Source organism: Sylvia atricapilla, chromosome 9 (assembly GCF_009819655.1).
Source record: "Sylvia atricapilla isolate bSylAtr1 chromosome 9, bSylAtr1.pri, whole genome shotgun sequence".
Taxonomy (NCBI): domain Eukaryota; kingdom Metazoa; phylum Chordata; class Aves; order Passeriformes; family Sylviidae; genus Sylvia; species Sylvia atricapilla.
In genome coordinates, this window is record NC_089148.1 from 10,394,329 (window position 1) to 10,537,419 (window position 143,091).

A 143,091-nucleotide genomic window follows, 5' to 3' on the forward strand; every position below is an offset into this window, starting at 1 on the left:
CAGGTGTGATTCAGAGCACTGAAATGGGAAACAGAGCCAAGGAGCAGAGGAGACAACAGCTCACACCTCAAGTTAAGATAAAAACAGGACTGGCCTTAACATCACATGCTGGCTGCCTGCAGTTGCAGATGGAACTGATCCCATGCAGATCTTGAGTATTTCTAATTCCACTGTTGGAAATCGTGGCAGGGGAGCTCTTGGAGCCTTGTCACCCTTCATGCACACATAGAAAGAATAAGTATATAATGCATGCATTGACTGCTCATTTACTGTCCAGCCCTGTTCCACAGCCCCATGGTCTCAGCAGGGGAGATTCCCCAAAAGTGACACTGACAGGGGACGCTGGCTCTGAGGAACAGTTTTGGCTTTTGGCAAGTGAGAGGAGTGAGAGGAAGTTTTGGGATTAGGAGATTAAATAGGTAGTTGAGATTGTAAAAGTGGTCATCATGAGATATGGTTATGGTTTTACAGATTCTTTGCATAGCTTCTGCCTAGCCCTGTTCCAGTAAAATATTGTTTTGACTTATCAGAGAGCATGTGACATTATCAGCAGCACTGGAGTGCTGGCATGACCCACCATTCTTCATTTGCTGTATCAGGAGGAAGAGGCTACGAAAAGGAAGAAGATGCTGCAGCTTCACTTCCTTACTAATGCATTTCACCATGAGTTTATGAATTCCAAACTTCAGGTCTGTTCTCTTCAGTGCTCAAGTTCAGCTTCAGGAACATCATTTTTATACATCAATGGACGCAGTATTTAACATGTTTGAGTCCTTAACTACAGCAGTATTCAAGAGCAATCATTAAGTCATTAAACACAGCATTCATTATAACAAATATAATGATCATGAAAGGTCCATCACCAAAACTATTGGAATTCTGTGGAATGAAAACATACCACTGGGTGTCTGAAAACTTCAAGGCAGAAGACCAAAGCACAAGGAACAACTGCACAACACTGAGAAGTAAAACCTGACCCAAGAACAGCCATCAAAGTGTATTATTCATACCACTCACGACTTTTCTCAGTGAATAGACCACGAAAAAACAGAAGTTCTAGAATTAAGGACTCTTTCAGGAGCTTTTTTTGCCACTATATATATGAATTTACCATATATTAATTATTCAGAGAAAGAAATTTATTTACGTCAGCTGGATAAGTAATCACTCTTTAGGACAGGCATTTTTAACATAAGATCATTAGTGAAGTGTACTTTAGTTGCTGCATATAATTGTTGTTTCAAGAACAAAGAACTCATCACTAACGTTGAAAGCAATGGTGTTAAATTACTTAATTTTATCGCTTCCCAGACAAGAAAACCCCAACAAACTGGCGCCACAAGGCCTTTTAAAGTTCCAGTTAACTAAGACCAAGAAAATTTGGACTTCCCTTATTTCCAGGGCTTGAAAACAATACTTTAAGTTTTGCAGCAAAGATTTTACACCTCCAACACTTTCAGATTTCTTGACTCACCAGGAAGGATGATCTGTCACCCATCCTGAAATTGTTGTATGTTTATGGTTGAGCCTTAAAAGCAATCCACAAAGTCAGTTTTCTCAAGTGCTGAGCATGTACCCACCCCACAGACCCTGTTAGTAACCATTCACAGGTAAAAGGTTGTCAGGTACTGGAACAGCCTGCCCAGGGAACTGATGGACATTCTTGGATGCTTAGGGATATGGTTTAGGGGTGAATGTGGCAGTGTTAGGTTTCTATTTGGATTCTGACCTTACAAGGCTTTTCCAAACAAATGATTGATTCTGTATTTATCCTTCCTGGTACATACTAGTAGTGGTTTTTTTCCTCTCATTTATCAGTAGGCATTTACCCATCATTTGTAGTCACATGGTTGCAATCAGTAGCAGAGTCTGGTTATTTGTTATTACAGAAGTAATATTACCTTCATAAGGGGTATTGTATCAGCAGGAAGAGAAGGAATTGCCATTTACTACCTATAAAATAATACTGGGCCTGCACACAACATTCTTACTTCAGGTAGTTAAGAGTTCAGTTAATCTAAATCCCCACAGTGAGGGGTACATAATTACAGTGGGGTAGCTACCCTACTCTCAAAATAAAATGAAGGATCCAGATTTATGCCCTGAAGATAGATAAATTAGGAGTGCAGCTGCTCTATACCCTCTAGAGTCAAATACAGACAAAGGTTTATCTAAAGGTTAAGTCAAAGGACATAACTCCAATTTATATCCAAAATTATACTAGTAAGACTTCATACCATTACACTCCCCATCCATCATCTTCATTCTGATTTTTTCTTAGGAGCTGCAACCCCAACACCATGACAAAGGAAGGGCATGGTGTCCCTGCTGGGTGCCTCCAGCCCTAAATCTACCCATCAAAACCCCCTCAGATCTCTACTCCATGAATGCAAATGTGTGAACTTATGTTGAAGAAAAGCAGCTGAAAGGCTCATCCTGATATTCAGGATGTCACATATCCCACACAAATGAACTCTGATCAATTAAACAGCTCATTCACACTGTTTGTCTCTGCAGACCACAAAGGAACAGCTGGGCCTCGGGAATCATCACCTGCACACTGCTTCCATCATGCCCCCAACATATGGTGCAAGGCATGGACACCAGGAGCAGGGAAGGACAACCAAAGGACAGCAAAGCTCTGGAAACAAACCTAGAGAGCTGTTTCATTGAACAAGGGCATTCTGGGCATGTCCCATGTTCTCTCACTTCAAACACTAACGATCCTGTGGCAAGCAGGTGATATTTATGGTCATTCAGAAGGAGAGTCAGAAGAACGACACCTCCTGGTAGGAAAGTCGAGGCTTTTCAAGGAATAGATACATGCCATGAGGTCCCTTCCAAAGAAAAGCCTCTCCAGAACGTATTAGAAATTTATGTTTAAGCCTGGGGAAGAGGAAGCAGCTCAGAAGGCTCAGAAAAGTAAAGAAGGTGCTCAGAAGTTTTCTGTGCATAAAAAAAGATACAGCTGGTACAAAACACTCAAATGGATAAAAAAAAAAATTTGTGAGTAAATGTAGACCAGAAATTAGAGGAGGTTTTTTTAGCCAGAAAAGAAATGGGGTTATAAAACTGTCCTCTATGAGGAGCAGAACAAAACTTGGTTTTGCCCAGATCTTGTTCAGTTCCTGAAATGGATCATTACTTATGAAAGCAAGATATGAGGGGTCCAGAAGAGGCCCTTCATACTCCAGCACGCTGGATGTGGGCCTGGATTCCTAAACTTCAGCACACGAACCAAGCCTCTGGCTCCTGAAACATAAAATAAACACACAGATGCCAAAGATGTTAATCCTGAGAGAGATAATGTTATTACCCTGCATTTGTTCTGGCCTCTTTGCTAATCTGAGGAGCTGCTAATCAACAGCTGTAGAAGAAGAATCTTTATTAAATCCTATTAAATTGAATGGGCCAAGCAGCAAAGAAGACCTGTGATCTTTGATGTCCATGGCAGAATTTACAACAATGCATTTCCTTTCCACAAGTGTACTATGTATTCTTCTGATCAATCTCAGGGTTACTCCTGCTCTGGAATAACAAACAAATTTGCAAGTACAGTTAACATTAGCCTTCATTTTACTTTCTCTGTTGTGTGAGGGTTACATGCGATGGAAAGCACCTACTTCAAAAGCCTTTCCTTAATATTTTCCTGTAATACAAGAATGGGCTAAATGTATCCTTACACCTTGTGCTCTCTGTCAGAGAGCTCAATAAAAAGAGAAATTTATACACCTGGAGTTCAAAGTGATTGCTTCCCTTTTCCTGACTCCAGTAGCCTGGATTGATCCAATGGCTTGAGAAAAATCTCGTTTTGAGTTTCACTGCAGCACAGTGCATAGTTAACAGCTTTGCAAAATAATAATATCACTTTCCTAGTCATTTGCCATTTAGAGTTTAAATGGCTAAACAAATGAAGATGTTTTGGCATTAGGGTACTATTAGGATACTCCTGGCTTACAGGATCTGATGATAGGAAGGACATAAACACAGCAATTTTAGTCACTTGGGTGCAGTCCAAATCCTGCAAACTGCAATGCAAAACAAGACCCAAACTATGTTTTTTAGGGCTCTGCTGCAAAGAGACAAGATGTCACTTGACCAAATAAACAAAAAAACCTTATTTTTTTTCAGAAAATAGTGCCAAGCTCCCTGTCTCTGTTAGCCATGAGGAAGCCCATGACAAAAGGAAAGTCCCTCAGTGCAGTTCTGTTGGAGACAGGCTGTGTCTGGTTGAAGACCCCTGTCACCCCATGCCATCCTCTCTGTACCCCTGAGGCCCACAGAGTGACGCACCAACAATTCCCACCAGCAGTGGGGAATTTTTGTCTGCAGCCTGAAAGCCAACAGGAAGCTCCTATACCTGGGCACAGCATAGGAAACAACTCTTTGATGAGATGGGTGCTTGGGAAGGGAAAAGCTTTAAAGAAAACGGGACAAAGCTCTGCTGGGACTATTACTAAGTCACAAATTTATCTGCTCAAACTCATGTTGGGTGAAGCGTGATGCCTGTCCTCCTTGTTGCGAGCAAATTTCTTCAAGCTTAGCTTCTAACATATGCCACAAGTATTTCCTTTGCCATCCTTACCACTATTGTTTGCTGCAGGTTCCTTCCGTGCATCATAACTGACATGGGGCAATAAAGGTTTTCACAGCCATGCAACAGACTTCAGTGCTTGAGGAAGTGAAGGAAGCCATTCCAGCAAAAAAGAAAAAATGGAGCTCACGCAAACAAACAGCTTCCACAAAGCTTTGTAAGTGCAAAGGATAAATCAAAACGTGATATAATAAAGTAAGCTGGTAAACAAAGTAACCAAGGCGTAAGCCAAAGGCACAAAACCAGCCACAACAAAACCAGACCTTCCTAGATTAGCAGAAACAAATGTAAAACAATAATCCTACAGGCCTTCACTGCTAGACAAAGCAAGCTTAAGCAACCACCTCAACTCCACAAGACTTTCTAAGCCTCCTTATCCTAACTAGGCACAGATTTTATCACTTTCTCTGCCTCCCTTGAAAATCCCGAACAGCTGAGACAGGAGGCTTGGTTTCTACTTAAAGCCCTTCACACCTCTTCCCTTCTTAAAATTTAGTTAGTGAGGATTTAGCTTCTCTGAGCTCTGGTCTTTTTTTCTTTCTAGGTTTGCTGTTGCTCTGTCCACAGACAAGGTAACTAACAATAGTCTCTGAAATGACAAAATGCTTGAAATTTTTTTAATTAGCATTTGTTCCAATTAGTAAAGTAGCTCAGGAAGCAACTTTAGTCATGAAGTAACAAAGCTCAAAGCAGTTTAACTAACCATCAATGTGCAATTACCTTTGTTGTATCTCTAGATGCTAAATTTAGATAATATATATACTCTTCCTCTGTTTTACTGATGTTTTTCGTTATATCTTCATTTATATAGCATTTTGTTTATTCAGAGGAAGTATTCAAGTGCTAGTTTTAGATTTTACAACTATTGTTGATGAAAAAATTAATTTCAACGTTAACTTGGTATTTGCATGTATGAAAAGAATAAAACAGTTCAGTTAGAAGTGATCCGCAATGTAACTTAAAAATGTAATTATGTTGAAGTGCTAAATGTTTTGAAGTTTTAAAAAAATTCTTATCTTAAAACATGAAGTTTCCATGATTTTGGAGCAAACACTTGGTACAATACTATGCTCTTACTTCGACACTGCATGAAAACAACCATTTCTCCTTTGGTAAATATTACGGATTTAGTATTCAGTGAAGCGATAACAAGAGGAGGATGACTTTAAACTGAAAGAAAATAGGTTTGGCTTGGCTATGGGGAAGAAGTTCTTTGCTGTGATGGTGGTGAGACTGTGGCACAGGTTGCCTAGAGGAGCTGTGGATTCCCCATCCCTGGAAGTGTTTGAGGCCAGGTTGGATGAGGTTGGAGCAACCTGGGATGGTGGGAGGTGTCCCTGCCCATAGCAGGGATTAGGAATAAATGATCTTTAAAGCTTCTTTCAACCTAAACCATTCAGTGATTCTACAAAATTATTCATTCTAAACATCTGTGACTGTGGGATCAATTTGTGTGAGGCTTGCCTAAATCATCAGGTGCACCTATAAAGTAAGACAACCACGAGTTAGATTTGTATTTCTTATTCCGCTTCAGTAAAATATAATCTGTGAAATATTGGCTACTCGAGCTACCAGCCTCCCTGTGACCCTCTTCTGTGGCATTAAACACCTTTGCTTTGCCTTGGCCTCAGTTGCAAAGGGAGGGATACAGGACAAGAGCTCTCTGAAGGGCACTTTAGTGTTAGAGGCAGTAGTCTATGTAAAATACTTTATTCTCTGCCTTTGGTGCCTTGATGCTCACAGAGGAGCATCGGGTAAAAGCAGAGTTTTGTTGCCATGAGGCAGAGACCCCGAGACTCAAATGACCTCCGTCCCAGGTGAGAAGTTAAAATATTTATTATATTGCTTTAATGCTTTCCTTGACTTGGAGTTTTGTTGCCGGACTGTAACACGACCACCTTGGTGTTTTATTGAAACCAGAGAAATTTGCTGCTCGTTAAGCAGATGCAATGCTGCTATTTTTAAGGCAGTATGTGGTTACAAAGGCAAGAGCAATCTGTAGAAGGGTCGCTTCTCCGCTTCACCTAAGGCTGTAACTCGGCAGGTTTTTATCGGCGGGCGCCTTGAAGGAGCCGCTCCCGCCCGCCGCTCAGGGCCCGCCCCGCCTCACGGCCCCGCCGCCCGGCCCGCAGCGCCATGGCGGCCGTCAGGGACGTGGACATCGACCCTGAGGGCACCTTCAAGTACATCCTGCTGCGCCTGCAGCGCCCGGGCGGCGGCGAGCAGCGGGACATCGTCCGCGGCACCAAGGCGGCCGAGTTCCACAGTGCGTGACAGCCCGCGGGGCGCTGGGGCGAGCGGGCGGAGCGGGAGCCCCGGGCGGAGCGGCGCCAAAGGCCCTTCTCCCACTGTCTGCGGCCCCCGCGGGGTACGAAAACCGGGCAGTAACCGGGCAGTATATCTGTCGGGTGCCGTTTCCGAGCCCAGGTGAAAGGAATGAGGAGGTGTCTTTACGAACAAACTGGGGGGCTGATGGTAGATAAGGCCGGATACTGAGAGGTGAGAGAAGCAGTGGAGGGGAAGCCGTAAGTTCCGTAGGAATTCCGCTAATTGACTCAGACTGTTACTCGCTCAAGACTGTGCTAAACCCTTGGATTTACAAAAACCCAGAGACCTATGGAAAAATAAAAAAGGGCAGGGGAGTACACATTAGAAAGGGGGTCTGTTAGGCGATTGGGTAAGTCTGTACCTCTCAAGTACCACAGCCAGTGGGGAAAGATGGGAATACGGCCGGGAAATGAGGATAAAATGTGTCCTCTAACAATTTGAGAGACCCCACGGGAAATGGCCCATGACTTCTCCCTTCGTTCGAATAAAGTTACCAGACTCCTTTCTCTCCTTTTTGGACCTAAACCTCTGGTGTTTGTGGATTAATTTTCCTGACAGCCTCATTTTGGAGAATGATATATGCTAAGTAAGTAAAAAAACTAAAGGGCTTTAACTGCAACTTTTCTGTGCCTCTAAAGAGAAACCTCCCTCTCTTGTAGGTAAAATGAGTTCTAGAGTGTGCAGTGCCTAGTGCCTGTTCTAATGGCTCTCACCATTCTTCTCGTGCAGATCATATATTTGAAAAAGTAAATCCTGAGATGGAAAAGATGGGATATGAGTGCAAGTGCCTTGGAGGAGGAAAAATTGAACATAATAGCAAAGACAAGAAAATCAGGGTATTTGGGCTCTCAACAGTAAGTGCATGTCTCCTTTCTCTTCAAATGCTTCTGTCTCTGATGCTCTGGGTTTTCTGGTATATGGCATGGTGGCGTTTGGCAATTTACATCACATTTTAAACATTAACTGGAAGACTTGCCTAGCTCAGTTTTGAGATAGATTAGAAAAACAGTAGTTTTAGGGCAGGAAATAAAGTTGGTATTACTCAGCATTAGGTTAAGTTAGAATTAAGACTAAAAATGGAAGTTGGCATCTCTTGACTCAGAATCTTTTAGTCCTACTGCTGGAGCAGGAATAGCCCATTTGTAGCCACAGGGGCTGGATACAGCTATTGTATGCCCTTCATCTGCCAGTAAAAATATTGGTTGGTGGTCAGGTAAATTGTGAATGTTCTGTGTATGTGTTGGGTGAGAAGAGTAGATATAGTTTGGGTGTGGTAAATTTTTAGCAGGTGAAAATGTAGTAATGCATTTCGTGGGAATAAAAGTAGCATTTTAGTTGCCTCTTACTGTTCTGTTTAACTTAGTTTTCTTTGGGAAACACTCAGTAAATGGTCAGAATTTCTCTACTTTAGGGAACATGTTATAGTCTTTTTCTGGTATTGCTCACTGATGAAGTCAATACTGCTTCTGTAGTAATAACTGAGTAAAGCTTTTACATTTCTAAAGGGGGCACCTGGAAAATAGTTCTATTAAGTTAATTTTCTATAGAAAGTGAGGGTTATTTTAAATCAGCGTACCTTTGGTGAGCAGTGAGGGTTGGGCCTTGAATGTGTTAAATGTTTTAAAACAAAACTATCAATTCTGTTAGTGCTGCTTTTGTTCCAAGATGATTCTGGAGTCATAAGAAAGAAAAAACTCGTTAGGATTTGCGTGAAGTGAGAAGGCAGTGTATAATGCTTATCACACCAAATTCTTATGATGGTTGGTGTTCATCATGACTGCATTTTTTTGGTGAGATTTGACACCTAAATTAACCTGTATTATTGATCGAGCTGCCAAATTAAGTGTTAGAGGCATGGTAGCCTCTTGCAGTCTGAGAAATATACTTTATTCTCTGCTTTTGGTGCCTTGATGCTCACAGAGGAGCATCAGGTAAAAGCAGAGTTTTATTGTCGTGAGGGCTTCTGTCAGGCAGAGACCCTGAGGTTCAGATGACCTCAGTCCCAGGTCAGAAGTTAAAATATTAATTATGTACATTTAATGCTTCTCTTGGCTTGAAGGTTTTTTGTCAGACTCTAAAACAGCACTACCTTGGTGTTTTATGGCAACCACAGAAGTAGTCATTAATGTCTTTTGAAGCTGTGGTGCTGTTTTTAAGGCTGGATGGGGTCTTCAAAATGGTTGCCAAGGCAAGAGTGAGCTGTGGATCTGTTGCTTTCCAACTGACATAACTAGATTATCTGTTATTTTTGAAAACCTTGCATTTTGTAATGTATCAACTTTAACCTTTTCAGTTTAAATGCTTGTTTATTTAAGCTGTTCCTCTTGGGGCTGTCACTGATGAGTAAGAGTATGTTTTGTTTGATAATAAAACCTTGGGGCTTTTTTTCAGTCTTCTAAGTAAACTTTCATGTGAAATTATGGGAAAAAATAACCTGTAAATAACAGATTTCTATCAGTATACAGCACTGTTACGTGTTCTGAAATAAGAAATCAAGATAACTCTGGTCATGTAAGGTAATAGTGGAACTTTGACCACAACTGCCTAAAATTTCAGTGAAAGACTAACACTGTGACCAGTGATTTTTAAATGAGGGTTAAAAATCACATGGGTCATCTGACCTTGGAGTTGGAATGGCTGAAGAGCACAGATACCTAAAATTGTGCTATTATCAGCTTAGGCAAGATGGGAAATAAATAAAACATGAAGACTGTGATTTCTTTAGTGGCCAGAACAGTGCTCAAATGCTCACACTTGTTTGCTTATTCCCTTTCCCTTCAGCTGAGCCAAATCAGCTGTTTGTATGCTCATACTTGAAAGTGGGTCAATGCAATTTCTGTGGTTTAAAGGAACATTCCATAAATACAATGGCTGATTGGTTTGGAACGTTTTAAAACAAGCTTTCTGCTGGAGAAATTGTGTGGAAAATGCATTCTCTAACTGACCCCATCTCATTTATTTTCTAGAACTTGAATTTGGGGAGGGGGGGAATTGGAGAGGATAATTGAAAAATAAAACATGATACTGCAAGAATAACTTTTTTAGAACTTGTATTTGATTTGCATGTGAACAACTGAATGGTTCTGAAGACTTAATGTCTGTGTCCAATTTGTTCTGTCTTGCAGGGCTATGGAAAAGCAGATCACTCAGTGACTGTAGAGATTCTGAAGAAAGAGTATACAGATTATGAAATCACATGGTCAGATGACAAGAAATAAACTTGTGAACACAACAAGCAGTTCCAACCTGGTAACTGTGAGCTGTACTTTGATAAATAAAATTGAATGTGTGTTCTATGTATGTAATCATAAATCTGCAGTACCTGGACTCTGCTGTAGTTTATAATATGGTTGATAATCCTCAGAATCTGAAGTTCTAACCTTTTTTCCTTTCCTTTTGATTAAACACTCCCACACCATCTTACTTGTAATTTGTTTTCATCCAGTCCCGTTTCACTGATCTATTGTAGGATACCTAAGGATTTGTCATCAACTTCAGACACCCCTGGACCAAACCTGTTCCTGGTCTTTTGACCACAGTGTTCTCGCTTTATTTTTCTGTTACTTTTTAGGCTTTTCATGTTTCTTACCCACTTAAAAAGATTTGGTGTGGAGGGTAAGGTTCACTGTTACAGTTCTTCACCAATGATCCAAATCTTTGATTTACTCAATGAGTTTAAAATCTAGTATTCTGCAGAAGTAATGATCAAAATATTTGTTTGTCCTGTAAGAACCTTCTCTGTAGCAGACTGATGGCAATGTAAAATTCTGCCAATGCTTCTTTCATTCTGATTCCCCTGAACTGCTTTTATTTGTGTGAATTTAATAATCCTTTTCTTCTTTTTTTTCCTAGCAATAATGATGTTAAAGTACCTCCTCAGTACACCTGGACATTGTCTGAATTAGCCAACATCACTCTCCTGTTGTGGCAGGATGTTGCCTTTTATTTGCTGTGAAATTACTTGCTAAAAAAAATTTCACTTTTTTTTTTGTTTGTTTCATAGTTAGTTTTCATTTAATTCATTTGTGGATTCATTGACTTGCTGTCTTGAAGGCTTGCTGACTTCCAGAGGTATTTGTTTATAAATTCTAATGCTGTGGTTCCTACTGCACTTATCCAGCAGTATCTGGCAGTATAGGGAAGCTTTTCTTTTTTAGCATGCAAATGACTCTTACAGTACAAACCAGGAAATTGGAGAGACCTTAGGCCAGTTTCTATCACCAAAATCCTGCTGTTATTCTCTGCTTACAATTGTGATCCATCTTAAGTCACCTTTCTGTGGCTTTGTTTTGGTTGGGTGAAGAGGAATTTTCTCATCATCAAACCTTTCAGTCCAGTCCTCATCAGAAGAGTTCCAGGGGTCTCCATCCCAATAATCTCCTCAGAGCAGAATCTCCTGAACCTGGTGCTAGAGGTTTCTTGGTTGGCACCAGATTCCCCCCACTTGCAGCCTGGATTTTCTCCTCCAGCACCTTTGCCTGCTTTTGCATCTGCTCTTTGTATTTCTCTTTAAGTTCTTGTGCAATGGTTGTCTGTCTGTTCAAACACTGTGGTAATGATTGCAGGATGGATTTTACTTAACAAGATTTTGATTTCAGAGCATGATATAATGCCTGTGTGCCTAAAAACCAAGAATAGCACACAAGTCAATAACTTGCAAATCAGGCACTTCCCAGTTCCATTACCATGGACTTTTTCCCCCCTAAGCTTTAGTAAAATAACTGTAGTTGCCAGTATACAAACCTGGGCTTTAAATAGCCTCATTTCCCAAAACTGGCAAATAGTCTTCAAAGGGAAGTCATCAGTTAGGGATATCTGTGTTAAAACAAACAAGCCTTTCAATTTAGTTTCCTGAGGTATTTAATGAGTGATTTTAATCTTTGTCTCCACAATGCTTACAGGAAAGACATAATTGAGACTGGACTTACTATTGCAATGACGTGTTAAAAATGTGAGGGGAGGAAATGGTGATGATTTGGAGTGAGCTGATCAAAATGGAGTTATTAGCTGATCTCTACCTTTTATTTCTTCATAGAAGAAAGATTTTAATGTGTCATAAAAAAGCCCAAAACTTTGAGACCTCCCAATTCAGTTATTTTTTCAGTACAGTGTCATTTGGGGCAATTCAATTTCCATGGTCATTAAGTAATACAAGTGTTACACAAGAGTGAAAAGGTAATTTTCTTCTATTCCAGTTAGTGAAGAGGAGCAGGACACAGGTCAGCGGGGTGGTGAGGATTTCTCAGGTAGAGCAAGCCTTAAGGTAGATGAGGAAAATTAGTATTATTTGAAGTTGAAACATCAACAACCTGCAAAACTAAGTGTTGAATTCTGTTTCCTCTCAATATGTACCTGCTGAATTCTAAGAACAGAACTCATCTAGAATATGGAAATCCCAATGCTAATTGTGCTGTTTCACCTGAGGAAAAGCATCCTTCCTTTTCTAATCAGATTCTGAAATGGGAAGCTAATTATACTGTGTGGGGTTACAGGTGTGCAGTCACTGTAAGACTGTGTTTCTGCCATTATTCCCTCAAAGCCCTAAACATTCTGATTCTGTATTTGCATAAAACCAGCCATGTTTGAGCCAAATACTGAGTGAAGGCACAGTAATTAAACCAAGGATGGTGAGTTTGATAGTGGAATATTATAAAGAGGAAATATTATAGCAGAAGATTTTAAGTACCTTCATTTATTCATCCAAAATGACATGAGATTCTTGTTCCTAACCATATCCTTTGTCATACTGGTCAGCATTTCTTATTACTTCAGGTATGGTTCTCTGGAACTGCACTGAACTAGCAGGTATAGAACAATCTATTCAGTGCAAGCCATGATTTATCTTGGGATTGAGTTTGAAAAATGACAAACAGAAATCCATTTGTTTCCAGCTTCTTTGACAGAAAAAAAAAAATAAAAGGAGCTGCTAACAGTACCTTCTTGATTTGCCACAGCTAAAACTATTTTTGTTCCTCAGCCTGTAGGCAGCAGTTACCATCAGTAAGTTTCAGAGTCGGTGCAGAAAAATTCCAAAGCACCGTGGCCAGTCATGGCAAAACTGACTTTTTTCCTCCCTCTGCTATCTTGTGAGGCTAAATTCAGTAGTTTCCAAAGCATCCCTTTAAAATAGTCTGAAACAGTAGTGAAGGCTCTTCTGTAAAGTGCAGGAAATCCTTTACAACTCTCCCTTAATAACAGCAAGTTCAAAACAGGAACCTTGGGATTGATTTTCAGCATCTTCAATGATGGAAACTTGATGGCGTAATTAAAGTCACTTAGATCACTGCTGTACTAAATTTCTTTCCATCCCCTCAGACCATTGTTCCTTCTGCTCTACACTCAATATCCTTGCATCCATTTTACCGCAGTGGTCACTGTCTCCAAGTTTATATTTCTACAAGGGTACCTGATAAAGCAGAGCATGATGACAACAGCTGCCTTAATAGCTCTCTGCCTGGTTTTGCCTTGGCCAAATTTCCTTTTTTTTGTTTGAATTGCTGGTGAGAGTGAGTGCTCAAGACCAGGTTTTGTAGTTCTTTGGGGGTCTGCATTTTTGGTATGGCAGTTCCTTCAGCAACACCACTATCTTCAGCCTAGGAAAGTGCCTTGTATTGCAGGCTTTTCTGAGTGCTTTCTGTCCTGCCAAACTGCTGTGAAAAGATTGAAGGTGTGGATGTTCACAGTAGTATCTCCAGCAAGTTTTGAAAATGGGGTAATTAATTTCTAGAAAAATATTGTTAAAACAGTACAGGAATCTATTATAATAGCACAGCTTATCTCATTTTCCAGCTGTCTCCTAAAGCTCAGTTCTGTCATCCTCCAATATTTCATTTGTAGGCTTATTGGTTGGTAGAAGGAGCTTATCTTGTGGAGAATATTCTTTCAAGTCAGCTTCTAAACCAGCATGGCCTTTTGTAATTCCTTGCTGAATTTTTCTTAGCCTGTGACAGAATCGGAATGTGAAAATTTGCAGGCCACCAGCAATAGTTAATATTGCTACATTCTTTTAAAGGCTCGAGTAAGTCGTGTGCACTACACATGGAAATGTTACGGGTTTCTGAGATCCCCAGCAGGGTAGAACACGAGTGATAAATACAATCACATCCCCCTCTGCTGGCAAAGCAGCAGAGCTCAGGGCTGTGTGATCCCTGCCAGAATCTGGCTGCAGTCAGGCTGCCCAAGCCCTGAGAAGAGCCTCCTGCAGTAGCTTTGCATGCTGAATTCATCTTCTTCAACCACCATATATCATGTATGTCATTCCTGTGACATGCAGTTCTGGTGCTGAGAGAGAATGTGAAAGCCTGGCTGGAGACAATGACTTGCTTGATCTTTATATATAAATTAATCATCATAAACAGATGCTGCTTTAAGCAGAACTCTATGCAAAGTCAACATCAGAAGAGTCTCTCACTTCCAGTCAGACACCAGAATTTGTCAAACATTTCAACAACCACCATCCTTAATTTGTTAAACCAGAATAACAGGAACAGGCAAAGAGACATGAGGATTAAAACACTTGAGTTATTTTTGGAAGATTAGTAGTTTAATTTTAACAGGAATTTTTAAAGGTAATTTCCATAATGCATCGCTGCAGACCCTGATCAATTGTTTTAACCACACTGGTTCTAAACACGTTTTTCTCCTCAATGAATTTCTCAAAGAGATAGATACCACCACCAACTCCAAAATAATGCACTTTGCTTGCCAAATACACACGGCCATTTCTATCCAAGAGCTGAGCCAGTGTATCATGCAGGGCATTGTAGTAGTCAGGATTATAGATGGTCTCAGATGTGAGAATTATATCGTACTTTGTACAGGGCTTGTTGCTGTTTAACAGGAGCTGGCTGACTTGAGACCACTCTCCAGAAAAAAATCTGCACCTGTTGAGCACATCAGGTGAGCCCTCTGCTTTCCTGAGCCTCTTTGAAGGAGGCTTGCTGGCTTTTCTGTCCTTCCCACTGCCCATTCTCCTGCCTTCACTGGTGCAGTTGGCCACCACATTAGGCAAGGTTATTTCATCAATCACTGTGCTGTTGTAGTCCTGAAAATGGACTCTGGCAGCTCCACCCTGTAAAGCAACAATTCCCAGCAATCCAGCCCCGCAGCCAAGATCCAGCACGGTCTTGTTGGTAAATTCTATTTCAGCCTTGGAAAAGTAGTCCATGAGATCAAATGTGCATTCCCAGATTTTCAGCCCTCCTTCGTAGACTCCTGGGATGAGATCAGAGTGAGAAGAAACGCTTTTGGACACGATGCCTTCGCTGTCAGCATCACCCAAACATGTCATTTCCACTACTGACAGCTTTACATAAGACAGGTCCAATACTGTTTCCATGACTTTATTTTCCAGTACTTTGTTGAGCTCTTCGGGAATGTTGTGCTCCTTGGCAGCTTTCACGCAGAGGTTTTTCTTCGAAGCTGCCTCATCCCGGTGCTCAGCAGGAGCCAGCTTCGGGCTGGAGTCTGCTGCAGGATCGGCAGGTTCCCTGCTCTTCTCTCTGGATTCCTGCTTGTCTTTTGGAGTTGGAGAGCACAGCAGTAAGAAGTCAGTATCTGCCTCACTGTTCTCATTTTCATCAACAGCAAAATTAAATCGAAAATCCATTTTCAGAAATAACAGTTTTTAAAAAGCTTAATTTATTACAGCCAGCTTTTATGTAGGTATTGTTGCAGGACAGAGTATTTCGCTGGTGCAATATCAGATGTCTTTCCAAGATCCAGATGCATTGCTGCTGGAAATAAGAGTAAATAGTTTTATGTACCATTAATATCAGCACAAACCATCTAATTGTAGCATCCTGATTTTCATTACCAGGCTCCCTCGGGAAGTCGTGGAGTCTCCCTCTCTGGAAACAATCCAAATCCACCTGGACGCGTCGCTGTGTCACCAGCTCTGGGTGACGCTGCCTTGGCAGGGGCGTTGGACGCGATGATCTCCCTTCCACTCCTAACTGTTCTGTAATTAAAAAAAAAAACGATCTCTAATCGCTTAAGTTTATTAAAACACCGCGTCACCGGTGACCCCGTCCCACATACCATTAAGGGAGTTAGAACAGCTGCCACCTCCGCTAAAGCTCGCGTTTCAGACTCAGCGTTTCAAGGGGCGCAAACGCAGCCCGCAGGCCGGGTGAGGGGCTCCGTTTCCCATCCCGTTTTCCCGGCGCCGCGGCCGCCGGCCCGCGCCTTTCCCGCTTCTCCCACGTGGAGCCGCTTCCGCTTCCTCGCGCGCGGGGCCTTGTGGGAGCGCGCGCCGCCTTTCCCGCCGCTGCGCGCGCGCCGCCATGTCCCAGGCGGACCCTGAGCTGCTCCTGCGGGAGCTGGGCGGCTGGGACGGGGAGCTGTGCCGCCGGGAGCTGCCCGCCGTGCTGCCCCGGCTCCTGATATCCTTCCCAGCGGGGCTCCGGGGTGGCTGCGGGAGAGGCACGGGACTGGAGTTATGTGTGTGTGTATGTGCATCCTTCAGAGTTCCGCGGTTCAGCCGCGTCTGTGTGAGGGAGAGCGGTGAGACCTTTGTGAGGGGCCGGGGTTCGGGAATTTCGCTGGAGGCTGGTACAGCCTTTCCCTGGAATAAAAGATTCATAGAATCTACAAAACGCATGTGGTTCACTTAGCACTGTAGATAACTCCCCGACACAGCTCTCACCTCCCCCCCACATCCCAAACAAAAGAAACCCACCCTCTCAAAAACCACAAACCACACACCACCAAAAGAGAGAAAGAAAAAGAAAAAAACCCTTAAGACTTACTCTCTAATGCATTTTGGAAATACTTTGCTGATCCTGTGGGTACTCCGGGCTGTCAGCCTGCGTTGGTTATGGAGCATCCCCACCAATTTCATACGTACATGGGACAGTGATAGAAGTCGCTGTGGCTTCTGCGGGTGCTTTAAAGATATTCTTTGTAGCAGAACAAGTTTGATTTTCTTTAACGTTTTTACTCAATGTATCAAAAGTCTGAAGACTGGACCGAGCATATTCGTAAGTAATGGCTAAGAAGTGCCTCTTCCTGTGGAGCCTTGTATTGCAATTGCAATAAAATCACTGCCGTGCTTAAAATACTTCGGCTGCAACTTTTCAGAGTCTTCAGCAATCCTGCTGGACCTTGCACATTCCACTAACTGCATGTTGAATAAGCTTTATAAATGCCCCTATAGAAGCTCCCCTGCTTTTTCTTTTCTGCTACTCTACTGATCTTTATAGTGAAAGAAGGATGGTTTTTTATCTAGAGATTTATTGTCTTTTGGGCTGTTATCTTCCAGGTGACAAAGCTGATAGCTAAAAGAAAATGAGGCTCACATGTAACTGCACGAGTGTTGCTAAAACTCACTGTTACAATGCATATTGTGTTGCATTATAAAATGTGCAAGTGTTTGCAGTTTGGAATGTGGCAGATGATCTGTAGACTGGCAGTTGTGCTCAGCTGAGTTTAAACTAGGTTTAGTCAGGTGTTCTGTTATTTTTGATGGGTTTGTGCATTTTGGAGCTGTTACAGGTATTCGATTTTTCAGATAACATATGTGTGTTTTCATGCATTTCAGATAAGGCAAATGCTCCGTTGCCTCTCTCAAAAATCAAGTACCTGACCTGTTTTTGCTTTCTGCAGTTCTTTATTTCCTCTGGTAGGTTGCTGCACATTTCTGAGAATTACCCATTGTAAATGTTTTTTCTTTGCAGGTGTTTTGAGGATCCTGATTGAAATGTTTTTGCCACATATCAGCCTTGAAGATGTGGAACAAATTTTTTTCTCAAAAGTATTACCTAAGGTAGGACAACTTCAGTTAAGTGTCGAATTGTCAGTCAGTCCAGTGTTAGAACCTGCTTGGATGGCAGTGATTCTTCTTTGGGGTTTCACAGTAACTATGGGATATAGAAATTGAAATGGAAATTTTACCCTTTAAGAGTGCTCACAGTGTTGTGTTGCATTGTTTCTGTGATTGTTCTCATTCTTTACCATAGGGAGAGAATCAAATATACAATGTTGTACTTTCTATATTCAGCAATGGACTTGGGTTTTATTTCTTTCTGAGAAGACTGGGCTTTTTATAAAGTGGCCAAGGTGGAGAATTTTTAAGTGAGGGAGCTTCTCAGGACAAGTGAACTAAAGAGCTCAGCAGTCTCATATCATGAATAAATGTGAAATCTGTGAATTAATACAGTGAATGAACTTTTAGACCACACTGACCTCACAGATGGGTTTTTTATTTTAACAGTGGAGAATTTTGTGCCATAGTTGTATTAAAATCAATGCTTGTGTTTTAAGTGAAGTAAAGCAGTGCCAAATTACTGATTTAAATTTCAAGCCTCAGCTTGTCCATTTTAAGAAGCCAGTAAAAATGGCCACTTGATTTCCCTTTCTCTCATTTTATCTCAAGTAACAAATTCTTGGAGATTACAAGAAAATTGTCTCATAATAGGCATATCCTGGAAAAGGATCACTGTTCCACTTTATCCTGCATGTGCCCAGAAGCAGCTTACCGTCTTTGCAGTCTCAACAGCAACACTCATCACATATCCAAAAACCTCAACTAAAGTAGAAATAGATGCTGTTTGTACATCACAGACATATTTTTTAATGTGTTCAAAATGTTAAAAATCATTCTCAACGAACAAATATTTTTTCTGAGACAAAATGAAAATCCTTTTAAAATTATGTGGTTTTACTAAGTAAAAAAATCTGTGGTAGAATGAGGTGCATATATTTCAAGCAAATTAGCTGTGAAGCTTGTTTTAGCAACAGATCAAAGAAAAAATAATAGCTACAATATCTTCTGTCTATTTTATATATATATATGGGTTTTGCTTCTTGTTATATCATGCTTTATGACTGAAATGCTGGAAAGTGTTTTCTCTGTGCCTCCTTGCCAAGGAAACAAGCAGGTATAGAATGGTGTTATTATTTGCATGTGTACCTTTGTAAGTAAAATGTTTCATCTTTGTTGTGTTCTGCCAGACTCTGCAGTTCTTTGATAACTTGATGTGTGAATTATCCAGCAAGGCCAAAGGACTGACCAGCCAGAGTACAGAGCTTTGCAGTACTGTAAGGAACCTCCTACAGGCAAGTCCCGTCACATAAAGCTGTCAAAATAATGTTTACATCACTCTTTGCTCTTGCCTAAACTACTAAAAGGTTTTTAGAGTGTTTTTGCCAGCTACTGATGGTTAAAATGTAATTTAATCTTTCTTCGTAGTCAGTTAACATTTTATGAATGATTTGATGACATCTAGCATGTGATGCTAATACTGATTTAAAAAATCATCTCAAATTCTGCCTAAGTCCCTCCTGCAGATAGAATGTGACTCCCCATATTTAAAGAGTGAACCTGGCACCTGTTTATACAGTCACTTCATTCTGTTTTAACATTTTTGTAAATTGAGAACAATAGTGAAAGAAATAAGGAGCTTTCACAGAGGGTGTGGTATCGGAGAAGAGCTCTGGAGCTTCATTCATCTTTAACAAACTACTTAGTTGTGCAAATAGCAGTGAACTTTAAATGCCATAAAAGTCCAGGTGTATTTCAGCTAAGAGAAGATGCTTTTGGAGGTGTTGCAGGAGTGACTGATGTGTTCCCTCTTGCCGTCAGACCGTGGTGCAGCTGCTGGAGACGCTGACGGGCTGTGTGCGCTACCTGTGCTCGGTGCAGGAGCTGTCCCTGCAGAGCATCCACTCCCTCCCTTCCTCCGTCCTCTGGGTGGTGAAGAGCACCTTCACACACTGCAAGGTAGGGCTCTGCTGGGAGCACAAACATCCCTGTGCTCCTTGGCTTTTAGCAAACACTCTAGGAGATCTTGTTTTGAAGTGATACTGTTGTCAAAGTATTATTCTTTTAATCTTAGTTAAATTTATTTAAAACGTTTTCAGAATGCACTCAGTGCACAAGTACAGAGATGATTTTTCAGCTGTCTGCCCAGCAAATCTCACCTGCTGGTGAGAGGCTCAGACTGGGCTATTTCCGTCCTTTGCATCAGTGTTAACTGAACATTCTGCTCAGGAGCAGAGTGACATGAGGGATCTGTGCAGTCCCGATGGCTACAGTATTTACAGAGTTACAAATGGCAAGTTCCAGAGTGGATTGAAAGTTGAGATTAGCTGGTTTATGTTGGTTACAGTGAGCAGTGTGTATCAGTTTCAGATATAAACTGATCTGGATTTTCAGGTGCAACAGTAATTCCCTCTGAGATCAAGATTGTCCTATGGACACACTGCCTATTGGTTGCCTTTAATTTTCATGTTTGATACTTCTTTCTTATGGGAATATTTACATAAGTTTTTCATGTCAGAACTCAGGTGCCATATCTTTAGTAATTCTAATTTGAAAGTCTTGGGAAGTCTTTGTAGTGCTGCTTCCTTTGTTGTCCTGTTTGGTTCAGAAACAGGATTTTAGGTTCTTACATGGAGGCCCCATCCAGAGCCCCCTAAACTCATAAGAGGCAGCCAGCCTTAGTTTCCCATGAGCTGCAGGTGAACATATTTTATATTGAGTGCTCAGGGACTGTTTATTGAGTTAAAGTAGGTACATCTGTGCCTTGTTCTTTTTTTCCAGAGAAATGTATGGCAAAGCTCTTGGTGTTTTCTGCATGTGAAAAATCAGACTGTGAGTCCTGAGCTCTTTTACAAACCTCTTCCTCTCTATTTCAGGACAGTGAATCAGTGTACTATGGGCACCTGCACTTAATTTCTGACCTCCTACAATCCATGTTCAAGGAAACTTACTCCCTTCAGAAACAGCTGATGGAACTGGTTGATTTGATTTCCATAGACTCTGCTTCCTCTGAAGATGACATCACATATATGGTGTCAGGTATACATGAATTTGATACTTTTTTAGTCTTGCTCAGTCTTTTTTTCTATGGAGAGTATGTTTGAAATTTTAAAACAGGTTTCTGAGTATGCTCAGTTCCTGCTGTCCTGACCAGCTTTTCAGAAAGCAGCATTTTGAACTCAAAATATTTCCATTTTTCTCCTGAAGCTTCCTCTATGGGCATGTTGTGTAGGTTTGTAGGAAAGGGGCAGCACATAAATGCTGAGCCATTTTCCCAATTCATGTCTATGTGCTGGTATTCTCTTGGGATTGCTGTGAACTCATAAGTGTGATTTAACTTTGTTGCTGCTGCTGTTATTCCCTTAGTAATCCACACTGTGCTGGAGATCTGCTCTGTCATTTCCAATATGGACCACGCTCTTCATGCCAACACATGGAAGTTCATAATCAAGTATGTAGCTAAACTCTTGGGGTTTTATTGTGTAATTTTAAATAGTGAGTGTCTCAATTGCTTTGTGCTCAGGGTTTTTAATAAAATTAAAATGAGAGAATTCAATGTAGATATTTAGTAAGGAAATTTAGAAATTTAGCTAGGAGGTAATATTAAAGCACTGCTAGTGAAAGTAGGTAGGAATTGGTATGAAAAGTACTAGAAACTTGACTTTCTGTATTGCAGTGCAGAACAAAATTTGCATCACAGTTGTCTGAATGATGAACACGAAGAGGTCTGACCTGCAGTTCTGTAGCTGTTTTTGGCTTGAGTTAGCTGTTTTATACTTCCATCCTGCCTCTCTAGGTTTCAGTCATGGCCAAGGAGAGGGTTGTTCTCTCTGAGTTTCTGCTTTCAGTGTTCACAGATGTTGCACCAATCACTGCTGTATAAAAGGCTAAATGGAAGAATTAGTTGTTTGGATTTGTAAGAACTCATTGCACAACCACTTCTAACAATTAAATACTTGATTATCTTCCTGTCTTTCAGGCAAAGCCTGAAGCATCACTCCCTGCTGCAGTGCCACCTGAGGCACAGTGACATCCTCGGTGGCCTGTGCAAGGACACTCTTCTGTCTTTTGACTCCTGTTTGCAGCTGGCTGAGCAAATGAAGGTGTCAGAGATACAGGTGGGTTAAAAAGCTCCCAAAGCTGCCTTGAACTTGAAGAGGAGAAATTCTTTGTGCTGGATCATTGCTTGGAGTAATTTGGTTTTGGGGGTTTTCTTTATTTTTTTTTGTGGTAGACAGAATACCTTTGAAGCTACATGAAAAGGAGGCTCACAGCTTTGTATGCATTGAGGATGTTTTAGTGAGTTTTCATGAAGTTTTCACCATACTATGTGAGAGGGTTTTTTTTATTTCCTAAACTGACAATATCCCATAGTCAATCTAATCCATAATATTGCTCTGAAAATGTTGAAACGTACATATTGAATATTCTTAACTTTACCCCCCGCTTAGCTTCAGAGTCTGTAGAGAATCAAATGTGAAAGAGGTTTTGAACACTGTTAGCAATCTAACTTCCTATTTTACTGTATTACTGTATTAACTTTTAGAACTGCTTCTTTTGGACAGGAGGGCACTGACTTCAGGCTGTTCCAGAAGACAGTGAAACTGTGCAGGTTCTTTGCCAACTCCCTTGTACACTACACCAAGGTAGGTTTTAATACTTCAATTCTATGTTAGTATTAAATTTAAACCTCTGGTCTGTAAATGGAATCATTTTGTACTGTGTAATATCTTAGCAATTTACAGCTATCCCATATGGGCAGTATAATTAACATCCATACATAACCTGCCTTAGTTCTTCCACCAGTAAATGCTCACAAGCCTGTGCAGGGTTACTGCTGGGATTTCCCAGAATAATAAACTATAACAGGTTGTTTCATGCAGTGGCACTGAGTAGTTGGTAGGAGATGTCCAGTAATTCATATAATTTATCATGGATTTTATTTTAAAAGTATCTCTCAAAATTTACGGCTTTTGCAGGAATTTCTTGCCTGCTTCTCTGATTCCTGTTCTCAGTTACATCAGCTCTTTCTTCAGATATACAGGTATGTGAAGTACAAATAATTATTGATCATGTCTTAATAACATTTCCATATGGCATTCCTAAATTACCAATATTTTGATATGCAGAAATGCAGTTCTCATTCCAGAGTTGTTGCCATCATTTTTCATGTACAGACAACCAAAATGTTTTTAAATAAATCAAGTGGTTTAGTGTCTTATAGTTACCTTAACCCCATTCTTGGTCAATACTGTGCATGTCCCATAATGACAAACTATTAACTTCAGTTCAACTATTCGTGGCAAGATTTATTAACAAATTATGTGTAGGATAGGCTGAAAAAAAATCTACAACTAATTGCAGGTGTCAGCAGTGCCTTTTGACAGATTGTTTCTACTTTAAGACCAAGTTTGGAAAAATTTGTCTTGGAGAAAGAGGAGATTAGAAACAGAATGTCCTGAAATTTTTCATAACTTTACTGTTGTGTTAATAAGCTTGTGGAATCTCACAGAAGGACTCTGGTTCTCCTGGAAGCAGATGTTCTTTTAATGCTACACTTAGAAACGTGTGCAAATGGTTTATCACTTCCCTCTTAAAAAGTTTTGTTGCTGCAGTGGTGAGGAAGCATAAGAGAACCCAGATTTTATACTAATAACTCTTTATACCATGAAATCACAGGGCTGATTTCAGCCCTTTGTTGGAATTCAAATCAGGTTCTGTGGTGAGATGTGCATCTGAGTTCACTGCATGTTCCACTGCAAGATTGGGTGGATATATTTTTTTGAGTTTCTTCCTCTAAGTTTACTCACCTTGTAGTTTTTTTCTCAAGTGGAAGGTTGTTAACTTTTATTCACTCAGGGAAACAGAGGAGGATTTTTGAGTAGGAAGGTAGTGTTTTTACAGTTCACTTGATAAGCTGCAAGAGTGGAAGGTTTTTATTTCATGATCTCTTGCTTTATTCTCTTACTGGTTCTTTTTTTCTTTTATTGCCCAAGGTTTTTTTTTGTATTTTTTTTTCCTCTTCAGAGTAACTGTGATACCCTTTTAGGGTCATGTGTTAAGTTAGTGCTGTGATGTTTATGGCTGTCAAATTGTGTATAAAGGTGTTTTCTTGGCTTTTCCCTTTTCCCTTGACACTTTGTGATTTGATATGTTTCTTCTGAGAGATGCTACAAAATTTACACACATTTTCTGTAAGCTTGTAAGGTTTTCTTTAAATGTTTAGTAAAATATTGGGTTGTGATGCTTATTTTAAAGGCTGAATGCAGAGTAAGTCTTGGGCTATACAACTGTTCTGTAATGGAGGCCTTTTCTGTCTTTTATTTCACAGGAACAAGGAAATAATTATTTTGTCTTTGGAGAATATTTAACAACTTTTTTTTTTTTTTTTTCCCTCAGCAAATTTCCTCCCAGTATTTATGCTCCAGAGATCCTGGAAGTTCATCAAGATGAAATATCCCGGGTTTTTCTTGTGGCTCTGGACCCTCTCATCACCCAGCTCCTTCCCTTTAGTCCTTTCATGGAACAAGTGTTAAGTGAAAATTTAGGTGGGTTGAAAGTACAAGTTTACAACCAGTGCTGTCTGAGGGATCAGCATTGACATTTTGACTTTCTGGGCCATGATATTCTGTACTCATTTGCTTGTCTCTAGTTCTTTTGTAAGTCCTGACTAATTTGGATGGATTTTATAACAGACAGATTATGTTGTTGCTGAATTCATCTTTTCCAAATTATTCATAGCAAATGCACTATTAATCTGGTTAACAGAAATCCTGTCAATTCTGCTCTTTTGCATAATTTCAGTCCACATTTGCTACAGACTTTCAAATTAAGATGGATTTTTTTTTTTTTTTCTGTTTTGTTGGTAGGGGGAGAGAGCTTTTTTTTTTTTTTTGGTAAAGTAAATATTTTCTGTGAAAAGTAGCATGCCTTTAAACATGGGAAAATGTCAGCTTTTTGTTTTAACAAGCTTTTCTCCTTGATTTCTGCCCTGACCAACATCTCACAGTTCTGAGATAGCTCTTCAATTTGCCTGTACACTTGCTTAAAAGCCAGTTTACACATACAGTAAATATATCCAGGCAACTTGCTCCACATTTGAAACCCAAACTTCTACAGGTCTCCCTCCTGAGCAGCAGTTGCCCCAATGTCTCCTCCTGCTTACCATAATGGACAAGCTCTCCTCTCAGCCTGAAGAAGTGCAGACTCTCTGGAACACAGGAAAAAGGTACTAAAAAGGTTTTTGTTGTAGTTTTTCACCACAGCAGTTGTTCCAACCAGGCGAACAAAGGGGCTCAGCTGCTGGAGTTGCCTTTGCAACTGAACTTGTAAAATTGTCACTATGGATTTCCATCCTTTTGCCAAGACAAACAGGATCTGATGTTCATTGCCTCAGGAGTGAAGGATATAGAGACAGAGATGCCTTTGTTTTTTTCAGGGAAGGGGTGGTATTTAGAGTACTTGTAGGGTAGGAAGGCTATGGATGTAATTTGTTGATCATGGATGTAATTTGTTGATATTTCACTAAGTTAAAATCTCACACTTTTAAGCCTGAACCTTCTAATAAAACACCTGAGTTGATAAAAGACGAAGGCAGTCAGGAACATAAATCTGGTGTAAAAGCACTGAAGTTATTGCCATCTTTTCTGGCTGAAGACAAAGGTTTTGTAATACCAGTGTTGCTTGCAGGAATTGGGACTTACATGTCTGTAACCAAACTGTTCTCTTTTTTCTCTTTTTCCTTTTTTTTTGTTTTGTTTTCTTTTTTTTGTTTGTTTGGTTTTTGTTTGTTTGTTTTGTTTGTTTGTTTTTTGTTTTGCTTTGTTTTGTTTTCCCTTGCAGCCTGTCTTTGTTTTCAGCTCTCTTCTTCAGTTTCCAGCAGTGCTGTGCGGAGCTTTCTCTCCCTGTCTGTTTGCCACAGGTGGTCAGTACTGGACAGCCAGCAGTTCCCATCACCCTCTATCACTATGTCTGTGTCCACCTGTGCTCCTTCATTGCTTCCACACTCCCATCACACTTCCCTCAGCTGGTAAGAATAGGTTTTACTTAACAGTTCTTCAGCTGTCATGATGCTTAGTGCATCTTAAAAGGTGCTACTTTAAAAGAATGGGTTCTTTCTAATGATTTGGCTCTGAAAAGATGCTCAGAGAGAACCATCTCAGAGATGGTTTTGTAGAAATCAGCTGTGACATAGTTGTGTGGCTGGAGTTCAGTTACACAGCAAATATCACTTGTGGGAAAGGGGAAAATAAACTTCTTGAGGACTTCTGTGATCTTGGCAATTTTTATTCTCTTTCAGAGGAGGGAAGGTCAAGTTGTTCTAAAAGTTGAGAGCTTTCTTTCCTGCACTCTTCAGATTGGGGTAATTTTCTCCTCAGGAGCGTGCCCTGCTGGATGCTGTGCTGAGTTCCAGTATGATCACATCTCTGCTAGCAATGGACTCGTGGTGCTTCCTTGCCCGGTAGGATGCTCACAGTACAAGTCAAGCAGGTTTTCCACAGACCCAGCTCATTCTGTTGTTGTACATAATTTGCAATGTGCTTGAGAGAGATCTTTGTAAAACAGAATTGCCCCAGAATTGGATTATTTTCAGATACAGAACATATTTTGAAAATTAGGAGTAGAAATGGCTTAGCCATTTTTACATTCTTGCAAGCAAGAGGAAAGTAGCTTCTCTATTTAATAATTGATTTTTGAAGTGGTTGTCTCAAGTAAATTGTGTCTCTGCAAATTGAGTTTAAATATATTAGAGGACATGGCAATTTCTCAGGCCAGATTTATATTTAGTCTGTAGAAGAATAGGAAGTACAGATTCACAAGATGTTGTCTCTCATGTTTCAGGTATGGAACAGCTGAGCTGTGTGCTCACCACGTTGATGTGATTGCCCACTTGGTAAGAACCACAATGATATTTGAAGTTTGGCACCAGTTTTAATCTGAGTGCTACCAGTAAAAATTCAAATGGAGATTGTTCCAGTTCTTCGAATTGGCATAGTAACTAGCAAAAGCAGTACAGTGAAAATATAAACCAATATGCCCTGTTTATTTTATTTACAGTGTTACTGCTGTGATCCCACATAGCAACTCTCAGAAGACCCTGTATAGAATTTGTTTGCTCAGTGATGATTTTTCACTCAGTGTAATGAGGTGCATTACTTTTTTATTCTAATGCAGGTAAAGGCTTGGCCCAGTGACTGCTGCCAGGTCTCTGCCCTGGGTGTGCTGCTGAGGCGAATGCTGTTCCTGATGGCTCCAGAGCATCAGGCAAGTACAGCACCAGCATCTGCTGTTGTCACTAGAAGAGATTTGAATCAATGGCCTGTGTTCAAGTACTCCCTTTCAGTTCTGGAGAACTGATAAGATGCTGAGTGCTCACTTGCTGCACTTGTTGCTATACTTGTTATTAATTAGTCTAAGTCATTCAGTCAGTCAGTTATTACTTAATGTGGATCCTACTTTGTGCAGATGTGTTCTTTAAAACAAGAAAAGCATACTGACCTTTCTAAGTCTCACTGGGTAGCAATGAAGTCTTTTTTTTTTTTGACAAACTATGAAAGCAGCACATCTCCCCAGATTTGCTGGAACTGTGTTGTGTCATTGCGTCTGTGACTGATGTGAGTGTTCTGGTGATATCAGGTGTCAAGAGGAGTGTCCTGTCCTGTCTGCCTCTCTTGTGTACCCTAGAGGGGCTGAAGCCCTCTCTTCTACTCACTAGGGCCATTGCTTCAAGCAGCTGAAAGAATCAGTTCTGTCTGTGACAAGGGAGGTGGCAGTTTCTAAGCCTTTTTCATATAAAAAGATGGATTTTATTGAAATGCTTTGCACAATTTTTTTTTTTCACGTAATAAATCTGAAGCAAACCTGCAGCGCGTTTTGGGTTCTCATCTCTTAGGCTATCAAATTGTTTTCTGGTCTGTTTTGTTTCTGTTGCCTTTTGTTTCCAGGTAGAATTTGCTCATAAGTTTCCTCCTGAAGAGGTGGAGAGCTTGGCTGTGTGGCAGCACTTGTCCCTCAGAGCCCTGAATCCTGACCTTAGGGCACAAGTGGCATCTCAGCTGTGCTCAGCAGGGCTCGTGCAGTGCCAGCAGTGGCTGAACAGCAGCCGTGCCTTGGGAGGGCTCCCACCCGTGGTAAGGAGACCTGCTTCTCTTTGGAAAAGTGAATGAACTCTAGTTTTTCAAACTACAAGGATTCTTTTGCTGTCACCTCAATTCTGTTATTCAGTCTGTTGCACAGCTTTTTTCCCATGCCTAGCTGGCATATGCATAAGCAAGAACTCTCATTTTTGTGTTTTCTTGTAGTACGCAGCACCTTAGGACCTCTACTGTGACTAGTGGAGGTTTTGTGATTCACTAGTTATTCTAGGTGTTGTTTGCTCTCTGGCTGAGCAGATTAATTTTTCTTCAGAATTTCTGATTTATGGTTTACCTTAGCATACAATTCCTCTTCAAATTTAAAGTACTGGCTGGTTTTATGCAGCATCAAATCTGAAAGATGCTCACTGGTCTCCTTGATGAGGGAATGTGAGGAACCAGAGGCTTCCACATGAAGTGTCTGCTGCCAGACTTCTCCTGCCAGTGCAGAAAATGATCTGCAGTGTGTGTGAAACTCACAGGAGTAAAGGATGATTTCCCTCCTCTGGAATCCTTGTTGGCTGCTCTCCTGCTGGATTAGCTGTTCTGTACAGCTGACACCGCACAGTGGGCTTCTTGCCACCTTGTATCATTTTAGATGTTTCATTTGAGCCTGGGGGTTTGGGGTGGTTTATATGTGGTGTGTTTTGGTTGTTCTTACACATTTTTTCCTCCTAGAACACCGCCCTTTCTGCCCTGCTGGTTGCCTGCAGTTCTGCTGATGCCACTCTGGAGGCAGAGCTTAAGACATCTGTCTTGGGAGTGCTCAGTCAGTTCTGGTCCTTTCTCCAGGCTAAGCAGGTAAGAAAGAGAATGTGCTACTCCAGGAGTGAAAGCACATCTTGGAGATGCTGGTGCTGTTTCCTCAGGTTGTTGTTACTCATTTGTTTTACTTGGACTGGGCTGTTTCAGTAAAGCACAGTGTACCAGTGCTGCCCATCTGCTCTCAGCTGATTTATCTGTAGGGCAGGCATGAGCTCTGGGATGCTTGAGTTTGAATTTCCTGAATGCTACATATATGATTCCTTGTTACTCCATTTGTTACTCAGTGTCACATTCAGACTTGCTCAAGGAGAAGCTTGAAATACCTGATTTTGCTTCATACCAGTTTCGAATTTGATGTATTTAAAATATTCATTAGAATGTGAAAAAAACTCCTGGTGAATTGATTAGAGCACAGCCCAGCACATGTAGACGCACAGGGGGTCAGGCAGTGACCATGTACCTGTTCATGTCAGTCCTTGTGATCATGTACCTGTTCATGGCTGCAGTTTCGTAAAGGAAAGGAAAAAAGGATTGTCAGGGTTTCCATGCTCCAGATTAAAAAAGGAAGTTTGAGAATGGGAGTGAAGAGCCAATAATGTGCCCCCTCAGAGATCTTTTCCAACCTCAGCCATTCTTTGAGGACGTTTGGTGACTGAAAGTAAAAAGAAATAGTTCAGATAACCTTTGGGTGCTCATTTTAGTGAGTGATGGAAGGAGAGGAGGGTCAAGAAGTGTTCCTCAAAAAAATCAAAGAAAATGGTCTCATAAAATGTGACTGTCTAGAAATACTTATATGATTATTTTAATATTTTCTTTGCTGCTTACAATGCAGTGTTTTACATGTGTGAAGTCAGGCTAACAATTTTGGAATGCTGCTGTAACTTTACATTCTCTCCTAAGCAGTTATTCCATGAGCTAAAATGCAATGTTACTGATATCTTGTGTTCTCTTCGAGGTCTCAGATGAGCCATGTCTCCAGAAGACACTGTGTTTACTGCTTCAGCTTTTGGAATTTTTTATCCAAGCATTAGATGCTCAACTGCTGACCCAGGTAAAAAAAAAACAAAACAAAACAAAAAAAAACCAACCAAGATGACCTTATGAATAATTCACTGCATGAAAACCACTTCCTTTGTGATTTGTTGAAATGTCAAATGAGTTATTTCATGGTTGGGCCTTCTCTTAGTAAGGAAATAATCCTCCTTGATTACTTTCCTGGCCTTTAAACCAAGCACAGGGCATTTTGGTTAACACTGCTTTTGAGGATCCCTTTCGTCTGTAAGATAATTGAGATATACGGAAGTGCTATAGAGAGCATGCTCATTTCATTCTAAAATGCACCCTGCAGCTTTATCCTGGCCAGTTTTATTGGAGGTGCAGCATACTCCTTCAGGTTTCTAAACCCCACGTGTTTGGATTTAAAGATGAGCCTGCACAGTTTTCACCTGCAGTCTGTCTGTTTGGGCTTGTCTCCTGCAGGTGTTTGCACTGCAGTCATCCCTGCTCCAGCTGCATCCCCCGGATCATGTCCGTCTAGCAATGGTGGATTTTCTGTCTTCCATGGGAAAGGTGTTTATTCCACAAGAAGCACAGGTAAATGGAATTGTGGCTTTAGTGAAACTGCCTTGGTTTTTGATAAAAAATATTTTTATTTAAATATATAATTAAAAGATCGAGTTCATTAAATACATACAGGAATGCCAGGACAATTGTCTTGGATTAACAGTCTGCAGCAGGTTTATTTTTCATCAAGACATGCTGAGTTGCATGCAGGATGATTGGAGGTTCAAATGCCAGTCCTTTCTCACTGGTGAGAAGCAACAAGAAGTGAGAATAGAATGTCACCTCCTTCACAGTGGTTCTTCAGCCAAGACAGGGCAGTAGCACTTTCACATTTCCCAAAACTGTCCCACAGTCTTAGAGCAATTCTTTAATAAGAAATCACAGTGGTGAGATATGCACAGCTAACTCTTGGGAACTGATGGCTGTTTGTTGCTGTTGCAGAGGCAGGTTGTGCCCCAGCTGTCCTGTCTGTTTGCCTCTCTGCTGGCTGACCAGACCTGGCTGATTCACCAGCACGCACTGGAGGCATTCACACATTTTGCGGAGGTGAGCAGAGCACAACTCTGGGTACAGGCTTTTGGTTCTGTTAACTTTTGTTGTACACAAATTCTCCTGTCTCAAATATTTGATGCTCCTCACTGCACAGTCTGAATCTGACATACAGATGCTATTGCAGATTAAGAATATTGAGGGCTAGTGCAGTTGGGAGAGATTTCAGGAGCTGGAAATGAAGAAAGATTACACAACAGTTGCTTAGATTGATTGCAAGAGAGCAGGGAATGTCACAGAATCATCTATTTTGTTCCCTTGTTAGCCTGAATGTACTGAACGACCAGTAACATTTTTGACAGGAAACAAGACATGAAGATATTGTTCCTTGGTGCCTTAATTCTGAAGAAGCTAAGAACAAAGTTGTTAATTTTCTGGCTAAGGTATGTATATTGTTTAACCATTTAACTGCTGTCTTAGTTGATGCTGTACAGCTGCTATCAGCAATATATAGTATGGGACTACACTTGCATTATCTGCATGACCATTAAATAACTTTAAAATAAACTGTCTGGTTGAACTTTTCTGCTTGCTTTAATCAGCAGAATTAGCATCTGCCATTTCCATGCACACTGCTCCTCCAGTACTTTCAACTTAAAGCATTTATCCTCCTTAAACAAAAAGTACCTATTAAATTGCACTGTTACTTTTACAAGAAGTTACCTATTAAAAACAGAATTTGGTAATTTGGTTTGACTTCCCCATTTCTCTTGGATCAGTTTCTGTTATGGAAATGAACATGTATAAAACATCTCAGTGCCTTTTGCATATTAGGAGAAATCCTCTGAGGAACATTTGGCTGTTGCTGCAGAATGGTGACACTGGGGAAGAGAGGGCAGCTGTAACCTGAGGCAGGGCTCTCTGGTTGAACAGCTTTTGGCAGGTGGATAATTTACAAAAGAACTGATAGCTGCCAGTGATGCTAACCCAAAACTACAGATAACCTCAGTCATTGATCAGAAGAGTGTGTGAGGAATAATAATCTTTGAACAGCACATTAAAATCCCTCCATCTCTCCCTTTTGTTCTGGGTTAGTAATTGAGTCTGTGAAGGTTGGTGATGCTGCCTGAGTTTAGTTACCTCTCCTGGGGCTTTCTCCCTAGACAAGGCAGGTGGAAGAGACAAGAGAAGCACGAACAGAACGCCTGAAGCAAGAAAGGATTACCTGGAGTGCACAGGTTTTCACAGTCAATGGAGAATTGGAGTCAACAGGAGAGGTATGTGTGCTTCTTTAAACTTAATATCTTAATTTTTCTCAGTTCTGAGGAATCTGAAAAGGTTGAGATGGTCTTGCTGCCCTCCATGTTCTAAGAAAAAAGGTCACTTGCACTGCTGGCCCTTAGTCTGATATCCTAATGGTCTGTATTGCCTGCCAGGCAGCAAGAACCCTCACAGGACAAGGGACTCTGGCAGCTCTGGTCCATCTAAGGGGTTTCTTGCATTTAAATGAAGACTGATCACTTAAGTACAACATTAAATTGATGTTTCATGTTTCACTTAAATCTGCAGCCTGTGGCCAAAAGAGCCTGTCACCCCCCCTCTGAGGAGCAGTACAAGGCAGCAGTAGGCTCGATGGAGGGGGCAGTGGAGGCTGTGAAGCTGCTGCTGCAGAAAGGGTCCCCTCCAGGCTGGCTTGCAGTGAAGCTGGAGGCTCTGCACGCAGCCATGGCCGCCCTCAGAGACAGCTTGCGGTAGGTGCTCCACAGGGCTTGGGGACAATGACCCAGCTCAGCTCCCTGGCGGGAGGGAAGAGGTGCCTTTGTGCCAGCAGGGCTGCAGAAGAGGAAGCTGACACGGGGCAGTGCTCTGCAGTACTGCTGGGTCTTGGTTTGTGTGCCACAATGGACTGAGGGGTGCAGTGCCAGCCTCAACTGCAGAGCCTGATGGATGGGAGTGGACATTACTGGACAGCGGAGCTGTGGGTTTGTATATTGCTTGTTCTTCTGCTGTGTGGAGATGAACATTTAATGACTTTGTATTTTGGAGAGAGAGGTTTGAATCTGTTGTAGCAGTAGCAGTGATCTTGTTCCTGTCACATGCAGCGGCCCAGGTAGTAGGTGTTTTTATCTTTATTTTAGAATATACTCAGGAATAACAAGTAAAGGCTCTCTACTGTTCTCTGGACATACCTCTGCTGCTGGTTGCATTCCACACTAGGATGATCCTTTAAAAATAATCTTTATTGGTCACAGTTAAGAGCAGAAAGAACATGGTGCTTAAGCAGTTTGTGGTTATTCACTGTATGGTTCCTAGCACCTCTTGTGCCATCCATTGACAGAACTATACAAACAGAAATAAATAATTTGAATAAACTGTACATTTATCTTAAAATCATCTCAGCTGAAAAGTTATAAGGAGCCATTTCTAAGGGCTTTATGTTTCTGGGATAGGGAAAAAAACCAACAAGAAAACCAAGGGAAAAAGGCACATTAACCAAGAAACTCAGTGTGACTTTCATTTATTGTCAGCAGTTTTTCAGGGCAGGGGTGAGTTTGGGATCAATCTCCTACACCACTCTTGGCCTCCAGTAGCACATCAGCACCATCACGCTGTCCTCTCCGGGAGCAGTGGCAGCACCACAGCTGGGCATATTGCTGGAGTGCAGGCTCACCCCTGTGGCTTTTGGCACAGACTGGGAAGGAGCAGCCCTGGCAAGAGCTCAGGCCCAATGGGATCTCGTGGCTGTGCAGCAAGTGCAGCACTGAGGTACTTTATCCATTGTACTGGGGAAGCAGCAACTCCTGTCACAGGATCCAGCACACCATAAATCGCCTTGGTCTGGTTCAGAACTGTTACCAGTTTGTATCATCTTCCCAGTTCAACTCCTCTTCTTCACCCCAGCCTGTAGCTTCAGCCTAGAATCACATAAAATCATCAAGATTAAGGTATGTGGAATGTACTTGGGTGCTCCAGCACAACCTCAGGAGCCTGTGTGGTTTGGGAGGGCACAGCATTCATCAACAAGGCCAAAAGCCCAAAAATGAAGTGTCAGTATTTGCAGCTTATGGTTTTAAAGAACTTTGAACTGCAAGAGGAATCACCTTAAAGACAAAAGCAGGCTTAACAAGGACTCTCTTTTTTACTGTTTGTATCAGACCCACTTTCCATTAAAAAGGATGCCATACATCAGAAGATTTATTTCCCTCTAGGAAAGAGCTGTTTTCTTGTTGTATTCTAACACTGAATTTGATCTCCCACTGACACAGCACTGGCTGCCTTCCCCCCAAAATGGGGTTGGGGTCATGACAGTCACAGTACACTGTGCCACTGTCAAACATCATAAACAACTTCAGTTTACAGCTCAGGCTCCTCTCCCCATGCTCCCTGCTGTTCCTGGGGTAGCTCTCTTGAGGCTGAATGAGCAAAACAGCTTGAAGTCAACACCTTTTCCCTAAGGCAGTTACATGTTCAATTGGGAATGCTGCTTCCCCTCCTAGGAAACAGCAGTGGTGTTTGGAGTCTCCCTGATTGGTCTACAGGGATTTATCTGCCTAAAGAAACCCCAGTTTTGTGACCCACCCCTGTGTCTCTGAAATAGAGAAATGTTTCAGTTATTCTTTCATGAAAACAACACACCCAGAAAGCTTTACTCTGTAATCCAGAGGTTCAGGCTTTCTGGACATTAGTGTACAATGCTATTGTGCTTTGCTAGAAGACTCAGGAAAAACACCTCAGTCCTGAGCATTCTCTGTGCCTGGAAGCCCCTTCTGTTTGAACATGTCTGTTCAGCAGCTGGGATCCAGCCCTGTTTTACCTGTCTGACAAACCAAAACTCTCTTTAACAAATCACATGATTCCTGCATCCATGATACAGCAGCACAGAGTAAAAGCTGGAGGTAAAACTCCTTAGTACTTCTAGTAGTGTACAAATGGAGCCCGTTCCCTGTTTCCTGACAGAACTCTTTGCTGTACCAAGTGCCCACTGCAGTACCTGGTGCCTGCTAAGATGCTGTGTGCTGGGGAGCCTCTCAGGGCTGCAGTCACCTAAACCTCCAGCCTCTTACCTCAGTCACATCAGCTGCTGCAAATTTGGATGAAAACAGCACAGTCTGGGGGGCACCTTCTCTGCTGGACACCCCACCCGAGTGAGGAGCTTCTGTCCTTGCCTCAGGTAAAATCAAGAGGGCGGAAGAAGGTTTAATGTCTGGGATCATGTCAGCAAACCAGTCCAGCTCAGGGTCTTGCACAGGTTTCCTCTTCACTTTGATTGTGAATTCTTCTCCCAGGCCAGACTCTGATGAAGACTTCAACCTCTCCTGAAAGGTTTTTGGCAACACAGTTTCTCCCAGTTGTTCCTCAGAGTCCCATTTGTCATTGCTCCAGCTGTTCCCATGGCAAGACTTTGTGGGGGGACTCAGTCTGAGGCTTTTGAATTCTTTGCTCAGTTGATGGGTACCTGGCAGAGGCCTCGGCCTTTCAGCTGCAGCAGCCTGTGTCACAGTGGGGCAGTTTCCTGAGGACAGTTTAGGACTGGGGCTCCTGGGTTCAAAGTCATCCCAAGGCTTCTCGTCTACATCATGATCAGCAAAATAAGGTCCCATGCTGCCCTGCAGCTCCCGGGGCTGAATTTGAATGTTCACAGTTTTCTCAGTGTCCATCTCCTCTGGCTCACTCCAGTCTGGCCACTCCTCTGCTGGCTTTTCCGAGGTAGTCAAAGAGCTCCTGCTGTTCCCCAGTGTATTCATGCTTCCAGGAATTCCATTCAGGGGGGGTTGAGTGCCTTGCTCACCTGTGGAAGACAAAGGAGTTATATACCCATTTAGAGAGAGCAAGTGCAGGCAGAAATGGAGTTGTCAAGAAGTTTTAGACACATTACAGGCACCACCTGGCATTGGAAGAAGCCAGTAATTGATTGGAAAGCAAGCTCCTCTTGGATTAGAAAGCAGGGACACCTTCCTGCTTGCAAAGGAAGGAATTCACCTCAGAGCCAGGGGCAGTACAAGCTGATTGCTGATAAGGAACAGGTGACTGAGAAAAGGCCATGTAAGGAAAGAAAATCAGCTTTGAGTGTCAGAATGAGCTGACTTGTAAATCCAGAGTATCTGCTGAGCTGTGGGAGGGGTGAAAGCACGGCACAGAATCTGCTGTGAGAAAACAAACTCAAGTCCAGGGACGCAATCTGTGTATGTCAGCTTCCCAAAGAGCTATTCCCTAGGATGTTAAGGATCACAGTCCCCTTCCTTCACTGTTGCCTTCCATGGTTCACTGAATCTTTCAGATCAGCACATGGGGGAAATGCACATCTTTTCAAGCAACACTTCCTTGGTGAACGTTTGATTTTGAAAGGAAGCACATTTTACCTGGGTATGGTACATTTTACCTGTCTTTGAAGCCAAGGCATTGTCTTGTCGCACAGGAGGCTTTTTGCCAGGTGCCTTCGCAGAGTTGGGGAACGAGCTGGGACTGCTCTTCAGGGGCCGAGAGGTTTGGTTTCTCTGATTGCTCATGCCATGACTGGGGGAACCTGCCAGAATAAAGAAAAAAAAAAAAAAAAGGACACAAGCTGAACTGCCTGCAGCACTGGAATGTTCTTTTTGAACAACACTGGGGCCTGGCACAGCAATCCAACAGCTGCACCTTCTGATCCATATAGAACAATATTCCTCTGTTCCCGCTGCCTGCAGCTCTTGCCAGTACAAAGTTATGGCAACTGTACATGGTCAGCTTTTGCTGAAATGTTCTTTCAAGAAATACACAATGAATAAACTCATTAGGATCGGAGCAGATGCTTTAAAAATGCTGTTTTCTACCTGGCTGGATCCAAAAATCCCACCTGGTACCTGCCTTACACAAAAGCACTGCACTCACTCACAGCAATTCCAAGCATAAGCAAACTCATGGCACTAAACAACCCCCTTTCCATGGCTGGGCATGGGCACAGCAGCTTCCTGGACTGAAAGTCTCTACTCTGAAGGCTGACTGCCCTCATATCCCAGCCTGAGGTGAGGTGAGGTGGGTGGTGGGCAGTCAAGGCCATGCTTTGGAGCTGCCCAAGGCAGGTGTATTTCCCTGGCCCAGTGCTGACAGCTCAGCAAGCATCTCCTTGCAGTTCATTTTTGGGAGCTGCAGGGTATGATCAGTACTGGTGATGGTTTGCCAACACCAGCCTCAGCTGTGTGGGACCCTGTTGCCACCACTTCAAAATGGCAGAGTTTGGGCCAGTGCTGCACTTCCGTGGGATTCATCTGAGTTCCCAGCCAGCTGTGCCTGCCTAGGTTAGGGATCACCAGTGCCACCAGAGACAGGTGGCCCAGGGGAAAGGACTGCTGGGAACACACACAACCCAGCCCCTTCCCAGAGCCCTTCATAAAGGGCACATCCTTTGAGGAGCTTGAGCCAACAGCTTGTTAAACCTCATGTGCTCAGCCTCTTGTGTTGCTTTTTGCAGATTGTCACTCACTGTTGAGGACAAAGGTGGGGTTTTTATTGTTTATCAATAGTTAAATCAGACCTAATTTTAAGTAAGTTTTGAAAAATAAACCTGGTTTCAGCCTGCAATCCAAAGTGGTTTATTTACTACAGTCTACTAAAATAAATAATGTAAAGAAACTAATGCAGTGAGCCATCCACAGATTTTAATGAAGGGTGGTAGCTGCCAGTACACACATAAACAGGAAGCAAACACTTAAACTGATCTCTGTCATGTATTTCATTTGGTATCTCCTATGTCTAAAGTTGCACACATGATAACTTTTCCCTCATTATAAACATTTTAGTTTCAATACCCAGAGAAGCTTTCTCTTAGCACACTTGGTTCCAAGTTATCTAGCAGGTGCACGGGCTACTGTCTTCACTTGCATTAGCTGAAAAGCCTCCAGAAAGCTGATAAAATAGGGAAGTTTGTATTCCTTTTCCAATCTATGAATAGAAATTGGGGGAAAAACATAAGATTTACTGGTTTTAAGGAAAGAGAGAGGGAATATTAAATAACTGCCTATGTAAGTTCTTTAGCAAGGCAATATAGTTTTTTCACAAAAGACACACACACACACACTCTTATCTCCTTTACCTACAAGGCTGCTTAAATGAAGAAGAGGTTTCATTTTTTCCCAATATATTTGGTATATTTAAAATACTTTTAAATAACTCTTCATCTGATATCAATTCTGGATCTGCAAATAGCACCTAACTAAAAATCCAAGTTTGGCTGCAAATTAACTTTTTTTTAAATTAACCTGTCACCAGGAACAGATTAATGATCCAAGAAACTCTGCCTACACTGCTTGGACAGAACAGGCAAGCATCCCAAGAACACTCTGACTGTATCTTTTACCTTCTGGGGAGAGATCAGCAGTTTTCATGAAACTTGGTGCAGAGCTTTTGAAAATCTTGGTTCTTTCTCCACCTACAACCACTTCAGGGCCAAGCAGGGAGACGAGGACGGCGAGGCTGTGCAGGGTTATGGCCACGATGGAGTCACTGGTGTCCCGCAGGCCCAGCAACACCTGCACCAACCACACACTGATGTCAGCACAGCAGGGAACTCTGCTTCAGCACTGCTTTCCTCTTCAAGTGCTACTCTGGCAGCACCTCTCATTTCTAATCCCCTACAGCTCTCAGTAAAGACTGCATGTTGTTTCACAGCATAAAATCAGCCTTCCACTTTGTGCTACCAATTAAACAGGCTGGCTGATCCTAGTTGGTGAACGGGGCTCTCGGCAACCTGGTCTAGTAGAAGGTGACCCTGCTCCTGGCACGGGGTTAGGTAAGATTAGATGGTCCTTAAAGTCCCTTCCAACCCAAACCATTCAGTGATTCTGGGAAATCCCATATTCCAGGATATACCACCCATTGGTCTGAGTCCTTAACCTGTGGCAAGATGATGTTCTTCAGCTCCTCCTGAGAGAACAGCTCAGCGTAGGCGTGGATGTGAGACAGCAGCACCATCCGCACGTGCTCCTCGTGCACCTCAAACAGCTTCAGCAGCACAGGGATCACGTGGGCCTGGAACAGGGCTGGTGACAGCAGGCAGCTGGTCTGGCTCTCCCCACTTTGCTCTAGGGAACAGAGGTGAGGATGGGAAAAGGATGCTTCACCCACCAGAGACAGCTCACCCAGAAGCTACCGAGTGCTGACACCAGGATCATTCCTAATTCTCCTCCCAGCATCAGCAGAGCAGTGCAAAGGAGCAAGCACAGATAACTGTCCTTTCCAGTTCTGTCTGTTACAGTCTTTGTTCTGCTTAGGGAAAACAACACTATTCCCTTGATTCAATGAAACAACTGCTCTGAATTAATTCCAAACTTGTCAGGAATAATTGTGATGAGGAAGTATTTAAAGGTCACCTTTCTTTGGGCCCAGCAGATGAGGAAGAAAACTCTTGACAGCTACAGGTTCTGCAAACACGAGCTGATTGAGTAGGAGAGGCACCAGCCGTGATGCTATCAGCTCCTCTGACAAGCCAGCCACCCTATCCAGCAGGAATCTGCATTCCAGGAGACAGCAATTAGTATCAAGGCAGCCTTCCATGCATTTATGCCTGTTTCCCTTAACATCATTTTCCCCTCCTTGTGTCTGACTTATCCAGAGTCAGTGTCCCACTCTAGCCCCTCATTCTGTCTGCACTCTGACCTCCAGAGAGAAGCCTCTGCTCCTGCCTGAGGCAAAGATAGCACAGACCAGGAGCCAGAACCACATCCTGTAAAACTCCACACCCAGATCATGGACTGGCGCAAGCCCATCCAGCTGGAACAGGAAGCTGCTGGGGCACCAAACTGCCTCAGAGCTGGCATCTCCCGTGAAGAGCTACAGACAAAACTGCAGCAGAGAGTTTTCCTCTCACTCCACACCCTGGTCCATCGCAAGGATTTTCCTGCTGCTTTGGAAAAGACTCTTCTACCTACCACACAAGGGAAGTTTCTCTACCACAAAGGGAATCCTGTTTTGAAACCACTTCGATCTAATGAGGCCAAAAGAGTACTGATTGAGTTTATCAGAGTTTAATTTTGTGCAACTGCTCTTGTCTGTCAGATTTTGATTTTTAAAGTATTAATTGTCAGTTACTGCTTTTTATCTACACTTGGAGACCAAGAGAAGGGTGCACATGCTGTGAAGGCCCCTCTGTCTGATAAAAAGGGCAACACTCCCCTATCTTTAAGCAAATGTTCAACCCCTCCAGCAGTAAACACTGCTGACACAGAGATAGTGAGAACCACTCTGAATGTTCCTGCTAAGGATCTCCATTCTCCTCTTACTTCATCCACTTAAGCCTGTAATGAAAAATAACTGATGTATAAAATAGGCAGGAAAACAGCTCTGTGAGAACACGAAGGCTTTTTTATATGGAAAAAAGAAAAATTCAGCTTCTCCCCTTTTCAGGCCCAGATAATGCCATCCTGACAGAAAAATTCTTGGGGACCACAACAGTAGGATCTACTGCAAGATGTTCCACTACTGCAGCCAAGACATCCATTACAGGCAACAGCTTTACTCTTGGCACCACAGGATTAATCACCCAACAAGTCATATTGCAAACTCTCTCATTGGCAGCTGCACCACTCTGGAGGCTGGGGAGCATCAGGATGATGCAGACCCCAGCAGAGACTGCTCCTCCTAAACAGCAAACCAGCCACAAGGAATTGGAAAACAAGAGGTGAAGTTTCCTCTTTAACAGGACTCTTGCTTTGGCTGGAGTACCCAAAGTGTTACAGAGTGAACAGTATTCTGCCAAAGCCACCAAATCTGCCACCTGAGGAAGTACCTGTGGCCAGGAGCCTTCCCTGGTCCCCCCACAATCCATTTGCAGAATTGTGCTTTATCATTCTGAAATAAGAAGCTTCCACATTATAGTTCCCTCACTTACTTGAAAAATTCAGTTTTCTCCTCCTCAGACTTTAGTGTTAAGGTCTTCAGAAAATTCACAACTTCCAGAAAATCATTCCTAAGCACAAAACCAAAAGCTGTCAAGTGTAATCCTTATTGATGACTAAACCACCCACAGTGAAGAGACTGCAACCCCCACCACTCCTTTTGCAGAGAGAACGAGATAGAGGGACCCCAGTCAAATGCTGCTGCATCAAGAGTGCCAGCAAGGAGGGTACACCTGAAGGCTGCTGCTCAGCACCTCTTTGGGAGGGCTGGTAACACCTTCTTAATTTAAGGAACCTCTTTGTCAAAGATCCCTGCGAAAGGCAGGGATTAAGTCTGCACTCCCATCTACCTTCACAAAACTGGTGCTTTGCAAGACAGAAAAAAGCAGGATTAAGACCAAGAGAGGCCTGATATTCCTGTCCTTACCTGAAGAACTCATGAGACAATAAGCTGGACAGTGGTGGGCGACACTTTGGGTCTGGATTCAGCAGTGTACAGTGCAAGGTTTGCTGAAAGCTGGAGAGAATATCTGCTGAAACTGAAATCCAGAGCACCTACAGTTAGATTTCTCTCTCCACACTGAACAACAGGAGGGGGTTCAGGAGTCCTCCACCCTCCCCCAAAACTTATTCTTAGCTCTAATTGATAACAAAAGTGCAAAAGGAAGGGGAAAATAGCATTTCCATTTCTCTTCCTAACCTGCCTGGCTACTAAGCCTCCAAGGAGTGCTGCTGTTCTCCCAAGAACCTCCTGCTGTCTCTCTGCTGGGAAGTGACAACCCCTGCTCAGCTGTGGCACTCAAGATCCACGTGCCACCTCCATAACCCTTGGCAGGACCAGAGCAGGTTTGGGAGTGGTCGTGTCACACGGGCTGGTGACCTCCAGCTACATCTGACCACATCCCCACAGGAAAAGGGGAACACAGGAGAAGCCAAGGTCTGCAAACAAGGAACAACACTGGCCACTGTGCCCACAGCACTCCTGCCAGCTGCACAGTGAAAGGGGAAATGTTCAGCCACACAGGGAATGAACCACAGGGCCTGTCACCAGCAAAATAAACCCGTGTCATTCTCACCCTGATCATTGAGAGCTGTCAAGAGATTCTCCACCGTTGTCCCAAATGCGAAGGCGTCCCTCGCGTGCCCGTAGCTGCTGGGCAGGATTTTGAAGTCTGCAGACTGAAACCAAAACAAAACAAAGAAACCAGCAAAGCAGGAGCTTATGAGATATGTGGTGTTTTCCATAAATCTTTATTCTCACCCCCCACCATATACACTCTCCAGTTCTTTTTATAGCACCAAAGCTTCACTGTGTACCCTACAAGTAGAATATTGTGCTAAAAATTCCTCCACTGGGGAATTTATAACCCAAAGGAGCAACTCCATCACGATGGAACAACCCCCCAATGAATGCAGGCAGTCAACAGCTTTGAGCATTTCTATGGAAACAGGCAGTAATTAGAGAGCAGAAGCGTGCTCCTTCAGCATAAGCAGCTCCAAGGATTCTCAACAGCTAGGAAGTGACTTAAAAGGTAGGGAAAAGGCTGTGGTGAGAGTTACACAACCATGGGACCACAGTGATCTGGGCAATCTCAGCAACTACTCTGACTTTTGCAAAACTCTGGTGATTTGGAAGCAACACAAAGTGTTTGAAAAGCAGTACTATCTGTGCCCAACACCATTCCCAAATCAGGGGTGGGACAGAGGAGGGACAAAAGGAACAGAGGAAACCTCAGATATAATCCAAGAGCCACTTCCATGCCATTTAGGCACAAGGAAATATAACATGAATGTAAGAACATTTCTGGCCCATCACTGTTTTTCTCTGCTGCCAGCAGGAAGCTCCTCGAGCTGTCACTCACCATCTCCTCGCAGGGGATGCACGACTGGTCCCGCACAGACTTCACGTGACAGAGGAACTGCAAGGACAAGAGGGGCCCTGAGCTGCCTCCGTGTCCCCTCAGTGCCCAGCAGCAAGAGCAGGCTGTGCCCAAGGGACAGGGCTGGGGGTGGCAGCAGCTGTGCCCCTGCCCCTTCTGCTGGCACCCAGGGCAGGCTGTGCCTGCTGCTGCAATGACTCTGCACAGCAGGCACCAGAAATCAAAATAGGAATTGTTCTTTCTTCTACCAAGCAGTGAGAATGCCACCAGCACAAACTAAGGAGGCATTTAAATTATTTTCCTTAATGACTCATTTCAACCTGAATCTTCCTGCTCTTTTGTCATTTTTCTATCAGTCCAGAAGAGCAAAGATTTCTTGCTCTCCAGCCAGCAGTGTCCCTTAGAAAAGTAGCTGCATTTTGGCTAATGGAGAATTAATTTGTGTGGACATTTTAGTTTATAGTTATGGTGTCCTTAGAGCAAAGATTCAGGACAGAGCTGGAAGTGAGCCAAAACATTTAATAGCAAATCCAGCTAAATGGAAGGACTTGGGCCTTCAGATCCATAGATGGCCAGATTCCATGGGCCAGGAATCCTCCCCTGGGCATCCAAGGTGCACTTGGCTTGGCTCTTACCTCTGGGGTGGCTTCACTGAAGTTACAGACTGTTTCCATTCCTCCCAGCTTCCAGTGCCCATCCTCACTCACAAACACTGACGATAAACAGACGTTGTTATGCGTTAGGTTTCCCTAGAACATAAAAACCAAAAAAAGGGTAACTGACTTGGGGGACAGATGAAGATGTAAAATCTTAATCAGCACTGATTAGGTGCTGCAGGGGACTGAGGAAAAGCTGCCAAAAAAGCACACAGTTCCTGTGGCATTTTGTAGGTGACCAGCAGGTGCTAGTCAGGAGAGCTGTGGTTTTAGAGCAGACAAAGCCCTAATTGTCACAGCCCCTGCAATGCAACTGTAAATCCAGGGAAGTTTTCCAACTGTGAACACAAAACCCCAGAGCTACAGTCTGAGCTGGGATTTACCTGCAGCCCTGGGCAAACACACAGTGCCCAGACAGGGCAGCAGTGACGCCCATCTCTGGCACGGGCCAACAGCTGTGAACGAACACCAAGGCCAAGCAATCCCAATTCCCTAAAGCAAGGATACTACACGCAGATCCATGAACTGAGAACTGCCTGTTCCCTCATTTCCACAACATTTTCAATTACCCTTCCTCCTCCAAAGCAGCCAAGTTTAGCAGTTTCAGCCTACGAGAACTGTGGGACACGTGTCTGTCTGCTTGGGAGGAATCAGCAAGGAGTCGCCCAGACAAGCCCAGGTACAACGCTCTCCTGTCACATTTCCTGCATCTCCCACCAGAGCCTGACTATGCTGCCAGGGGTACCTACCCTGTCATGGAGGAAGATGAGTGCCAGCAACACATCATAGATCCCTGCACAGATTTCTGCCGCAGAGAGAGTCTCCAGGACCGTCTCCAAGGGCTTCACCCTCTCTGTAACCAGGTGGATCCCATTTGCTTCCACAGTGCAGGACAGGAAGCGCAGAAGGCAAGGATGGCGCAAGGTTTTCAGGTGCTTCCAGAAACAAAGATCTCTGTTAGACCTCCTCTGAGGCATCTCCACATGCAGAGCTTAGTCCTGCCCCCTCAGCCATGCTTCCTCATGGAATTCACACAGCCCATCCCTGCTCCTCGCCAAGCACCCAGCAAACATCCTCACTCAGACTGCAGAAATTTTTATAATATACTGAAACAGAATCACAGAATGATCTGGGCTGAAAGGACCTTAAAAATCATCTTGTCCCATCCCCCCTCTCATGGGCAGGGATACTTTCGACTATATCCCAGGTTGCTCTAAGCTTTGCCCAGCCTGGCCTCAACACTTCTAGGGATCCAGGGCAAAGCCACAACTTCTCTGGGCACCCTGTGCCAGGGCCTCACCAACCCTCACAGAGAAGAATTTCTTCCCAATATCCAAACCAAACCTACTCTCTCTCAGTTTGAAGCCATTTCCCCTTGTCCTGTCACTACATGTTCTTGTCTCTCCATCTGTCTTGTAAGCTCCCTGCTGGCACTGGATGGAGAAAATCTTACACAGAATAAAAGTCTTACTTTTATTATTTATAAATATAATTTAATTAAATATAATTTATTATTATATAATAAATATGGTCTTTTGGGTGGGATTCATCCAAGAAAGACCCTGACTTGCAGGAGGAGGCAGCACCCTCAAAGACAGGCAGGCACTGCTGTCCTCATCATGCAGCACGCAATGAACTCCGCAGCTGCCAACCCCCTTCTGCCCCATGGCCAGGCTGGCTTCCACCTCTTCTCCTGCCCTCACTCCCAAGGGTTTGACCCCTGCTAAGTGATTCCCACCCTGCCAATAAAAGGAGAGAGGCTGTGCAGCGTGTCCCAGGCACAGTGCAGTACCTTGGCAGCTTTGTTGACCTTCTCCTCGTTCTCGCGCTTGTACACGAAGACGGAGGCGCGTTTCCCATCCTGGAGCACGGCCGGGTGGATGGTGTGGCCACTGGGCAGCGTCAAGGGCGGCTCCTCCAGGGTATAGCTCTTCAAAGCACTGTTCTCCGAGCCCATCCCTGGCAGAGGTGCCCTCCTCACCACAAACAGCCTCTGAGCGAGGAAGGATTTTCTTTGGACAGATTTTGTTCCAGCAGGCGCCGTCCAGTTCACCTTCAGAGCATTTTCTGCAAAGCACAGAACAGCCATGATGAACCTCCTCCTGTCCGTGTCCTCACCTTGAGTTTAAGGACAAGAATAAAATCCCCAAAGTTCACTTTGTAAAGGAAACCCAGCGTCCACAAGAGGGTTTGGATCAACAGGTGAGCAGCTCTCAGCAGTGGGGCTTGGACTGCACTGGCACCCACCTGTGAGCATCACCAGCAGCTGTGACACAGTGCAGCACCCACAGCCCATCCCTGACCCAGATGCCAAGCTGAGATCCACCAAAAGCTGGATTCACCAACACCCCCAGCAACACAGACACCAACTCCAAGGGTTTAACTGGCATTAAGTACAGTCAGCAGTTAGGAAGTGTGACTGCCACTCCACAAGGAGCATCTGGCTTTCTTAAAAACACCATTCCTCAATTCTCCAAGCCAGAGAAGAATTCAGCGAAGGAGGAAGGATTACAAGCTGGATTTCAGGAGGTTACCTATATCCAGGTACCTTCCTCCAGCAGCATGTTTCCCCCCTAGATTACCTTCTCTCCATGTGACAAATATTCCTTCTGCCTGCCAACCCTTCCTTCCTCCCACAGCCTGTCAGGAAGAGGCTGACACAGATTTCTGTGCTGTTTCCTCACACACAGAACCAGTAAAACAAACACACTGATTGCAGAGGCTCTTTTGGAAAACACTGACCCAGCACATGCTCTGTCATCAGGCTTGTGCTCACAGGCCACAGGCGAGACCTGAACCTGCTGGCACACAGAAGTCAGTCACCAGGAATCAGAAGGAAAGAGCAAGCCCTCAGTTTTCAGAAAAAGTTGGGGAAAATTGCCCACCTCCAAGCTTTTTTTTTTTTTTTTTTTTTTTTTTTTGCAGCTGACTTTTTTGTAGTTGTTTCCAGCCATGACCTGAGGATTCAGGAAGGCAGTAACACAGGATTCTCCAAGCTTCCCAACAGAGCTGTTCCACCAAAATTGCCGCTCTGGCCCCTCACCTGTGTCTCCAGTTAGGTCTCCCATGAACCTGGAGGTGAGAACTGCTCAGGGCCTTTGGAAAAAGAGCTAGTTACAGTTTCCTGGCTCCTTTAACCCTCCAGAGTGTACCAAGTGAGGGTACAATAACCCCTGCAGCCTGAAATGCGGGGGGAAGAGGGGCTTTTAATTGAGTTTCTGTGTCCTGATCCACCTAAAATCTAAACTGAATTAGCTACAGAACTCATAGCTTCCTCATTCTCTCCCCTCTGGTGTCAGACATGGATCTGCACCTTTTCAGCACTGATTCCTTAAACCTTTAAGACATAAAGGGAAAGTTATGGAAGTCTAAACTGCAGCTTCCCAGCACTACACAGAGGGGCTGACAGGTGAAGAGGAAACACAGTGCAGCAATAGCACACGTCTCTAAACTGGATTTTTTTTCTTTGTGAACTCCCTGGCACATAAGCATTCATGCTGCCCCCAGACAGAATCTTCTCCTCTCCAGCCAGAACCTGGGAGCTGTGCCCTGGCTGCCTCAGGTTATGCCTCACCTGTGTGCAAGGCACCAGCTGCTGCTCCTGGGCACAGCCAATGCGTTTCTCTGCATTCTGCTCATCCCAGCTGGGCCTCATTGAGTTGTGCTACCTCAGTGATTTCTCACTCAGGACACCTGACCGTACCTGGGCTGACCTGATGCCTCAGGTTCCTCCAAATGCACGCGGACATATTTGGCTTCAGAGACATACCCAGCTCAGAACGGAGTCATTGAATGGTCTAGGTTGGAAGGGACTTGAAAAACTCATCTCATTCCACTCCCCTGCCATGGGCAGGGACACCTTCCACTGTCCCAGGCTGCTCCAAGTCCCATCCAGCCTGGCCTGGGACACTTCCAGCCACAGCTCCTCTGGGCACCCTGTGCCAGGGCCTTCCAACCCTGACAGGGAAGAGTTTCTTCCACATGCCTCACCTAATTTTCCCCAGGTATAATTTGCAGCCATTCCCCCCTTGTCCTGTCACATTTCCTGATGAAGAGGCCCTCTCCAGCTTCCCTGTAGTCCCTGCAGATCCTGGGAGGTTGCTGTGAGGTCTCCATGCAACCTTCTCCAGGCAGAACAGCCCCAACCCTACCAGCCACAGGGGAGGTGCCCCAGTCCCCTTATCAACTTCATGGCCTCCTCTGGGCTTGCTCCAACAGTTCCACGTCCTCCCCAGGCTGAATATTGTAACACCAGAGTCATCCTCATGTGATGTACAACAGCCAGCTGCAAACACACCTCCCCTCCTTTCCAGGGAGCCTCCTCTCGGGAGGCGCACAGCAACTCTCAGTGTCAAACACGGAGCAGCCTTTGGCACCCCGAGCTTCGCAGCCTTTTTATGGCTACTGAAAGGCGAGCTGGCAAAAGCGTCTGCAAAGGTCTGTGCCCAGGTATGGCTCTGCAGAGCCAAAACAAACCATTACGCAACTATGAGTTAAGAGCATTAACCCTTCTGCATCTCATTTTCAACGAACTGTAAACATGACCGTCAGATGTAACACACAGAAGCCCTCGGACAGAGAGGAGACCGGCAGGGAAAGCCAGAGGGACTGGCAGTTAAGGACAATGTGGATTTGCTACCAGAAAGGGGTGGAATTTCCATTTAGCTTCCTCGTGGAGTGAACGACAGCCGCATACAGGATATTCACCTGACACACACGCCGCTCCACAGCTCAGAGGCAATTCCTGGCTTTCCAGCCCTGCCCGCCACCTCCCCGCCAGCAGCGCCTCTTGGAAGCGCTCTCGGCGGTGCCAGGGGCTTTGCTGCCAAAGGCAGAGGTCTCCCAAAGTGACACCTTCAAATGCCCACCCGGCACCCTGCACAAGCGGACCCTCGCAGGCAGCCGGGCGATCAGCCGCCAACGTGGGAAGGAAGCCCGGTTCTACCGCGCTCCCCCAAGGCCGGTCCGACCGGGGACAGGCAGGAGCCGGCCCTGCGGGGGCAGTGCCCGGGAGCTGCAGCCCGCGGGGCACACCCCGGCCCGCCCGTCAGACCCCACGGCGGCCCCCGACAACAATCCTCGGCCCGCGGCCCGCCTGCCCCCGCCCCCGTGTCACCTGTCCCCGCCGGGCCGGGGGTGCCGGTGCCGCTGGGCCCCGCCGGCCGCTCCGTCTGTCCGTCCGTCTGTCCGTCCTTCCGCCCGCCTGGCCGGCAGCGCCGCTCGCCTCGCGCGCCCCCTGCCGGCCGGCGGCCGCAGCGCACTCACCGCTCGGGGCGCGGCCCGCGAAGCGCCGGCCGCCATTTCGGGTGAGGGCGAGTGTCCCTCCAGGCACCCTTGGGATCAGGGACTCGAGCAGTCGGCAGGGTTGGAAGAAACCTTTAAGATCATCCAGTCCACTCCTGTATCCAGCAGTGCCGCTGGAACCGCGAAACCGCCGAGTCCGGGCGCCTCCGAAGCACGGCCGGGGATGGTGACTGCAGCACCTCCCTGGCAGCTGTCCCAATGCCTGACCACCCTGACAGTGATTTTTTTATTTGTTTTTCTCTAATATCTAATCTGAATCTGCCCGGTCTCAGCTGGGCCATTTCCTCTTGTCCTCCCCGCAGAAGAGTCCGAGCGCCCCTGGCTGCGCCTCCTGTCCGGCTGCGGATTGCGATGAGCTCCCTGAGCCTCCTCCGGGCTCAGCGCCCCCGCCTCCCGCAGCCGCTCCTCACGGCGTTTCTGCAGACCCTTCACTGGACACGCTGCTGCCCCACTGTGTCCTTTTAAAAGACATTTTTTAATATCCTTGCCCTTCCCGTGCCCGCTCAGTTCCGCCTGCAGCCCAGTGCTGCCGGAGCGGGGCCGGAGGGTGCGAGCGAGGCCGGTGGTCTGACACTCCAGCGAGAGGGGATCCATTTAATGCCATTAAAACTAATTGCTGCCCGCGCCGCGGCGTAAAGTGACTCCGGGGAGAGATTTCACGGGAGTGTTTTGGACGGCGGAACGAAGGTTGAAAGGAACGGCTCCAGAGCGGTGGGAGGTCTGGGCTTTTCACACGCTATTTTCATATCGCCGGTGTTATTCCAGTTTCCTGCAGCGCCAGGACCCGAGGATGTGGTTTGCTCAGTCACTGCGAACAGCAGCACAGCCCAGCCTCGTGGCCTCGTCTAGACGCAGGTTTAATGGCCAGGGCAGGGCGTTTAACACAGGTGGTCTGAGCTCTGCAAGTGCCTTGGCTTTCTTTAGTAACTCAACTCCACGAATTTAACCTGCACTGAGTTTTGTGCTGCCAAATCCAGCACGAGCTGTGTAGAGTGTGTTCTTTAGCAATATGTTTTGCCCCTTCCATATCTAGGGAAGCCTTCCAGGGCTTGGGCAAGCAGGGATGACACACAGGTCAGCTGGACAGCGGCTCATCAATGCCTGAGTCCCTCCAGCACAGCTAAAGCTCTGCTCCCTGGATAGCAAGGGGGATTCCCTCAGACCCACAGCCAAACTCCGCTCACTTCAGCCTCACCAACCGTTCAGGGGAGTGAGGAGAGGATTTCTCCTGTGAGTGTGCATGGGGAGGGCTGTAAGGTGGCACGTCAGGGTTAATGTGGGGACACAGTGCTAGGAGACTGCTCCTCTGGCAGGATATGCTGGCAGATGGATGATCTGAGGCTTTTTTAAAAAGAAGAAATATGATGGGAGGAACAGGGTGCAGGAAAATAAAGTGGGTCATAGATAGCATGACATATGTAGTACATCACACATTAAAGGGTAATATAATGCAGACAGGAACAGAAACTAAATAAAGTTCGGGTACACCACCTCTTTCTGTCAAAGGCAGGAAAGATCCAGAATCTTTGGCCCAAATGGGACAGACACACAAAAAGATCCTGGCCCCGAAGTGCAAACTAAGGGGAACCGTGAACATTAGTCACCAGTTTATTCAAGGGGCTAAGCGTGGGTTTGTATGTCCTGTGTGTGTTTGTGGCAGGGCAAAGGCAGAAGGTCAGAATAACTGGAGGTAAAGATAAAAACTTCTTAATAAGCAACAAGTGATTTCTACTCACAGCCCTTGGCTCCAGCTTTGGGCTGTGTTGTGATTCATGTGGCTGTCAGGAAGAAAAAGCAAACTTTGGCTGTTGTGCTTCATTTCTGTGTGTTTCCTTTGCTGGGCTGTCTCTGTGAGCAGCATTCCTTGCCTTCACCTGCTTTTCCCGAGCGATTCCATTGTTTCACACAGGCTGAAGTGGCACTGAGGGGTGTGCCCTGCTCAGAGCCCTGTCACCACGTGCTGCACAAAAACCCCAGCTGGGCCTCTGCCCCAAACTTCACCCTCTGTCTTTCCTGAGCGCAGCCAACGGAGGCTCCTCCAGAGAACAACGCAGGACCTGATCAGGGAGGTGTGAACCCCCCTCCTTGTCTTTCAAGGGCAGAGGGAAGAGCTGGAACCAGCAGGATAACAGAGCCCCTAGGAAATGCCTCATTAGGATTGGAACTCGTTCTTTTAAGTCAGTTGGGCAAGAAAAGATTGGCATAGTGGAGAGAAAGAAAGCTGGTGACTATAGAGGGGGACAGAGCAAAAATCACTTCAGTGGAGTAGAGCATGTAAAGTCTAAAGGGAGAGCTGGGGAGCACTGCCTTAGAATCCCAAAATGGTTTCGGTTGGAAGGGACCTTAAAGCCCATGTCATTTCCACCCAGGGCAGGGTCACCTTCCTCTATTCCAGGCTGCTCCAAGCCCCGTCCAGCCTGGCCTTGAACACCGCCAGGGATGGGGCAGCCACAGCTCCAGCCTTTCCAGTACTGTGCAGGCTCTCAGTAGTGCAGAGATGCTCCCCAGCTCAGCCTCCTCCAGGCCAGAGCCCTTTGGGAAAGGCACAGGGAACAAAGGCTGCAGGGCTGCTCCTTCTCCAGCGAATTACAATTACAGCACAGCAGCTTCTTGCTTCCAATGATGTTTTGCCACTTCTTAAAATCTGGTGGGGTTTTTTTTTGGGTTTTTTTGGTTTTTTTGGTTTTTTCCAGCATATTTTCTCCAGGTCTGGAAAAGTCCATGTTTTTATTGAAGTGGGTGTCCAGATGAACTGGCTGGAAATACCACCTTGTGACTGAAACACCTGCAGGGGAGTGCAGTCGTCCTCTGCCTGTGCAGCTCCAACACCTCTCCTGGCATCTCAGACCTCTTTCAGAAGAAAGCCCCAAAACTTTAAGCTGAAGGGAAAAATGAGCAGACCACAGGGAGCTTCAAGGGTGACATGAATTGCAGCAGGAAGGCAGCTTTGTGCATTCCATGTTTTTGAGGATGGTCACAGAAGGAATGGAGGCTGACACCTTAGTCAGCCTCTGGCCATGGTGAGTGGACAGTTGAGCTTACCAGTGCTGCACTACAGGAATTCCATTAAAGAACCTGCCAGAGGGGCCCAGAATCTCTTATATCTAAACAGAGCTTGTTCTGCTTATTCCAGAGGAAGCTACATCTTGTTCTTGTTTCATTTAATCCAGAGTGGATAAAATTAAACAGAATCACGGCAGTCTGATTTCAAAATGAAATGCACATGTTAAACTGTTAGCAGACAGCTCCACAACCCCCTGGATATTTGAGAGACCTTGAATCAGGTCCTCTATGAGCTCTCAGGGAGAATATTTGTTTACTTTTGCTTTCCCCCACCCTGTTGCCCTGGAAGGCTCCTAAATGCTGGTGTAGTACAGATAATAAGCACAAGTACAAATAATGAGCACAAGATCTTGGGCAGCTGCATGGAGCAGACTGCTCCTAGAAATGAGCCCGTCCCTCTGCACAAAGCCTCTCTAATAGCTACCAGACATAGGAGATTCTCAGCCATTGCTTATTTCATTGTGCTATTAACTTTACAGCCTAATTGAATCTAAAACACTTGCCTAACCAAACTCATTAATTAATTAGCAGCAGGCTGGGAAAGAGGATACTCCTAGGATGGCTCAGGATTGCTGCTGAAGGGAAGAAAAGAGGAGGTCTACAAAGCCAGAGAGAGAAACCATGAAAAAGAGGATGAAAGTTGCAGAAGTTGTTAAAAGAAAGCAGATCCCTCCTCGCCCTGTTTTGTGCAGGACACAGTACCCAGGGACTGAATCCATAAAATACAGATAATTGAACAGGTCAGACTCTCCCATCTTCCTCTGACGCCCACAGGAAATGTGATATAGATTGAAAGGTTTATGTGCTCCTATCTTTTCTCCCCCTTTCTGGCTCAGGAACTGTAATTAAAGAGAAAATCAGCCTCTCTCCTGCCTTGAAAGTGCAGTGGCACAGCTGGTTTTCATCTTGGCGAGCAGGCTCTGTCCTCAGGCTACTAAGTGCTGAGTAATTTTTACCAAGCTCTGTTTGCAGATAAATGATGTTCTCTTAGCTGCTGCCAGGCAAAGCTACAAATACTTGATCTTTTATTCTTTTCCCATAAACTCCTAACATTGAATACTAAAAATGCAGCCAGAGATTTTTCCACTGCCATTTATTCTCAGCATGGTCACAACTGTATTACAATTACAGACACCCACCCTTCACTGGAGCTCCACTGCAGCTCCTCGTTAACCTGAAGCTTCCAATTAAAGGCTCCTTCAGTTTCATTGATAGTTTGCATATACTCCAAGGACCCACTTCATTTTGTCTTTCCCCCAAAACACATTCCATGAGGAGGGTAACTGCTTTAAATAACTTCACACTAATTTCTGGAAAAGCCTGACAAGCAAGTGCCAGTCTCAGAAGAAAAGTCTGAGTGTGCTGCTTGGGGAATTTCTCTCACAGCTGTAACTATAAAAATATCTGAAAGCTTTTGACTAAATGTGGCACAACCTCTGGGCAAATCCACTGTGGGCTCAGAACAGAGGAAAGAATCTAGAAATGTACAACACTGGAAACCCATCAGTGTAGTTCAAGTTTTCTGCCATGTTTCTAATTGAGATCTTACCTGTTCTAGGAAACTGTGTAAGAATTAATTAAAAATGGTAGAGAAAATAATTTTAAAAACACTACTTAATCTTGGCAACGCTGTTCTTCCACCTACCTCCAGTGAGTGACGCCCTGGACAAGAAGCCAGCAGAGGGAGAAGGCTGAAAACTGGTATGAAATACCATGGCTAATTTTAGACTCCTTTCCAGTCATGCAGCTTGAAACAGGGAGTAATGGTGCTTATAAAAGTACTTGCACACTTTGTAAAGATAACACAGGGTTTCAAAACAATTTTTATTTCAAAGGTATTTTTGAAGTATAAGACTAAGAGTTTGTCAGATTCCCCAAACAATCCCATGCCTTTGAAGATCACCTTCCCAGCACAGACCCCAGTCTTACGGAATTACTGGTGACTGGTTTTGTAGGATCAGCCCTTGATCCAAGTCAACTTTCTGTTTAAGCCATAAAGAAGGGAGGAAGAAGGAGAACAGATCTGCAAATCAACAGGCATTAACAAAAGAAAAAGGATGAGGTAGAGGTAACTTTTCTTTTAAAAAGTGAAAACTTGAACTGCTGCCTTGGTAGCTGTGGCAGAGAGGGCATTACCATCCCTTTCTTCTGTCTGTTACAGTGGGCATGCACAGCTGAAGAACAGCTTTAGCCTGAATTCCATTTGCAGGCTGTCTCAAAACATGACATAAAACAATCACCACACTGTGAGTCCAGCATGAAGGGATCTGCTGCTCAATGATCCCTGCTTAGATCCAGTTTAAACCCCAGAAAGGACCACGACAGGATGGATTTGTGTTTCCAGATAGGGAAGCTGGGGTAAAGGCTCTGCCTCTGGATTCTGAACCAAGGTACAGTGTTTCTTGCTCTTGCTGGGCCTCAGGATGGATGTGGCTGTCTTCTTCCAGCCCACAGAACTCTGTTTGAATGCTAGGGGTAAAGGTATTCTGTTGTGTAGTTTCTAATTTTAAGTGTTTTCAAGCATTTAAAATAGACTGTAAATGTCTGAAGCTTCAGGGGACTGAATCTGTGCCATCTTTCCATTATTAAAGCGTTCAGACCCAGGACTGGACTTTGGTCCAAACTATGTGTGAAGGCAGTGCCAGGAGATGCTGGGGCTTACTGGTATTCTGTGACTGAAGTGTGAGAGGGAAACAGTCCATGTTAAACACACTGCACATGGAGCACTCTTCTTAAGTGCCTTGTAAAACACACAAAACATTGGTTAGAAACACATTCACCACTGCTGACCACACAGGTTTTTACATTTAATAGAAATTAAATTAGTAGCTTCATATACATAATGTGACACTTTCCAGTCCAGTAGTTTCCAATTCCCGCTTTCAAGTCACAGTCGCTGTACAAAATTAATAACAACAAGGAGGAACCGAAGAGTCAACACTGTCACTAACACACGGGAGCCAGACAGGCTAGATTTATGTGGAGCTAGACATGCCAAAGGATACAGGGACACGGTGGTGCAGTCATGCAGGAGCAGGGCAGAGGTGCTGCTGGCCGGGCTCACCGCGCTCCGTAGCTGTAGTAGAAGGGCTCGTCCGGCCGGTAGCCGTAGGCAGTCGCCGGGCGCCCGGGAACCCCCGCGCCCTGACCAAACCCATCCACGCCAATGCTACAGAACAAGGAGAGAGACACTGCAGGGGTTTGTATGGTGTGGAAGGAACACCAGTACTGGTGGCTCCTCCTGCTGATGCCTTTTTGGGCTTACCTAGAAACAGAGGCCAGACAAAATTAAGGGAATAAAAAGCAGGTGTATTTGTTGAAGGGCCTTCAGGTACATTTCAGGCAGAAAAAGCCCTTTCCAGGGGCTACACCCAAAAATGGAAGATGGGTCACAGGTTTTCACACTTTTATAGGTTTGGACCATCTGAATATTTGGGTTAATCTTCCAATTATGGCTTCAGGTAATTAAGTCATTTACCACAAGTTTGCTCCCCCACAACTCACTTTTGTTTCCATCTCTCAGGGCCTGAGGCAGTGAGGTGTCCTTGATTGCCAGGCCTGGAGAGGAATTGTTGTGTCTGACCAAAACGAGAAGTCACCAGCTAACACTAGAGTTCTACACTAAAGAATTGTAGTATTACAAATAGACAAAAAAATATAAAAGCTAAAATCCTAAGGCATCACTGCCACAGAGTTGGTTTTGTGAGGAAACTTTGTCAGCTGATGTTCCCCTTCTGGACACCACTTCCCTAGTGGGAAAAGAAATGCTGCCGAGACATCAGTGCAACTCCAGTCAGGGAAAGGCTTTCAGGTCCAAGAGGAATCCCAGGAGAGATGAAAGTCTTCTCTTCCCTCCTTTCACAGATTTACTGGCCAAGCACTTTACTTCCATGACTCAGTGTCTCCCTCTGTACATTAAAGTTACCATGTCCTTCAGGCTTCTGGCAAAACCTGTTGTAACCCTGCCCTACACAGCACATCTGAACAGTCTCATTCCCTGCCTTCAGTCCATTTTTAAGGTGCATGGAGAACCCAGTTAAAAGTGAGAATATCTGGTAAAAGATGCTGCTTCTGGTGGGATACAAGGCTGGCAGCCAAATGGCAGAAGGAATTATTCACATACTGAAAAGCTATGTACTAATGAGACAGAATAATTATTTTTGCATGTAAAACAGCATCTTTTGCACCTAAAAAGTCCCGCAACAATGAGTTAGATACTAAAACACAAGGATTGCATAGGGAAAAGTGACTCATATTTCATGCTCAACAATAACTCATGCAGGAGGTAGAGGAAAAACGAGCATTGCCTAAGACACTGGATTACTGCCTATTCATAGCTATGTCACTTCTTAGCTTCCACTTCAGTAGGGGGACAAATGGAAAAGGATCCTGATTTATTGTCTGACTAAGAATGCATTGAAAGGAGTCGAACTTCCCCTCTGAAGACTGTCAAAACACAAAGAACCAAAGTGCTTTTGGAGTGGGGAAAAGCTGAACCTCATTACTGCCAATTATCCATATGGAACATGGGTTATGCAACAGTCAAGGCTGGGAAAGAACGACCCCTGCAGAAGATGTACAATGGGTGGGCCCCAGGCCCTGGCTCTGCAAGAAGCTGGCACTGCTCAATTGGTTGGGCTGAAAGGGCTCAGCTGCATGGGGGGGCACCATGTCCATCACTGTCCTCACAAAGGCACTTTCCTTGGATTGTATCTCAATGAGGTCCTACAAAAGGAGCCCTAGTGCCTGGGTTCTCACAAAACAACTTCACTCATGGGATATCCTGATAGTCAGGTGAAAGTGGAAGGTCTGAGGCTGAGATTTGTCCTCTGGGATGGGACAAAATTATTGGCCAAGCTGCAGGAAGAAAAAAAAAATAATCATCACTGCTTTACTTGGATGTATCTTGAGAAATGCTGTGTCCTGATAGTGCTTTGCATTTCCACATCTGCCCGTGTGTATCTGGATTTGCAACACACATCTCCTACCTCCTGCACAGAGCCATCAGCCCGACCTTGCAGGCTTATCAGCCCTTCAGCACAGCAGAGAGAAGCAGGGTGGCCCTGGTGTGTCCTGCAGTGGTGCAAAGCTCTGTCAATTTCCTCAGGCCACCCATTCCTTCCTATATCCACTCCCAAGTCCTCTTACCCTTTTTCAAGCCCATTAGGAAATGAGCTGGTGACCTCTGAGGCACCTTCCCCAGATGCCACCTTTGTACCTGGCAAACAACAGCTTTCTCATTATCAGGCCTCAAGCTTTGAAACACTCCTGAAAGAAGGGATTAGGAGAAATCCTGTTACTTTGTGTTTATCTCTCATCTCCAGAAACCCCAAACCCAGCACTCACCGTGGCCAGTCCCTGCCTCTCCCGTGTCACTGATTTGTAGGGTGCAAAGGGATTGACAGACAGACCTCACCCAGGCTGCCCCTGGCTGCAGTGTCTCTGCATCAGGCCCAAAGCTCTTGTGAACAAGCCAACAAGGATAAGCATGAAGCTGACCAGTTTGTTCAGCAGTTCAGAAAACAAAACCAGTTAACAGTTCTATAAACCAGTGCCCATTCCTTAAGGGTTCTTTCAGTACTGTCAGTGCCACAAGTTAACAATGTACTAAAAGAAGGCACAGTAGGAATTGGAAGTGCAGGGTCCAGTTCTGTTGTGCTTCTACAAATTCCCAGTGACACCAGACACGTTACACTGCAGATAAGCAGGACTCTTTAAGGCTACCTTTAAACTCAGGAATTTCATTGCTTTCCTCCAAAGATCCTTAAAACATCTACAGTTGATTTGTAATGAAGAGCTATTTTAACAGAAAATGCTTTACTGAGTTTATCTTTCCATGATGGTTTTTCCATGACTATAACAATGTTAGCTGTGAATGAGTTGTTTTTATTACAAGTGTGGTAGAATAGGGGCTTTTTGCATTTCTGCAAACCACTGCAAAGCCCATTCTGGAATGATATGCAGGTGGGGTGAGGAGGCTGTGGGTGACCAGGGCTGCTGATTGCAAGTTAAGCTCGCAGCAACCACGCCATCCTCAGGCTCACAGCAGTGCCATCCTCAGGTTTCCTGTGGCAAAGAGGGACACAAAACCAGGATCCTGAAACCTGAACTCCTCTACACACCCCAAGCTAAACCACCACGGGTTTTGGCGCTGAGGTGTAATAACGCCCTGAGCCACGCGGTGGCAATGGCCCTCTATCCCTGCAGGCTGATTACTGAGCTCTTCTAGCTCAGTAATCCTTATTCAAAGAACTTCTAAATGTATTTAAATTGATAACGAGAGCAGGGGAAATATGGTTTCAATCACATTCTCAACAAATCAGTTTTTTAATATTTTTTTTATAAATGTGTAAGTAATTAGGTAAAGATCCCTAGAGTTTAAACTTTGAGGAATATCAGTTATTTCCAAATGGTTCAGACATATGTTAGTGTCCTGAAGAAAACTGGAAGAGATGGATCAGCTGATACTGCTTTGGACAGTCAGAAAAAAAGGAAAAAACCCACCCCAAACCAGAAAATCACATTAAAACACCTTGATCAAATCACTACTCTCTCTTATCTAAATATTTCCCTGAAGTAAATGAAGTCTTGACCATGCTTGAAAGAAACTGGCTTCATTTTTCCACATTAGCGCTCTTGAAGCATACCAGCTTTGTCCTTTGGACTGTTTGCACTGGCAGCCTGCAGCAGGGAGCCTGTGGGAGCTAAAGGGAAGGGTCCTGAGCCCAGGAGGTGACGGAGGGGTAGGACAAGCACAGAGCCAGCACGTGCCCGGAGACCAGAGCCTGGCTCACTCCCGAGGCTGCCACAACAAGGGCAGCACCCACCGAGGTGAAGACGGATTTAAAAACAAGTCCTGATGAATCCTCGTCCCTTCTGCCAAGAACAGCAGAAGGGGAGAGCCAGCAGAGATGGCAGTTCTGTGGTTGTAAACACTTGCTGGGTAACGACTGGCCTGAGATCATGATCTGTGCCATGTGTGCTCAGATTTATACCAGCAATCAACCTCAAGACTTGCTCCTACAAAAAACGTGTTGTTGGCTTTATGCTACAGCATCTACCAGGAAACTCAGTGCTCGGCAGAGCAAGCACCAAGGCTGTCTTCCGTAAATTAGGGACAGATAATTATCCATTGGGGCAACAATACTCATGCCTGAGTTAGGATTTTTTCCTCCCAGTGCTCACTGCTATGTAAGCGGGTACCCAGAAGTGCATGCACCCCTGCTGCAGGGTGGATGTGGATCACAGAGCACCACAACAGCCTCAGGTACGAGGGCCAGGCTGCTGCCTCAATCTGCAAGTCACTGCAGGCAGTTGTGTCTCAAATCACGCGTGCGCACAGAGCGGCGCTCGCCACCACCCTGGCACAGCACAACTGTGCTCTTGTGCAGAGCCCAGCCCCACGCCTGGGGCTGATGGAGTTAAACACTGAACAGCCCAGCTAATTACTATGTACTGCTAACCTCAGTTGCTGGTTCATTTTGAGACCCTTTAAAATATGAACTGTGTATTTTACCCCTATGCACTCTCTTAATGATTTGTTTTTTTTAGACTGAAATCACTTCCAGCCATCAGTTATACTCGAGGTCTCTACACATGCACTTCTCCAAGCACAAATATTTCTTTTTCCTATTGGTCTGCCAGCCCCTGTCAGAGCAAATTTCACTTTAAACTAAATGCTGTGATACTTAAAACCTCTTGGATTACTCAGGCTGCTAGTGTGATCTATGACCTTCCCCAAATGACAGCTGAACTTTCCAATTTGCTTGTACTGCTAGGGAACTGAGGAACACATGCCGAAGAGGAAAATGTTCCTGATGTGCATGAGTGAGGAGAGATTTCTTAACAGCCCTGCTTATTGATGCTTGGTCTGATTCAGAGCATCCAAATTAATATACCCCTGTAGGATCTTAGGTGCCCTGACAAAATTCAAGATGTAAAGACCAGTTGTATTCTCTCTCCCAACAGGAAATGGCAGCCAGCATCCTGCTACATCCACAAAATCCTTCTGAACTAGATAGGCTTTGGACTAGATAGGCTTTGTGGGGTGTGGGGAAGGCTCGGCAGGATCTGACAGGGAACAGTCCACGGGCAAATCCTCTGCTGGGGCTCCCCTCAGGTGTCTGTGCTGCTCCCCAGGGCAGGGTATCAGGAGACGCTGGTGAGCCTGAGCTGGGTAATTAACACCTGGGTAATTAACACCTGGGTGCAGAGCTCCTCTGACACTGCACACCCCCACCCTGTCCACACCAGCGCTCACACTGGGACCAGTGCTGCTGCTGACAGGGGCTCTCAAACCACAGCCTAATTCCCAGGTACGAATTCCTCCAGCAGAAGCAGGGCCTGAGAAAGGCAAGTCCAGCGTCACTTTTACTTGGTCAAAAGTAAACACGTGAAATCCAACTGGAAGCCCCCCAGTAGGTTCCATGGATCTTGGAGTGATCCCAGCAGGAAGCACTGCCTGGGAAACAGGTCTGAAGCAGTTTGGCATATGTTGTACCAGAGTGTGCTGTAAGAGACTGTCACTGCCTGTGTAGGTGACAGGGGCCCCAGAAAGGCCTTTGAGGGTGCAATACCAGTTTAGGGGCTCACACTTTCGGTCCAAAGTTTCATTCGTTCCTGCCCAAAATTAAAGCACCCTGGAAACACTTCCCCCTGAAAATGAACTGCAAGCTAAACAACAAAGAGTGCTTCCACCAGAGCCAAGATTTCATCTCTAATTCTTTTCACTCTAAACTTTTTCTAAAACCCTGTCAATCCTCCCTCCTTACTCTGCATCAACAGGCCCTCATGCCTCAGAGGCTCTCAGCTACTCAGTGGGGATAGAAGATTTATAAGCTTATTAAAAATAGAATCTATTTTATTTTTAAAAAGTCTATAGATTTTTAATTATGTAGATCCTCTGACCTTGGTAAGACCAACCAAACACTACTTGCAACTCTCAACTCATCAGCAACCCTGCCAAGTCCCAATGAAGGATTCACACCCAAAGTTCTCCATATCTCTGTTGACACATGTGCCACCTCTGATCACACCTACAACCTTTCCATAACTCCTCCTGAGGACCAGAGAAGGGGGTAGAACCAGAGGGGTTCTGAGCATCTTTCAGAAGCCTGATGTCAGTACAGTTCATAGCAGTCCCACTGTTTCTTTTGTACCTTCTCCCTCTATACACTGCCTATTACTGTTTCTAAAAATCAGTCTTCACTCCCAAGCCATCCCTACCTCAGCCCAGGCAGGCATTCAGAATTTCAGCCACAATCACTGAGGTCCTAAATTTTCTCTTCCATGAATCTACTCATGTGTGACAGTACAGTTCCCATCCTGTATTCCCTTATATACTCTCATGCCATGAAGCCATGTATTCCACAATGCCGGATCAAGTTCCTGTGTATAACAGACAAAACAAATCACATTTAGATGAATACTGAAAGCTGTACCTTCCCCTCAGGAGGTGCTAGAGCCACAGGAGTGGCAGACCAGTCTCTAATCAAGACAAGCACAGCCTTATAACCTGTACAAATGACATACAGGTCACTGATTAGAACACCTGCCAACAAGACATACAGAGGTTTGCCAGCAGCAAAGGCCATATTTTTTTCTCTCATCTCAGTGGGTGTTTTTGTTTGTTCCTGAAGTGTTGATGAGTGCTGGTCTGGGACAAGGACTGCAGGGCAGGGCAGTATAATCACACAGGGGATGCTCCGCCCTGTCAGCCCAATTAGCACACTGGCTGGTGAAAGCTGCAGCTCCCTCCCTTCCTCCCTCCCCAGCTTTCCTCTGCACAGAGAACAGGCATGGAAAGGCAGGGGGAGCTCAGGACATCCAACCCTGACCTATTGCACAAGCAGGGATTAAGGCACGATGTGCATCCAAGCACAGCAGGTGGGAAATGGTTTGGAATTCCACAGAACACACACAGACCTCCAGCTTCTAAAGCTGTCTGCAGTTATGACACATTTAGCTAATCTTTTGCAGGTACCAAGGAACCATCACATTTGACCCAAGGCTCACAGCCTCTGAAGCCGTGGCCTTTCTGCTGCTATTCCCTGGCAGCTGAGTACTGGATGGGATCCCATTCTCCCAACACCAGCCATGGCAGGATAAAGGGCATCAGAAAGGGGCACAGGCCTGTTGCTTTTGCCCTTGCTTTATGTCCAGGGATTTGAATGATGATCCCATTTCCTCCTACAAGCCAGTTATCTCTGGTTTGCCTTCACTGACCATGAATTTTCTGTCCTTCAGAGCAACAGCACAAACCATGGGTTATGGAGAAACTCCATACAACTGAGAAAAAACAATGTTTCTTTATATAATGTCTTGTAACTGTAGATTCTCCCACCACTGGTAATGATGTTAAACTATAAGCCACAAGTCTACTAAATTCTGCCTCTCAGGTCCCGAGATTTTTCTCCCCTATCTGTGAAGCTTTTTTTTTTCATGCTTTCTATTCCTCAAGTAGGAGGGGATTTTTGTGGCAGTGTCTGTGATTGTGTCCACTGCATCAATCACCCAAGTCCATCTCTACATTAGTACTAAACATTAAAGTCAATTAAATAGTAATATTGTATCTGCTCACAAGACAGAAAATATCCAAAAGAACCTGTGCAATAGTGCTTTAGCTCCCTCGTGCATCATAACACAGCTTTTATGGATATGATCGTGTCTCTCCTTCCATGTGATTCAGCTTTCTTCAGTGTACTTAATGACTTAAAGTTTCCAATTGCTTCTGGACTTGTTGCCCAGTTGTATCTTAGCACAATACTGCTGTTTCTCCCATTTAATTACAAACAAATGGAAAGCTGACAATGGTGGAGAAATGAGCACTGTGTCTTCTGTGTCAGGCTCCAGCTATGCACCAAGCAATAACCACGCCAAAATCCACTGGGGGAAGGCAGCATTAATTAAAAAAAAAAAAAAAAAAAAAAAAAAAAGAGAGTATTTCCCAACTGAATAGTAAGAAAGCACTGAACCAAAACCAAATGACCTTACTTAGCCAAATTCAGTGCGAGCCTTGCTTGAAAGCTGTAGCTCCTGCCATCCCTGCTCTGCAAACACAGCCTGGGATTTGGCCTCAGTTTCTTGCTGTCAGTTACCTGCTGTGTGATCCTGGACAAGTTGCTCCTTTTCTCCATGACCTCAGTTTCCCACTGGAGTATTGGAAGAGAAAACACTCCAGACATTAAAGACAGCCAAATAACAAACTACAGTAATGAGAAGACTCAAATCAGACTGATACAGACAGAAAAGACTTTTGCTTATTCTGTAAGACCCTTTAGGAGAAAAAAAGATTATTTCTGCTCTGATAGAAAAGCAACCAATCCCCAACAGAGTCAGGGGGCAAAACAGCAGCTCAAAGGCTGCAGTTGTTTCATGCAGCCACGTTGTTCCTTTGAAGGGCAGCAGGAGAGCTCCTGCAGCATTCCTGCAGACAGGCTCACAGGTCTGCCACAAGGACAGGGAGTTTCTCAGTCATTCTCTACAGGATTTCTTAAAAGGTCAAGTGCACAGACAGAGCTGGAACGGAAATCAAGAGCTCTGGCTTTCCATTATAAGCCTGACAGAAACATCTCCTGTGCTCTTGGCTCAACAACTGTCCAAAGCCACTGATTAGATACATCCATTTCTTAAGAATTAATTAGGAACTAAAACAAATAAAAAAAGCCCTGAGGAACAGGCAACAAAAAGCAAGATGTCCTTTCCTCCCCCTCTCTCCTTGCACAGTCCAAAGTGTATGTGTCAACTCCATAAACTGAAAGAGTACATTGCCTTAATCTCAACTAGAAATAGGCCTGGCCTGGGAAGCTTTCATGCCTCTCTTTTAATTGTCTCCAGCAAGCTCAGTGTTAGGCTGGGTACAGAAAGCTTCAGGCAACTGCCTGAGCAAAATAAGATGCTGAAGTTTCACAGAGATGACTGGTGTCACTGACCAGATCAGGATCTGGTCCAGCTTCCACCAGTCCTCCCACTTCCACACAGGAACCGTTCCTTGCTTCCTATGCTAGAGCAGGTCACTGAAAATATACTCAGAGATAAGCAGCTGAAGCAAAAGTGCAGCTTTTTGGTGGAGAATTTTCTCTTTAATTGTTTCTACAAACTCCTCAAGCCCAAGCACAGCCACTCAGTTCTGTCCTTCAACACAAATGGGGACAGAAGTTCCTTGCTGTGCACCAAAGCCTGGAGAAGCCAAGGCCACAGGGCACTGGTGACATCGTGCTGTCTGCAGGGCAGCCCGCTGTGGATGAGAATCCAGATGCTGGAGGGAAGGAGGGAGGGAGAATCAAGAAATCTGTTCTGCTCTGACTTCCAGCTGCAGCCAATAAAAGCTTTCAAAGCCTTTTCTGAAAGTTAACATTGCTGGGGGATTTGCAGCGCTCGCTTGAGCACACACAGCAAATGCAGTTGCAGTGTAATTACTGATGAAGAAACTTTAAATATTTTTTGCCACCACAGATGATTGTCCTCATTTCAAGCACTTTTACAAACCAGCACAGGGCCCTAGTGAAATCTTGTCAAGATCTATCCCAAATCAGCAATGATTTTAGTGAAAATCAAAAAGAAAGTAAATATCAATGTCTTTAATTTTTTCTTTTTCTTAAGAATAACACTGGATATATCAGGAAACAAGGCAGATACAAACACAGACAAGGAATGTGTTCTTGGAGATTTGTATCTTAGAGTAGCATTATTATATAAAAAACTCAAATAAACAAATGAAAAATCAAATGTTTCCAGCCCAAAAAGGTTGATCAGGAAGTACTGGAAAAAATAAAATTTAAAAAGCTCAAAACCCTGAAGGCAAATAAACTCTGTAAGCCAATTTATTATTTCTTTAAATCTTGGAGTTAAAAAACTATCATCTTAATTTTCCAGAGGGAAAAGGGTGGGTCAGTCTTTGGAGTTGGATGGCTGAGACTGATAAACACAGAATCAGAATAGTTTTAGAATCAAAACAATTTAAGTATTTGGCAAATAAATTAATTTGATGTATTAATTTTTATGCTAGAGACTTGTTCAGAGCACATGTTCAGATAATAACCACAAAAAATACCCCACTGATATATGGGCCTTTTTAAAACTCCTCATTTTAAGTTTAATTTTGAATCCTGTGAGCATGCTTAAACCCAGCACACAAAACACCCCTCACTTTATTACAGTTTTAAATCTTTCTTCCAGATCTGGCCTTCCAACCACTTGTCTTGATAAAATAGTTCACTTGAAAAAGGAAAGCTCAATAAAATGAATTACAAAACCAACAAGATTAAACTGATTGTGCTGTTTTTGTACAGTGCAGCCGAATTCTGCAAATATGCTGCTGGCTGTGGTTTGGCATTTAACAGCATGTGATCAGTGAGAAGGAGGAAATTTTATTCTCATTAACTGTTGCAGATTTACTGCAGTGAAAAAGGGCTATGTAACCTGAGAAGTGACAGAATGGAAAGATCAAAGCAGCAGTCTGGAAACTAAATAAACCTTCTGGCTACTTCCTGCAAGGAAAATTCACTCTGGCAATGTAAAACAGAGTCCAGTTAAAAACTACTCTCAGTTTTATGAGCTGTCACAGCAGCTTGAGTGGTTTGGACCAGTCAAGTTTAGAACATTATATTTCCTTGTTTTTGTCTCAGATACTTCTGTAAGCAGTTTTATAGTTTCTTTTTCTTTTTTTTTTTTTTTTATATTTAAAGAGAAAAATAAAATTCTTTTCTTTTGGTTGAAATTGAGAAGGTCACAGCTAAACTCATTAAAAACAAGCAGGTCTTCATTTGCACATTCCATTCCCCTTAACTACATTTTAATATTTTACTTTGAGATTTATATGCAATGTACATTTGCTTTAATAACTCGTCCGCATTCTGTTCACTTATTGTTTAATATAAGTGCAAATCAGTTTACAGAGCCCAGATGGCTTGTAACCAGGGAGCCAGTCTATTCCTAGTAGCACATCTGGAGGGACTGAGCAGCAGACAGAACGTGGGAATTAATTAATGCTGCATTTCAGAAGAGACAGACCCAGGTTTGGGGGATTTTTTGGTAAGACATTCCAAAGGACTTGAGCTCACTGCTCCAGCATTTGGATATTCTTTTAAAATTCTTAATAGCCACCTAAACCATGACGGTTAAATGAGGCCAACTGCAGGTGGAATATAATAAAACAAAAAGCCACTAAAAAAAATGTAAAATAAGTGACTGCAAATGAAGGAGGCCCAAGTATCCTGTATTCCAAAAGATCTGAAGTGCATTAAAACCTCAATACTGATTCTCTTCCCAAACGGCAACTGCAACTTGCTGAAAAAAACTGTGCTATTTTAACTGTGTTAAAATATTCCCCAGCAAGCTATTTCATCTCTCCCATACTGCTGCAATTGTTGGGAGCAATTAAACCTCTCTTACAGTAAATGAAACAAGGGCAACCTGATCCTTCCCGGCTCCAGACCACAGACCTTGGTGAGGTGGTGTGGTCTGGTCACTGTGGGAGCACTCAGGAGAGCCCTGCCCTGCTCCAGCTCTGGCACCTAGTTCTGGAGGAGAAAATTCCCTCCTCCTGCTCCAGCTCTGGCACCTGACTCTGGAGGAGAAAATTCCCTTCTCCTGCTCCAGCTCTGGCACCTGGCTCTGGAATTGAGTAACTTCTACAATTGAGTAACTAGTATCTAGTAACTTCCTTTCTTCTCACCTGTGCTTCCCTGCCTACCTTGGCTATCAGCTCTCAAGGACTATGGGCACTGGCTATGTGTGTGGGATACATGTAGAGCTGCTTGGGAGCTTCTCCTGATCCTAGGAACACATTGAAAAGAAATAAACACCCAAGCACATTCAAAAGTTGTTGTATATCAAATATTGTCTATGAATAATATTGTCCTTTTATGGATATTCCTCAGCCCTAATCCTTCAGTGGTGCAAAAATTCTCCAAACTCTCATTGATGAATATGGGCCACAGGGCAAAATCTCATTGATGAATATGTGCCACAGGGCAAAATCTTCATCCTCTGGAATAATGAGACCCTTGTCTTCCAAAAGTCTCCAGTAACTGTCCACAGCATAACGGCAGAATTTGGGCAGACACTTATTAGTGACCTCTCAACTGGATTATATGATTAGGTTGCAGTATTTCTATAAACAAGCTTTGAGAAGACAGTATGAAAAAAAATAATGAAGTGACAGCTAGTAGGAATATGATCACTACTCAAAAAAAAAAAAGCCCAGAAAAGGACAGGGAGAGCTCTAGTTTAGTACTGATGGAGAAACAAAATACTGTAAGACACAAAGAAATTCAAGCTCACATTCAAAGGCTCTTAGCAATGAAGTCTTCCTGTTCTGGAAGCATCACTGCCACATTTCAGTACAGAAGGAGAATTACTACACAGTGAATTTTGGGCCATTTTAGGCCATGATCCAGGCAGGACCTGAACCACTCAAGTGAAGTCATTCAATAAGCTTGTCCCAGACTGTGAGCACAACCCTCCAAAAGGCAGCAGTTCCCACTTCCTTCTCACATTCTTTTAGATGCAAAATCTCAATTCCAGGGGTGTGTAGCACTGAGGAACAAAACTTCTCTGCCAGTTCCCCAGGAAGTCGGTGCCTTACACTTCTATAAAACTAAACATGTAGGCACAGTTAGGACAACAGAATATGATAAAAAGGTGACTCTGCTGCCACTAACAAGATTTTTGTGGGATTAAAAAAAAAAAAAAGAACACATAAACCAACCAAAATAAACTCTCTGTTTGTGTCCAGGAACTTCATTGGTTCTGGGCTTTTCTGTAAGGCCTTTTCAAATTCGTTTTAGTGGGATTTACAATTTGCTAATACCGATGTGTGATAAACTAATAAAACTTGCCTGCAAGGTTATAGGCCCAATTTACTAATAAAACCTAATTCGATTCTCCTGGGAAATGCAAATTAAATAGTGTCCAAATGGCAGAAGCTGAGTACAGCTCTGATGAACACATTATAAAGGCAACTAAGTTGGGTTTTGTTTTTAAAATAAGGTTTAATTATGGAAAAGAAGAAGTACTGCACAGAACTGTAAGAAATATCACTACAGTAAAATGGTTCAAAGTAGAATCCTCTTGTAATAGTAATTTATACTCTTCTAGATTTTCTTTCCATTAATTAAAAGATTTAATACTAATTATATGTCCACCACTAAGACAGGGAAGTATTACTGATTCTGTTCAAATGAGGAGGAAAATGTGTGGGTATTCTCAGCACAGACCCCACAGGAGAACATTTTTTGTCTAAAGGAGCATGAAAAACAGTTTGTTCTGCCACTGATCCCTGCTGCTGTCTGCTAACAGAGTGGGTTTTCACCCTCAGAGACAGACTGCAAGATGGTTCTTACCTCCTGAAAGGCTGGGAAGGGAATGCTCCAACTTCTAAATAAACTGTGCTGAACTCTACTGAAAATACAAGACGGATGAGAGACACTCCCTGGCAGGGTCACCAAGATGACCAATTCCTTTCCTTTAGCAAATCAAATTGAAGATGAGGATCTATATGGAACATAGCTCTAAATGCCAAAGTAGGATGTAAGTTACAGGTACAACCATTTAAAAGCATTTTGATAATCATTCACAAAGTGCACATTTGGCAGCACCTGCTGCAGTTTCTGTATCTGACCCAGATGGGAGCTGGGAGTCAGGACTGGGAATTCACACCACAGTGCAGCAATCAACCTCAATGAAGGGCTACAGCTCTAGGTAGTTCCACCATGAAAACTCCCACCTGATTTTCATCAGGGTTTCCAAGTGAAAAAAGGCCAGAGATATGAGCTTTCTTGCCACTCAGTGTGGACTTTTAGCATGTGCAGACATCCCAAGTGGTTAGCCAAGTCACACTGAGTGTTGGAGCACCAGGACCTGTGGCCAGGTCCGGCTTCCATCAAGCCCAGACACAAGAGCCTGGCTGTGCACCCTGGAATTTGCCAACAGCAGCCACCACAGCTCCTCTGAGGCCAGCACAGAGGAGCCTGAGAGGGCCTGGCTCCAGACACTGAGCTCACAAAACATCCCAATGACCTGCCATGGCAAAAACAAGACATGCAGCTACAGCTTTAGGCTGTAAATCCGGGCAAGAGGAAAGATGTTCCACCAAGGACAGAGACATGCAGTCACCCCATAAAACTGGCTGTGCTTGACATGCCAAACCTCACTGCTTCCTGGGAAGCAGCCTCAGTCATACCTCTGTTGGGAAGAGCTGGGAGTGCACATGCTGGGAACAGCACACACAGAAAGGCCTTGTCTTAGAGAAAATTAGGATTGTGCAATGGCAGCTCTGCTGCATTTTATAACAAGGTTAAAGGATCCTGCACTGGAGAAAACTTCTTCAGGGAAAAAAAAAAAGTTCTGGCCAGCTCTAGCATTCCTAACTATTAATCTTTTCAAAGCTACAGACTGAGAAGATTTGAGAACTCTGTTGAAGATATTAACCAAAAATTGGCTTTTGCACTCAGAGTTTTTACCATTACCTAGCTGTAGCTGGGAAAGGTTAAAAAGTGGCCCCCAAAGGGCAAGAAAAATCCTGTAGCTATCTCTATTATAAGGTATTTAGCCATCACTATTATATTTGTGTCTTAAGAAAGTAATTAGTCTCCAGAAGGTGATTAAAATTTGATAAATGACCATAGATTCTGGAAGATGTCTTTCAGCTGGTCTTTATCCCCTGCAGTTCAGACACTAAGCTGTCATCATATCAGCCAAAGGTGAAGGATTTTTGTTTGTCACAATCATAAAACTTTCACTCAATATTAAGCCTTATCAGAACCAGAAACCTTGAATTTGGGTTTTAATAACAGATGAAAATTTCAAATCTATGCCGAATGCCCATCTGCTTCTGAAAGACAGTAAGATGATTCAAAGCTGGTAATCTAATCACAAACGTCTTTTCCTAGCCAATGAAAAAAACCTGGATAGAAGCTGTCAAAACAACCTCCTCAGCCACGTCTTTTCTGCTGAATGGAAACCATACCTTACAATCTGTCTGCATTCTGCTCCAAACCTTTGAGGAAAACAAGAGATGCTGTTTATGGACTTTATCACTAGTCCTGTGGATGTTAGATTCTGAAATAATTCTATTTATAGGCCTCATACGTAACAGTACAACTCCACTAAGAATATAGTTCAGGGCTAAGAGCTGTAAACGGAAGCTGCAAAACACACAAGCTAGATCCCCAGAAACAAAGCATTTCTCAGGGTGGCACTATCAGAAAAATGGCAGCTGCCCAGGTCTTCACTTTTGCGTGTCTTCTGCTTCATGATGACAAGTAACAGAAGCAACAATTATCAGGATGTATAATATCCAGAAGAGCAAGCATGCAAGCAAATCTACAAACTGAATGCAGGGCTAGATACTTTTATAATTCACTTCAAAGTTGTTCTTTACTTCACAATGAAGGAATTGATCACGTGAGGTGGCATTCTCAACTCCTGAGAGTAGCACTACTCCAGGTTTCAAAGGAAAAGTCCAAGACATCCCATGAAGGGAAGGCAGTGTCTTTGAAAAAAAGCCTCTAAGACACTCCACCTAATTCCCCAGATCAACAGACGTTTTTATTGCCAATGCTTTATTGTCACTTCATGTTTCCCTCCTGAAAATGACAGGGGAGAACAGCCCCAGTGTGGTAACCCAGTGAGTGCAGATGCCTGTCCATAATTCAACTATTTTTAATTCCTGTTCTGCTTGACTTCAAAAAAGCACTTCCCTACCGTCCTAAGACTGTGCAGCAGCTCCAGGTGTGTAGGCCCAATGTCTCCTGGGACAGGGACTCCACAGGAGATGCTTGTGGTATCCCTGCTGGATCACAGAAAAGTCAACCTTCAGATGCAGTTGCTGCTCCGATTGCCACGAATTTTCCCAAATGAAAGAGTGTGGAATTGCAATGGCAGAGGGTGCCCTGGATCTCTGCTAGAACAGCATCCCCCAGCCAAGGAAGTTCACTATATAAATGGAGTAACAACACAACACGTGGCAGGTGGTGTGGGCTGAGTTACCGAACATCACTTACAGGGAAAATCTTCAAGTTTGAATTTCATTGTGGTCCTTGACAGCCTCTCCTTAAAGACGCATTTCTTTGGCTCCAAAAATTAGGACAGTGATCAGAAGACATTTAAGTCCTGGTAGTGCACTGAGGGCACCAACACCAGTTCAGTATTATCTCAGTTTCTCAGTGATGTGCAGCCACTGAAAACGTGGGATATTCTGGCTGCCTTTTCAGCCCTCCTGGAGGCAAGGGGAAGTCCTGATCCACTCTGAGCACATTGCAAGGACAGGAAATAGCCTCAGAGAAATTAAAGAGGTAACATATCCTCATTCTTTCTCACAGGAATGCAGAAAGGAGAAGAAAGGATTAAATTATTCAAGGCTGAGTAGCAAGGAGTCAGCTCATGGTTGTTACCTACCTCAAAATTCACAGGGTGGTCTTATATGGCAAAGAGACGCTCTCTTAAATGACAAAGAGTCTTCAGAACTCACCCCATTGCTTAGCAAAAACTGCTTCTATTACAGAATTGAAAAGCCTAATATAAAAGGCAAGGACCAGAAGACACAGGCACAACAAATAAATGTATAATAAATAAAGTATAACACATGAAAAGACCAAAACTAAGAATCTACTCATAATTAGCAATCTCTCTGAACTTCCAAAACATGTTACTATTAACTGACTTGCTAATTGTCTATGAAAACCACAACTCGGCTTTCTTGCTAAAAAAGTTTCTGAAAACATATTCAAATATTAATAATAGAAAAATGAACCATTTTTATAACAAAAATCTTGATTTATTAAAAGCTGGAACTGGTTAAAAATAAATCCTTGACATAAGGTTCTTGTTAGCTTTAAACTGTAAGCATAAAAATACCCTAGAATTATGTTTTGGTATGGCTGAAATGTACACTATATAACACATAAAAAGCGCCTTGACTTGCTGCTATTATTTTTAATTAGGCTCTGTAGCACGTATGGTTTTACCTTCCAACACCAGTTCAAATTGGGAGAAGGGAGCTCCAGACTCATGGGACTGGCAATTCCATGGCTCATGCCTTGGAGCACTAATGCATTTTACATTAGGTCTGAGCATCAGGAAATCCTGGCTGCTGGCGCCAAGCAGTTCCAACCCATAATGACCCACATGTGAAAAGTCGGATTCGCCACTCAGCTGCCAGTATCTATTCTATCAAACAATTCACTCCTGCTCTGCTACAAATAAGACACAACGTTTGCAGCACTCCACACTGTTTCCAATTAGACTGTGTGTCTGGACTGCAGATAAGCCCATGGAGCAATCACATCGAAACAAGTTTTCCTAGAAAACAGAATTCTAGTGAGAAACCCCAGTATTTCCAGAGGCCATCAGCAATGGGCCAACCTGCAGTTTTACTGTTTTCATTCTGGAGGTGAGCCTTCAGAATGCCTTGAAACATGCAAGAAAATTCTACAAATACTTAGTTTAAGTAGGTACACACCAGATGTATTTTGCTAGTCATGTTAGTTGGAATACAATCCAATTAAAAAGCAGGTTACTACTGGAGCTCTCTGATGAGGGACTGCAATTTGAGGCCGACTGATGTGCCTTCACTTTTAACCACAGACACTGAACGTTGTTTTGTTTCCCATCTGAAAGCTCTCTGGCAAAACAAGAGTATCTTGACTAGGACTTTCTCTAAGTTTACTGGAAACAAAGAAGTCCACAAGCTCTACCCTACACCTTTCCCCACACCTCCAGGGGAGCTTGAAGACTGTTGGGAGCACCCTCCAGTGTTCTGGTGAACAGAGAAATCCATCACCTCGTGGGCTGTGTGTCTATTCTGAAGTTAAAAATGGTGAGTCACCCACTGAGGCCCCAAGAGCAGCACAGAGCTCACACTCACCTCAATTTCTCTCCCACCTGCAAGCTCTGCAACAAAAGTTGCACATTTGGAAAACATCAGCACAGGCATCAACATCCCCTTCCCAAACACAGACTCACACTACTCTAAACTTGATGCTTACTGAGTACAAATATTTACTTTTTTCTAGAAGATCCATCTCAAATCCTGCTTTTTTTTTTTCTCTGAGCATGTTAGTTTTAAGGACAATTTTAATTTGTCCTTAAAATGTTACCACCACTCCAATCCTTACTGAATGTTCAGCTTTCTGGTGCATCGCAGGTAGAATAAACAAACAAAATAACTGTCCACCACCCTTGATTAATTACAAGAAGCCAAAGTAAGGGAGGAAAATCTTTTTTGCTTCAGCTGTACATATTGTGAATAACCTACATTTTACAAATGGCGACTAAAGTTGTCAGTGGTGAAAAGAATATTTTCCCTTTGGAAAGAAACAGCTTCAGCCCCAGCACTGGGCATATCCAGACAGCTGGATCCTGCTGAAGTGAATGCTGTACCTTGACTACCAGATGTTTGAACTACTTCCTGCTCATGAGTGCACAGAATTCATGCTTTACAAAAGGCACTTCCTAATCTCTGTTGCATCAGGATTTATGAAGATTCCTTTCTTGGAAATGAGTCTTTCCTATTTTGAACTCATGGGAGAAACTGACTCAGAAATTCAAACTGGAACTACTTGCCAACATTGAGAAGGAGAGGTCTTTGACCAGAGGGAAAATTCAAAGATCTCCCAGAATATCAGCAAAAGCTGATGCCTTTTGCTCCTACAGCCCATTTTCCAAGTGCCCTCAGGAATCTAACTGAGAACACCTTGGGAAGAATTAGGTTAATGGAAAAACACCAAAAAACTCCAGACCCACAGCAGCTGAAAGACTTTAAATTGAATTTAAGAATATTGGAAACAAACATCATCTGGGTAATCAGCATGTCAAGCCTCTCTTTAGATGTTTCTCAGTGTCCGAAGAATATTTGAGTAGTTGTCATAACAGGTGGTGTGTTCTCTGTGACGTATTACAACATGTTAGGATGTTAGAACAGACATGTGATTCAGACAACAGACTAAAATTGCTTGTGCAGTGTAAATCATTCCTGCTGCTATGGGGGCAAAAATTACTGAGCACTACAAATGAAGCCCTATAAAGAAACTTGAAGAGCCATTGTTGGATGACAAGAATTCTTACTAGGAGCAACTTACTTGCCAGAGAAGGGGTGCTGCCCAACCAGGTCTCCATTCTGAAGCTGGTAATCCCTGAAGATATCCGGACTCACCGCTCCATCGGGGGCTATCAGCCCATCTAGAAAAACATAATATGGTGACTTGTAAAGGAGCAAGACTGAGGACAAATGGGAAAAAACCATCTGTCCTGGTTTCTTTTAGCAATTCATCAGGAATTTAACTTACAATATTTCTATGAGGAACAAAAATCAGCAATACTGAAACCCAGCAACTTCAAGTACAAAAAAATCCTTACTGGGACTCCAAGGAGCTTTGGCCTACTGCCCTGAAAAATGCTGTACCTAAGAAATATTCTCTTAGCCCTTCCTCCTTAAGCGTATAAAAGTTATTTCATGACAAATCTTGCCTTACCCATCAAAGTAAGCCCCGAGAACAAGTAATCAGAAAGGTAAAATATTAATCTGGGCCAGTTGCATTAAAAAAAAAGCATCAAAGGTCGTAATTGTTCAGACTCTACACTGCACCACTGTATCTCTTCAAACTTGTTGAGAAGTTGAGAACAAGAAAGTGACTTCAAACCTATTTCTTTTATCTTGTCCATCTTTTAGTATCTCAGAGCTCTTTACAACAAGGGCAGGCTTTTCATGTGATATCCTCTCAGGAACACAGATTACAGATTTTTTTGTGCGTCCTTTACCTTACAACACTGGCATATGAAGATGCAGACATTTGTAAAGCCAGAAGTATTCTTTATAGGCTTCACAGTCTCTGCTTGCCTTATGAGGAAAAGAAAATCAGGAGCTAACATCTTCCTTCTGTTACATCAATGTAAATCCAAATCCAGAGAGTGTCTTTGAAATAAAGTCACTGAACTGACCTCAGCTGAATGAGAGCCCAGTTTAACTCTTTGCTGCTACCATTCACAAAACACATTTCTTTTTAATATTAAGGGCACAGTTTTTACTTGGAAATTAGTATTAGGCTCTAATCAGATAAAACAAGCTCTTTCACTAAAACAGACCCCGTATCAGTTTGTCTCCATTACTGTATAAAAACAATTCCAGACCTGAAGTGCACAAAGCATCCCCATAAAACCAGGGCAGAAACAGGTACATCCAGACTGATACATTAAGAGTTTAAGAGAGGGAAGAAAGAGATTCCTAATGACTAGGAAGTTACAAATGCCATTCGACTTTAAAGAAAGAGAGATAAGATCCAGGGAGTCACAGGCCACTTAGCTTAACCTCTGTGGTTTCAAAACTACTAAAACTGCCTGCACAGGAAGCAGTGGAAAGTTACTTACAGACACAAGGGCTTAGAGATGACGACTCTGGCATTCAAACAAATCTACCCGTGCTTTATGAATTTACCTGATGTTTTTTGAAGATAATATAGTGACAAGTGATAAAAGGAATAGAATTGACACATCTAGATTTCTAACAGACATTTGATGAGGTGCTACAGAGATTCATTTAGAAGATAATACCTCATGGGAAAGTGACTGATTGCAAGGCAGCAGATTGCAAATGAAAAATGCCAGCCATGATCAGATGACATTTTAGCAGCATCAGATTGCTGTACATGGCCATATTCTAATTGCAGACATGTGTGTACAGTATGTGAAGGAGTATGACTTGACAAGCAAGTGATCTGGCAGGGATCAATATTCCTGTCTCTCCGCATGTTCAGAGGGACACGGGTGCCCTGTGACATCACACAAATAGAACATGTCTAAAGAAGCGAAAGTTGAAATGGCCTTTATCAAGACTTGTGCCAAATTTTTCTGTCTCACCTCCTAGTCTGTATGCTCCACTGAACTGAAATGAAGACCATAATCACTTTTACACTTGCAGCACTTCAGACCAAAAGCAAACCATTTAAGTGACTATGCATTTTAAATAGTCAGGCTATGTTAAAAATTTCTCTTCTTTGAGAGCAGAGAAGCTTAAAAATAACGTCTTTGTATAATAAGGCAAGGACTACACTTTAACTCTGAGGCTACTGCTACCACTACTTAAAGTGTCTTCAATCAAGAGTGTTAACAGTCAAACCATAACACTCAGAGTTATGGCTCACATGAATTTAGAGGAAAATGAAAGCACATGGATAGCATCAGCTGCAGAAAATGTGATTACACAGTTAAAAGACATCTGTTGTTATGTACATTTCAACATAAATTAGGTTATGTACTTTCAGAGCAAGACAGACACTGAGCTCAGGAAGGTAACTTCAGAGATTCTACCACATTTTTCATATAGATTTAAATTACTGTGCAAGAGAGAGATTGGCCTGTCATGAAATAAGGAACTCATCTTGCCATCAGCGAGCTCAAAAACTATTATGGTCAAGGTGGGACTTGTACTGAGTGTCAGCCATCAGTTAAATCACTTCTAAAATGATCAAACCAAAACACAAGTATTTAATTTCTGACTGCACAAAGGTTTGTACTTTTGGTGGGGTTGGGTTTTTTCCACTAAGTAATGATCTGTCCTTCAGAACCCAAATCCCTGCTCCAAATGGTACCTTAACCTGTAGCCTTTTTAAAGGAATATTATGTCCCATTTGAGATGCCACATTTCAAAAGTTGAAGTATAGGAAATTACAGAAGCAAGCACAAAATTACTGACACTTGTTGCAATGAACCTGAGAAGTGAATCTACCTTTTGAATATAAACACTCTTTAAAAACATCTACCTTTTAAAACAAAAGCACATTTCAAACATCTGCAGAATATATCACCAGTATTCTACCTCTCCTTCCCAGTTAAATATCAATTGCAACACAAAAAATCCAAAAGGGGAAAAAAAATTACACTAAAGAGGCAAGCTGCTGTGGCAGAAGAAAAAGAAGCCTTATGTTCTGATATCCTTTGAGAACAGTATTTGAAATGCTACAGAGATCTTGCAAAATTATTTTCTTGCAGCAACTATGAGTGAAGACGATGGGGTTTAGTGGTTTTGTTTTTCTAATTGCTCTTCCTGAAAATTGATCCGGACTTACAGAGTTCTGTGACTCATGCTTCATGGCAGAGGACTGGACACTTATGTGGAAAATGAAAAACACAGACTCAAACCCAGCAATTAAAAAAAAAAAAAAAAGGCAAAAATTCATGCCCTCAGTTTTCCAGGTGCTTTAGAAGGATCAGAACGCACAAGAGAGAGTAAGCCAATTCCTAGTTACAAGAAGTTATGAAGACATTTATCCACTGGGCAAATTATTTCATTATTGTCTCCTGCAAAGTTTTTTTGAACCTTCCTCCTGAGCAGCTGGCAACACTGGTTTAGATAAATCAGCACTTACAGAAGAGATTCACACACTTCCCTAAATCCTAGATATACAACAGCAAAAATCATACAGATAGATTAGTTTAAAGTCATGGAATGATGGCCTCTGCTAAGGAATCTACAAGTTTGCTGTGACTCAACTGAAGTCTATCATCAATATCTGCAATAAAAATCCCATTATACAACTAACACAATAGGCAGAACAAAATTCAGCATAAATTCCACAGTTGTGAATTTAGCAGGGATGACAGAAGGGTTTTGCTTACAGAAAAAACAAACTATGGACACAAGAAATAGGTGGGAAAAACAAGGCTGGGCCACCTTTACTTCACTCCACTGTCATAGTCCATCAGCTCTCTGAGACAGGTCTACTCATATTCCTGCAGACCGGTAACATTTCCTAAAATCATGGATATGCAGTACTTAATCCATCACTAACACCCTGATGCCTTAGGACTTTAGCTTTTATACCATTCAAATGCTGTACTGCCTTAGTGTACAACTCTAAACTCTATATAGAGTGTCAGCTACTGTCTTCACATTTTGGTCAGACAAAACAATCCCTCTAGGCCTGAAACTCCAGGACACCTCATGTCTCGGGCCTCAAAAGATGTAAACAAGAGTGAACTGGGGGAGCAAACTGGTGGAATGTGACTTCATTACCTGAAGCTGTAATTGGAGGATTAACCCCTGATATGTAAATGGACCAAACTTTTAATTGTCTGAAAAACTCCTGACCATTGTCCATCTTGGGTGTAAGCCCTCCTGGAGGCCTTTGACTGCCCAAGGTGTATCTATTGAAGGCCTTCAATAAATACACCCTATTACTCTGTTAATCTTGGCTAGCACCTGTTCTAGGTGGCCCCTCCAAAGCATCAACCCCAACAACGACGAGCCCATCCCTGGCTGGCATCAGTGCTGCTCCCAGTGACACAGAACAGGCACTGTCCTGCTGGTTTGAGTCAAACCCAGCTCAAGCTCCCACTGCAAATGCAGAGGTGGCAATCCCAGTGCTAAATACTGACAGGTGCAGCCTTACCTGCGTTATAATAGAGGTCAGGTCTCTCCAGAATATCCCCCTCATGGATGTAGGGCTCAATGGGATCATCCCCATACAGGTACTGCTCGCTGTCATCCATCTGCCGGCTCTCCACCATCTCCAGCCACTGCGAGTTGTGCCATCGAAACTTCTCTGTCTGGATTTTTTTAGCCCATTCCTCATCATATTCCTGGTAAAAGTCACCACACAGTGGTTTAGGATGAGCTAGAGACAAAGCTGGGGCAACAGGAAATGGCAGGAGAATCCAACATCAGCAAAAGATGCAAGTTCAGAACCCAGTGATTTAAATGCTCTACTCAGTTGCAAGTTCTTAGACTAAAGAAGGGATTTTGCAAGCACTGGGCATTATTCTGGTTTGTGATGCAGCAGTACAATCTTCCCTTCATGGTTAGGAACTTTACACCATCCAGAAAAAAAATCTGCTTTGAACAGAACAGTTCTATCATCAGTCTCCTCATTTGGTTTAATCAAGAAGACGTAATTACTGCCAATCTTCAGGGGATTTTTAGTAATTAATTATTAACACTGGCCAAATACCCCGCACATCTTCATCAGATGAACATTTCCTAGGACATCTGGTTACTAAAAAATCTATTAAGAAAAAACCTATGATAAACCAAATTAATTTCTTTTCTTTCATGAGCTCCAGCAAGAATTTAATTTTCAACTTCATGCCAAATTTTATGTATAATGTTGAACAACCACAAAAATGGTAGGCAAGTAAACTCTGAGGGGAACTTCTCCAGAAAGCTGAGTAAAACAGGATATAGGTTCCAGTCACTATGGAAAAATATGCAGGCATGAAATTTCAAACTGAATTACAACCTAATTGCACTCAAGTGATGTGATAGTCATGTAAAGAACACCAGCATAAAGTGACATAGCCTATGGTCACTGCAATCAGATGGTCAGAGAAGGATCTTCCAAACACAGCAGATTTTGGGGGCTGGTGATTTCCACAGAGAGAGCACCAACCCATGGATAACAGTTCCTCAGTCCTGCTGGGAAGACAGGACCCAGCTATCTCTAGGAAGCTCATCAGCATCGGAAATCTGCAGAAGGTATCAATTTGGAATAGTCACAAATAATGCACCACGATTTGTGCTTTTTTAAACCAAAGTACTGTGAACAAGAATAGCATCCCTAACCAGAATGTTTCTTCCTGTGGGAAGAAACATCCTTATGAAATACATTGCACTCCACTGTATTCTAACCTAAGTACAAAGGAGAGAAAAGTTAAAAATTATTTCTTAACTCTCATGGTGTTTAACACATGATCTAGACAGACTTTCCTCAGATATCTAAGCTGGAGTAGTTTAAGGCTTCAAAAATCTGCTTTACTTAGTCCTGTACAGGAAGACAAAACACAATTAGTAACAATGCCTTGGTTGTGGAAGTGGGAATTTCTGCTCCTGCTAGACATGCCAAAGTAGATCTGTCTACAACCAGAGGCCATTAAATGGCAGAGATGGCAGAATTAGCCAGCTTAGTAGCTCAAATTAAACATCTGAAAGTCCTAAAGTCTGAATTGAGGTTTTAAACTGACTTAATATTCAACCAGCCTTGTCTTCATTGCTGTCATATGTGTTCCACAGGTAACACTCTCTACCCTGTGCCTTTTTCACTTTTGGACTGGAGCATAACCCAAAAGCCATCTGTCCCTGACAGTCTGGCAAAGGCTTCTCTGACAATTGCCAATAAATATGTCAGACATCCAATATTTCATTTTTCTCAATTTCTCCAATTCTGATCAACAGCTAGACCTTGCTAATTCCACTCCTCACCATCCTGGCACTCCTGTTCAGTGATCCTGTCCAAAACCTGGTGTCCTTCACAACTTCCACACCCAGAGCAGGTATCACCTGTGAGATCTGTAGATACTCTCATTAGGGAAGCAAAAATCCACCTTCTGTCAGTCAGTATTACTGCAGCCTTAGGGAGGGAGAAAAGGCAAGACCAAAACCAAACAACCATACACTTATACCCCATACTGTTTGGAAAAGAACACCTCAGACTATTTCATTACTTTTTTCCCCTCATTTCCACTCTTTATTAAAAACTAGAAGTAACAGTAAAAACTTGGAAAAAGCAAGCTCAGCACTGAGATTTATAAAATGACCCATAAAAAAAAGGACAAGGCATGACTTTCAGTGATGACATCTGACCAGCACCTTGGAAACAGTTTCTTTGCTGCATCTGCCAGAGCTAAACCCTGGGCTGGCTATTATGTCAGCCTCCAGCAGTTGTGAATTACTTACAAGCTTTAGAGAAACATCTTGTAACTGCCAGAAATCATACTGCAGTCTCAAGAACACTATTCCCAGAAGTCAGGATTGCAAAGAAGGGGAGGAAAATAAACAAATTAAACAAATGGCTAATTAGATTAACCTCTGTGAAAGCTGAATCCTTTTACATTATCCCGTTTACTTTTCAAAGTTCTCAAAAGCCAAAAGGCCATCAGCTAAATCACCTCATTCACATTTACCATCAATGCATTTTGAAAACACTTCAACATTCCCAGTTACAACCCTAAATGTATCCCACTTCCTGACATCAGGGCTCCATTCATACCATTTTCTGAACATGCTGAATGTCTGTCAGAAATAGGCATCAACTTCTTATAGCCTCCATCAAAATCAGTTAACATTTCTCAGATTCTAACTGATTTTCCCCTCAAATGATGACAGCAGGGCAGAATATTCCTATATTCCACATTTCCCATCCTATATTAAGAGGCTTAAGACTCACAGGTATTTTTCCTCAATCATTCATCTAAACTTTGGAAAATGGTATTAGCAATTGAACAGCACAATACTTAAAAACCACAATTTATCCATTCAAATACTTTGGCAACTTTTTTCTTGTTGTTCATTCCCAATGAAAAAAGCAAGACACAAGTGCCACAAAGAAGTGACTGCACCAGAACTAGATCAATGATCAATTTTGTAAGGAGTTTTATTCTGGCAGCAATCACAGAAAAGGAAGATATGCAGTAATCTAGAATGATTTACATAACCTCAGCACAAAAAAAAAAAAAGCTCGTTTAAGTAATTCTAGATCAGGAATATGTCTGTAGATTTTCCACGGAAATATGCAGAACCACCACTGGGTAAATGATTAATGGAATAACATCAGAATGGAAGAAAAGCTGTAAATGCAGGACTAGAGCCAAAAGGCACAAAGAAACCAAATTAAAGACATTTAGAGCAAAACAATTCCCTAAAACACTGCAAGTCTTCAGTAATTATATTTTGAACAATTAAAACATTTTTATTATTATTTTGTGGGTGTTTTTTGTTTTATTTTGGTTGGGATTTGGTTTTTAAACACACTCCTTTATAAGGAAATTTCTGCAAACATGAAACCAGAAAACTAAAAATAATGGAGATAAAGCTATAGCTTTGAGCTCTCCAGTCCAACACCACCCCCCTCAAACACTGCAGTCATGGTCAGAAACTTAAAAGCAGGAATTCTGAAAGCTGATTTTATTCTCTTTGGAGCTCCCTGACATCACTGTTTTTAACATTCGGTTTCCATAAATCCAGAAGTGTCATAGAAGATGTATGGCTTGACTCTGGGAGGAATGTGCCATCCTTTTTGAAGTTCTACTTCCAGCTTTGTTTACTACTGAACCATTGAAATATTATGAAGCGTTAACTGGCCTATTATCAGAGCGTGTCTGTTCCCTATCAGGGTCCCCTTTGTCACTGGCTTCCGTCACACCTTGTATCTGATTAACACACTATAGGATAACACAGAGCTACACAGATCTGCTTTGTGTTCTCTCACAGCTGATGAAAAACAGATTTTCCTTTTCACTTTAATGTGGCTGCCCTTTAATTGGGTCTGTAATAGGGTTCATTTGATGTGATTCCTCGTACTGAACTGAAACTGCTGTACAATAAGTAGAATGCTCATTATGTTCAAGGCTCTACTTAGTGATTTGTTACATTCATCATTAAAAATCTACTGTTTACATGAAAGATTAAATTAACCATTTGTTAAGAAAGAAAAGATTTATCTTGTCTACCTATCCAAAAGTTAGGCATGTGATTTTAACTCTGCGCCTCTATAAACAAGAAGAGAAACAGATGTTTGGGATCACCTTCTACAGGTGTCTCCCACACCTACCTTAGGGTAAGTACCACTGCAGGGCAATTCCTTCACAGGCCAGGAAAAAAAAAATCCTTCCACCACTTACTTACACCTGTGCAACCTGGAGTCACTGCTTCACAATCAGCTTCATTACTATAAATATATTCTGACAGGAAGCTCACAGAAATCTGGGAGCTGAAACTAATGGCAAGGCAAGGAAAAAAAGAGTAACCATTGATGCACTCTAAATTTAGGTAGCTCCATAAAATGTAGGGCACCCTTGAAGTTCCTATATTGCCAGTAGCACAGTAAAGAAATATTTCTTCCTTCCCTTTTGGAGGAATGTAAGGTATCTCACTGGCAACCTGTTATGTAAGGAACAGATCAGTGGTTTGGCTCACCTTCCTAGTCCTACAAATCCAGAGAGCAAGCATGCATCACTGCTGAAAGGGAATCTGTCCAAGGCAGGTTTTATGTGAAGACAAAAACAATTAGGATACTCTTGCCATATCTAAAGCTGCCTGTGGTTACTCTGCTGCAGGCAGAGCCACAAGAAACAACCAGCACCAAAGCAGACTCCTGGCAAATTGAACAATGAACAGAGGAAACTTCAGCAGCTCATCTGCAGCCCCAGCTCCTCACTGCCCTTCTGCCCACCCCTCTGTTTTCATGTTTGCTACAGGGTAACAGGGCAACAAGGTGCACCACAGAAAATGGGGGTCCTGTCAAGTGAAGGGACAACCTTTTTTCCTGGAGTGACTACAGCACCCTTCATGGAAAGAGGACACCAAGCTGGAGTCAAAGGTTATCTATTTTCAGAGCATGCTGCCTATTCAAATAAAGCCCACACCAAATCCCTTTGGTCTGCTCTTCCTTCACTCTAAGAGAGCTGGCCAACATCTCATACAGCTGGCCCCAAATCCCAGAGCACAGAGGGTTCACAGCACATTCCTGCTGCTTATGTCAAATTCCAGCATTCCCAACATGGAGGATTTCTATCAGGGAGCTTAGCTAATGTGGAAAGATGCAAGCTGTTCATTAACAATGAATTCCATAAAAGGCAAACATTATTAGCTATTCATTACAAATACCCAGGGCAAAGAACAAGAGCTGGAAAAACACCTTAGGCATGAGGCCCTTTCTAAATCCCATGGACAATGCTGTAACTATCTAAAAGATGTTTTTACTCCTGCAGGAAGTATTGTGAGCCACTCTTGATCATAAGAGAAGCAAGATGGTACAGCAGGTCTGGATTCAAAGCTGCAATGGCACTGAAGAGGAAAACTGGGGGAAAGAGGGAGGGTCAGACTACAGAGTCCTAGGATCTGATGATGGTTAATTAAATATTCTTTGAATAAATGAGGAAAATAGTTTGACTGCAATAAAACAGCCAGGAGCAGAAAAAGAATAAGAAACCTGAGAGATCGGTAGCCCCCTTGGTTCTTGATAATGTTGCCTAAGGCGAACAGAATAAAACCATCTCAAATAAGCTGACATCACTTTCCACAAGCTTGGAGTTAGAGTTGTCCAGACTTCTGAAGCAGGGGAAAAGGGAAATTAATTTGCTTGAGACTCCTATACCAGCTGCTGATTCCAGGCTTTCAGCTAAGCCCTGAGAGCTGCCCCACTTGAGGGGTACAAGCACACTGAACTGACTGCTTGCTGCCAAAGCTCAGCACATGACTGAGACCGAAGCATTCCGAAATCATCAACTCAGACTTCTTTTGACAAAAGGGATATCTTGCTTCTCCCAGTGCAAAGCTGAGGCTGCCCAGTATATACTGTGCTAAAGCAGCACATCTGTTTCAGTTCATCAGTGGCAGCATCCAGCCAAGCTATATTAAACAAATCATCACTAGTGTAACATTTCCATAATTTCTGTGACAATTACTTTACTACAGAAAGCATTTCTCCCCTAAGGCTTATAAGCCATGTGATTTTCTCCAGTGCTATTTCAATCACAGTATATACAGCTCACTGATGAGTGAAAGAAGCATTTGTCTCCCTGAGTAGAAATTATTTTCAGATCTACTCCCCAACAATTATTTTCTGATTTCCATCAGAGGACCTATTCCTGTCAGCATGTGTGCAACAAGAGTGAAAAGTGCAGGTTTGCTTGTCGTGGATTTAGCATAGATAAGGTCCACCATTCCTGGAGACTGTTCAGACACCTCAGCAGGCACTGCTGATGTAAAACTGCCCCACAACCAAACACCTCTGTGTTTACAGCCTGCTTTAACATTCCTTTAACACCTATCAAGATCTGAGCTTCTGATAACTTGCTCTCTTATATTTCCTACCTTCAGTATTTAGAATATGTGGTCATTTTGCTTGATATTTTGTACTAAGAGACACAAGTGCAACCAGATTCCAACATGATTGAGAAAGCAATCAATTAATTAATGGTTCTCTTTGTCTTCCAGAAAAGAGAACACATTATGTTTTCTGTTCCCCTCAGGGTCATGGTGTTTATGCAACTTATAACCCCAACACCCAGATAATAAAGCCAAAAAGATCTTCTTGGAAAAGGAACTCTCCTAATTCACCAGCTAACACCATTCTAAGTGTGACACTGCTCCACAAGTAAGGAAAAATATAATCTAGCACCATGCAAGCTGCTCTCAGAACGTGTTTGTTGTGTCCTCCTCCACCCCCAATAACCACAATACCACATCATTTCTTCCTTTTATTCATCCTCAAGGCCCTGAAAATCCTAACCAGTGCTTTTTGCAAGTTGAAAAGCCTTTCTCATGCACCCTTAGCACTCCTCACTGACTCATGGTGAGCATAAAGGCTTTGTGTTGTTAGGAAAAAATGCCAAGTACATTTTACTCAGATAGTAATATTGAATATGAAGCTGTATTTTGGTATTTTGGTATGTTTATTCTTCCAGATTCCATAAATTTTGCTTAATAATATTACTAGCAATTTTTCACTAACTAGGTATTACAGCACACCTCAATGTAAAGCTTCCCCATATGAGAAGCTCCCAACATGAGAGTCACTTGGAAATTGCACTGGCCTCAAGGTAAAACAAGTGTTGGATGCACTCAGATTGTCATATTAAAAAAAAAAAAAAATCCTTCCACTGTTTCCACTGAAGATATCCCTAGAAATAGCTGATTGTGTTAAGCTGAACATGATGCCCACCATAAATAAGTACTAAGTGCAAATTCATCTGTGTTTAAATCTAGTCCTTAATGAAAATCAATAGCAACTCTGCCACTGGAGTAAATCTTCATTCCATACCTCTGTGAAGAAAAGACAGAGCCAGATAAAAAGAATTGCAGTTCAGAAAATGTTATGTCATTTTATTGGTTTAAGGAGACTATTAAATTAGAAGACATTATTAATGAGTATAACAGAAGAAGGCAAACTAGACTATATACAGTAATTCGCAGTATAAGTTAGGCCTTACACTGTATTAAACTTTTCAGAGAACAAGCTGCAGTACAGATAATTCAATTGAAAACGGAACAATGTAGATGACTGAAAAAGCAATAGGGAGACAAAGGTACTGCTGCTCTTGACTAAGTTAAATTGTCTTTGAGTATATAATTTTACTTCATAACAGTTACTTTGTATCCAAAAGAACGTACAGTCACTACAATCCTAAACAGCACATGACAATTTAGTATTCTCTTTTTTTTCCAATTTAGCAGTGTAATAAACTGTCCCAAAAGTTTACTGTGATCCATGGATAGCTGGACAAACTAAGTTACATACCTAAAGGAAACCCTATCCAAAAGGTGAAGAAAATACTAGAGTGACTGTTCCCCCAGCAGGGAACAGCCAGCGTCAGGATCACTGCCACATTTTCTTTTTTTGAAACAAATATTGTCATCAGGCAACGTAGAGAAGCTGAATAAAGCTGCTGGGTAATAAGAGCCATTTGTTTGGAGAACTAAGAAATAATGAAAGCTTGGCACACTTATGTAATGTGATTAATTTATTACAGTCTAACAGCACTTTAAAAAAGTGTAACGTTAACTTGTATGGATTTTCAAAGTACATACACACTTTTTAGAAGTTTGATGCACAGCCTAATGACTGTCATTGTGCTCTGAAAATTCATCTTTGATCTATACGATTAGAAAGCTGCACAAGAAAAATACTTTCAATTTGCAATATATTTAGCTATTTTATAACCTCTTGTGTAAAGAGGCTCTGGAAGGATAAAGAAGTCAGACCTACCGCTATGATATCCAGAGTGTTGTCACAAACCTTGCGGATCTCAGCGTTTTTATCATGCATCAGGTCTATAAGGTATGCTGGGGCCTCTGCAAAGCAACTGTTAAGGAGAAAAACATCTTTCCCCCCCCCTCACAACTCTGGGTTCTTCAAACTGCAAATTTCTCTAAGAAGCAGATGCAAGGATTTTTCATCTCATGTAGCAAGAAAGCATTTTTCAAATGCTGGTGTGCTTTATCATGCCAGAATTAGCAAGAGATTAAACTTTTTATATTTAATTTTTTGACGCTAACAATCTAGGAAACCAAACAGGACACAAAGAACAACCACTCAAAAGGCTTCTCAGATATTGCACAGAGATTAAAGGCAAAAAGAACATAAAGAAGTATTCTTCGCATTGTTAGAAATGTAATCACTAACTTGCTATCCCTCCCAGGGCTAATTCAACCCATTTTGAATGCTTCAATAAATTTAACATTCAGTTAAGGCCCACAAAATTTCAGATCATGCAATATATTTGTATAATGGTGCAATGCAAAAAGTTTGCCTATGCTCTACATATGTTCTTCTGTGAACTGTGAATTTCATTATGATTTGCAAAACAAATTCAGACAATAAATCAGATTGGACAGCAACTGATGAGTCAGCTGGTCCCATGATCCCCCTTCTACTCCCCTCCCTGAAAACTAAGTTTTAATCATTACTATTAATCTTACAGTCCCTTTACATGCTTAGGCTGCTTGGGTTTTTTCTTCAGCTGAAATAAACATTTACAAAGAAACCTCTGAGATCATGAGGTTACTGCAAGAGAAATCTAAGTCAAACACCAGCAATGGCAAATTAAGTGCTGCAACTCTAGATGTTTAATCTGTAAAAAGATACGTGTTTCCTTGATGATGACATCTCTGGTGGCTTGGTGGAACACCATCTGATAAAACACATATATGATCTGGCAGACAAACTCATCATCTTCCTGCTGAGCTGCAAGGAGAAAAAAAAAAAAGTCCACCACAATTTCAAATCTCACAAATACAAGCTTTTGATGGTTAAAGAGTTGTGAAGGTTTGGGAAAACCCAAATCTATTAGAGCACTAAGAATCTATCACTGATGGAGTAACTGCTCCTCCTTCCTCATACAAACACCAGCCCCTGCCCTGCAAGGAACCAGCAATGTCAATCACAGCTCCTGCTGTGCACAAGTCAAGTCAAACATGGCCAATTTACCGTTGAGAAGCTCGATGAGCGCAGGGATGATTCCAGATTTAGCCAGCAGAGCAGCACAGGAATCATCCATGGAAACGGTCCCAATCATGATCACCACTTCCAAAACAAGGTCATCCTCGGCAGAACCTGCTGAGGCAGAAGGCAGGAAGCAGGGAGTATTACCTCTCTCAGGAATGCTTAGTCTACTGGCAGTTGTGTATTTATCTGCACACATGCTTCTATTCTTCAGTGTTATGTTTTCCTAAACAACCACAAATTATAAAGGTAAATAGACTCTGAGCACTCTACATAATTCTTTGAGAGACTCTGCTTTAGAAGCCCAACCCAACTTTGTACAGACCTGGTTTTAGCTTATCCTTGAGATATGGAACCAGTTTGTATTCCTTCAGCACAAGTTCCCAGTCCAGCTCTGGTAAGGTCAAATTTGCAAGTGTTCCCAGGCATTCAATCACAAATTCTTCTTCTTCATCATTTGATACTTGAGCTGCTAAATCACCAACATATTCCTGAAGAAAATACAGCAACAACCATTACAAAGGAATAATCTGGGTTTCTGAAGAACTCACATCTCAGCCAAACTAAAGCTAGTTCTCAAAAGAAAACTAAAGAGACTTTGCTCTGAAATAAGGACTAATAAGGCAGTTTCAATTCCAGTTGATGAATAATCCAAGAAAACATTTCAGCACTCTTCCTCTCCATCCTTTCACTTTCAAGGGATGTGGATCGTTTGTTCCAGTATTCCAAAAGTAGTTACTACAACACAGAGTTCAAAGAAGCTCTTAGGAAAAAAAGAAGAGAAGATAGAGAATATCATCCTGTATTAGTGCCAGTAATGGAATTCTTTACCTGAAGATTTTAATAAATAACTACAAGATTTTCTGAGGACATGGACAGGGGAATAATGTCTCCTTACTTACTCACTTCATTCTACTTTAAGACAATTTGATATCTGATCCACATTTTAAGAGTACATTTAAAATCTCCATGATTAGAATCTTGTGTTTTCCTCCTGTCTTTTGGAAGGGTGGCTTTACAGGATCAATATTTAAATATTAAGTATTTAAAATACCCACACAGTGGGGGGGAAAGAAAATCCACCAGATTTTTCTCTCTAGGTCCAAAAGCAGAAATTTAGGATAACTGAATTGTTATGATGTTCACCCTAGCAGCTGGGGCTTTTTTGTTTGTTTGCTTGGGTTTGTGTGTTTGTTTTGAAACTTACTGGATAAGGCTTAATATCTGTTTTCCCCATAGCAGAGGATCCAAACTCTGATCTACCAGCTGAGATAGCCTTAAAAGACAGAACATAAATCACCCCAGGACAGACAAGGAAACTTAAATTGGACACTCTGCAAAACAAACTACGGCAGCTCTCCAGTGCCAGTCTTTTCCAGAAGGATTAAAAACAGATCACATTAGGTAAGACCTAATACTTACAATAAACTGGCTTTTAGTTGGTCCATCATGTTGGGAAATATTTCTGATCATCTTCATTAACAACGGGTCCTTAAACTTCAAAGCTCGCTTCATGAGCATTTTCAAACCATTTCCTGAAAAGAAACAAACACTTAGAATCCTTAAAGGGAAAAAAAAAAAGAAAAAAAAAAAAAAAAAAGAAGGAAAGTACTGGCTGATTAAAAAATCCACATGCATAAAAAAATGCCTTAAGCTTTAAAAGTTTAGAATGGAAACATGCACAGCAGTTAGACCAGGCACAGAGACTTCCCTCCCCATTCCATGGAATAAATATGCTGTTATGCTTTTGAAAGTTGATTTACCAAAGATCAATGCATGGGAACAGATCTGAAGTACTTGACTTGAAGCACAGAGCAAATCCCAGTTAACATTATGGTTCCAAAAGATCACCCTGCCTGCCTAAAAGGTGCTGCTAGCTTGAGTTTCACCTTTAATATAAAATTGGATCTCCCTGCTCCCCCTTCTACAGAACTATGCACAGAATCTTAAAATGGAATTTCAGGCCACAGAATCTCTTTATCACAACTGTCCCCTTTGAAGGCCAGTAATTCACTGCAGCAGTTCCTAGGGAAAATGCAGCAGTTTCTATGGAAAACGTTGAGCACAAATAGAAGGTGGAGCTACTGAGTAATATTGTTTCATTTAAAACTGCTAGTAAGAAAATAATGGAACTTTAAAAGCAATCAAGAGCTACTGCAAGAAATGCAGAACTATCTAGACCATGAATCAAAATACTAGAACCCAAAAGAAGCTCCATTATAATATTAAAAAATTTTATGGAAAGATGCAACTGAAAGACATCACTGCTATTCATCTGATACTGGCAGGTGAAACATCACTCAGCCAAAGATGGACTTCAGGCATCAAGCAGAATAAAATCCTGATGTCTCCATACAGTCATAGTTTCCTAGAGCAATGTCATCAGCCTGTTTTTCAGAACTCTGTGCATGTACAAGAGGTGTGGGCATCTCCCTCAAGTGTCATTCCTGCCAGCAAGAGCACATGTGAGGGGGATGTGGCCATTTGCTTACAATCATTACCCAAACACATGCATTTCATTTTTTAAAAACACATACATGCATTTATAACTAACTCAAATATACAGCATTTACATATGTACATATAATAAAAGAAAATATACAAAGTGTTTTCATCTCCAAATCCCCATCAAAACCTCAGTCCAGTTACCTTCACAGATAAGCTGCACATTTCTTTTGTTGGCAGCAAGGTTAATACAGAAAGAAATAAGTTCCAGGTCAACTCGTTCATCAGGACATTCAAAAAGCATCTTCATTAACTGCCAAGAAACACAAGCACACGTGGGTCATTCATCTTTCCAAAGCAATAGAAAAGCAGCATCATGATATCAACTACAGTACCTTTTTCAAAAATTTGTATTCAGCATTGCTACAGGAACAGTCGAAGTTACAAAGGTCAGGGGCATGACATGTACAGTTCCATTATTTAGGGATAACAATCCTTATCAAGTGCCAAAAATGGCAATCACTCATCACTTTAACTTGGCTTAGTTACATTTTATTGCTACCACTGAAATTTTTGTTTTACTGGTTTTTAGTATTTGTGAATGGATAAATTTGTTTAGAAAACTTAGGTGAATTTAATACAGGAAAAAAACCCGAACAAAACACAACTTAATTCCACACAAAGTCAGATTAATACCTATTAGTGTAATAAAATTATGACTCTAAACAGATACTTAACTGCAAAATAATTCTAGTACTATTTTGCTTACTCCATTGATAGGTAATTTAGCTGTCCCTGCAGCATTCTTCTTTATCTTTGCAGCTTCCAGCTAGAGCTGAACACTGCCACATCCCACAGACTCCTCAGCAGTAATCCCATTCTTCTGGTAACATTAATGTAAGTAGACAATCACCTATAATCCTGTTCAAACTGTTCAGCAAATGTTAGTGAATTCCCAGGTGATTTCCAAGGCTTTGAACCTATGGATGTCCATCATTTCACACACCTGGCCCTGTACTGTCCATTACATCACAGGCTGGCTATCCTGGCTCATTTGGTTCAACAAGAACAGGTTTTGAAATGCATTTGGAATATATGAACATGACTAAAATAAACCAAATTCTTTTCCCTCTGGTTCCAATCCTGTCAGATAGGCCCTGCACAATTTCAGGGCTGGGGCACATCAGCCTGTTTGTTTCTAAAACCCACTCAGTTCATAAGACATGTTTGGATTATAATGCAAACCAATGTGATGACAAGACTGAGATTACTGGAAGAGGAAACAACTAAGCCTAAAGATAAGCAGGACATAAGGTACAAAAACTGTAGCTCAGAAAGGGGCAGGAGGACACAAAAGCAACAAATAACCATTGAATTTAATGATTAACTAATCATTAAATATTTGCATGCTTGCCCCCTGGTGGAAAGACAAGTTTGTAATGCATTAAAAGCCGGAGAAAGTAGGTGAAGAATCCATTTAAAGAGGAGAAAATTAAAAGAAACAATAGAATTGCAGGAATTCCCTCTGAAGTATTTTACTCCAGCCATTCTGTATGTTTACATATTATCAGATAGAAGGTTGTCATTCCAAAGGGACCTAAAAAACCCTCCAGATAAAAACTACATTACAACACAGCTCTCTAAGTCTTTCCTGAGACTTTCATGTACTTGTTTAAAAGCTGTCATTGATTTCATCATCCTTTTCTTAAAACGGTAGAATCAGATTTCTCCAGGTTGTTTTAAGAACTTATAAAATCCCTGGTTTATTAAATCCTTAAGCCTGTCAGTCACATAAGAGGGAATTAACAGAGAAGAAAATTGCCATTTAACCAGTAGAACACGAGCATTCAAAAATCACCCCCTGCAACTCTTCTGTGACAAAACCTTTAAAAACAGATTTTTAAAACCATTCAAATAATTTGAAGGGAAACATTCTCATTACTTACACAATACAAAAATCTGTGGAAATTAAATGTTTAACAAGATGGGATTACACTGTTAATTACTGAACTACTTCTCTATAAAAAGAAAAAATATATCCAGTTTCAATTAAAGCCGCTCAAATTTTAAAATAATAGTTTCATACGAGTTCCATGTTTCCCATTATGTCTTCATTTAATTTGATTGCTTCTTGTGCCACTTCAAAAGGAAGAGTAATTGCTGCCAAATAGGAAATATTAAAATTAAATTTGTTCTGCTTTTACTATGTCCATTGTCATCTTTTACTGATTTAACAGGAAGGCAGTAAAAAGACTGCAGCATGTGCAATGAAGAGGCAGTAGTGTTCAATCAGACAAGTCCCATATTGAGTATCAGATACCACAGACCAGCACTGAAATCACTGTGTCTAGACTCTCTGGCACCTGCCTTCACTTATTTACCAGTGACCAGAGGCCAACCCCCACAGCTCTGTGTTCACATACACCTCTGTCCAACCCCCTCCCCAAGCCCAGCTCCAACATCTTTGAATGATTATGCCAGAACTGCATGCCTCAGGAATCTCTCCTGAGCGGCTACTCCCCAACTCTGCTGTTTGAAGTGATGCTCTGGTTTCTGAACTTCAGCAGATAATGGCGGACAGGAGCAAAGGGGGCTGTCAAGAGAGGACGTTTACCAGCATTAAGCTGAAAAGAAGCTTAGAGATCAAAGAGGGGCCAAACAGGACAACCGTGGTGGAAAACATGTGGGCAGCTTTGGAGAACCTTGCACACCGCTCTGCGGTAAAATATTAAATATCACCATGACATCACTGCCTAACCATGCCCTTTGATTGGCCAGGTTATTAGCAATAAAGGCTTTTATAAGCATCTGGATGGCATTTGCACCTATTTAAACAAAACAAGCATTGCTGAGGTCTAAACAAGAATGAACTGTTAATACTCACTTTTAACTGTTACTAGAGCAGCACCCACTAACTCCTGCAATCCACAAGGATGTTTACCCGGGACAGCACGCGCGAGCCCTCGGCAAGCACTTCACACGGCCGGAATTACCACAGGGCTGCTTCTCCAAGCACTTTCTACAACTGCTGAACATTAATTATTATTTCCCAGTCTAGATGAACACCTTTCCTCAAAAACAGACAAACCCACGCAAGGGCGTGTACCACCACTGAAAAGAGGTTTTGGGTTTCCAGGGTGGAATTCGATAGCAGTGAGAGCTTTTAAAACAGTCCTTTTCTTTTCCTGATGCCTTATCCACTTCCTAATGCTTTCTGCTACCTGTCTTTTTTGCTAACCATCCTAATGTTGAACATTCAGTAGTAAAATGTAAGCTCTGGATGCTCAGATTCTTTTTGAACAGTGTGCAGATGTGACCTGTGAAGCATCAATAGCCACAGTTATATCTTCCAGCTTTGTTGTTTACTTCATTAAAGCCCAGTGAAGGCAGCAGAATTGTCTGCTGCTCCACCAGTCTTTGGACACAGTTCTGTAAGCACTGGGGGTCCAGGAGTCATACGAAGATTCCCTGAAAGCACATCACAAGCAAGTCCTGGTGCAGGAATTTGAGTTTGGCTGGTAACTGCTGGAACAAAACAGGTCCCTTATATCACACAAATGCCTTAAAAAGTAATTGCTTATTGTGGTATAAAAGACAGCAGGATGCTTACAAGACCACTTTGAAACATCTATTTGTTATTCTCACCAGTTCTCCCCTCTCTATTATCCAAAATCATCTTCTACATGGAAAAACTTCACTGATTTTGCAGTAAGATAATGACCAGAAACATTCTGATAACTTTTCATGACAACTTTCCATTCTGGAAGTATTTGATGTTAAATACCCATTTAGGAGGAAAGAAGATACCACAGTGCAATCTCAAAAAGCTACCAGAGAGCTTTTACACTTAGGCAACACAGGGTTTCTCAACACCAGCCTCACCAGGACTGAGAAAAAGGTCAGTAAGAGAGGACCTGGTATTTGAGAAAAACAAAAACCCAAACCAACAAGAACAGCAGAACACACGCACACAAGAAACTAAACATACCCACAAAACCCCAAACCCCATGATATTATGTCTGCTTGAGTCAATAAGTAAGAAAATGCAGCCTGAAGGTCAGTGAAGAGCCTTCCACAGTCATCAAGTCTCCCTTGCTGTACACGCCTGCACTTGGAAAAGGAACTGTCATGTAGGAACGTAACCCTCCTTGGCTGGTTTCCAGTTCATATCCTGCAATGCAGGAAACACTGGAATTTTGATACCCAATGGGATCAGGCAAGAATGCCTTCTAAAACTGTAAAGGAAATACTTTCCACTGCATTCCCTAAGGAGCTGCTCTGCACAAGCTTTAATCTCTCTCAAGCTTTCCGATCTTCATTAGGAATCACTGGGTCACCTGTAATTTCAGCAGTTCATTGGTGCAGCTCAAGTGTCAGCAGCAGTGACAGAGATCGGTCACCTCTGCCTTTGCTGGGGACCGTGAAAACCCAGAAGAACAGGCCCTGCCTGAGGAGGAAGTGCCTCCCCGCTAAGCAGCACCGTGGCTGTTCCCCTTGTCACCTGCGGGTGTCAGTGCGAGCTCTGCCATGAGCGAGGGACTGAGAGCACGAGGGAAGATGGATTTTATCAGCTCATCACATACCTGAGGGATGCAGTCTGTGTATGCAAACATCGATTTAAAGCAATCATCCATGCTGATGTGATACAAAATGCAAATTGCTACTTTTTTGTTATTTTCATTTCCTAGGAAGAGAAAAAAATATATATCATTAGGAGAATTTTTAGCTGTTGTTATATACTCAAAAGAGGAAAACAAAAAGCAGAACAATCCTAGCTAATAGAGGGAAAATTTAAATCAGAAACGACACATTAATGAAAGGGTCTTGGCCTGGCCTAGCCAAATGAGCCACATATTAGTGCAAGGAGGGAACCACGGCACTGGTAAATATTCCTCTGTCTTCCCAGCATCTCAAAACAATTCCTTAATCCCACTTTGCAAGGAATATATTTTGTGAAAGGAATGCTTAATAATGACTGGCCATCCACGGAAAGGCTTAATCAGTTTCCACGCAGACAATTAAGATTTAGCTGTGGATATTCCTATTGAAATAACAAGCTTGTCTTGAAGTCAAATAATAAAGAATGTACCAATGCCAGAGAGAAAAATAAGAACTACTAAGAACTACTACTAAGAGGTGTTACAGAAGCAATCTGCTGCCTTTCAAGCAAATCACATACTGTTTTTTCTACTCTCCTATATAATAATATTATCCCATGGGTGCCTTTTGTGTTTCACACACATCAGAAACTACATTCGTGTATTTTCATAGTGATATTTACCAAAGAGAAAGACTCTCAGGGAAACCTGGAGCAGTTAATGTGAGTGGGGTGTGAAGTATTTAACTGAAAGGTTCTATAAAATCATTTTACACAAACATACAAATGTTTAAGAACAACACAGACGAATTTGCTTCTGACTCACTGCTGAAACCCAGACTGGGCATTCTCAAGTTCTCCTCTAGTCCTGCATGAGCAGGATATTTGCTATATATGGGATAAACCCTGCATCTGAATGTGTACATTAGTTAAACCAGGATGTATTAAGGTCACCAGCTCCAAATTCATTCACAGTTCCTACACAACTCATCAGCAATACCCCACCTCCCACTTCTACATAAGCTAAGTCAGAAAATATCTGTGTAATAATTTGGCAAAGCACAAAGATTTTAAACAGCAACCAACACAGTGAAATTTTCCATCTGCATACATCACTGGCAGCTGGAATTTCCTTTGAGCAGCAAGGATATGATGCCTTTATCCCGAGAATGAGCCTTTTTCAAAACTGAATTATTCACAGAGACCCATGAAACCCCTCTGGCAGCTGCCATACAAGTGAGTGAAGTATTCTTAGCCACGTTAACCTAAAATCACAGCTGACCTTTCAAATCCTTCTAGAGTCTTACCTGCTTGACAAAACATAACTGGTATCACAATCTTCTATACATTTAACAGTTGGAGGAAGTACAATGCCCAAATGTGAAAGCTACTCTGCAATTACGAAAATAAAAGCACAGAAGGTACCAGCAAACAAAATGAACTGTGTGTTATCTTTAGTGCTTCTCGTCTGACTGGTCATCTTACCTACCTATTCACCTGCAGAAACTTTGGGTAAACAGTAATTTCATGAAAAAAAAACTTCCCACGCATACAGGCAAAGGTTTCTTCTGTACAAATTTAGAAGTTTACAGAAGAAATTATTCCTTGGGTCTAAGGAAAAAGCATCTGTTTACACTGCTCTGAACACTTCACTCCATGCCTGTATTTAGGACTTAAACGTAAGACTCATTTTACATCTAAACTAAGCTGGATAATGCAGGAAACTGTGTGTGAAGTAAGAGATAAGTCAGTATAAAAGCGAGACAAGTTCCCCAAAACACCAACAAGAAAAACTGGAATGAAGTTAGACCAGACCATCAGCACATATGAACTGCCAGACCATTAACAAGAATGATGTTCAATTTTACTGTTTAACCTCTGTCCTTGGTGGGTTTTTTCTTCCTCCTTATTTTTACAAGTTTTATTTGTGCTAACATAAAGCATCAGCTAAGGTACAGTTTTACATTTGGTAAGCTCAGCAGCTTCCTGGTGTCTGGCAATATTAGTGGCTTATTTTCAATCATAATAGGCTGATATAACAGTAAAGGCCTTCTGTTTTCTTTCTTAGAAGAAACTCTGCATGATTTTCTAATCCCTTTTTTTTCCAAAGGTCCAGCTGGTCACAATAACCTTTCTGATGCCTGAACACCACCTCGGGTGTCAGTGCTAAATTACAGCCCTACCTCAGTTTCAAAAATACCAAAAAGAATCAAAAATACTCAGACACTCAACAAAGTGTGAATATGTGGCATCCAAATAAACTTATTTTACCTGAATGAACTCCTAAAGAGTTACTTTATGATGATCAGCACACTTAAATCATTCTCTGAAAGTGCATCCCATGAAGTAAATTTCATGACACACAAAAGGCAGACAGCTAGTTTCAAAGAGAAAGACTAAATTTAAATTCTTCCTTGTGGAATATCTGACCAATTTTCCCTGAATTGCCTTGTCCTATTGTCAACAGGGGGAACAGAGAAGGGTTTAAATCATGCAAGTCACAGGCAAATATTGCACAGCCTCAGCAAGGAAGTACTTTTCAAATTTGGGTAAAACAAGTCAATTCTACTAACTTGATGATAAAATTAACTACAGAACTAAAGCTGAAAGCAAAGGGTCTGCAACTAACCCATCTTTTTAAAGTTTAATCTCACTTTAATTTCCCAGAAAGGAAGAGATTTCAGGCTGGTGTTTTCAAGTTTCACTGTTCTACTTTCCCTATGGACGCACTTTGGTGAAGGAAAAGCAGAACCTTGTGATTTTGTCAGTTCTCACACAAAACAGCAGCAACTCCTGATCCACAGAGTCAAACATTGCAGGAAAACCAAGAGGAGGTGGTTGCTCCTAAGCACATGATTTAACACAATGTTCACCTCAATGTGCTCACTTGGGAAGCACACAGCCTGCTGGAAAGCTCACTGGAGACCAGGCAGAAGTAGCTGGTTGAAGATTAGGAATAGGACAAACACAACAGCTAAAGCATTTTAAACTCGAAGCATCACCTGCAGGCTGAAGGTTACACGAAAGGGGAAGAAGTGACAGACTGAAAAACCTACCAAGCCAGTTCTCATCCTTTTACATTGGTACTTCACTTCCAAAAATATCTACTGGCAGCTGCTCGCTATTACTTGAAAATGTCAGTACCAAGCTTCCTTTTTCTAATTATATTCGACTCATCTAAATGCTAATTAATTAACCCTGAGTCAAGCATTGCATAAAGACTTGGCTGTAAGAATTTCAAACCTTGCCCAGCACCTGGCTGGAAAACAGCTTTCCAAAGCACCCCAGTGATACCTTTCCTGCTATTTTTGACCACTGCTGAAGGCCACACGTGGAAAAGCAGACATTGCAAGGAAGACTTCCTTATGACTGGGTACAGTAAGGATCAATTATTGCCCTAACTGGAAAAAGCAAGAGAAAAAAAGCCCAGGGAAAAAAAAAAAAAAACCAAAAAAACAAAAAAAAAACAAAAAAAAAAAACAGATCTCTGCCAAATGTGTTCATAAAAATCACCAAAGTTCTGGTGAGGTGCCAGAAAATTGTGGCCTACAAATGCTGGTAAGTTTTGAGCATCAAGCTTTTTATGACTGAAGGTGGAATAGCCAAATGGCCTAAAGCAGTGAGGGCAGCCCTGGAAAATAATGGCCTAGTCATTATGGATTCTTCTGGTATTTATGGCAATAAAACATGAATCATAATGAACTCATTGGATATTAAATGTGAGGGTCACGAGCACTTTGATAGGATTTCCACAAGAATCTACCATTAATTAACCAAATAATTATTTGAAAGTGTAACTGAATTAGCCTTAGTTCTTATACAGCCATTCCTGAGAAATTGGTCATTCCCAGATGAGTGCAGTTAATGCCTTAACAAACCAGTCATTAACTGCAGTTACTGATTTTGTGGGAATTATTGTGTTATAAAATACACTCAACAGTTTATAGAAACAATACTTAGATTTTTTTTTTTTTTTTTGCAGCTGTAGTTCAGCTGGAGCAGATGGGATGGAAAAATATCAGGTCCCTGGGGCTGTTTTCACAACTAGTTTTCTGCAAATTAGAGAGGGAAATAAATACATGATGGGCTCTGAGTTCAAAATGGCTTCAGATTTTTAGCCTTTGAACATTAATAAGAAGCCATGTGCCACTTCTAGGGACCAATGCCTGAATTCCATGTTTAGCTCTTACTATGGTTAAAGATCTAAATACTATTATTAGCAGAAGCTAAAGAAAAAAAATTCTTGATCACAAGATGAAGTCCTACATTTTGGTTGACTTTGTGACCTAAATAAAAAAATTAAAAAAAAAAAAATCCTCCATTAGCTCCATGACAAAAAGAGAAACCCTAAAGCTGTAAAACTGAATTGCTGGTATCAGTTGCAGCAGCAGCACTCAGCTTTCAAATGCTTAAGTAAAAAGGAGAATATGAATTATGGACCAAATTATTCATATATAACACTATCAGTAAATCAAGCAGCCATCACTTCTAATGGAATAATCAATGTCTCCACATTAGATATGAAATATGCCCTATCCCACCCATGTGCAAAACATTAACAACACTAAATCAAAACCAGAACACAAATGAAGATAAATACCTGTTAAAATGGCAGAGTGAATCTTTATTTCAGTTTCAAACTCTAACACCCTAATGTGATCTGCTGCAGAATTAGGCAAGTAAGAAATGTAAATTATTAGGAATGGCACAAACTGAATATCAGATCTATGTGCTGTCTTACCCTAATGTCAGAAAACATATTAATCAAGAGTTTATTCAAATGTATCATAACTAGCCATGATTTTATGAAAAACTTGATAGAAAGGTATCTCCACTTACCTCTATCCCATATCATTCCTCATAACCAGCTCTGAAACAGTTGGACTGAGTTAGTCCATGTGTGCTTTAGACACATATTGGTTTGATTTACATACGTAAATATAAATCATATTGGATATATCAGTTTATTTTATCAAGAGAAACTGAAAGAATTTTCAAATCTGCTCAGACTCAAGGAGACTAGACATTGTAAATAAAACATTATGATAGTAATTACATACTAATAACCCCTCTTGTGCCACCTTTATGTTATTTGAAACTGGCTTCATACCATAAGCCTAATTTAAAACCTCAGTGTTGCCATGGCTGCATTTGGGGTTTAGTTTTCTAGGCCTTTTTTTTTTTTTTTTATCCCCTTTACCCAAAGAACTCAGTACATGCAACATCTGAAACCTGGTTACAGGGTTTTTTCCTAGGAAACAAACAAAGACGTTTAATGATGAATCCTAATGGACTCAAAACTGACTACTTTGAGTTATTTAATGTTGCAACACAAGAAAAAAACAAAACTGAATGTCTGGAACCTCCGAGTCCACTACTTTGCCTGGAACTCCATGCAAGACAGACTGACAAACATTCAGCCACCACCTCAGTGTAGCAAAGCCACTGGGTAAGTAACACACTGCTATAATTAGTTGCGTCCTTTCTTGAGGCAAAGCATACCCCATTTTTGTCTTTAGGGCTATAACCAAGCATACTGGAACTCACGTGATTTCACACAGAAACTGGAAGCTGATTAGTTGCCATATGCCATATACCTCACAAAGCAGAAAGAAATCAACTAAAAATTCAGGTTAGAGAGAAATCAAGAGGCAATAGGATTATTCCTGAGAGAAGGTAAAGCTGCTTCTCTTTTCTCCACAAAAGTATTATGTTTTGGGTTATGCTATGAAGAGATAGAAAAAGGAGTTAACAACTATTATTACCAGAAACGAGAAATCAGAACAGGTTCTTAGTCTGATTCAAACTAAGAAAAAACACACTTCCAAAGTAAGTGGAAAAAATTCTAAGCGAAGACCTAAGCACAGTCTCTACTTCTTCTAGAAGTCTCCACCATGCTAAGTAGATTAAATGGAAATGTACAGGACACGCATAATTTTTGCCATATCTACACTGGTATTTTGTTAAAATAAATCAACTGCTCCAATTAAAATTACTAGATAATATTGAGACTTTTTTGATCTAAACACACCTTTCTAATCTAGTTTGGAATTCAGTGAGAAAGGAAATAGGCGGAGGTTTTCTGTGCTCCTGGCTCCACTGCAGAGCAGCTCAGCTCTGAACGGATGGTGCAGCTGGATTCCAACATGCTCCAGCTTGAAGGAGGAACCCAATGCAGGATGCTGCCTCTTGCCTTGAGAAAGGGATGATTCATCACTCTGAAATGGACACTGGTTTTTGACCAGCGGACCCTGTTCTGAAGATGCTGAATACAAAGCTGAGGTTCAAATTTTCTAAGCCCAAAAGGTGGAGTTAAACATTGTTTGAGCTTTTGAGTCTTCCAGATAGCAAGAATTGAGCTCCATATTACTCAAGCACCCATTTAAAAGGGTTTAAAAGGGTTTGAATTATCAACTGCCAAAGCACTTCTCACCTCAGCAACTGCAGACATGGGGAACTTACAGTTGGTCTCCTGGACTGCAACAATCATTTGAGAAACTCTTAAGGAAGAAACAAACTTATGAGTTAAGATGCTTCCATATGGCCCAAAGGAAAGCAGAGAGTAACCTTCTCCCTTACATCTGAACTTGTAAAATCCTTGGGAGCTCTAGGACTACTCCTAAAGCAGCAAAATTGCCCCACGTGGTCTTTTGAGGCCACTCCTCTGTCTGCAGCCTTCACAACAGCTCTGGAAAAGGTGCTCATCTCTTCCACCCTGTCCCTCTTTATGATGACATTTCCACAGATCAGGAAGATTAGCAGAAGTGCCCCACCCCTTCTTTAAGGAGATTTTCCCAAGAAACCAGAACTAGTTGTTTGTGTTCTGTCATGCTTCAGGCATTCAAGTTAAGCTCTGTAAAGCTTTCAGATGTCAACAGTTCAGCAGAAGATTAGATTTACTTTTTTACTGTTAAGTATTAATTTGTTCTTGCAATAAGCTAAGAAACCATTAAAAGCTTTGAATTAATCAGTCACATCTTGCAAGCTCCACAAGAGAAATACTGGCTCATGGGATCCTTTCTATTTGTGAGTTCAATGAATTTCCAACAACTCAGCTCCCTCATCTTTAGATTGCTGCCCTCTCTCCACTCCAGTGCTTGCTGCTGCCATGAGCATTTTTATTTTCAATCAACACATGAAGTTAGTTTCTTATGTTCCATTCAAGTTATCCTCTCTACTAAAAAAAGCCAGTAACACAGGTAAATTTACACATGCACTTGTGACCAGCACACCACAGCAAGGAGCTTTTGCTTACCTGATACAGGTGAGTCTCTACATTCAGTTTGATATTTCTCAAAATGAGAAGTCATTTCTTCTTTAAAGTCTGCTGTCTAATCCACATTCAAGGTATCTAAATTTAAATGCTGAGTTCTGAGACATATTGCACTCACCTCTCTCTTTAAGTCACTCAGACATGCTTAGGTCTATCTGCACTTCTAATAAGTATTTTGAAAATTAATATTAAGAGATGTTTTCAGTTTGAGGGTTTTTTTGTGTTGGGGTTGTTTTTGTTTGCTGTTGAGGGTTTTTCTCTTTTTTTTTTAAGCTTTGGCCATACTCACCAAAAATGATAAAAAAAACTACCATTAAAATAAATCCCTTAGTAATTGCTGCTTTCCAACAGACTGGTCCCTGTAGTTGAACTGTTACTTAATGTGCTTCAGCCAGCCTTTACTATAAAGGAATGGAGACACCCCAGGCAATATTCACACAAGTAGTATTGGAACCAGCTGCTGCAGAGCCACCTTAGGAAAAAAAGGTTTCTCAATTTAATTGGGAAAACAGGAGGAAGCATAAATTTTACTGCCATTAATAACTTCAAGCAATCCCGATATGACTTTACCTCACCCTGATGGCTGGACATGTGCTTTTTGTTAGGGTCTTTGCCACATCTGACCCTTATTGTTTGCTCACTTGATCAGGTAAGAAAATGTATGCTCTTTTATAGGATAAACGAGGCCTATTAAAGTCAGAAAAAACACTGCAGTAGCCTATAAGAAGCTCCATTTTTCAACAGATGTGTGAAGCTCCATAATAAGTTCATTACAAAAAGGCCAAGTGAACTCATAAAGAGAGCACATCTACTTTAAGCCTTCTTAAAAGAAACTTTCATAAAAGGAATAGAGCATTAAAAACCCACAGCACTCCGTTAATTAGAGAGCAAAGTACTACTTGGCTTTTTAAACAGCAGTCACCATATAATCCAGCTTGGCTGCACACCATATCAAGCCTTGATTGTTAAGAAGCCCAACATACAACTGTTTGGCAATTCTTTGATTGCTCATTAAACCCAACTTGTAAAGAATGGAAAAATATCAGAGGAATTTCAGCAGTTCCCAGAAAAGATTCTATCAATGAACCCAGTAAAGACAGGCTCTTCACTAAGGACTAAATGTGACTGTCAGTGCTACTCTCTGCTCTGGCTTCTTCAGCTTAAATGAACAAGTTAGAGAAGTCTGGCTTGCTTGGAGTTTGCACAGCCCTTGAATTTTCATCTAGAATTAGGTGGCTACTGCTCCTCATTGTGCTTATATTAAGTCTTAGAACATGAAGAAATGAAGAACATCATGGCAGGATGCTCACATTAATAAGGCAGAGAGGCTGGGCACAATCTGTGACTGGCAAAACCATACTGTTGCTATCTGGGGCTGCCCACATTGTATTTCAGAGTGCTGCATAACAAACACTCGTCTGCTTGGCTGAACACAAATCCACAAAGCCAAATTGCTTTCAGCCACTGTATTCTATGCTGGAAAACATAATCTGGGATGTTCCTCACCACCTAAAATCTTTTTGAGATTGACTACCTTGGCATTGTGTGGCACTTTCACAGCTATATGGACAATCCTTCTGCACTCCATGTTCCCTTCAGGCCTGATTTGCAACCGATCCTGTTCTGTGACCCACTAATTTTTCAACTCATCAGTATCTGTGTTCAATCTTCAATTTTTAAAAGCAGAGAGTAATTGCAAGCAACCAAAGAGACACTTAAGTCTGATTTCCAAGCATTATGGGGTTTCATTCTTTCAGCATGGCTCACACTGGGAAGTGAATGAAAAAAAAATGGCATTTCTAGAAGATATGTATGGAGTAGACCTAAGAACTGTCCAGCAGCTCTGGGAGATTAACACAAACACAATAAAAAAAAATGTCTGTTCCCTGCACAGAGTCAGACCTACTCCTTTTACCCTTTGAGCAGCAACACAGTTCTCACTGTAGGGGGATACCTCATTGATGGGGGGAACCAGAAATGCCAGTAGTGCCCACCACAGGGATGCTCCAAGGAGCTGCTTCTGAACAGGGCTCTACCATGAGCTTTTCAGGCTGCCTTAACCCACCCCCCAGCAGCCCTCAGCTGGCTCCGCTGTACAAACTGCCTGCTGTTCTCATGGCAAATGGGGAACTATTTGCCTCACTTCACAAAGGCTAAGAAACAACTCAGATGCAGCATAAAATAGCACCCTTATTAGAAGACTATGAATCACAAGCTGTGACTATTATTTAAGAGAGCTGTACTAAAAATTTGGTATTCAGTTTGGCCATTTAACTGAAAAACTAAGTGGATTTGGTCCAAACAAAAAGTGAGGGGGTTATTTTTCCTTGTACTCTTCTGTTTGCTGCCAGGGCATTTATTTTAGAAGCCAATCACACATCCAGGGGAAGAATTATGAAAAAGGGTAACATTTCCCTTATGTCCAACAGTGGAAGAGCACTTCCAGGGATCAAGAAAACAGATTTGTATCCTGTTTTTAAGTTCAGCTCTATGTTTCCCCCTTTCCAAACTCTACCATAACTGGAGAAAGTCACTCCTCTGCTCCAATTCCCTTGAATTCTGCCATGCAAAGCACAATGAGAGCACTCTAAGAGGGAAGCAAAACTTCACGGAGTAGTGTGTAGGAGGCTGCTTTGGTCTCTCTTTCCAAGGGGATGACTGGAAGGCACTGAAACCTGTGTCTTCCACATTTCAGGCAAACATCTAGGTTACATCACTTGGTGAAATCACATGAAGTCTCACCTTAAGCAACTGAAGTCATACTTCACATATATTGGCACAGAAAGGAAAGACTGCTCTCAACGTAATCTCTAAGTATTAAAACAGAGCCACACTACAAAAAAGAATTCTCTGCAGGGCCCTGGTGATTCAGCATTTAAAAGGTTTTCTTAGAGGATGGAAGTCACACAAAGCAACAAAACCTCTTTTCATAGCTCCTCAACCACCCTATGTATGGAAAAAGCTGAATACAGCAGACTGTATCTTACAGGCCTCCACAGCTCTGCTCCAGCTTCAGATCTCAAGTCTGAAGCCAAACTTCCCTTAACTGCACATAGCTCTTTAAGCATCCCAGCATAACGAAGATCATCTGTGGCTGATTAATTTGGGTGCCTGCAGGGAGCAAGAGGAGCCTTGTCATATACAATACTTGAGACTTGTGAAGAGAAACCACGAAGACGAGCGGTGCCGGCTGGCACAGCTCCATGGGGAAGCAGGCACTGGCACATTTAAAAAGAAAAAGCTAATTAAACTGGAAACCAAGACTTATGCAGAAATTCTCATGTCCATGCTTTCAACAGCATCCTCAACACTGGTGTGTGATTGAAAGAAGGAAGATGGTCCTTCTCCATTATATCCATGACATACTTACTCCATTGCTGAGAGCTCAGTTGGAGCCAGTTCATCCCCACTGCTTCAGCCTCTACCTCCATTTAGAGCCTTCCTGCTCTCAAGCAATTAAGTGTCCCTCGGGAAAGCAGTGCATCTTCCAGAACTGCAGACTGCATTCACCTCCATGCTCAGCCCTACACCACTGCCTAACAAACCCTTTAATTCTTCGCAATCTCAACTCTCCCCTTAAACACCTACTACACTTAATCTGTACTCATCTCAATCCCAGTGCTAAAGACTCAGAGGCCCAGCATGCACAAATGCTGAATTTCAAGAGGTAGAGTCAGCACATTTGACCTCTTGGCATAAAGAGTTGTACAGGGACTTGTCAACAGCTGTTGTGCTGTGTTAGCACTTGGAGATGACCTGCAAACATAAACTGAAGGGTACTGACTTGAATAACATGTGTTTAATGCCCAAATAACCTGTATAAATGGGGCATCTGGCACATGGCTGTTTTATTATTCAGATTGCAGACTTCTCTCAGACAGGATACACCAAGTGATGCATTTGAGAATTGCTTGAATCACCACACCAAGAAAAGTCTCACAAATCACAGTTATGGCTTAAAGTAATAGACAATATTTCTATCTAGGTTTTCTAGTTAGCACACCAAAAGTTAATATGAACCAATTCTACAGGGAGAAGCAGGGACAAACAGCACATGCCTATATCAAAAATTTAAGAACAAGAGAAAGAATGGTTGAATACTTCCGAGATCAGAAAAGAAACACACAGTGAATATTCTGGAAATACCAGCAGGACTTGCAGTAGATTACCCAAACAGCCACTTGAGGAACAGACTCCAATTTTAGCAACTAGCTCTTCTGAGCTATACAGCCTTCACACAGGCCTAGCTACAACTCTAAGAGAATGGCATTTGAAAAGCAATTCTCCTCTCCACATTGCAGACTCTAGAAAGCAGATTTTAACTGGTGAGTTCAGTCTGACTCTAACATTAAATGGGGAATTTCTGGGAGCAGGGACTTCAGTGATTTGTCTCATGCCATTGACTGGGGTGACAAATCCCCAGAAGCCCCCTTAGACCAGCACATTATCTGCAGTATGAACAAAAGGGACAAGTTCCTGCTCCGAAAGGCTTACAACCCAAGCTGAACCAAACTAACTAACCAGATCCTCTCTCAAACAAGAGGAAAGAGATTTCCTCATCAGCTTCCATTTCTCAGTCCACTTTACTACCAAATAACATTGTCTTGAGGATAAAAAAATAAAGAAGAGGGATTTCAAATGCCAATTTTCATTGTCCTAGCTCAGACCGTGCAAGCATGGTTGTGGGACAGAAAGTATAAAATGACATGAGGCATTTCAGGCTGTACCAGGTAGCTGTTATATAATAATCACCAACAGGATTAAGGCTTCCAAAGCACTCTAAGTTTTCGTGGTGTTCACTAAACAGCAATAAGCTTGTGTGGAGGTTGAAGTAGAACTGAGGAGACAAACAACCCTCAGGGACTTCAAAGCTAGAGGAGAAAGCTGAGATTCACCACTGAATTGTCCTTGCTCCAGCCAGTATCTGGATACACCCTCTGCACTGGATTTAGCACATCCCAAAGACAACAGATTTCAGAAGACTTTAGCAATGTCTTGCATCAGTGATTCACACCAGACAAGATCCTCTACTCTCACTCAGCAATCCTGAGAGCCAAAAGCTGCTAAACCTTCAGTGTATCTAACAGAGCAGCCTCCAGGTAGTATCAGCCAAAGAACGCATAAAAACCAATAAAAGTCCCTCCTCATACAACTCCAGCATATAACAATGATCAAACAGAACAATCCTCTGCTTTTTCCAAACTCCTTTTTGTTTCCATGGCTTTCCCCTAGAGACAACAAAAAGTTTCACTTGTAACTGATGTACTTATAAGACTTTAACACTAGACTGCCAAGCTGAAAGTCTAAACATCAGTACTGCCTAGACTGAAAATTAACAAAATTGGGAGATTTCTCTGTCTGGACAAGTTACAAGAGTCAGCTGGTATATCAACCTCCATAAAAAAACCAAATATATATATATATATAGTTTGTACCCTCATTAGCTAGGCTCTGTCAAGTTGCTGCCTATTTTTCCTAGCTGCTCCCCCAGAATTTCAAACATCATTCACATGTCAGCTCACGTGGTTTTCAGGTATCCACTGAAGTAATTCTGAAAAACTGCAAGATTCATTCTACAGTTAAAGAGACTCTAGAAGTAAATCTACTGGAAATATTCTAAAGTTCCATTCAAACCTGTGTGTAACAAGATGATGTGAATGCTGAGAAGCTGGGAGTAGTGAGGAAGTGGCAAAGACAAAAGTGACACAAGCAAGGTACACCACACTGTGATGTACTTTTAGGTACATCACACTGTGATGCAAACAGCTCCACTGGAATGCTGAAATGTCTGTGTCAGACCAAAAGAAGACATACCCAGGAGTGCAGTGAGTTTGGGAAGCAAACCAACATGGACCATTTTACTTCTCAGGCCTGTGTCAAAGGAGAGATTCAGTAAGAGTCGAAGAGTGATATTCAGCAGGTCTTCATGTTCACATGGTACCATTTTCACAAGTTTTTCAACAATATCCATTTCAACCTGTATTTCAAGGGAAAAAAAAATCATAACCCATCCAAACTTACTTTGGCTTCAGTATCCAATTTGTAGCCATAATAGTGACTGTTGATGCATTTTAATATGAAATAGTTTTGCTTATGCCTTTATGGTTGAAGTCTTCTAGATTGGGTTACTGGGAAACATTGATTAAAAAAGGTTTTGAACCAACCAGTTCAGCTGTCTTGGAAACATTCCTCACAGTTGGAATACTGCAGGAATGTGAAGACATGACCTGCAAAACTAGATTGGGGTGAGCAAACTCATTTAAACTTGAACACATGCAATCCTGCAGCAACTGCCAGTAGAGTCAAAGATAGACTCAACCAAGAAAGACAGAAAATTGGCATCAAAAAAGAATTTGAGACCTTTCATTATGAATTTCAAATGAACCCCTAGACAGAAGTGTGCATGTGCTCTCAGAAGAGGCATGCCATCCTGCAAGTTAATTTAATAAAAGCGTGAAAGTCATCTTGAAACATGTATCACTTTCCAATTAAAAAGTGGAATCCAGGAACTGAGAAGTAGTATCAGTTTCTGAGATCATGTTCACTTTACCAGCCAGAAAACACATCTGAACTGGCAAGACTTCAGAAAGTTTTTATCATGTTTTAAGCAACATTTCTGTGCTTTTATTGGACATAATCTTTAAAATGCATTCATTATTTGTTTCCCAGATCCTTCTTTGGCCAGAAGGAGGCACATAAAATTACTTGGCATTCTTCAGACTTCTCCATGTACATTACTACTCTAGTTATAAATAGACACTGAATGAATACTAAGAAGCTACAGCTCTCCCCACACAGCACAGTGCAATAATCTAACAACTGCCTGGACAGCTTTGATCAGAAACAATGAGATAGCAAGAACTCCTACCTCACTGCTTTGAATTTCATATGGCCCTGCAATAGCCAAGGAAAGAATGTGCTATAAATAAATTTGGATTATTAATTTTTACTTAGAATCAGGTGCTGCACAACTAATCTTGGATCATTTTGCCTTTGACAGTTTTATATTACTGCCCAATACAAATATCAGAGCACCTCCTTCACTGGTAGCTTTCCTAAATAAAACCATGGAGAAAAAGGCATCATCTTTATTATCAGTAAGGAATGCTCAGACAGCTGACCTGAAGCACACCAACATTTTCAAAACTGTTAGGACACACTGAAAGAAAATTGATTCAAGAACTTTGTTTTATTTGTCTTTACATTAAATCAGATGGAATGGGGAAAGTGTGCCAGCAAATCAGTGGGCCAGAGAGAGAATTCTTATTTTCCTAACCAAGTCCCATATATAAATAAGGGAGATTCTTGTCTGCAGTGTTCAGTGCACAAGCATGCAAAGGTCCAGTTAGTTCACTACTGATTTTACACAGATCTTTTCATCTCAGAGTCTCTGTGTACCACTGATCTCAGATTACAACTCTTGGATAAGGAAAATGTATCATTTTCATCTAACAAATTGTAATAGAGGCACAAAGGTGAAGTGAAGCATCTATTGAAGTATCAGTAAAGAAGATACTTGGCTACAGCTTGAAGTCACAAAAAAAAAAGTATGCTACAATTTCAGAAGTGTAAGACTTCACCAAAAAAAAAAAAAAAAAAGCTTATGAGGGATAACTGCCTCCAGTTCTTAGGAGCTACTGGCAGCAGGAAGGAACAGTGTCTTTCAAAACCAAACTGACGTAGGAAATAAGTAAACTAGTCTAGCAAACTCCAGAAGGATAAATATCTCTCTTCCTTAGTCAATACATGGCAGAAACAATAATATGCTCTCACAAGAGTATAGTCTGGGGGCAGAGTCATGCATATCACCAGAAGGGGGGGTATGACAAGACTCCTGAAGTGCTGAATTGAAAATCTGGAATTTTGTGGATCATATTTTGCATCATATTCTCTGTCTGGCATGAAATTTCCTCAAAACTGTTTGCAGTAGGTTACCACTGGATGTTGTGCTTTTCTTTCACTTATTTCACTTGTAACAAAACGGGATAATCAGTGCTAGAGATACTCAGTGTGAAAGCAGAGATGCCTCCCTGTTCCCTCCAACCACACAAAGTTTCCAGAACTCCAACCTTTCCAGCATGGCAGTAGAGTGCTACAAGCCTCACCATATCGTTTTTGTTCTCCATGAAAATGCTGAGTTTCTTCAGGAAGGTCACAACGAGGATGAGCAGCTCAAAATTATCCCGATCCAGTGCTTTCACCAACATGTGGACAATGTTCTTGTTCCTCATCTTCAGCTCAATGCGAGTATCCTCAGCGAGGTTTAGGAGAAGGTAAATTGCAACTAACAAAGGTCAACACAAATCACAGCAACAGATCATAACCAACACAACTGAACAAGTCTCTATTTACACTTTAAGTGCTGAAGATGAGACATCCAGAAGCACTGTGCTTCCTTTTCAATGCATTTTGAAGGAAATTGTCTGTGAATGGTTTTTCTGCCTCTTTAAAAAGCATTAAGAAGATTAATTCTAATCGTGGCTCTGAAAAAAAATAGAATTATGATCACTAGAAGCTTTTTATGTTGTGTGGTTTGTGTTTTTTTAATTTCAATTCCAACAGGAGCATTAAAAAGCCCCTCTCAGGAGAGAGAAGGGCCACTCAAATAATTTCAATCTAACATGAAGTGTATTTTAGTACAAAAACTGAGATAGAATGAAATCTATTCAGAGTCAAATGCAAGCTAAGTTAGACAAATTTTAAAAAACCCAAATACCCAACTCCTCCCAAACCAACATCATGAGCAAAGAAGAGTGGATCATTTTTGCTCTTCTTCTTCTGACAAATGGCTTTTAAAATTATTAATAGTGTCAAACAATCTGATTAAGTACTTGCCTTCTCCCTATTCTTTGGCAACTCTTCCATATTCACCACACATTCAGGATGTTTAATACATCCTGGTTATAATAAGAATCAAACAGGATCCCTCAGCCATGTTTACCAACAACAAAATAATTTGCCACTTGGATTTGGTACCTCTAAGCAGCTGTTCCTGCTTGACAACCAGCCCTTTGTATTTCTTGTAAGTTTCTCATAGTCCTTTTTCAGGGTTTGATTTTCAGGATCTTCATCAAGTGAATTACAGAAGTTAAGGAGTTCAGATAAAAGTGATGCAGGTTAGATGACAACTGTCCTCAAAAGTGTTCCTCAATCACTAGTGAAAAGCAAGGGATCTGTGGAATAGCCAGTGTCATGACTCTCCCTCAGCACCAGCCTGTTACAACTGCAATCCAGGCCAGCATTCTTCTCTCCTAGGCAGAGATATTTTACACCCTAATAAGCAGCACAGATGTTCTAATACATACTGCTGATAAAAATACAAGTTTTTTTTTTTTTCTTGTGTTGCTTTAGTAGCTTCAGCTTAACCTCTTTCATACCCCAAAATCTTCAATCTTGGTCTTTCTCAATTTCCCTATATCTGCAATTATATTTTGCAGTTTCTGGTAAATTCTACTGCTTTTAAAGAAGATGCTGTGTATTTCTCTTGTATAACCCAACAACACTAATCAAAACAAGTCAGAAACCATCAGGCTATGCCAGAGCATCAAAAGGATATCAGCCTTCTTCTTTTTAGCAAGTTCTTCCTGCCAAAGCTCATGTCTCTTCAGTTCATGGTCTATGATATTCATACACAGAGCTCCGATTTTGTAATGTGTGATTATCCCATGAAATTGAGAGAAACTACATTGAAGAAATAATACTTGTGAGGAATATCAACAATATCAAATACCAACAACTCCATATCTACTTTGACATCTATGGCAGCAATACTGCACCACATGAAATATTCAAATATTATTTACAGTGTGCCCCATTATAGCACTTCCCTACTGGAAAATTATTTCAAAACACAAGCAATCCCTGAAAACATGAATACTTTCTCAACTCGTTGAAAGACAAGGAACAGTTTGTTGCTCCAGACCAAAATAAAAACATATTCCAGTTTTCATGCATAAAGGAAAAGGTTTTCCCCTCAGCTCTGCCTTCCATACTGCAAGTGCTTCAGAGGACTCTCTCCTAACCAGAAATATAATAGAGACCTAAAACCAAGGTAAATGCAATTTCTGCTTGAATTATTTCTAGGCAGGGTACGCTGAAACACTGGCATAGCTAAACAAGAGCAAGCACTCACTTCAGTTTTGAACATTGTTTCTTCCCTTCAGGAGTGCAGATGGAAATTAGAGGTGGCAGGTCAGCCACCTTTCTTTTCTGACACAAAGCTATGAGTCAGAATCTTTACTAGTTTCCTCCCAGCTCTCTTACAAACTGCCTCACCATAAGAGTTCTTTTTGTTATAAGTGATCAAACTGAGGCACAAGTGTGCTTCTGTCTATTTTTTCTGTTTCAGAAAAGTTTTGCAGCGCAGAGCAGAAAACAAATGAAAAGCCAATAAGCAGGGCTACATTCTTTATGCTCCCAAATCCGGGACTCTGCACTCACCTCGAAAAGCAGAAGAAAATGTAAATTATATTGGTAGCAAGTTCAAGGCTTTGTTTCCAGTCTTCCCTCAGCACTCTAGCCAATGCACCCAGAGCAGTTTCTGAAGTGGGACAAGATTTAGAGAAGCATCAGCATTTTGTGTCCCTCCTTTTTAGCTTGTGAGTCTCAGAATTTGAATACACCTTATTTTAAGTTTTCTAGTGGAACACTTTCACAGGTATCTCACTTTAACAGGCAACACTGCTCACAGGTTCTATTTGGAGACTGTACCAAAGTGGTCACCCTGTCACAAACCCTAGGAGGCAGCAACATGGAAGGAAAGTGCAACCAAACACTGAAGTCGTCTTAAAACTACCACTGACCTTTGGATCTTGTGGCCTCTGCCAGTTCTGTGTTCCACACTACGCTGTGTCCCCTGCCTAAAACATCACGATTTTCACTTTCAAATCCCCTTTAAATTCTGCCTTGACAGATAGTATTTCTCATCCATCTACTTATTTTTCCTGCTGAATCTACTTCATATTATTTAATAATCTGGTTTCTCCTTGTCTAATTTAATCTCACTTTTCCATTCACCTTCCCCTAGCTAGTCTCTCTTCATGGACACCATGCTAGTTGATCCGAAAAGCAGCAACTGGGAACACGAAGCACTAGATATTTTCAACAACTCATAGGGACAAGCCATGATTTCATGGCTCACCATTCTCATCCCATCCCATCCCATCTTCTGTGTTGACAATGCAAGATGGGCATGTATTGAAGTCATCATTTACTCAAGGACTGTGAGGGTATAAGGGCTCAGCGAAAAAGACAAAAGGGGCAAGGAAAGAAAATCACAAGATTAATTTATGTCAGCTTGCAAAATACCCCTTCCAAGGCAAGTTCCCTGATCTACAGTACATTCCCATCTCCAGCCGTAATGCCAGCTGAAGTTAATTTAGCATCAAAATAACTATGACGAGAAAAAAAATAGCTGAAGCCTGTAGAGCCTAGGAAGATTTCAGTATTAGGCTCACCTAAGACCAGTCTGAGCAGCATCCATTTGTAGACAGAGCCAACTGGGCTTTGATGGCCACCTCACCTCATACACAGAGAAATAGAGTCTAGCAAACTAAAGAAAATCTCTAATTAAAGGTGAACTATTTTTCCCTGAACACAAATTAGGAGCACATCAAAAGAAATTACCACTGGGTTTTAAAATTACCATTTAGAAGCAGCTCTTCCAAATTATCAGGATTCCTGGCCAGCTGCAGGATGAGGGCAGAGCCACGCACTTTGTCAGGAATGTCCTCGTACAGTAACTCAATGTACTCATCCATGTCATTGATATTGGCAACTTCATCAATCTGAAAGCAGTCAGAAGCAAGGGTTTCACAGACACAGATGGCAATTCAACACACCAGCAATCATGTTATTCAGTCATGACACCAAAGGGCACTCAGCTTCTGAGTACACATCTTAGGCAAAAATAAAATACAAGTTAAAAAACCCCAACACATGCAGAATTACTGCCAATGAACACCAGGAAATCTGAGGAGATATAATTCCTAAAAATAAAAGGATGCTCAGACATGACTCTGTGTCCTGTCCAATGTTCCAGACCTCACTGGCTGTCCTGCTGTGTGCTGTACTTAGAGGGGCAAGTATGCAAGTCAAATATTTTACCCTTTATGGAGGTAATTTTTTTCCATTGTGCAGTATTTCCAAACCAAGTCTTTGTTTAAAACACAAGAATCAAAAAACCACAAGAATTCAGCATTTCCTCTCTCCCCCCCGCCCTTTGGTAACTGTTTACTGAAGTAGTAAACAGGGTTTGCATTTCTCTTTTAACACCAATATTTACCTCTGTTCCTTCAAATGGGGGTGGATCTTTTGGCTTGCTGGTTTTCTCTTTCTTTTCTATAAAGGAAAAGTGCAGCTGAGTGCAGTTAAGTTACACACAAACACAGACCAAGCACACATCCAGTGTTCTCATAATGAATCCCCTAGTTAAATCAAGGTCAAAGTCCTTTTGTGTCCAGCTGACCTGCAACACTAACACAGGTTTCTGAAGCTGAACTAGGGAGTAAGGCAAATCCTCAGTCTAAATGATCAGTGGGGGAGACAGAGGGCAATAAACATTAGAGCAAGCCCAGAAGGACAACACTCACTCCCAAAGTGAGAGACCTCAGCAGCTTTGATTCTGCCTGTGCCCTGTGACACACCAAGACAGAAATGCAGAGTGAAAGGGGGTAAAACATGCAAAGTTTTTACAATCAAACCCCACATGTAATATAAATCTTAGTCTTAAACCTGTCTCACTAGGAATCCAGCTTGAGAACAAAGCCTACCATTTCATGGTTGCAAGAAGCCTTGATAACTGCATGGTAATGTAGAATCTAATGTTAAATATTCAACTGTGCCCTGAGCAGAAAGTTTAAAGTGAACTTAAGACATAAACAGGAGCACCAAGAGGCCAGAAACTTAAGATGACAAGATGAGAGAAATACCCCAGACTGTCTGCTACACTGGACCAAAGCCTGTCAGTCTCTGAAACTCTCCAGCTTTACACACAGCTCAAATTCAGCCTCAGGACACTGTCTGTCCTTGCAAGAGGTGATGGCAGAGGTCTGTCTAGGAAGATCTTAGAGACTCTGGATATCAGTGTAAGTGCAGACTCAGTATGATGACACCGCACCCAATAGCAGAATCTGTACCTCTCCACTCCTGCTAAAGTACAAGGCAACCAGTAAGAAGCATCAATACTAAGTGTAACCAAAACAATAAAATAAATTTGGTTGTTAAAAAGGTAATTTCTTCCAATCTCACTTCAAGATCATAACTGTTTCCAAGGGTGATAAAACGTACATGTCCCCTACTGTCACCATCCCCAGACAACTGGTTCATCAGGCACACTGGGCTCTCAGCTACAAACCTCACTATTTGTTCAAGGCTGAGGCACCCCAGTCCCAAGCTACTTTGTTCCTGTATTTTTTTACCTTTTGCTGCTGAGGAATCTCTGCGGTTCCGCAGGTAGTACAGCAGCTGCTCCACTTCTGCCAGCTTGGAGGGGTGAATGAGCTTGCATTCTTCAACAACCTTCCGAGCCAGGGAACAAATGTCTGTGTTTGCATTAAGACTCTTCAGACGAATTCTGCAACACAGACAAGTCTCTTTTCAGGTTTTATAGACTTTTATCTTCAGTCTTTTGATTATGTTTACACAGTTATGAATTTCTTGAAGCAGAAATGATCCTGATATGCCCAGTGCCTGTGCCTTTCATGTCAAAGGGGTGTCTCTGAACTACAAATGGCAAGGAACTGTGAAACAGATTTGGTGGACCATAACTGGTCATGAGCTGACAAGCAGCAACATTAAAGCAGCTGTATGAACAGATCCCTTACAACCATCTTAGACACAAAAGACAGTAACTGATTTGCAACATACCCCATAAAAAGTGCACAGGACCACAAAGGAGTACTGCACACAAAAAATTCCCAGATGAGAGACAGTTCTGGGTGCTGTCTGCACAGGAAGGTTCTTTTGCAGTGCCAGGAGTCTCCTACAGCTCTGGCAGAGCTGCAGCCAGGTCCACAAGCAATGAGCAGTAAGAAATCTCTGTGGGCGTTAACAACAGGGTGGATCAAAAAGGAATTCCACCACCTTGCAGGTGCAAGTTGCTGATTCATCTGATGACAGAAGAATGCTTCCGATATCTTCAAAAATTTGAGACAATTTAAGAACACCCTCTTCTTTTTCCCTCAGTTATTCTTCTAACACACACACAGAGGCAGCCACTTCAGCTCAAATTTTCAAAAATAAATCAGTACAGAGATAATCCCCCCCCTAGAACAGGTCCAACCATGAAGCTTGAAAACTGAAGTTATGATAGTTCTCTGGGCTTTTCCAGTGGGGAATATTTTAATAGTATTGAAAGAAATTAACCAGGCAAAAGTAAAATCCAGATAAAGCAGTGAATTCACTGGTTGGGCAGGGGCAGATCAAAACAACAAGGAGAGCCAACAGCTGGAGCATAAGGCTGTCATGAGGTTCAGTGGTACTTCTTGCTCCAACATGAACTACCATTTGCACAGGAAACAATCCCTTTACTTTTCTCTGCCTCAATTACCCATCATGTAAAACAGGAGTCATCACTTTTCTTTAGGAAACACCTTGAAGGACATGGCTGAAAAGCAATTTACAACGTGTGTTTCACATGTTATTTCCCAGCTTTGAAGCCCTCTGCTAGTCCAGCACTAAGTTTCATAAAGATTATAAGCTACAGTTTCTCAGAGGTAGGTGGTACTCTGAGTTACTGAATCTATGACTATGAAGATTGAAATAATGTCAGAGCTTGCTGTGACCTTACATTTTCTGACATCCCTTGCGTTCCCCCAGCATGGGGTCTCCCATCTCTCCCAGAATTGTTGCTTCCACTTCATAATGGACAATGAGGGCTTTCTCATGTGGATGCACATCTATGTGACCTCCTTTTACCTTCCTGTCAGAAAGGAAAAAAAAATGGATTAAATGAAAAGCTCAGAAAACTCACCAGAGCAGAAATCAGTTACCTGCCTCCTGTTCTATGCAGACCCTTAACCCAAGCAGTGCTCTCCCCTTCCATACCATATTCCATCCCACACACAGCTGTACCAAAACTGGTTCTAGTGGTATATTCTCAGCTGTTACCTGTAGTACCGAAACATCCAAGCCACTGGTCAAGTCTTACCCACAAAAATCAGGAAAGAAATTGAAGTTATCCTGTTCCACATCACCACAATCAGTAAAAAGATGCATTTCACCAAGCAGGTGAGCTTCCCAGTTGATTCCCCATTACCTTGTCAGTATTGACAAATCTTTGTCTAATGGCCTTCACTTAGTGCAGTCCTCTACAACTGGAATTTTTTTGTCATTCTCTTGGCTAACCCTTACTAGTACAATTTGATGGGACTGAATTACAAATAATTTGTATTTCAATTTAAATATTCTCTCTTGAAACACAAACCTCTTGCTACTGTTCTTCACCTCACTGTGCCTGCTGCCAGGCTTGAGGGATTACAAAAATCAACAGCTGCCATCAAAAGATACCAATCACATCTACCTGCTTTTCTACAGCTACAGATCCTTGGGAGAAGTGTTCTCTACAGAAACATTCTGGGGTATGTCAGTGCCAAAAGGGCCTGTCCTGCTCTCTTCTCCTTTGTGCCAACAATTCTGTGTCCATGCAGGTCCAAGGGTCCTGAGGAAAGGCTCAGATGGATGAAGATACACTTCACTTCTGCTTTCAAGCAGTGGCAGAACCACATCCAGAGAATACAGTGACACATTTTTATTTACTGCTAAAGATGACCCTTGTCCCTTTTCCACTTGGTACTGCCAGTCGAATATGTGCAGTCATGCCATAAACCAGGCTGCTGAAACACTGCAAAGTAAAACCACCCCCAAAATGTAGGTTTGGCTTTTGGGATGTGGAGTGGGTTTTTTGTTGGATGTTCAGGTTTTTAAGACAGATCATGTCCATAAAGAGAATTACAAGTGCCTTCACTAGTAGTCCTATCAGCATCTAGGAGATGGCAGGTTGCTGTGGCATTGGGCCACTTAGGTCTGGGAAAATGACTTCAGCCTCCTAAAGCTGGAAATGTCAGCAGATCCAGAGGCTGCCTTTGGTGTAACCAGTCTCAGCAGAAAATGTTTGAGGGGTGTCCCCATCTACCCAGCTACTCTGATGTCCACTTTCCCTTATGCAGAATACAGCTGCAAAAATACCTTTGTCTTGAGATACAGCTGCCCAAAAAACCCCCACAAACCACAGAAAGGTCTGCTGTGGGAAATGAAGAGTCCAGTTCAGCTACCAGCCCTGCAAGGACATAAAGCTACATAGAGCAACCAAAAATATCTCCCTGCTAGAGATTAACATTTTCCATGAGAGTATAGCAAAACTTATGACTTGAGATTTTTTGAAGAGACTTGGGTTCATTCCCTTTTAATAGTACCTTGAAACAGATGTTTCATTACAGTCTGTTCTCACAAGGTCCAGTATTGCAGGACAGAAAGCTAATGGCAAATCTATTTCAAAAGAATCCAGCTCTCACTCCTCACCTCCAAATGTATTTCTCCCACATTAAGACCTATCAGGAGATGCCAACTGCAAACACTCAGACTCCTGACAGTCAGAGCTCTGGTTAGTGACAGCTCAGTAATATTTACAGATATAAAGAAAAGGATGGGTAGAGAACAGGAGTTTGGTAAAGTTCTACAAGAATAAAGCTGAACTAACAGCTCATCATTGCCAAAAGGATTAGATCTTCCCGTGTTTCCCCTGCTCCTGGCAGTCACCTTGGAGTTCAACATGAGGGCTCATCAATCCCTGTCACAGGCAATTCCAGCAATCCAACAGAAAACTCCCCATGTTGTGGAGAGAGGAAGTTTTTCACTGTGTAACAGAACTGAAGTGCTCTACAGAAAAGAACAACATTGCCTGTTTATCATCAGGGAAAAAAAGGAGTGAAACCTCCTCCTTTTGGCAACACTAAACCACTCATGAGCTTAGCAACCAGGAAAGCCTTAGCTTAAGACTGCTTAAACAGTTTCAGGACCTCCCGTATTTAATTTTTTCTTTCAGAGGGACAGATGGCCAAAGTGAAGAAGTTACAGCTGCAGAGATTTTCTGCCCTCTCACACTGACAAGCACCATCTCTGCCTGAGCTATTTCTGAGCTAATGAAGTCACAAATCAATACACAGCCCACTTCCCTCTCTGAAAATCCTACCTTGTGAAAAGCTTGAGGACCTACATTAAAATGTACTCCCCAGCCACTGAAGTTATTTTTCATTTGGAAAACACTGCATTCAGATTGTCAGCATCACAAGGTAAATCTTCATTTACAGAGAAAAATCCCCTCCTCTCCCCCAAATCTACAAACATCTTCTTTACTGACTTTCTACACATCTTGAGTCTGTAAATCACTTCATAAAACATTTTAAACTGCAAATACTACAATGAGTAGAAGCAGTAATGCACTGGGGAGCTCTCATGCACATCAGCCTGTCCTTTCACTTCACTGCTTGCTCCATCAACAAGAGCCCAGCTCAGCTCAAGGTTTAAAAGAGGCCTTTCCTACAGACAAGAGCTGGCCAAGCTGAGCTCACAGAACCAAAGCTGGAACGTTAATATCCTTTATTAACTAATTCCTTTAGAGGGAAAAAGCAAAAGCAAACTATCCTAATGAAAAGTGGGACAAGGCTGCAAATCCAGTAACAAAGCCCAGCAAGTCAGACTTGCTGGGAGGGGGAGAACCCACGGAGGATGACAAAGGAGAACAGGGAGCAGAGGAGTCCCAGACCTGCAGACCAGCCTGCTCACATTAAACAGCACAGCAGGCAGGCTTGGGTCTGCGCTCCCAAAAAACAGAGACACCTACACCTGTTGCAGGGATGACTACAAAACAAAGATTCCTACAAAATCACATAAGATGACAGAAACTGAACAGGTAAGGCTTAAAAAAACAGGCACTACTCTAAGGTTGTAGCTTTAATTTCATTAAATGTGGCCAATGAATTTTCATCCATCATGGCATTGCTACGACAGAACTGATGTTCAAAGATTATCAAGATTATTATTTTTTTCCCTGCACTGTTTCCAACTATGAGTCTTAATATGTAGCATATAAGGGGAGAAAAAGCAAAGTCTAGACAGTCTAAACAGGAAATTCTGCGAATGTTAATAAGTGGACAGGAAGTAAAAAACAAGAGCAGGAACTCCTCAGGATTCATGACGTGATGGATAAAATCACCAGCATGACAAGAGAAAGTGACACTGTCCACACATCACATCTAAACAGAGGCCTAGATGATCTGGCATCTTTTGGAATTGATTCACTTTTGCTCTGAAAAAGCCGACAGAGATCCAACAGTTGCCCTACTCTTTAGGGTAACTGGTCTCACTGTCAAACAGATAAACGGCACCATTCATTTATCACGTCTGCAACATCAAACCCAGATCATACACTTTATACACCACAGTTACCTCTTCCATTCAGGTCTCTTGTCCTGCCTGCCTTACCATACTCTGAACATCTCTGAATCAGACTCCCACCTTCTCCCTGAACCTGGCCTTACAGTCTCTTATCCCATCCCTGATCCCTAAAGCAGCTACTTGCCCCATCCCAGCACCTAATACACAATGATCCTTTCCACTCATCTCATAATAGCACCTATTCTCCCCTTAACCTGCTGTCACTTCAGTGCTTCGTCCCAAACACAAGATAAAATGCAACCATAGCCATCCCCAGACCAGAGCATCCCTGCAAACCTTCACCCCAGCGCCACCCACCCCATCTCTCTGCCTACCCTGCCTTAGTAACCTTCACTCATCTCTAACCTTCCCAGTCCTCATCCAAATCTTCTGCCCAAGAGACAGGGGCAGGCTGAGAGGCCTAAACAAATCTATCTCTCATTCCCAAGCCCCTCACCCATCTTACCCACCACATCACAGTCTCCAGTCAGCTTCCAAACCAAACACTTCCACTGGCAATACCTGCACCCATCTCATCATCACCCCTCTCAAAACACTCTCCATTGTCATCTCCACAGCTATAATCACCCATCCATCCCCAAGCCAGTCCTCACTACAACCGGCGACACCTCAGCCCTACCACCCCTTCTTTCCCCTAAACTCACCACACCCTCAGCTCTCTGGGATCACTCCAACCACAACCGCCCATCCACCCCTCTGCAAACAGCCCCCAACACCTGTGTCTCCCGCCTCACAACCTAACACACTCCATCCCTCGGGACAGGCTGCCTCGCCTCATCCGCCACGAGCCCTCCTTCCCCGGTTCATCTCCAAAACGAACCACCGCGCCTCGTGCCCATCCTCCCCGGTTACCTCTTGAGGTACCGGGCGTCCTCGCTCTGCATGGCGGCGGTGAGGGGCGGTCGGGGGACGGGGGGGGCTGCGGTGAGGGGACGGGGGGCGGCGGTGAGGGGACGGGGGGCGGCGGTGAGGGGAGGTCAGGGGGCGGCGGTGAGGGGAGGTCAGGGGACGGGGGGCGGCGGTGAGGGGACGGGGGGCGGCGGTGAGGGGAGGTCAGGGGGCGGCGGTGAGGGGACGGGGGGCGGCGGTGAGGGGAGGTCAGGGGGCGGCGGTGAGGGGACGGGGGGCGGCGGCCCGGGCAGGGCGCGGCCCCGCGCGCGCGGTGCTCGTTACCAGGGAGAGCGCGAGCCCCGCCCTGCCCCGCCCCGCGCACGCGCACGCGCGCCTGCTCCGAGCACGCGCTGCCGCTGCTTCGCGCACGCGCGCCGCCCTCGGCCCCTCGGCCCCGCCTGCCCTCCCCGTGAGCGCCCCCTGCAGGCGCGGGGGAGGCGCTGCCCCTCACGGGACGGGACGCGCCGCTCCTGTTCGCTTGCGAGGGATCGGGAAAAGAAGCTGCGGATTTTTTTGCCACCTCGCCCCCCTAAATATGTACACAAAAGTAAAGTTTCTAAACTCGAGACGCTGCGTTTCTGGGCGTCAATGTGATCAGCTGCGGTTCGAGATGGTAGAGACTTGGCTGAGAGTGACAAGTGACCTGACGTCACAGCAGTAAAGGCAGGTGGGTTGGTACCCTTTACTCAGTCTTCTGTATTTATTTAATGCTTATTATTTTGAAATTGATATCCATCACTGCCACCTCCTGACAGCTCTGTAATAGTTTTTTAATTAATCAGCGAGTTGGTTTTGGTGAGAGGTACTTCAGCAGGAGTGAGGGCACTTCATATTCACGGAATGACAGCCCGGCTGGGGCTGGACGGGCCCTCTGGAGACCATCGCGGCCAACCCCTCTGCCAAGGCACGGTCACCCAGAGCAGGTGACACAGGGATGCATCCAGGTGGATTTGGATGTCTCCAGAGAGGGAGAATCCACAACCTTCCTGGACAGCCTCCTCCGTCACGCTCAGTGCAAAGAAGTTCCTCATGTTAAGGTGGAGTTCCTTGTGTTTCAGTTCGTGGCTGTTACACCGCATCCTGTCACTGGACACCACCAAAAACGGTCTGGCACCTTCCTCTTGGCACCTGCCCTTGAGACATTTCTATGGGTTGATGAGATCCCCTTCCTTCTCCAGACTAAACTGTCCCAGCTCCCACAGTCTCTCCTCATCACGAGATGCTCCAGACTATGTGTGCAGTATTTAGAGGAAGATTGAAGAAAGGCTGTTGTGGTGTCCTGCCCCATTATGGCCAACCTGAGCTGGCCACTGGTCCTCAGCTCTTGGCTAAGCCCAGCCTTAAGGCAGCCTTGGTGTTTTGAAACATAATCTTTCTTTTGGTTCAGCCACTGACACACAGAGAGCACGGGGATGACACTGCTGTAGCTCCAGACTCAGGCAAAGTGGCTGCAAATCCAAAATGTTGGAAAAGTTACACATTCAGCTAGCACCTGAATTCTCTGTCCCTTTATCTTGTCTCCAAGCCGCTCTAAAGAACAATCAAGCAGCATCATATCCAAGAGGTCTCAGAAAGGATCTTAATGGGCTGCAGTTTTCTGGAGTCCTCTTTGCTGCTCCATAACCTACAACTGAAAATTCTGTCTACCCAGAGTTGCAGGGATAGAGCAGAAATAAATAATAGACAAAAAAGCTTTTGTTTTTTTTATTGTGGCAAAATATTAGGCATAAATACTTAATGTCTACTGATCCCATTAAAGACTAAGAATTTTTATATTTTCACGATCTGTAAATGAGCAGAATAAAATATTTTGTGGAATCCACACAGTGCCTGCCTTTGTTCTAACAGAAAATGGAAAGTTCCCTGTGAAATATGAAGTGCTACCTTAGTGCAATGAATTTACAAAACACTGTTAGAACATAACACCTTTGTTACTAGCCTTATTCTATTTTTATCACAGTAATACCATCATAAAGAAAAAAAAATACAGCTACCTAATCAGAATGATAATTCTTCAGTGATTTCAGCAGGTCTCCAGATAAGCATAAGCCAAACATTAAACTCTTAAGCCATATAAATAGTCTGATATTTACTGAGCACTGAGTAACCTGACAGTCTCCATTTATTTCACTATGAATTTATCTTATTTATCTGGTCACACATGCCTGTGAATGGAATCTAATTTTAGACACCTACGGAAAATAGGCCAAAGATTACAAGATGAGAATGATACAAATGTGAGAACTGAAAAAAATATGAGTAAAGGAACGTTTATTCCACTTCAGTGTGCCATGATGTTTGGGCTAAAATTGGCTGTTTGTCAGGACCTGAAGGGACAGCAGAGCCTGAAAGAGTCCTCGTGAAATATCTCAGCTTTGTAAGTATTGAGCCACCAGCACTGCCAAGATCAGACAATTCTGTTGGTCAGTGACAACAAGTTGATGCTGGGTTTAGAAAACCACATGGCATAAACACCAAAACCCATGTATTGCATGGTGGATTCTTCTAAAATTAAATTGTAGAGCACATGCTGCCTGAGGTTTTGTTCCACAGCCTTGCCTTGAGCTTCTCATGTTGTTTTGCACAATTCCTTACATCCCTTTCCTTACAGTGTGATGAGGTGTATGTGATGGGACTGTGGAGATCCCCTCACCTACATGGTAGAAGTACATATAAGGAGGAAAAAAGAGAGGGTGGTGTTTGAGGCAGAACGGTGATCAGGTTGCAAGCAGAAGCTGGAATGTGCAAGATTTTTGTGTTTCTACTTTGTTCTTTTGTTTGGGTGATTCTGGGGTAGTTTGGGGTTTTTTGCAGAAAAATTGTAAGAGATATTGTTCTGGAGTCAGCTTGAAGAAGATGTTTTTTGTAGGGAGGGAATATAAAGCAGGGTGTGAAAGAGCATGGGAGCTGCAGAGAAAATCAGAAAATGAAGAGAATGGGGGAGAAAGTTGCATGAGAAGTTGGGCAGGAGGAGTGAAGTAGGTGGGTAAAAAGAGGAAAGACAACTGTGGAGTATTCTCATATAGTGTATGTATGTATGTGTATATGTATATGTATATTTGGTAAAATAAGCACAGATGGACTAATTAACATTTTTATGAAAAAGCCTCCCAACTTTATATTATTTGCTCAAGCTGCAGACAGATGTTATTAACCAGATGGACAGAATACACTTGGGTGACGTTGGGGCAACACCCACCACATTGCCTCATGGTAAACTTGATTGTATTTCTTCTTGTTTGTTCCCTTAGTACTGAAAATTACTGATACTAGGAGTGATTTTTAAGTCAAAAAAGGTGTTTCCATTGTCTTCAATGAGCTTTTGGTATATGACAAGACTGCATGTGGAAGATGCATTGGGACTGGTTTCTTTTACATCACCGTGAAAAAAATTCAACCAAAATAACCAACATTGTTTTTCTGTAGCAAATGAAATTGTTAAAATGGAATAGACTAATCTCTTGTGTCATGTGGAGTTAAGAAACCAAAGCAGCCCTGAAATTTGTAACCTATCCAGTGAAGATTGCATCTCAGGAAAAAAAAGAATTCTGTGGTTTTGTAGGGAAAATCATGAATATGGGGCATTTGCCTAGACCTTGTAAAATGAAACGTGCATAAAACTGCTTAAGACTCTTTATTAGCTAAAATAAAGTGGAGCACTCTGAAAAGGTGGCTTCCAGGGAAACATGTTAGGTGATTAGACTGTGCAGCTCGGTGGGGGATGGTGATGATGTTGTTCTGATGTGCTGTCACACAGTGAGGGATTGAGGAATGGAGGTAATAAACCCTGGGCTTAAAAGTTTATACTGGGAGGAGGAAGTGAGACGAGGCAAAGCAAAATCTGATACGCAAAGGGAAAGTCTGGCTTAGCTCTTCTGGATGGAATTAATCTTGGAGCACAGATCAAGGTGATTCTTGAATGCCTTCTTGATCAGCAGTGACAGGGGCATCTGTGCAAGAGAAGGGCGTTTTCTGTGTGGCACTTGATTGTGCTGGCAAATCCTGGGTGCTTTTGTTATCCTTGAACATGAGACTTCACAAAAATGAAAACAAGATTGATTTGTATTTTATGATACATTTAATCAAACGCTGAGCTAAGCAAATGCATCAGTTTGCTACTCATTCAAACCAGGGAAGAAAATTACCTGTGGGTTTCCATTGTTTCAGATGTTAAAAGGAAACATCTAAAGATGTGAAAAGAAGCAGATTGAGTTCACTGTAGAGCAAGCACAGTGTGCTGTTTTCTCCTTTGGCCTATAGAAATCAGAAGTGCTGCCTTCTATGGGATTGATCTGCTTTGATGGCCTTTTAGCTCCTTCTGGAGCTGGGATTGTGGTAAAGTGGCCATCTACATACATGGACTTCCAGTGCCTGAGTTAAGGCCAGGCCTTTCAGAGGGAATTCTGCTGGGAGAAACACAGAAGAGCATGTTGTACATTGTCAGAGAATCTTAGAATCGTGTAAGTTGGACAGACTTTTAAGAGCCCAAGAATAAACCTAACACTGCCAAATCCACCACAAAAGCACATCCCAAAGTGTCACACCTACCTGCCAGTATGTTCTGGATGGGGATGTTCAGTATTTGTGCTACACTAGGATTTGCATTTTCCATTTCTCTTTATTTTCTGGCAAACAGCCGGAAAAGATTAAATATGGAAGTGTCCATACAAGGAGGAACAGATGGTCATGAGATGTTCGTGTCATCTCATGACCCCTAATGACAATGAGGGGGATTTCTTGTGCAAAATCCTGGTTCTGCTGAAATCAGTGAGCGTTTACCACTGACCCCAGTGGGGACAGAATTTCACCTCTTAATGTTTATTAGATGCAGCAGGCAGAAAGCAGACTCATAGCTATAAAGGCTGTGACATTTTATGATTCTGACTCTGCAACCACTCAAGCACATGCTTAATTTTGCCACAGTAATAAAGTTAAGCACTAGCTAAAGTGTTTTCAAGGAGGGTTCTCTTTTACACTTGAACAAGTCTATATTTCATCATAAATCAGGAATTCCTCCCCTTCAAAAGAAAAGGATTCTGCATGTGATCTTCAAATTGTTTCTACTTTGCACAACAATAATTGCATTTTTTTCAGTTTTTGTCCAGAAGAGGCAAAGGGAGAGCAAGGAATGAGTGATGTTGCTCTGGTAACATTTGAGTTAACTAATTTCAAATGGATTCAACAGAGAAACATAATTTTTTCAATATTAATTCTGAATACTTCAGACACGGGCTATTTCCTTTAAAAAGTGACGATTTTGCACAACACCTTTTTTTGCACAAATTTTTTTGTTAAGTTTTTAAACTACCGTGGACAACACCGGCATTGTTCATCATATCAGGAAAAACCCTTCTACTTTTACAGATAGCAGTATTTTTGTATTTGTTTCCACCTAATTTTAGCCAAAGCACATAAGGAGTGTAGCAGAGTGGAAGTACAAGGAGAAGCATTCAAGCTAGATGAATTCAGACCTGAAATAAAACATAAAATTTTAGTGGGACAGCACTTAACACATGGAATGACTTACCTTAGGATTTATGAGTTGATGCTTCCCCATTATTACCAGTCTTTATATCAGGAGTTTAAGAAAGAGAATGTGGGTGAGTGTAGAGTAAATCCTTTCCCAGGGTCTGTCCTGATGCTAATTTGTTCTATTTCTATTGTGGAAGGAACCACGCAGAGGCTGAATTTGGGTTTGATTTAGTGCACTTTGCCCTTTGTCCTGCTTGGTGAGGGAAAAGCAGGAGAGCATTTGAGGCACCTGAACAGGCTGTCAGAGGAGGATGGTGATGGTATGGGGTGGCAACAAAAGACCTGAGAGGTGGAAGGGAACATGGGGTGAAGAATATTCCTTCACCCTCCCAGCTGCGCTTTCCAGGAGCCTGGAAAACACTGGGGGAAGGAAAAAACAGGGACTGGTTTGGCTGGCCCATGAGCAAGAAAATAGGAGAACCCAGGAGTTCAGCTCTGGAAATTACTGGTTCTCAGGAGCTTCTGGGTTACAATAATGGAGATTTTACAGTGCTGTTGAGCTGTGTGTTGAAAAAACAATCCTTCAGCTTTCAACTAATTTAGTTACCATCTGTAAGCTGTTTAAACCATTCCCCTTGTTTCACTTTCCCTGTTTAATTTTGCTCTGTGTGCTTTTTCTTCATTCCACTTCCTACATGTGCATCTGTGCAGGCACAGAGGAGCACATAGGTATGTCACCAAGGATTTTCTATGGAGCTGGAAAACACAACTGTCACTGATGTTCTTTGTGGGCAGAACAGGGTTCTGCTACATCACTGTAACCCATCTACAGACTGCTGGCATTTTGCTGTGGGGACCCATGGCCTGTTCCTCACACCAGCGTATTTTCTACAGACACAGAAAGAGTGAAATCCATTTTTAAAAAGGTGCTGTGTGCCACAAAACTCCAACATTGGCATTTGTGTAGATGTCTGCGTTTTATTTTGTACAAAACTCAATTTGCTACTGGATTTCAGAATTCAGAGTTAACGTATTAAAGTTGTCCTTAGCTCACCCAACTGAGCATCTCATATGTTTCATGAGATTCCCCTGGAACCCAGGGACATATCAGTTGTCATGCCAAGGCATAGTGAGGTGAGTTAATTAGTAGCATTCCATATGTCCTGGGCTTTATTGGCTAGTAGTAAAGAATCCCAGAAGAAGGAAAATACTGTAATTGTGTCAGATCCAGCCTGTGTTTCCTCTAGTTTTGCTCTAGGATTTTTTTTCCTGCATATTGTCTCAGTGCCAGTGCTCGTGGTCTCTGAAATTAAAAGCATTTCTCATAAAGGGGATTATGAGATTAAAAATACTGCTTGTAAAGAACACATTGATCCTCACTGGGAGGATGACAGACATAAAACCATCAAATTACTGATGTCACTAAATAAAACTAATTTAGGAGATAACAGTACATTTTTAAGCAAATAGTGGGAATGTATTAGATTTACAAACTGCAAGAACTTTCCTTCCCAGTGTGCTCATTCTTCATTTATCATTTTATAAGAAAACCCCTTACACTAAAAGTTAGTCTCATACAAATGTCACTTGCTAGCTTTCTTGCTAATCCAGAGGAAATATTATCCTAGTGGTCCCTGAGGTCCAATGTCTAGGTGTTGGATACATGATAAACTTACTTGAAGCTTTCTCAGTGAGATATAGTCCTCTGGAGACAGCTGTGGATTTAATTTTTCAAGCTTTAGTACAACCTAACCTCTTAAAAACAAGATTTAAGTTTCCCTTGTCAGGTCAGTTAAGAGTTTCTTCTTTTATTTTACTTTTTTTTTTTTTTTTTTTTTTTTAATCCCTCCTCTGCTACTTGCCCAGACTGTTAATCCTCAGCCTCTGGAGGAAACATTTAACCATCCCAAACCTTTCACGTCTTGATAATTTTTTGGTTCCAAAGGACAACATACATACATTTGGCTTTTGAATTGCTCTAGTCTGAGAGTTTATCTAGAAAGTATCAGTGCAAAGCAAACAATTTCCAGTCTTGATCAAGCAGGTTTCTATGTCAGTTCTGAACAGAGGTGGTTTTTGCAAATTTTGATCCACTCCTCTGTGTAAGAGCAGTATTTCACACAAAGATGTGTATTTTTCTCTGCAATTCATCTTCCTGTGTGTTTATGCTGTCCAGGAGTTGAGTTTAATCTAGTTTTCTTGCCCCTTGATATTTATTGCTTAGTGTTTCAGAAACGGTAAATTTCATGTTTCAAGGCATGCACAGAATTTAACTGGTGAATTCCTGGTATTGAGAAACTCCACACAACTCAGAGACAGGTTAAGGATGAAGGCTGATCAAGCCAGCAACGTCACAGACACTGAAATGTATCTGAAATGCAAGGGATGTTATATTCCTGATGCTTCTATTGATCCACAAAAAATGCTGCTTACAGCACATACGCACACTAACTTCTGCCAGACTGTTCCTTCTCAGGAGCTAAAGGTGCCAGAGGTCTTTCAAGGTCACTTGTCATATTTGTTCTCTACAGTCAACTTTTCTTTTTTCCTTTCAGCTCATTTTGCTTTGACTTCCTGAGGAAATTAATTTTATCTTTACTTTACCTATCCATGCATTCATCAGGTTTCTTCTCCCTCCCTCTTAATAACCTCGTGACACATTGGACAAGTGCAGTCACCACTGAAAAAGATGGAGTCTTCAAGTTAATTAAGTTTCTTAGAGGTTTGTGTGCTCTGGCTGTCAGGTAGATGAGGGAGAGACCTGTGCTGAGGACTGTGCTGAGGGAGAGTTAAGCAGAGTTCAGCTCTTTGGCAGCAGTGAGGGGTCAGTCCCTCCGTGCACACTCTCCAGACAGACAGCACAGAGGGGCTGCTGGCCAAGCTGCCCCAGAGCAGCTCCACACTGGCTGCAGCACAGACAGCTTGTTGTCCAGGGTGGATCTGTCCCAACAGATGGCAAGTGAGAGGAGCTATGGGGCTTTTTTCAGATGGAAGCAGAAAGGCACACATCTAAAAGAAGTTCTTCTGTTTCTCTGTGACTCACAGGACAATGTATTTTCCAGTTTAATTCTACCAGTTCTGACTGAAACCACGTTCACCACCACTGCTGTGAAATGTGCTGCTGTATCAGATCAGGGAAACCCGGTCTGATGTTTGCCATCCAAGACAACAGCAGGGAGGGATCCACAGAGCTGCAGATCCAGAAGTCTGGATTTTTACATCTCTGCAAAAAAGAGATGGAGATTGAGGTTAAATGGTCTCTCTTATCCATGGTCTGCACACAGCACTTCTTTCTACAGCTCTGTTGTAACCCATTGAACTCTCCTCTTTCTCAGGGTGGAGTTCCTCTTCTGTCAGGATGTTCACACTCCACACAAAGGCTGTCCCCTCCTGACATCACCACTTTCATGTCACATCACCAGCATGTGCCCTGGTTTTCCCACACTGGGGGGTGCTTCATGCTTGGGCCTTCTAAGAGTTAAGGAAAATACCTGGTCTGACTCTGTGCAGGAGCAGCATGGAAGGGCTAAGAGCTAGCCAAAGCACACTTCCTAACTAATGGATTTAGGCTGTTCCCTAAATCTGCTGCCAGGGCTGTCAGACACAGGATAACTGGGCAGTAGCTCTGTGGTCTGAGCAATGGGTCAGTCTCATGCCCTAGGTAGGAAGGATCCAGCTGAGAGGAAGTGGAAAGGCATGTTTTTTCTGGCAGTGTTGTGTGCAGAAGGAGCTTTGATGGTGTGGGTTGCCATCTTTCTTTTGCTTTGGAATTGAAAATAAATCCTTGAGAGACTTTTCACCAAAGCATTTCTGGCAGTTACATGCCAGAGCTGAAAGACATTAAGGCTAACTTATCTCCCACTTGCCCAGTTCTCCCTGAGGGGTTTCTGCATTGCTTTTTGTGCTGTTTCATGAGTGTGCAACATCCTCTTTATCTCTGCTCACCAAACCACTATCCCCTCTGATCACTCCTTCAAACTTTCTTCTTATGTGCAGTCTTCAATGGCTGAGCCAGGCAGTTTCCAGAGCCCCTTCCTCCTTAAAAATGCAGTTGTGCCTGCATTTTTAAACAGAGCTGTGGGGGCATAGGAGCTGTGCACACTCACGTGCACAAGGCTACAGCAGACTTGATCCTGCCTTTTCCAAACCCCAGGAGCCTCCTCACTCAGCCAGGAGGAGATTTTTGTTAGCTTTCACCTCGAAAAGGAGCTTTACCCTGCACTCGAGCCAACAGAGGGCAATAGACTCAAAATTCAATACTGAAAAGAAATGCTTTTAAAAGATGGCTCCAGCCCTTACCGTATCTGGAGTCACATATCACAGTGAAAGGCAGCATTCCAGGCTGGACCTAAAACCTTCTCAGGCTCCATCAATTAAACCACCACATCTGGGGTGGAAGAGACTCAGCAAGGAACTCTCACTAGGGTTCAACGAGAACCAGATGTTGTGGGCACAGCTGTCATGCTTCTTATCAAGAACAGCAGAGCAGCCCCTGCTGCAGTTCCATCAGGAACCCTGCCCTTCCTTCCCTTCATCCTCAGCACTGCTGAGCATCCCTAACCAGAACCAAATAAAATCCTCACGACCAAAGTGTTCAGGAGTCCTCCCCAAATACTGCTATCTGTGTTAGCATACTGTTTGTGGATCTCCAAATCAGGGTCCTGCTGGGGCTCTTACTGTGCTTGGGACATGATCTTCAAGCTGCCTCTCCTACTCAAAAGTGGCTTCACTCACTCCCTTCATAATGTAATTTAGTGTTGGCACCAGGGCTAGAAGGATTAGAGGGAAAGCAATGTGTGTTCCCTCCATAGGGATAGAGCTCTGGCCAGTTTCAGTTACATTAATTTTAATATATTTACCCATAGGGCTCAGATGCCGTGTTTTGTTGCTTTAGATGGAATTCCAGATTGCTAAATTCCAATTGTATAAACGATAACAGATTGCTGCTGTGACTGCACCCATGAAAGTGCATGGGAATTGTGCAGGATATGCCCTGAAGGCTGTGAGTCATCCTGACCTACAAGCAGTGAATTCTGCTTTGGAAATGTGGTTCAAAGCAAGGGTTTCTCCTGAGACATCAGAAGTCCTGTCCTCCCAAGGTTGGGCCTTTGCCCAAGGCTTGCTTTGCTCTGCATTTCCTTGCCACAGAGTGATTTTGCAAGACTGACCAGTCTGCTGGAGACATTATTCTTGTTTGCACTTGTAAATGATAGACTGAAACCAAATCTACCTGAACCTCACTACAAATAAACAAATAAAAAATTAGAAGGGAAATAGCTCTGTGAACAAACCAAAGCATTTTGTTTGGCCTGACACAGAATATTTTTCTTTTGTGTGAGAAAAGGGCAGCATTTCAGTTTCTCATCAACTCAAAGTACTTTTGAGTTTTTTTGGGTTTTTTTTTTTTTTGGTCAATTCCACAGTCAACTCAAAACTAAATTATTTCCACAGCAATAATTTTGACAACTGGTAAGTCTGATTGGACCCATGAGTGGCGTTCAGGATTGTGACTAAGAGTTCTGGACCTCAGCAAGTCAGACAATTTGTGCATCCACTGTCATATTGCTGTTTTCCAGCCTGACAGGGCCATTCACTGCTGCTCTGAACAAGCCATCGAAGCTGCAATCCAGGCAGCAGGCAGTTGTAAAGGTTACCAGCTGCCATCCAACCTTGCAGCTGTTCTTCACTGCCCTCAGAACTGCATGTGTGCCCTCTGCCCATGCCTCTTCTTGTCGACATCATCCTGTGGTTCTCAGGAACTCCTAAACTCCTGTTGTCAAAGATAAAACAAAAATTACTTGCTTTAACGGCATCTACTCCTGACAGCATATGCCAAGCATGAGTGTGAGGGAGAAGAATGACTACAGAAGCCTTTCTAAGATAAAGAGAAATCTTACAGCAGTCTTGATGGCTTGTCTGTGTGGAAATTAGATTGCATACCAAGTGTTTTCTAAGCAGAACAGTCATTTAAAGGCAACATTGACCCTTTGTGATCTGTGTGATACGTGGAGCTTGTGCACATGTTTTATTTTTGTCTTCTGTGCAGCTGATGTGTTTCAGAAGGAACATGTACAGCTCAAATCTGCAGGGACAGGTGGTTACCTACTAACATAAAAGCAAGTCCAACTCCTCTTTAAATATCCTGATGCTTCAACAAGCAGATCCGCCTTGGATCTTGCAGCAACTCATCCTAAGCCATCTGATACCTTATTTTAAGTGGGCTGCTTAGGCAGAGATGAGCTGCAGGTGTTTTACCAAGAAGCTGCTCTAGCTGAGCCCTCATCTTAATTTCTGCTAAACCTCTTGTTGCAGAGCTGCCTGATCTCATGGCAAGGAAGAGGAAGTCACACCGTGGAACTATTTGCTTACTCACATAAATGCAAGCACATTCTTAATTTAGACCAAAAGCTGTTCAAGCCAATGACCGTCAGGCATTATGGATGTGTAGACTGTTAGTTTAGTTTAGTTTACTCCATTTTATCCATAGCTCTGGATTATCCAGGGTCTCTGCCACCAAGAAAAAAGCTGGGTAGCTGGCTTCAACTTCAGAAAGGGTCAAATGGCCATTTGGGAAAGGAACCTAAGGCTGAGATGTGGGTTTGCTCACATTTCAGCAGTCACACCACAGGTAGTGTGGGTGTCGTCATGCCCACACTGAAACTCCACACTTCTTCACTTGCTTAGCTGCACTGGGATCTGAAGACCAAGGGTGTGTCCACGGCAACTCATAGATTACAGAGCTGCAACAGGGATTTGATCACATACAGGTAAAATAACAGAAGTTGTGTTTATGCAGCCTTCTGGAGATTTTCACTCTTTTTGTGTAGGGCAGGAGTACTGTGAGTCAAACCCACCCGTAATTTATCTAAAAGAGTTATAACCAACATTCACCCTGAAAAACTAACCCTGGTTTTTTTCAGAACTGTTATATCTGACACATCTGTACTGGGTGAGAACTGTACCATGGAAAGACAAGTGTGGCTGTCACTGTGGCCAAACAATCCTTATGGGGTTTATGGTGTCTGGTAAGATGAAATCTCCCTTTCCTGAGTGCAACCAGGATTACCTTTGGCTGTTGTGGCACCTGCTGGAGCACACCTCTCTGACAGGATGAAGCAGAGAGATCTGCACTATGGATATGGCCACTGCCATCCCAGGTGGCTGTTCCAGCCCCCAGCCTGTGGCACGTGACAAATTCCCACACATCAGGTGTGAGCTGGACTAGGGAACTGATCCCGCTTAAAAGAAAATTAAGTGTATTTTTCCAAATAAGATTTCTTTTCCTTGGTGAAGGCTGGGTCACCTTTGTGCTGTTCTTAAAAACTTGGTCAGATATTTGTCAGGAGGTTGCAGTGCTGCTGGGGATATAGGGTAGCCCATTGATATTGGGAACATCCAGTTTCCTGACTGTGTTTCTGCAGAGTGGTGTACTGATACTGCAGACACCTGGAACAAACAGCTTGGAAGGGGAAACCTTTGCTTGCTAGAATCACAGTTTATTAGGACTCACAGTTTGTGCAGAGGCACATCCATGTTCTGTCTTCTGGCCTTCCTCTTGAGTACCCCGCACTGAAAAACTAATATCAAGGGAGAGACACACAAACAAAATCACCCTGCAAGATATAAGAGGGAGATTCTGGATAATATCTGAGTTCCTTTGAAGTGAAAGCTGAATAGATTGGGAAGTACAATTGAACTAAAGCCACTCCTTTTTGGAGTAGATATACTTTTACCCTGGCTAAGCCATTTCCTGGTGGATTTTTTTTCCCCCCACTTTCCAGCACCTGCTTGTTCCAGAGGGCAACACTCCAGGGATAACTGTGAGCCAGTGCCAAGAGCCAGCATTTCGCACTCCCCCCTCGCCCGCCTCCGCCCCCTGCCACACACCCCGATATAGAATGACAGTACATTGCCACAATTTAAATGACACTGCCTCTGCCCCCTCGGAAGGACAGGTCCTCCAGAGAGCACCGGCCACAGCAGCTGTCCACTCTCCCCAAAAAATTCTTCATCATGGCCTACAAAGCAGCACATTTGGCTTTTAAGTCACGCTGGCACAAGACGGACGAAGAACTTTGTCGGCACAGCATGTCCTTTGTCTTGCACAAGGCCATCCAAAACGACTTCTTCAAGTGTTACCTTTATCTGCTGGAAAAGCTTCCCCTGGGTGAGTAGCCGTGGGCAGGAGTGTCTGTGTGTGCTCTGGGAAGATGGATCGTGTCAGATGGCGCAGGGCAAGCGCATTGCTGACAGTGACTACGAGGAGTAGTTTTGAGAAACCCAGCTCAGGAGACTGCAGTGCTCGCTAAAGAGTTTGGAACTGTGTCTCCCAGCTCTCTCTAATCCCAGTGGCCTGTTGTTTCACTTAATACTCCACAGATTCTTAGAGGAGGGCAAGGGAAAGACTTGCAAGAGTGAATGACTGGCCTTCTGGCTGGCCATTCCTATTTTTGCCATCATTTGACTAAAACATGCTTTGACCTGTTTGCAGCTTGGAAGGACAAATGGAAAACTAGCAGAGCTGGCAGGTGGTTCTTTCTTTTACCTGTTACCTGTTTTGTTGTCATTCTGGGTGTCCTTACCTCTGGTTTGTATTGTTTTGGACAAATGCTTGAAAGGAAGGGATTTACATTTTCTTTCAAGAGTCTTTGTTATGCAGATCTCTGAGCACATTGTCTAACCTACTGTTTGCTCTCTCTCTGGGAGGAAAATGCTTCCAAAAAATTGTTTATAGATAAATTTCAATGAAAGCCTCTGGTACAGAATGCCAAGAGGGTTTGGTGGGTTTTTTGTCTTTTTTTTTAAGATGTAGAAAATGAATGTTCATTTCTTATGAAAATTTGACCCTGAATAGCAAACAAAATTTCCCTGTGTGAATAAAGCTAAAAAGTAGATTTTACTTCAGTCTGTATTATGTTAGCGTGTCCTGTTTTAAGCAGAATTATCCAGGCTATACTCAATGTCAGAACTGTAGGGATTTTAAGATGGGAAGGATGAGCCTGTGCAATCTGTTTAAGTGAATTCTTGGGGGTTCCTTTCTAATTGAATGATCCATTTAGGCAAAACAAATATCTTACCTGTTTGTGCAAACTGTACAGATGCCAGTGATAACTGCTCAAGAGGGTAGAATTAATTAATCCTGAAGAGAGAAAAAACATTTCCATGTTATCTTAGTTTTTTTGATGTGGCTTTTTAAATTCAGCAATATCTGCAGCTATTTAAAATGAAACATGGAAGATAAATACTCCTATCCCTAGTGGTAGGTAGCTGTGAACAATGGAAAGGAAGGAAAGATGAAAAGGAAGAAAGGAAGGGAAATAAATCAATTACAGGCTGATGGAATCTCATGAAGTCGATGAAAATGTTATTCTTTCATTTGTTTTGAAAAGAAACACAACCTACTAGAAACTGAGCAGGATTTCCTACTGTGTTAACTGTTAGTGTAAGTACCACTACATAATTTTAAGATTAAAAGGTACCATTATGAGCGTCTAACTTAAAATTGAGTGTAAAAATTCTGGCATCATGCTTGTAACTTGTCTGGGTCATGGTATGTATTTATGAACACAGAAATACCTTGGTTTAAGTGTTTCAAATGGCTGAGAACCCATCAGTCACCATTCAGCTGTTTCCAGGCCTAATTGCTTCACTCATAAAACTATAGTTATTTCTTGTCTGAATTTTATTTGAATTTCCATTCCTTGCCAACAGGCTTTGAAAAATGTTTGTATCAGACCAAAGGTCCATTCTGCCAGGTTTTTTCATGACCTGACTCATTAAAACTTAACTAATGATCTTATCCAAATTACTTTGACTCCATGGACTGTGAGCCCAGCCTTCACACAAATATGCAGCATGTCTCTTCCTCCATGGTTATTGTCATGAAGTGAAAGTGGGCATAAGGACAGGTGGAGTAGTTCATGTGCCCTGAATCCAGGGAACTTCCCATCCTGCTGTGATGTCAGGGTCTGGACAGGGTCTGGTCAGGCAGGTAAAGAATGTTTGGGTGATTGGCTCAGACAGTTGTGCTCAAATCTTGAGCTCAGTGGAATCCTACGAGGGTCTGTGCTGGGACCTGTCCTGTTTGGAACCATGGAATTGTTTGGACTGGAAGGGACCTTAAAGTTCATCTGGTTTCAACCCCCCTGCCATCTTTATCAGTAACCTGGAGGAGGTGAAGGATTGTTTTATCATCACATCCAGAGATTGCAGCCAACTGCCAGGACTTGTCCACCAGCTCTAAATCAGGACTGCCATCCAGAGGCACCTAAACAGGCTGGAGGAAAGAGACAGGGACAACCTAGTGCCATTCAAGTCCACTGAAATTCCAACCCAGACACTCAGTTGTTTATCTTGACAGGAAAAACCCTGGGTAGCAGCACCACAGACTGATCAGTGTCTGGCCAGGGAGTGCCCTCCTGGTGGGGTTTTATCAGGCAGCAGCTGAATGTCCTGGAAGCAAAAGCAGCCAAGAGAATCCCAGGATGAATTAACAAAAGCATGGCTAGTTGATTGAAGGAAGTGATGATCCCCTTTTCTGCAGCAGTCATTATACCCTACATGTAGAGCCTTGAACTGCCAGTGCAGGAAATGACATGGAATGAATTGAAAGACCCTCCGTGTGGTGAGGGAACAGGAGCATGTGCCCTGTGAATACAAAGGGGATGGGGCATGTTCAGCCAGAAGAGGGGCCAAAAATCATCCTGCTAGTACCTACAGGAAGGTCACGGATAAGATGGAGCTAAGATCTGCATAGTTGTGTGCAGCATGAGGAGAAGGACTGGTGGCCATAAATCAAAAGTAGTCCAGACTGGCTATAAGGAAAAAAATCTTTTTATATCAGGACAGTCAGGCATTGGAACAGGTTGCTCAGGGAAGTTGTGCAATTGTCCACCACTGGAGGCTTTCTAAACCTAGCTGTCTAAACCTTGATGAACCTCATCTGGCATCATGTCTGTCCCTGCTTTGAGCAGCAGTTTGGAGCAGAGACTTCCTCAGGTCTCTTTCGACTTGGACTATCCTGTGATCCAGTGCTCTCTGTGATGGAGAGGACAGAATCTGGCAGGTCTGAACATCTCTGCATAATGCCAGTTTCCAGCTCACTTCAGAGTGGGCCTGAGCAGAAATGAGCTGAACTTCTCAGGCTTCAAGACTAGAGCCAGATATCTCTGTGTAAACAGTGTCAAAGGACTAGAGCAACACCGTGACCTAGCAAGGAAGTTAAGCATGTGCTTGACCCAACTTAGGAATAATAACAGTGCAACCAAGCTTCACACTGAATCCTGCAGGGCTGCCCAGGGTCAGCAAGGTCCAAAGCTTCCTCCAAACTCTGCAAACTCCACACTCCCCCCACTCCATTGCTGGGTTCAGTGGTGGAGCTCTTCTAGGCATGTTTACTTAGGAGCTGAGCATATCTGGTATCACAGCCTGTTAAAAGAAACATGTCACTTTTACAGACCAGGCTAACATTTATAAATAAAAGACATGAGTAACTTCAGGCCCTGATCCAACAATGTACTTAAATGTGTGTGAGAGCCCTTAAGCCCAATGGACTTTATTGGAGCTACTCAGATGCTGGAAATTATGCACGTGTTTACACGGGCTGTGGGACTCGGTGCCAGTGGGCTGAGATCTGCAGTGGAAAACTGAGAAGATCCATCCCTGGAGACAAATATTCCTGCGTGTGAGGCACGTGGCTGTAAGCAAAATCTGCTTTGGGGGTGGGATGATGTTCATCCTCTATAAAACAGAATTTACATGGTATTCAGACCACAGTAGAGAGGTAGATTCTACCATGCACACAGATAACTGTTTTTCAACTGATGCACAAAGCAGATGTTGCATTTAAAAGGGAGTGCTCAGCCAAACTGGAATTAGTTCAGTATCTTGCAGAAAGCAATTGGAGCCGCAAAATAATGTTCACAAATAAAAACTTCAAAAAAATTACTTGCAACATTTACTCCTGCCAGGGAGATTTAGTTGAGGAAAGCCTGAAGTCAAGAACTGTAAGTCAGCATACTGCAGGTTGGGATTGTTGCACTGGGTCTTACCTATTAATTGGTCCATTTCTTCAGAGATTTAGACCAGATGCCCTGAAAAACAACATTTTTAACTGATCCATAAGAAAATATGAGAGATAATGTTTTGAACTTTGCAGGGCAAAGGTGGATAGTGTCTGTCTAGTCCACATTGGCTGGCCTTCAGTAGATCACCACTGTGCATTCAGACTGTGTTTGCAGTGACTGAAAATTATTGATGTCTCATGACTGGAGTGACCTTTAGGGAGCCAGTTCGTGCCCTCAGCCTGCTTGAGCAGTGGGTTTGCTTCAACCATCTCCACTTGGGGACTTGCCAGCAGATTCAGCTGAGGGACAAGTGTGCCGTGAAAAAGTTTCTTCTTTACTGGAAACACATTTCTGACATTAAATCTTACAGGTTAACTGCATTAACACTGAAAACCTCATCTGTTAGACAGCTGCCTTGCCCTATTATGCCTGAGGAAGTTTCAGCCTGTGTCATTCTATCCTGCTCGTGCCCTACTTTACAAAATTCACTGAAGGCAGGCTGTGTACCCATAGCAGGCCTCGCAAGTATTTCATTTCCTGATGCATGAGGCAGTCCCACACGGGTCATGGAAACGGAGATGCCTCTGGCTAGGCAGGTCCTGTGATGAGGGGGAGGCACGGCTGCAGCACTGACAGCCACCAAGGACATGTGGTGCTTCTCTTTTGGGGTAGATTCCTGCAAGCTTGGCAAACCTCCTCCTCCTCCTCCCTGTGGTGCTGCTGCTGGAGCCTGCATGCCAGGCACAGCTGCGAGGCAGACCAGAGGTGAGTCTGACTGGCTCTGCCTGAAAAACAAACCGGGTTTTCCAGAGATTTGCACTGGGAGAGCTGGCAGGGCTGCAAATTCCTGAGAGGGAGGAGCAACACTGAGGGAGCAAGAGGTGGGAATCACCTCTATAGATTTCACACTGTACAAGTGAGGCTGTGGGTCCACAGGGGGAAACTTTGAGTACACTGCGCCTCTTTGCATTGGCCTGTGTTCTTGCGTGCCCTGGGGCGGGACATGTATAAAAACATCTTTTCACAGTGTAGTGCATAGAAAAGCCCCTTGGATGCTCACCCAGAGCTGGTTTTGGATACCAGCACGTAGGGCAGGGCTCTGGGGCCCCAGATGGCCCGGGAGGAGCTGCAGTCAGCTGGTGTGTGCATGCAAGTCCTGGCAGGAATTCTGCAAGCCTGATACTGGTTCTGAGTGGGAAATGTGAGAGCACACACTCCAGATCTGATATCCTGAACACCACCATATCGTCCTCATGTGTTGCTGCAGGTCAGGCTCATGTTTTGAGTAGAAGGACTCTGAATATTTGTTGTTCATGCTGTCCTGGTGTGCAGATAGCCTGTAAATGCCTTTCCTTTCAGTCTAGCAAAATGGCAGAAGTCACTGTCCCTTGGCACATCCATGAAACAATTCCTGGAATCATCACTGGGTTCATATATGGATCACAAAGCCAACATACAGGGATTCAGTTCTGTTCAGCAGAAAGGCTGACCTCAGAAATAGAGCAAAAGGAGACACTGAGAAGACAAGATGGTGCCACTTCTGGATAAGGACAGAGATCCCTAACTGGAAAAATCCCAGCCACTGATGAAGTCTTTTTCCCAGGCTCTGGGAGCTGCCCTGGCCAAGTTGTGCTGGGGATTGTCTGCTGCCCCCTTCGTATTAATTTCTTCAGCTAAACCGTTTCTTCTGAGTATGTGAATATAATCAGTGGAGTGTGTAAAACTCCCGGGTTTGACCCTTGCTGTGCTCAGTGCTTCTTGTGGTATAAATTTCTCAGGCATAACATAAATGTGTAATGGATTAAAGCTTTAATAGTATCCGTTCAGCAGTTGACTTAAGCAGGTGATGACAAGAGGGGCTGGTAATGCTGCTTTTGTTGGATGAGGGATATGCTGGGCATGCTGCTTATATGTAACCCAATAGCACTATTCTGTTCCGAGTGGTCCTTGGTGGTAATTATTCCCTACCCTACTTCCTTTGTCCCCCCCCTCATTTGCCTCCAAAATGTCACTCTCCTGCTGAGGATGGGCAGGCACACACTTATCATTCCCCACTGAGCTTGCTTGCCCTCAATTAAATACATTCCAGGCTTATATTTGGGGCCTCTGGCCTTACTGTCCTCCTCTGCGTGGAGGGCGTGATTCCTGTTCTCTGGCCTGCACAAGCCTATTCAGCCCCTTCCCAGCAGCAGCTGGCCATGCTCCCATGGAAGTTTGAAGATGCAGGGACAAAGAACTGCTCTCTGGTCCTTCTGTGCAGCTGGCAGGGAGCTCTCCCTCTCTCTCTTGTAATGAACTCAGAAGGTGTTTGCTGCTGGATGATTTCCAGTTCCCTGAGTGTGCTGGGAAGCTGCAGCAGACCTGGTCTCACACTGCAAGGTGGTGCTTGCAAAGGCTTCTTCCCAGCGTGGCTCCATCCCTTCTCCTTGCTCGGCTTTCACTGTCAGGCTTGGAGTTATGTTTTTGGTGGAGGGTCTGTCACACACACAGGAGAATACCTGGGCAGTTGTGTGCACACATGAGACAGTCAGAGGTGATGATTTCCAAGCAAAATTCATAGTCTGCCTCAATCTAAACTTTTGAGCTTTGAATCCATACTTTTGATATGCTGATGCACATTGAGTAGAGAATGTGGAGGATAGACCTCAGTTTTTAAATAACAGGGCAAAATAGCCCTTTATCCAGCAAAACTCACAGGTTTTAATAAAATAGCTTCAAAATACTGATTGCTGTATATTACCAGCAATGTAGCCATGTACCAGCAATGTACCAGCAATGAAAAGAAACATCCAAGCCTGTGGCACACAGGAACCTTTCAGTTTATCACCCACTGAATACCTTGCTCCTTGACCCGTGACAGATGAACATTTAGGACTGTCTCTTCTAAATTGTGTCCCCCCTGTGTACTCATTTAGGCCTGAGACTACCATCTGCTCCTTGGTTCAGCTTACTTGCACTGCCACAGACCATACAGTATCACTAAAAATAAACCAGAGCAAGTGCCTCATTCATCCACTCTCTTCCTGGTGCACTCTCTGTGCAGCTGTCAGTAGCTGGAAAGCATATCTGGAAATCTGCACAACAGTTAGGTCAGTGATAGCAGAGATGATGACCCTGCATAGTAGTAAATGCTGCCCACAGGTTTTCCAAGAAAAATCAGACCACTTGATGTCCATGGTGTGCGTGTTCACTTCAAACCTGAAGTGATTTTTCACTGACACGAAAACTTAGTGTGATGATTGAAATGACTTCTGAACCTGGAAAGCACCAAATTTGCATGAGGCGGGCTGGATCCCTTCAAGGTTTTGTAGGATTCAATCCAACACCTTTCTTTCCACCATTGCCTTAGAAACAGATTCGGTGTTTTGGAGGCTCAGCTTAAGTTTACAGGTCTTCATCATCGTGTCTCTGGAGCAATTAACTAAGCCAGAAGTACCTGTCACTAGTAATGACATGGTGGTTTATCTGCTTGCAGTGAAACTTTATGCTCTGACAAGTCAAGTCATCAACGGGGAGATGCAGTTCTACGCCAGGGCCAAACACTTCTACCGGGAGGTGCCGGCCACAGAGGAGGGAATGATGGGAGACTACATCGAGCTCTCCAACACAGACGTCGAATCCTCCCGGGAATTTCTCAGGAAGTTTGTTGGGGTGAGTCATTTAATCTCATCTTCTGCAAGAAGCAGTGGTGACGTGTCAGAAATGATGTGCACGGTGCCCAGCCACACCTGATTGAAACGGCTCCGCGTGTCACATCGGGTTTGCAGTCACAGGTCACCACTGTCATTGAGTCTAGTCGTGTGTTCTGCCAGGTCATTCATCAGCATTGATACACATTACATCATTATTTACCTGTTTTACATCCTTTTCTAATGCTCCCAAGCTGCAATAAGGATTGTGCAAAGAGTTCTTGCAGCTGCGTTTGAGTGAGAGATTAATTCTGAGTGCAGGACTGGGACCTTTCCTGATAAAATCCTTGTTGGCTTCAGTGGCAGATTTGTCTGTGCAAATTCTTGCAGTCCAGCTGCATATAGGTTTGCCTACTGATAGATATTTCTGAGAATGCTGCAACAAAAACCCACCATCTCCCACACATTGGAAGTATACAGAATAAGTTACACATTAGGCAAAATATTTTTCCTTCAACATTCCAGTGTCACTGAACACCTTTTTAGGCAGATTGCTAAAGGTCTGTAAACATCTTGAAAGGTCTGCTTTGGCCTGAATTTCAATGAGATACCAAGTAGGTTTTAAGAGCAGTATCACTTTGGTCAGTTTCTGAAAATCTCTAGAGTCCTAAAGCTGTCTTTGGAAATCTGAAAATCTTTAGAAGTGTGGCCTAATGGTTTTGTGACTGCCCTTCCCTCTTACCAGGGAAAGAGCCCACTAAATCAGTTCAGCAACAGTATTAGATGTTAAAGAATCCACAAACAAATTTGTTAAGTTCTCCTGCTGGCAAAATGACTAGTTCTATATAATGCTACCATAGCTCTTTAATTTTCTGCTCAAATGTACAATTTTGGGATAACCAGATAACCTTTTTATAGCCTGAATGATTC

The 143,091-nt window shown here is 42.7% G+C and overlaps 6 protein-coding genes across 7 annotated transcripts in view; 3 read left to right on the top strand and 3 right to left on the bottom strand.

Annotated features, from left to right (window-relative positions):
* The first annotated feature begins 6,713 nt into the window (after positions 1–6,713).
* Positions 6,714–10,340, top strand: LOC136364758 (14 kDa phosphohistidine phosphatase-like). Its single transcript, XM_066324784.1, has 3 exons — positions 6,714–6,860; positions 7,652–7,776; positions 10,048–10,340. The coding sequence occupies exons 1-3, from the start codon at positions 6,731–6,733 to the stop codon at positions 10,138–10,140; spliced, it is 348 nt and encodes a 115-aa protein (XP_066180881.1). The 5' UTR covers positions 6,714–6,730; the 3' UTR covers positions 10,141–10,340.
* Positions 10,341–14,447: 4,107 nt separating this feature from the next.
* On the bottom strand, positions 14,448–15,654 carry METTL18 (methyltransferase 18, RPL3 N3(tau)-histidine). Its single transcript, XM_066324783.1, has one exon. The coding sequence runs from the start codon at positions 15,528–15,530 to the stop codon at positions 14,472–14,474; it is 1,059 nt and encodes a 352-aa protein (XP_066180880.1). The 5' UTR covers positions 15,531–15,654; the 3' UTR covers positions 14,448–14,471.
* A 952-nt stretch (positions 15,655–16,606) lies between these two features.
* Positions 16,607–32,677, top strand: FIRRM (FIGNL1 interacting regulator of recombination and mitosis). Its single transcript, XM_066324785.1, has 23 exons — positions 16,607–16,902; positions 17,599–17,687; positions 18,875–18,979; positions 19,506–19,643; positions 20,561–20,723; positions 21,051–21,135; positions 21,664–21,802; positions 22,250–22,330; positions 22,664–22,728; positions 24,084–24,232; positions 24,804–24,912; positions 25,527–25,713; positions 26,063–26,145; positions 26,526–26,577; positions 26,859–26,952; positions 27,633–27,814; positions 28,496–28,618; positions 29,538–29,633; positions 30,062–30,175; positions 30,587–30,691; positions 30,997–31,077; positions 31,798–31,911; positions 32,204–32,677. Exons 1-23 carry the CDS (start codon positions 16,866–16,868, stop codon positions 32,387–32,389), a joined length of 2,577 nt encoding a protein of 858 aa, XP_066180882.1. The 5' UTR covers positions 16,607–16,865; the 3' UTR covers positions 32,390–32,677.
* A 459-nt stretch (positions 32,678–33,136) lies between these two features.
* SCYL3 (SCY1 like pseudokinase 3) lies at positions 33,137–48,244 on the bottom strand. Of its 2 annotated transcripts, none has more exons than XM_066324780.1 (14): positions 48,156–48,244; positions 44,832–45,106; positions 43,789–43,974; positions 43,019–43,132; positions 42,366–42,422; positions 41,580–41,682; positions 40,931–41,042; positions 40,497–40,574; positions 38,980–39,119; positions 38,504–38,691; positions 37,968–38,139; positions 36,015–36,158; positions 34,699–35,423; positions 33,137–33,549 (listed from the first exon to the last, which is right to left on the bottom strand). In XM_066324780.1, exons 2-14 carry the CDS (start codon positions 44,994–44,996, stop codon positions 33,487–33,489), a joined length of 2,247 nt encoding a protein of 748 aa, XP_066180877.1. In that variant the 5' UTR covers positions 44,997–45,106; positions 48,156–48,244; the 3' UTR covers positions 33,137–33,486. The 2 variants fall into 2 exon arrangements, with proteins under 2 accessions (XP_066180877.1, XP_066180879.1); XM_066324782.1 differs by lacking the exon at positions 48,156–48,244 and adding an exon at positions 47,747–47,993.
* Positions 48,245–54,181: 5,937 nt separating this feature from the next.
* KIFAP3 (kinesin associated protein 3) lies at positions 54,182–121,023 on the bottom strand. Its single transcript, XM_066324786.1, is given in 21 exon segments — positions 54,182–54,575; positions 73,486–73,585; positions 77,791–77,980; positions 86,101–86,186; positions 86,980–87,078; positions 87,322–87,447; positions 87,662–87,827; positions 88,759–88,871; positions 89,986–90,094; positions 94,365–94,465; positions 107,466–107,628; positions 109,757–109,935; positions 110,628–110,681; positions 110,684–110,725; positions 111,208–111,332; positions 112,092–112,191; positions 113,296–113,437; positions 113,935–113,990; positions 115,070–115,224; positions 116,440–116,571; positions 120,957–121,023. Coding segments are annotated over 21 exon segments (2,379 nt in total). The 5' UTR covers positions 120,989–121,023; the 3' UTR covers positions 54,182–54,466.
* A 13,367-nt stretch (positions 121,024–134,390) lies between these two features.
* NTMT2 (N-terminal Xaa-Pro-Lys N-methyltransferase 2) overlaps positions 134,391–143,091 on the top strand; it is a 16,727-nt gene continuing 8,026 nt past the window's right edge. Inside the window, exons 1-2 of the mRNA XM_066325554.1 lie at positions 134,391–134,634; positions 142,008–142,183. Of these exons, the coding sequence (XP_066181651.1) occupies positions 134,391–134,634; positions 142,008–142,183 (420 nt within the window). The remainder of the gene's footprint in view (positions 134,635–142,007; positions 142,184–143,091) is intronic.

Coding starts and splice junctions, on each gene's coding strand:
- LOC136364758 (XM_066324784.1), top strand. CDS start 6,731: ATGGCGGCCGTCAGGGACGTGGACATCGACCCTGAGGGCACCTTCAAG. Junction 6,861..7,651: donor CAAGGCGGCCGAGTTCCACA/GTGCGTGACAGC, acceptor CTTCTCGTGCAG/ATCATATATTTGAAAAAGTA. Junction 7,777..10,047: donor GGGTATTTGGGCTCTCAACA/GTAAGTGCATGT, acceptor TCTGTCTTGCAG/GGCTATGGAAAAGCAGATCA.
- METTL18 (XM_066324783.1), bottom strand. CDS start 15,530: ATGGATTTTCGATTTAATTTTGCTGTTGATGAAAATGAGAACAGTGAG.
- FIRRM (XM_066324785.1), top strand. CDS start 16,866: ATGTATCAAAAGTCTGAAGACTGGACCGAGCATATTC. Junction 28,619..29,537: donor CCTTTCTCCAGGCTAAGCAG/GTAAGAAAGAGA, acceptor GTTCTCTTCGAG/GTCTCAGATGAGCCATGTCT. Junction 29,634..30,061: donor ATGCTCAACTGCTGACCCAG/GTAAAAAAAAAA, acceptor TGTCTCCTGCAG/GTGTTTGCACTGCAGTCATC.
- SCYL3 (XM_066324780.1), bottom strand. CDS start 44,996: ATGGGCTCGGAGAACAGTGCTTTGAAGAGCTATACCCTGGAGGAGCCG. Junction 39,120..40,496: donor GAGAAAACTGAATTTTTCAA/GTAAGTGAGGGA, acceptor CCTGGAATGCAG/ATTCCTGCTGGATAGGGTGG. Junction 35,424..36,014: donor TGCCTTGGCTTCAAAGACAG/GTAAAATGTACC, acceptor TGTCTTCCACAG/GTGAGCAAGGCACTCAACCC.